Raw genomic sequence first — 123,348 nt, forward strand, 5'->3', positions numbered from 1 at the left:
GCATTGGATGTCAGTTTGTTGCCTGCTGCCATATTTGTTACTTATTAGAACCAGACTACAGTGATTTGTTAGAGAGCACTCCACTTCAGAAATGGTGGGATTATCTATTGATGTGGTTGTTGCTTGAGTCAGCAGTCAGAGGATCTGCTCCTTGAAGCACTTCTCAGCTGGCTTCACTATTAAGCCTTGTGTTCGATTGGTGTGAATACAATTCTACTTCACTTGTTTATCATTTATTAGACAATGAAAAACACATGCATCCATGAGGCAGGCTGAAAAAGTGAACACAAATGTGTGTGAATGCCCATGGTGGAGGACTGACTGTCTGCCAGGTGTGTGTGTGTGTATGTGTGTGTCGGTCATGGTATGGTATGTGGGGTTTTTGTAGGGAGGCCCCTCGTCGTCTTTCTCCTCGTCTTTATCTGCCTCCATGAAATCTCACCGCTTAGAGGAGAGCATGAGAGAGTCAAATACAGCGCAAACAGTAAAACAGCTAACATGTACATCTGGAGCCCAGGAATGCACTCAGTACCCCCCCCCCCCCCCCCCCCCCCTCACCTATTCTCTAATGCATGGACAGAGCAACACCTAACTTGGAAAGGAATAGCCCATATGGGCCGTAATGTGGTTTCTCTTTGATCAGCCAATGATTCATAACTACACAATACAAACACATGCGGCATTGACACAGTTTTCATGGGGCGAAGAAGACTGGAGCAGTGGAACTAATATTAAAAACGCAAAAGTGAGTTTAAAATAAAAATCAAATATAAGTGCTTGAAAAAACATAATTCTTGATAATTAAAAAAAAGAATACACAAGATAGATTCATGCCTATCATGCAATATCCAACCACACCTATTCAGCCCAACATATACGATAGACCTCACATACCTGTACCACTGTACCTTTCTATTTCCACCTTGCAAAGTCAGATATGCAGAAAGGCTGTGAGAGGGAGAGGAAAGAGTAATGGGAAAATGCATCGTCATTCATCATTTTTAGTTCAGGCTGCAGACTTTAGGTTTTGCATGTTGTAGCAGCATGGAGGTGGTACAGGGCCAGGGGAGGTGCCAGCAAATGGAGTGTGTACTTTTAAGACAAACTGCTCTGATGAAAGAGAAGCCCTTGGCCTTGCATTTGCCTCCCTATCATCCATCTGGTGATGTCACCTGTGTGTGTGTGTGTGTGTGTGAATCCAGTCTACTAACTGACCCTGCAGTTAGGCCTTCAGGAAGTAGGGAGGGGGAGTATGGTTGTCAGGTGGAAGAATGATGCTGTGTAAAAGTGAAAGAATTAGTAGAAAGCACTTACCAAAAAGAGACCCCACCCAAGTGGACAGAGAACCTGAGACCTCTCAGAACATTTCAGGAGTAAAGGGGAGGAAAAGAAGAAAAATAGTCAAAGAGATATTTAGGGGCCCAAAGTGCCAGAGGTATCATTACCTTTCCATTTCACTTGATGAAGCCCATTTGGCCGGATTAGTTTCACACTCTCGGTGGGACCCTGAGGTAAAGGGAGGGTCCGATCAGGATTAGTGGGCTGCAGACAGCCAGGTGATGAAGAGGAAAAAGAACCTCTGTGTCCTGACTCCGCCCCCTTCTACAACATGCTGCTTGTTGCTGTGCACACTAATGGAGGTGTGGCTTTATGCTTGACAGGCATCAGGCGTGTGTGTGTGTGTGTCTGCAGTGAGAGCCAGCCAAGTTGCCAGCCTGAATAAGAATGAAGGACAATGATTGGACTTGTCAAATTGAAGGGGATATTAAATCTAGGAAGCAAAACCACTTGATAATGAGTTTTTGTAGCAGAGTGTGTGAGTGCACGGATGAGTGAGTGTATGTGTGCGTTGTTTGTGTTTGTGTTCACACCTGTGGGCTCTCTCATCTTTGCTCCTAATTATCTGCAGCATAAATCAACAGTGGGTGCGTTGCCATGGCAGCCAGTTGTAGGCCCGGGCGGTGGTGATGGTGGTGGGAGAGCGCCAGAGCTTTCATTAACCTTTAAAGGACTTGGTATTTATTTTAGTAGCAGCACTATGAATATAAATTTGTCATTTTGAAAAGGGAAATGACCAGGTAATAAAAAGTCTCAGGACCTTGCTCAGGACCCTCTCCATCTCCCTCTCTCTCTCTATTAGCCACATTGCACTGGTCCAGATGGAGCTGTTAGACTGTTCGGCACTGGTCCCTGAAGATTAATCTTCTTGACTTTGGTTAATTTTTCATAAGAAAAGGATAGACTTTACCTATGGGGACCATTTTATACAGCACACTTTTCCAAGTACATTTATACCCCCCATCTGGATGGATTGTACTGACAAATCCATCATCAGCTCAAATTGTAAAAGCATGTCAGAATGTTAACATGAGCATTTAGATGAAATCATTGCTGTGCCTCAGCTAGCATGGCAGTACATTAGGATGGACACTTGCTGACATTTGTTGAGTTACAAATCTCAGTGTCGTAGCCTTTGTCGCAATCTCAGCACAGCCCAACTCAACTATCCGATGGAAAATGAGCTGAGCCAGCAGCCACCTGTCAGTTTGTTTGGCCACACTGTCAAATATAAACCTTAATATAATTTAAATGAATGACTATATTTACATGAAGGTTATTTACAGAAACCAAACCCATTTTATACAGCAGAGGCTATTAATGTTTAACATTTACCATAAGGGTCAAGTGGAGCTCCCATCAGGTCACCACTTAAACATCTGTAGTTGTGGTTGGAACCCACTCAATGACCTCTACACCCTGTTCTATTAAGCAGGAGAAGAAAAGTAAGAGAAAGCAGGGGGGGAGAGAGCCTTATATAAAAAACACTTGAGAATCATAACAGAACGTCTTCAGGAATGGACAAAAAGACAGCATTTGCAGATTAGCCTTGGAGGCGACGAGGGCACTGGAGAAGGGTCTCTTTGTGTGCTGGGATCACGGATGTTTGGGCTGCAATTGGCTGGTTAAAAAGAGCATTCTCCAGATGCTTCAGCAGTAAGTGCAGCCTCTGTAACCACTGGTAATTCAATTGTGCCACATGATTTCTTGGTGAGTAATCTCCAAATGGGCACTCAGTGAAAACAGCTTGGCATCCAGGCCTAATGAACCAGAGGTGGTGGGTTGGGGAGAGGAGGGGAGGGAGAGAGCAGGAAGTGAATGAGGGGGTGTGAGAGAGAGTAAAGCTGATGCAGAACAAACTGAAATCGGAGAGAAGGAGAGCAAAAAGATGTAAAAACCAGATGAGCCACATCACTGTGGAGCTGTGGAGCAAACCACATCATGGTCATCAAATTAAAAAAAAAAAAAAAGCCTGATAAACTATTCTTTTTGTGGGTGTGATGCAATACATTGGCATTGAAAGTCTGAGCAGATGAAACACACATACACACACACTGCTGCAACCGCAGCCATGTGTAGAGCTCTGACTGTGAGGGTTATGATTGTGTGGATCTGGATTGTTTCAGGCTAAGTGAAGAAAGCTTTTTCTGAGACAGCCAAGAGATGACACCCACCTCCTCCTCCTCCTCCTCCCATCATCTGCAGGCACATTCAGAGCCTTATGAGGACTTTCATTCATACAACAAGCAGCAGAAACACAAAACTGAGTTGTGGAATCTTTGTGATGACGATGGCTCTTGAGCCACAATTTGTGCTACAGTAATGATTCATAAACAGGGTTTCATCACAAAAGCAACTGAGCTGTGTGAAGTCTTGACAGTGATAGCACTTATATAATAACTTTGAAACAAGGATTGCAGAACACAGGGGGGTGGGGGGTGCTAATTTGTTTCCACTGTTATACTAAAACGTGCGACTCCAAACGATGGACCAGAGGAAAAGGAAAGAAGGCCACAGTTTCTATAGTAACGGTTTTCGGTGTTTGTCTTTGCAGTTGTCTGGTGACTTGCCCTATTTTTCTCCATTTCTCTCGCAGCTTTAATTTTTGGTAAATCAGCTGGCAACAAGTTGAGTAAATAAACAGCACAAAGGTGGTATTACACTTTGAAAAAAAAGGGAGACGAGAGAAGGATTTGGTAAAGGATACACTGACACACACAGTCATAGTGACACAAAATATTGAATGAGTCAGAAAAACAAAATGACAAATCCAAAAATCCAGTCACACCTGGAAGAAAAAAAATCTTTTCACAGACATGGTGGGGCAACATGGCACAAGTAAATCTAGACATGCAGCAGCACAACTATTCCTGCCCTATATTTCATATTTAATCTGCTGTGCTGGAGGATTTCTTGGCCCAGTGCACTGTGTAATCTTGTCGAGGGGCAGATGGCACTCTCACAGTGTCAATCGGATCCCCTGGATTGGGACAGTGGAGGAGGAGAGTTCTCTCCAGGGGCCGCCAGCCACAGCGCCAGGATCAGCAGGTTTGGCGGGCCAGAGGCAGCATCAGCAGTATGGAAGCAGACAGTCTCTTCACCTTTTTTTTTTTCAAAGTTAAGCCCAGACCTAGAAATGACTTTCAGTGCTGAGGTCAATATTGGACACAACAGCATGGCGAGGATTAGGATTAGTTGAGGATGCTGTGTAACAGACTTGTCTTGTTTCTTCTCTTTCACTTCTGCATGTTGAGAGGCTTCTGTGTAGCCTCTCAACATGCAGCCTTCTTACTGTGCTCTAAGAAAAGTGTTCAGGTAGAGATGTTTACATATAGCAAATGTATATTCTGAAGCAGAGAAACTCATTTCTGTGCCAGAGGCAGATTTGTGTAACAGGGTAGCTTGTGTCGGCTTTTATTCATAGAATAATGGAGAATACGTTGAAATTCTGACAGTCTAATTTGCATGGATGCAGACAGTCAAACACGTCTTGGCCTCGACTCTCCTCCACCAAAATAATTGCACTTTCAATTACCAGACATCAGATGAGATGAGGGAATGTGTGGCCCTCTGATTAGACCAGGGAGGGAGGGAGGGAGAGAAAGAGACAGAAAGAGAAAGATGAATGGGTCCATTGGTGTCCCGGAGCAGTACAGAAGAGACTGGGAATAAATGAATGAATGAATGGGACAGTAATGAAAAGAGGGGGGGGTGTAGGGGAGAAGGGACGGGAAGGAACAGGACATTCAGAGTGGTTGGTGTAGCTGTTGAAAGAATTGGAGAAGTGAATAAAATGAAGGGTTTAGTCGAGGGCTGAAGCTTGTTAGGACCCGAGCACTGAATGATGCCATGGCGCTAAAGTTAAAGTGAACGCGACTTGCTTGAAACATTTGTGCATGGGTTTGACAAATTAATGATGTCACTTCTACGATTTGGTTACATATCAAGACCTACAAAGATGTACCTACAGTGAAGCAACAGCAGTGGTGAGCTGGCCGAGTGATGCAGACAGCACCCACTCACTGCAAAAAAAATAAAAACTATAAAAAATTTTAGTGTGCAGGAATGTTGTATACAAACCAAAAGTGTTTTTAGCAGACAGTAAACATGTTTGTACCTGCTGTAAAGTGGGTGTTTGTGAGGATTGGCTCACTTTTTGTTCTGCCCTCAACTAGTCAATGAAGATGCTGCAATCATTTTCTAAAACACCTTTACTTCTGTGAGAGATTTCAACTTCTTTTCTAATGTTGCTACCTTTGTACAGCCCAGGCTCACCTGACTCCTGTCTTCACGCTATGTTAACCAAACTGGCTTCTGGCTGTAGCTTCATATTTAGCATAGTGTCCATAGGTAGCCTTCACACAGACCATCAGTGCAGAAAAGCTGAAGAGATTGTTTCTCTAAACAACAAACTATTAATGGAAGTGTAAAAAAAATAATTTTAAAGATTTAAAACTCAAACTGCTGGCAGCTGCATACCATTACAGAGAGCAGAAAAGAAGCTTTACAGGAAAAAAAACGCTGCTAACTTTTCCATATAACGGCAGAGTGAGAGAGATACAGAAGAGAAAGACAGAGAAGGATGTAAAGAATAGCCAGGGGTTTGTTCGACTAAACATTTGCTTTGGCAGGCCCGGAGTAGAGGGGCGGGCGATCTACTAGTCCCTTGACATGAATCCAGAGGAGCCCCTCTGTCTTCACCATAAATCTGAATGGAGTGGGAGTTATCATACTTCTTCCCATCCCCCTGCCGTCTCCTCCCGGACTAAACCCTGCATTCCTCCCAGACACCGCTTCGTACAAACAAAGTGGCCAGTTCCCACCGCTCAACATTGGGAAAGGCGATGGTTTGTCATGGAAAAATCCAGAGGCATCTCAAGAGTCCTTTAGAGGTCCCCCCCCCCCCCCACAAAGCTGAGCATTGCATCAACACTTTGACTAGTGGCTGCATTTCCTCTCTTTGTGGCAGGATGAAACTGTATTGGACATGTAGTTCACACAGAGATGTCAGTTCCTATTAAATACAGAGAGTAACTCACAGAATAAGTCACACTTGTATACAAAATATGCAAACCCTGCATAAAAGTGCAAAGATGCAGAGATGCACACACACTTGCACACAAAGCAACCCAATGCATTTGGAGGCCAGTCATTATAGAAAACCCTGGTAACACATTCCATAGCTGCCTCCTCCCTCAAAGGGAGTCTTTTGTGCCCACTGAAAGGCAGAGGGGTTACAGGGTTTCTCCCTTTAGGGTGTCGAGAATAATACTCGCTCTCAAGACAATGACCTCATCCTGACTCTTTCAGTGCATTGGTGTGTGTGTGTGTGCTTGAGAGAGAGAGGTGTCTCTGAGACTTGGTTTGCAATTATGACAGTATGTGTTGGAGAGTGAGTGAGAAAGGCAGAAAGGCAGAAAGGGAAGCAGGAAGACTTTGGTCAAGGATGGGTGAGGAGGGGAAGCGGGGGGCGCAGCAGCAGTCCTCTGGAGGGAAGTATTTCTCTCACCAGTCTGATTGGCATACACTCCCCTACATTGTCTGTCTGAGCTGAAATGATCTGTGCATGACATTGGTGCGAGTCGGTGGTAATGTAAAGCACACACTCACATGCGGCCAGGCACAGGGAGCGGTGGGCTTCAACAGGAAATTCCTTTACAACCTTTCTGCTGACTAAGGCCTCCGAGTGGGAACAGAGTAAGAAAGAATGTAATGTATATGGTGTCTGTGTTTTTTGGGGTCCAGTTAGGGCAGCGTATGCACAAGCCATTACCGCTCGGTGTGTGAGTCAGAATAAAATACCTGTGTAAGAAATGAACAAATATACAGGTGAACATTGTCTTTGTGATGATTTACCAGATCAGCCATTAAAGAGAAATTTACATGATGCTGCATCAGTGTTGACATTGGTACAAAAGACTGATGGTCATGCATCCCTTTCCTTGATTCATCATCAGCAGACCCCCACCCCCACCAACCACGCCCACCACACACACACTCATTATTCTGTCAATGGGGGAAAAAATCCAGACAGACGCATGCAGACAGTAGCCATCTTTACAGGCAGCCTCCATGTTGCAGAGGCGGCACGCTGTACAGGTGTCCCTCCGTTGTGACCTACATTAGCCCTGCTGATGCCACCACATAACCTCCCTTTAACATTTCAATGCTTTTTCCCCCATGGGCCATCCAGTAAGGGCAAATGAAGTGACTGGAAACCAGAAGGAAATCACAAAAATGGAAATAGGATAGCAACAGATGATGAACACTAGTGTGTGTGTGTGGAGAAACGTGTGGCTAATCCTTGTCTGTGAGATCGATGCTGCAGCTGAAAGAAAAGGAGTGGCAGGTTGTGACTGGGGGCTGTCACAATGGATCGACAGTGCCCTCTGGTGGAAGAGCAACTCATTACATTAAACATTCCAAGAGGATTTTTTTAGACGTGTTTTTTCTTGTTTACAATGGAATGTAAGACACAATGCCCACTAGCCATGAATCCTTTAATGACAGTGATCATTTGAAAAATATAGTGAAATACTTGACTTACAAAAAGAACGACAGCTCTGAATACAGATATGTGTAGAACAGCTTTGATTAGTCCAACGTGTGAATCTGAAGGGAATACACAGCTGAGAATCATAGACATGCAACACATCGTCAGAACACAAAAACAATAACATTCTGCACAATGTTCGGCATAATGTTATTGCACAGACATGCAATTCAAAGCACATAATACAATAATTAAGCATTTCTTTTAGTATAAATAGTACACTTCTAGGCTTTTTTCTCAGTTAACATTACAGATGATGGAAAAGGAAATCAGAAAAGCATGGAACATGCTCACATTGCTCCTCGGTCAACTTGGCACACTGCCTACTGAGCTTTTTTTGTTCCAAACATGGGCAGACAGAGAAACTTAAATCACAGATTTTCTCCGATACAAGTAAACAATAAAAATGCTACCCTCAAATTCAAGATATCCTGACACCGAAACTCTCTTTATTGAGTCAAAGGTGACTTTTCTCTTAATAAGCAAATTCCCTCGACCTGAATAAGACATAACTCAAAGATGTGACACATTTAAAAGTGACAGACAACAAACTGGTATATTCAAATGAATCCCATGATGCGACTAAGACAGGGGAAAAACTAATAACATCCGCTGGTTGTGTTGATGCAACAAAGATTTGGATAGCATTATCACACTACTGTGTGTTTTACAAGGCCATTTATCTTGGGTTGGGAGTGAATCCAAAATGAAAAGTGCTCTGTGAAAGAAGGCCAAAGTATTCTTTTCATTTTGAAGATTCTCTTGCATAATAAAGAAAGGAAAAAAAAGGAAACAGGTCAAATCAGTCATTTAACAATCACTTCATCTAAGAACGGCGACAAGAAGGATTTACAGTTTATGGCTATTTTGCAGCCCACATTTGTCATCAGCCTGAAATACAATTGCAACAAACATGACATATTTAATGGCATAAAGAAGAAAAAAAAAGAACAGTTGCTGCTGTTGCAAAACCTTTAACATTCTGACTTGTCGCTTCGTGTCCTTATGCTTTAGGGTCAGAATGATTACAACCTGTCCTATACTAGTGTCACAAGTTCTTTAAGTGAGAAGATGCTCCAAGAAATAGCCAAGACCTGAGACGTTAGTCTCGCTAATGGCCTCTCTGCACTAAGCTGACGGAGCAGTCTAATTGTTATTGCCCTGGTCTTCCTGTTGCTCTTTTCAACAGGTTTACCAACATGGTCCCAACCCACTGGAGAAACCCTACTGACAATCATGACATGGTGACAGTGTGGACAAAGAGTTAAAACACGATAAGCATGGTTCATCTGTCGAGAACAGAGTTCGTGTTACAGTAGCTCTCAGTCCCAGTTCTCCCAGTCTTCATCCAGCTGCTGAGAAACAAGAAAAAAAAAGTGTGAAGTGTTGCCAACATCACAAATAAACATGTATTCATATAATACACACCTCTCCAGAAGCTTCTATTTTAGAAAGAGCCAATTGCACCTCCTCCTCAGTCATGTCCAGATCGAAGTCCTTCTCCCAGTCCTCGCTCACATCAGTGCTGGACCCTGGAAGGAGGACAACACATGATGATTTATAACTTTCTCCCACCCTCATTCTGCTGCTTCTTCTAAGCCTATTAAGTAAAAACCTCATGACCATATTACTACACATTAAATAAACAGTAACTGCCACCTTAATAGGTTCTTCTCACTGTACCTTTCTTGCCATTGTTAGAGGGCGTCGACTTCCCACTGTCTGAGTTGAGCTCAAACACTCTCAGATCCTGTGGCCCCTCTTCCTTAGCGCTCTCTGGTTTAGAGGCTGGGGCTCGCACTGACTCTACATCAACAGGGACCTCTGGCTGGGTGACAGCTTCTGTTTGAGCTTCAGGAGACAAGTCACTCTTTCCAAGCCTTTGCCCATCTTGTGCCTTGTCTACAATATCCTCCAAGCTAGCTTCTGTCAGTTTCTTGGCCAGCTCTGCGGCAACAGGCTCTGGCCGCACTTCTACCTGCGTTGGCAGGCTGATGCTGTCGCTGCTAACTGAAAGAGTACCATCGCGTTCTTCGCTTGGAGACAGGATGGGGCTAAGCAGAGATGCTTCTGTGGGACCTGTTGAAGAGCTGGGCAGTGTTGAGCTGCTGTCCAGTGGTGGTGTGAAGTTAAGTTGAGATGATGTGGCACCGAGGAAGTCATCTGACAGTAACAGCACAGAGACAGTATGTGAGAGGTGTCAAAGAAAAAGGCATAAAAAGGCAGGCAGATTTTTGCATTGCATACCCTCCTCCTCTTCCTCCCAGCCCAGGCTTTCTGTGTGAGTACTCTGCTCAGCCCTCTGCTTCAGCGCCACTCTCCTTGCCTCCTCCTACATGCCACAGTTAAAGAGAGGGTCTTGTTATGGTACATTAGTTTACTAAGCCTTGTTAACCACAAAATCTAAGGTAAGTCTAAAACTGGCCAGCAGGTGGAACCAGAGATAATATCTTGAACAAATATAATTGGCTGAGAAGATCCAACACTTAAGAATTAATCATATAAACTCCATACATACCTGATCCAGCTGGAAGACTTTGTAGAAATACCTCTGCCAGAATTCCGAATGAGCTACAGCTGCTGGAACCTGTGCAAAAAATAAATTGTTCTTATCTGGTTCATTATTTTAAAGCAAAACAAGAATCTGAGTTCACAACTATTAAGTTCTGACAACAGCAACAGCTCGTACCATTTTAGTGTAAAGAGCTCGTATTGAGGGACTGTTGACCAAAAGCTCTGAGATTTCTCCTTTCTTATCTTCCAGACTGAAAACGGACAACCAGCTGTCAAACTGCTCTGGGGGACCTAGAGAAAAATAAAAACAAATTCTTACAAAGCACAATTAAACCTCCTGATTTCAACGTGCATCTGCTTGCACACATAAAGGATGTTCCAAAAATACAACAAATAAAAAAATGTGTTAAAGACACAAAAGAGAATAGAAAACCAGACAAACCTATTAACTACAACAGTTTATCTGTAAGAACATAAAGCCACCTATGTCTTCATAAAATGTAATGCAGCAATTAATAATCCAATGTTCTGTGCCACTGTCTTTTATTTTAATGGAACTCACAGTGGGACTAAACATAAATGATCATCTGATATTATAATGTCCCGAGAGCCAACTGGCTCACTGCATTCTGTCTTACCGTCAGGTTCATTGCAGTATGTAGCAGGATCAGCCTGTAAACTGTAGAGACGTGCCTGCAGGAGAAACACATGCTTAGCTCTGCTTTGTTTCAATCCACATGTGTATCATGTGCAGAGGCATGCACTCATAAAAAGCAAATCTGGACTAAAATGTGCCCTTAAACACATAGTTGTTTTTAAAGCACAGCATCTACTCTTTTGAAAATGTTGTGGTTTGGTTGACATGTGAAATAATACCCACCTTAGAACTATCATAAACCTCTGTGGTTCCTGCCGGGGTTGCCACCAGTGTGATTACGTCACAGTCGATGGTTTTATCAGGGGGTGGAGCAAGCGTATCTGTTATCACTCCTAAGAAACTAGACAGACTCTTCTTCACCTTTTCTGTGGTCTCTGAGGAACCTTCCACCTGGAACAAAGTACAAAAATGCATTGAGGATACATTGAGTCTGCTTTTGATGAAATAGCAATAAAAGCAATAAAATGGCCGCAACTTACTGCAAGTTTGTTTTTGACAGCATTGGCTGTGGCCACAATTGAGCAGGCCGTGTCATGCTGCACCACAGTGGAGAACTCAGTCAGGTCTCGCTTTATGAATTCTAAGGCCTCTGTTGACTGTAAGAATGAGAGTCAATCAACAGGCATCAAATTACAATCTTTTGTAGGAAAAAGTAAGCAACGTGGTATAACTGGTTGTACTGGCAAAATTGAGGGTTACTAATCAATGCTGCCTCGAAACAAACTGAAAGAACTATACCACTTAAAAAGCTGTAAATAAATAAAGCCGTAAATGTTTTCTGTCAGCTGAATTTGCTCTACCTCTATATAAAATCAGCAAAAACAACACTGTAATCCTGAGCTAGGAGCTATTTCTTAAAAAGTGGGTGCCATTTGGTGAGAGATTTACCTTTTCTTTGACGGCCTGTATGCTCTGCTGAAACCAGCCTCCCCACCAGCCTTCTCTGTAACCACAGACATTAAAAATAAATTGAACTAAAATCAGAAAAACACAACACCACAGAAAATAACAACACTAACGCAACACCATGACTGTGCATTAAACAATTTCTCGAAAGGACGTGTCAGCTTAGCGAGATTTGCTGACTGTCAGCTGTTGACATTCTCAAGGTTTCTAGCTAACACATACAGCTAAGCTAGCTGACGAGTTAGCTAACGTAGGCTAACAGAGAAAGATCATTCGTTAATGTAATCCTGGAGTGAGATGTGTATTCGCTGAACACACATGCTATGTGTAAACGTGTTAAAAGCCTGCCGGTTGTCGCTGTTTAACTTCAACAGCTCTCCACTGTAGCTAATCATGCTAGGCTAACGCTAGCCAGGCTGTGTTTTGGTAAACAAACGCACTTCCTGAACTGATTCCGAAGGCTGTACAGCGCAGCGTCTTAAAATACGACCTACGCTACACCTCATTAGAAACACAACACAATTACGAACACAATGTGAACACGATGTCAACGCTCTATATAACGTGAAATGATAAAACTAAAACTAATTTGCGACTTCACTCTCACCCTTCAGCCATCTTCAGACGATGACATCATCAGTATTACTGAACTCTAACCCCGGACTCCGTGGCTTTGAGAAAAAAAACACGTCATGTAATTTGACTTCCTTTTTCAGTTTTAATGCAAATACTAACAAAGATACTAAAGTCTTCGGAATTGCTTTCTTTGTTTAATAAAATAATTTACTTATTTCTAAGCCATCTACGGCGCCTGCAGAGGACCAAACAGGCTGGCAACGCGAAAAACTACCAAGACTGGCACAGGAAATGTAGTAGGAAGTAGGTTGCAGGAACCTGGCGGCGTGTTTCCAGTGATTCATCGCAGGTGCTGTCAGCGTGTCTGCTTTCAGAAGGTAAAATAACACAGCTGGAGCTCAGCACCACATGTTCACACATGCACAAAGTGGAAATAAATACATAATAAAACAGAACTTACTGTAACACATATTTAAGTGGTCTGTTTACTTGGTATTTAAGCCCTAAACACGTGAGTGTCACCTGAGCGTGTGGTTTGTATTTTCCAGCAGTTGTCCCACATTTCTGTGTGACTTTATGAAGGCTAAAGTGTAATGGATAGTGTTGTTTTGTTTGTATAAGTAGATGTATTCTGTTTTAAAACTCAATTGCCCTCTTGAAATGTGCATCAAAGAAAGAGGGGTAAACAACTAACTTAAGTGATAAAAAGCATATGCAAATTGTTTTTATTTTAATTAAAAGTAATTTAACCATTATGAAACCACACAAATGTATTCTGGCTGCTTTCCTTCCTGCACCATTATGTTGACTAATCAGCATTTAGCAATTTCCGCCTGAGTTTCTTCATCAATCTCCTCTTCTCTGTACATCTGTGGACGTGAGTCTGTGTCTGCGCACCATATTGCATATGCACGTTGACCCCCAGCAGCTGTGCTTTCCCCTCATCAGTATTCTGGGTGGAAAGAGAGATGGGGGGGAGCTGTAGGCTTTACTGAGTACAAAATGAAAAAGAACACAGCAACAAGCCTTTGGAAGTGTGTTCTCTCCTAATTGAAGTTCCTCTCTATCCAGACGCTGCACAATGAGTGCGTATGTCCTCTAATATGTCTCCCACATTCAGCCCCTCTGTCCATTTAATTGGGCCTTTCAGTCCCCTAATTAACTCTTGTCAATGCAGGTTGGCCTGAGCCAAGTTGGGATAAGCAGTCCTCTATTGATCAGTATCTGAAGCAGTTAACTAGTCCATCTGTCAACATGGGCACGGACATTTGATGCATAAAAGGAGAATGTCATCACCACCTCTTTTGTGTTGTTAGAGTTCAGGCTTTGACTTTTTGTAATTCCTACATGTCATTTCTGCTGATGCATTTAGTTTGTAATTTGGATGAAAGTCTGTGGTGTAGTGTTTGAACTGTAGTTCAATTAAGGCCACCTATATAACTAAAGAACTATATGTTTTTTTCCATCTAATTATGGCAAGTACTTAGGGTTACTTAATTATGCACACTATATGCTGCTTTAATGTTCTACCTCACAGCATTTATCTGTTAATTTTCTTTATTATTTTGCAAATATTTCCTGGCTCAACTGAAAGTAATGTCTTTGGATTTTAGAAGAAGAACGCATTTCATTTGCTTTGAGTGATGACTTTAACTTGTAATAGTTTGTTTTAAAGTGTCTTGCTCTGGTTAAAAGGTAGCGTTGTTTAATTGTGCACAACATTATGACTAAAACCAGGGCTGCCACTGCTGGTTAGTTTATGCTAAAGAGCACTGTGATGACAGCAGCGGCTGACCATAATGGTACACAGAGGACATGCCCATATTGTATGATTTAAGAAGCATATCCATTACACACCGCAGTCATCACACCCACACTCACAGACTGCTGATGCCACACTGTGGGCTAACACCATCTGGCGCCGATCAGAAAACACCAGCTTTGCACAAGTCAGTGTCTCTAATTATCTACCTAGAGCAAAGGGAGGCCGATCCCCACTAATCTCCACAATGTGTTCTGCTTCCCATTCCCACCTGTGCCCCAATAAAAGGGGGGCCTTGTGGGAGGACCGGGATCTCTGTGTCAAGGGACCAGGGACCAGGTGACGCTGCAGCCCCGGCCCCCACGACAGAAGCTCCATCGCTTGGTTTGGCTGGCAGCTGCCTCCCCCCACTGAGACATCCCACAGCTGACAATCCCCTAGTACTGACAGGGGCTCTTTACAGTGTCAATAGCCTCATATATTAGAGCTAACAGCCTTTGTGGTGAGCGAGGGTGTCAGGCCTTTTGGCCCGGCAGCGCTTGTTACCATGATGAAATGTAGATTGAATGGAGGGGGTCTGTGTCCCAGGCACGAGAGCTTGGACTCCTCCGGCCCTTGTGTCCCACGCATGGCTATTGTTCCAACCTATTCAGTGGTCTCAAGAGGAGGAGGGAGGGTAAGAGGGAGGTGGGTGAGAATGAGTTACATCTCTTCATTTCTCCCCTCAACGCCAACTCATCTGTCAGCCGTGGGAGGATAAGCATGTATTTTACACGCTTGATTTGTTGCTAAGTGAAGGCCAGCCATTGTGGAGTTGTTTGACTAAATCATGTTCATGGTAATCAATGTGTGTATAGTGTACATAGTACATAGTTTGTTTTGAGTAGTAATTTTTATGACATTTAATGTTATTGCAAATAGGATTTGTAAATGTGTGATGAGCAAAAATAAGATCATATTATTTTTTTAGATTTTTTTTTTTATTTGACTTGACAGGCAGCATTATGTCCTTTGCTTTAAATTTGCCCTTTGTCTGCCAGTATCCATGTTCTTATGAGACAGTGACAAATGACTGGCCTAGAGCTGAGGACATGGCTATGTCCCTCGCCTGCGTCAGACAAAAGTGACGCGCCTTCCTGGCGCCTGTGTCGTCCTTTCATCTCCTACACCCTGTTGAGGTGAAGATGGATGGTCCCCTGGCTCAAGAACACCACATTCAGCTTCTGTGCTGCTGTATTGTCTCGCCCTTCTGTCCCTCTTTAGCTTTTTGGAGGTTAGGCTGTCCAAAACTGGTTAGCAGCGAAGGACACCCTCTTCTAAATCTTTGCACTGCTCCCTTAGCCTGTGAAACTGCCTCTGTTTACTTTTTGAAGACCTTGCTGTGCTGCACTGATATTGTGTCTGGTATTGTGTGACTAAAAGAACTATGACCTGACGGACATTGATATGTTGTGCAAAAATTTACTATAGTCAAGAAATTAATACAATGAAAATATAAAGGAAGAAGGAAAACAGAAGTTATTATTAAATCAGAATTTTAATTTAGGAAAATAGAAGTCCTGCACATGTGAACACATCAGTTCCATTTCTGTTTCATCACCACAGGTATCATAAATTACAGACTTTGCCACTCTGATAAAATTCCCAGAGCATTAAGAATATATCTGTATAAACAAAGATAAGAAGAAACTGTTAATAAAAAATAGCAGCAGTTTATATCCCACAAAATATTTACAGTATTGTACAAGGTTTTGACACCATCAGAGCCATCAGTTCTTGTTTCTTTGAGCTGTTTGGTTCACTGTACTGATCCAAACAGTGTTCAGTTTGAATACCGCTCACTTGTTCATAGAGAGGCTGTGTAATGTGGAGGTAGTGGTGGGCAGAGGCTGGCAGAGGGAGCAAGGGCAGGGCATGCCAGGGAAGTGCCTGTAGGAGCTGGTCAGGTGTAGGGGGTCCTTCAGGAGGCCTTGAACTGGAGCGTGAAAACCCAGGAAGCTGGCTGATGGAGGGGAGTGTGGAGCTGGGGCTGAAGAAGGTGAAGATGAGTGATGCTGCAGAGTTGAAGGTGTGCTGCCCACCAGAGAGTGCAGGGACTGGGCCAGAGGATGCAGGGAGAGGTGAGCAGCCGTGGCTGCAGGGGTAATTGTAGGGTGGGGAGCGGTGCGGCTCTGGATGGCTGCGCTACCTCCATAAACATCCCCAACCAGCTTCTTCATCTCCTCCAAAGAGTTGGACAGCATGAGGATGTAGTTTCGAGCCAACAGCAAGGTGGAGATTTTCGACAGCTTGCGGACTGATGGTCCATGAGCATAAGGCATGACCTCTCTCAGGCCGTCCATCGCCTGGTTCAGGTCGTGCATCCTTTTCCTCTCCCGGCTGTTGACTTTAAGCCTCATGTCTTGCACTTCTTCTCTGCTGAGCTCAGATCTGGTTTTGGTCTTACCCCCGGCTGTGCAGCGTTCCATCCTGCTCTGGCCGACCTCACTCTCTCTGTCTCTGTTCTCCTGGCAGTATTTCTGGAACATCTTGTTGGAGAAGAAGCTTCCAGCAGTGTCATCCACCACCAGGTCTGGGGATGAGGAGCGGCTGCAGGTGGAGCCAGCGTCGGAATCCATTTCAGTTGAAGCCTGAAGAACTGAAAAATGATCCAAAGATAAAGCACTGAGAGGTGAGAGTTTCTTGTCCAGTTTCCTGTATCGCCACAGTCTCACTTTTCTCAGAGTGTGTGCTGTTGAGTCTGATGAGCAGTCGTGTCCACAGGAGCGAGTGTGTCTAAACTGTCACCCTGTGGGCCCACTGGGGTGTATATATACCGCTGACACAACAAAGGAACAATAAGCTGCATAATGAGACACTTAGGGCCACAACCAATTGCAGAAGGGACACACTTTCACCCCCCTCTCACACCTCCTTCCTGCAGCCCCCACTTCACCTTCCCACACCCACATTTAACTCCTCCAGTGGCACTGATGAACCCCCTACACATTAACCAAAACAGGGTTTTGCTGTTTACACGTGTTAAGCTTTACACCTCAGAGTTAACCAGGACTATATTAGCACTGTAATTATTAAAGATTGTGATAATTAATGGATCAAAAAAGTTTTTATTTACTTTTTCCTTGTCAAAAGAAAGTGAGAGTGTGAATCCCTAAAAAAGTTCAACAAGCCACTGTTTTTATTACCCTCTTCCAGCACAGCAGATAGATGATGCCTTCAAGGCCTTATTTACATACGGTATCCATGAGACACTTTGGAGAGAGGTATGAGGCACCATATAAGGGTGCTTATCATGTAAAGGGCAGCATTAATGGCAGACTAGGTACAATTCAGCTAGGAGTTCAAGACAAAAGGGGTCAGATAAATTTGACTGGCTCCCTAAACAGTCTGTGAAATCAGATCACTATCACTGGAAGGGGGTCCGTCAGCAGGGGAGGAGGTAGTTAAAAAGATACTAAACGAGTTGGCAAGGCATTGTCTCCCATCTATTTTAACCATAAAGCTGCTGGCACTTTCTCATTTTTAAATACTTTTCATTATTTACCAGCTACCAGGAACACAAGGAATACTTCAGAGAACTTTGCATGCAGCTCCTTCTTTGATTCAGAGAGGTCCTTTGATATTTAATGTCCAACATGTATTTGTCGATCTAATCTTGTGCTGCATAGATCAGGCTGACTTCTCCTTGGTGTTCAGAGGCTGGATTTCACCACTCAGTTCAGGAATTTCCTGCCTTTTTTTCTGTCAAGCAAAGCCGTTAGTGAGACGGTGCTGGAGGGCCAGCAGATTGAGAAGATAACAGCACTGTTCTCATGGGTAACACCCTCCAGAGCAACAAGAGAGATTTGCAAAAACACAGCTTTTTGTGGACCTTGGATTGAGGCATAGCGTTTATTCTTATCTGGAGCATACTGTCTTGCAAAATGTTTTATTCAGTTCAAATAGAAGAGACAGTTTTACAGACGTCATGTGTTGTGTTCCTCTAAGCCCATATGAGAAACTGTGTTCTTTTCTCTGTGTGGTGTGCACAGTAGGAATCCTGTTTTATATTACCAGGCGTTACCAGTGCCAGTACCATCATTGGCCGTAGGTGTCTTTGTGCAGCTCTGTGATTGTTCTAGAAACTGGGTATCTTTATTAATTTTTTACCTATCAAAGGGTAGGAAGGTTGACTCTTTTTCATAACAGAACAAATTCTCTTCTTTTTTAATGAGTTTTTTCAAAAACAGTCCCTTACATCATTAAACATTCACGAATACATCAAAATAGGTTCATCCTGCATTTGTTTTTTAAATACCTACATATGTACTAAAAGTTTAGAAAAATCCAGTTTCTCTTTCTTAAGATGCATTTCTGTTAATTGTGCCCTTTTTGACAAAGTCCACATAAGGCAAATAATAATTAGCATCAACTCCCTTTTTTCCACCTTATTTAAATTTGCACTCTAATACTCTTTGTTTGAATCAAATATTTTTTTCCCAAACAGACATGTAAAGGAAATACTGACACTTCATGATGCATGAAATCACTCCTCACATTTCAAAGTGTAGAAATACAAACATTCTTGTGTTGTGGCTGATTTGCATGTTGCTGTGTGTGTATATGTGCGTGTGATCTCTAAGTAAGAACTTCTCCTCAGTCTGAAACATGTATGGATCGAAAGTTAGGGGTGGGAATCAAGAGGTTCCCCCAGGACCCCCCACTGCAGCCCCACAGGGTGCTTTGGCTCAGCCAATATTCACTGATATTATAATTGGGGGAACTTTGAGAGCCAACATGGGCCATTTATTTGGAGCATATGGATTTCCTCATCGTTAGGCTCACAGCCAATATGGCTGCTGGACACTCCACTGCTAATTGGGTCAGGTCCTAATTAACAGTGTTGGACACAATGGTACGGATTTCATTCTTTTCCCGTCTTTCAGACCTTTTAACAGCTGGTTGTGTGCCACATTGAGTTCTACACACTCCAAAGAGTAGGGGACAATCCATTATGTGTTGTTAGTAGTTTAAATAAATTGTCTATAAATTAAGGAAAATGTGCCAAGCTAGTTATGAGCTGTAGTTAGATTAGCAAGACTGTAACTTCAGATCAAATAAGTGTGGATATCACATCACGGGAGCAGTAGCTGTGTATTAGTTCAATCGCTAAGGCCAGGATCAATGTGTAGTACTCTAGCTGAATGATGGAGTGTAATCAGTCCCTCTCTCACTCCATTATTATATGCATGAGCCGGCTAGATCCCATTCTCTCCCTCATTCTTATTCTTATTCATGTGTTTACAGAGGCAACGGGCCACACAGAGAGACACAAGGATCTCAGAGCTTTGAATTTTACAAATGAAAGCGTAGCCACCCTCCATGTTTCCACATAATCCTTCAATTTTTAACCCTGTATTAGAGTGTTTGACTTTCTTCTCTGGTTGCTACCTTCAGGGCCCTTCATCCAATTCTGAACTCAGTGACAGAGCTTGTTTTAGTATTTAGAGACCCCCTTTCTGCTGCCTCACAGGGTGCACTCCAATGAAAGTGCTCAGGTGACCAGAAAATTAGGGCATTATCACAGGCATATGCTTGTAGTGACAGAGGATCAGGCGAGATTAGAGCCTATCATGGCTCAATAAAGTGCTAAGCTGGAAAGCAAACCTGTGCTGTGTACCGTAAGGCTAGCTTTACTCTCTACTGGTCATTGTTTAACAGGATTAGTGGCAAGATCTTCTGTATACACACACACTGGGCTTTAATCTGGGCTTGAGAGCCAACCCTGTGGAGGACACACAGTTACCTACATTTGCTCTGTGTTGCCTGCATATCAAAGCTCTGAGATCATCGCAGGACAAGTGTTCAGCAGGAGCTGATATGCGGAATTGGTCTGCTTTATCTATCGATCTAAATATTTCCCTCTGTGTTCCCAGTGTCTTTGGAGAGAGATATAAAAGTGTTTTGCAAACTGCCTGAACAGGACGACAAGTGTTTCTGAGAACAGGGAGTGCTGCCCTTTGTTATCTCTCACCACTGGGACAAACTGCTCAGTGATTTATTCATTTACACTGCCTGAAACAATTGCATTATCTCGATCACGACAAAAAGACACAAAGCCACTATGAAAATCCCCTAGGATGTTTATGAGTCACTAAAGAGTCCAATAACTTTCCCCTTCATCTTTAAGCGGCCATGGAGGATTGCATGCTGTGGATGGCTGCAGGGCGAGGAGAGTCAGGAGGGGGATTCAGGCCCAGGGAGAGATGCTGATTATGGGTAGGATAAAAGGAGTCCAGGCCCTGTCCTCTGTAGTTGAATGGAGCTTGGTCAGCAGGCTGTCCCATACACTGGCTTGCTCCATGCTGATACAACTTCATAAATTACCCCACAATTACCCCGGGGGGACACCGAGGGTGGACAGACAGGCGAAGGGGGGAGAGAGTGAAAGCAGAACCGATTGCTAAGCAGACCTTCATCAGGAGGTGCGGGGACCAGGTCCAGATGTTGGCCTTCAGGTTGCTAGGACCCAAATGATGGTGGCCTCCCGAGACCTGTCACCATCAAATGAAGAAGATTCACTTCTTAATGTGAAATGATGTAACAAACTTTTAAAGCCTACACTAGCAAAGTTCAGTAGCCTTTTTTTTCTTTCTGTATCTGTAGACATTCTCACTGCAGCTCCAAATTATTAATAAGACAAGCTGTACATGTAAACGTCTGAGTCAGTGGGGCTGACACTAAATGTACTTTATCCTGACAGCTGCCCAGTACAAAAAAATCCATATGCTATAAAACTGATGAGTGTTTGCTATTATGGATAGTGTGAGAACTGCTTATGATACAAATGGTGTGGGTGTTTCTTTCTCCCCATTCAGCATCAAAGAGTGTGCTGTGTTAAAAGGCCCCAACTATATACTGATAAAATAAACTTTACCTGCTTTGAAAGCAAATGGAGAATTTAATTTGTCCTGCTAATGGATCTAAAAATAACATCTGGACGAGCAACAGTAACTGTGAAGAAAATCGTCTCTCTTAACCAAATCACATGCTCCTAACAGTAATCTCTAATAATATTTACAATGGAAACTGAGATTTCTGAATAATAACCTCAGCAATTTTAAACCTAAACCTGTGCAGCCATAACAAAATTATTCTGCCCTGATAGATGGATAGAACACTTTTTTTCTCTCTAATGTGAGGAAAAGTTGATGTAGTGACAAAAACATTGTAGTTTTATTTAAGGATGAATGAGGATAAGTTGTAGATTGGGTCATTTCAATCAATCTAAAGATCACACATGCCGACAGGTCTATACAGATGCACACACTTGCACACAAAGTGTATCTGTTTGGCATTGTGTTGGTCACACTTTTGAACAGTTGGCTGCTCACTGGTGCATAGTGGTGCTTTGTGTTGGCGATCTGCAGACTTCTGCCACTGTGTCCCCTCCCCATCTCCTCCATCCCCCCTCGTCTCTGCGTCATCTAGTCTGATAAAACAGGGGACCTGCTCACCCAATAATCTTCCTCCCAAAAGCCCAGGCACGACTCTTGCCTTTCATCAGCACCATTGTTTCAGTCTGTTACCTCCGCTTGTGCTCCCTCACCACGGCAACACACACACACTCAACCCCCCTTCGTCCCCGTCCCATCTGTGGATAGGCCTGCCATGTGTCTATTCATAAGGATGCCGGCGGCAACGCCACTGTATGTGAAGAGTACATGATGCTGTCCTTTTGTGTGGGCTTCAGTCCTCAGCTACTTACCGCTGACCCCAGGGTCACCGTACACAATAACCTGAGTGTTGGTGGCCACTGGCTATCCTCATTGGCCAGTGATTGACGAGCTGATCAATGGTGTGTGTGAGTGTGTGTGCGCCCACGTGTGTTTGGTTTCTATACAGCCTCCGTAGACCCGATGAATCAAGCATGTCTGCTGTTTAAGTATTGCCCTTTTGAAGGCATCAGACTAGTTAGTAACACACAATTGACTTCTTTGGTTTTTAGTTTGATGTAGTCAAATGAATAACTGCAATTTAGGTCAATGGGCACACGCCTTGTCTGGACATTAGGCTCTAGATACTTGTGCACAACTTTAAATCCTGCCTGTCATTTTGATCACATCATCATTCCTGTTTCTCTCACTTGCTCTCTTTACCCCATGCTTATTCCATCTTTTCTTGGCCATGCACACACACACACACACACACTCCCTTTATGAGCCACCCCAGGGGCTCAGGTGGGCGATTACAGGCGCACATTAAACCTTAATTCACATATGGCTGGATCTGAATACTGATGAGGAGATCTGCTCCTGTGTCCAACATGGTTAAAACATGGACACTTTCTCTTGCAGGGCCTGATGTGTGAAAAAAACATACACACAGTGACACACAACATGAAGCACAAACACAGCGTAGCCGCGTTGTTCTTCTCTTCTTTGCTGGCAAACACCAGGCCATGACCCTGCGCTTTATAAATCTCCTGTTGTTTAAGAGGGGTGAAGGGGGACCACAGAGTGGTGTCATGCTGCTGTCACTCTGTGAAGATCTTTCACACTCTGATCAGCATCTTAACATTTCTGTACATCTGTTCAAGGCAAAGTTTTACTTATCAAGGATTGAACACAATAAAACTGTAAACCTTGACTGCATAGAAGGAGCTATATCAGTTATAAAGCGTCCTATACACGCCTGGATTTCGTAAACATTAATCCAAAAATGGTTTTGCTTTATGGCTGTAAATGTAAAGTGGGATAATGCAGTTTAAATATTTACTAAAAATAATCTGCAGGAACTCATGAGACAGATGAATGTTCTTATAACATTATGTTTAATACATTAGAACACTTTTGCTAGATGTATAGTGTTTTAGGTCATACATACAAGAAGAATTACTGTATCTGTCTGTATTAAAGCAGTAAATGGTTGATTGCCCTTTTACAGTAGTACGCCCCCACTGTAGCTGAAAAATGACAAGCAATACATCCTGCATGATGATATAAGACTAACTGTTGAATAATTCGCTGTGGCTTTGTCCACCTTTACTCATAAACTGTATAACTAAAGGGGATCTCTTCACACCCAGTATGAACCAAAGTAATTTTGAGTTTAAAACTTTTTTAGAGATTTTGTTGCTGTATGTTTAGAACTTTTTAAATTTAAACTTGTAATTGTGTTGTTGTTTGGTAGTTGTTTTTTCTGTTATTAAAAGCCCTTTGTAGCGCAAAGCACTTACACAGGCACACAGTTTTGCAATATAATTACCATAATTATCCTTAATTTCCTTTTTTAAGTGTTGGACTGTGGTTTGGTGATTTTACAGCTTTATAGTAATGTGAAATGTTGTGAATTTATTATTGGTTTTACACCCGTGCAGGACCTAGTTAATTTACCAAAGTGCTTCTCATGAAGGGAAATAGTGTTAGGAAAACATGAAAACTCAGCAGCAGCAGGCTCGGTGACCTTCTCGTAACATATTATATATGTAAATATATTACAGTTTTTCCTTGCAGCTTTATGACTCCATATGTTTTTAGTGAAGGTGAAGGTGCACCCTGAGATTTCTCTTCTCACACCTAACAACAACAAGTCCTCACCAGGTCACTGTCATATGGCTGCATTGCCTCTCAGCGGCATGAGGGCTGAGTGTAGGTTTATAGCACCTTTGTTATTATTATCACTCTTTGTCTCACTTTTCCTGTCTCAGAGAGGCACAGGCCTCTAAGTTTGGCCCAAAAGACCTTGCCCTGCTGAGCGCAGCATTAAATATCAATACATGTTTACGAGGGCCCGTAAATACTCGATACAGAGAAGGAGCAATTAAAGAGAGAGAAGCAACTGCTGCATTTCTCCCATGTGCATGAAGATGGAAACTTGGGAGGAAGAGGAGGAGGGAAGAAAAAGGAATGGAAAGACACATAAATATAAAGGAAAATGAAAAGAGCACTGCAGGCTATCCCATAACTGCCCACCTGTTACAGCCGTAGTTGGTTTTGAATCTGCCGTTTTCAGACAACAAACTAGGCTATGCTAAGTTTCATAATCTGTTACACAGTACATCTTTAATCAGCAGCAATTAATTAATGATTTTATTTATGTTTACTGAACAGAAGCACTGAATAATACAAAGTATCCTCTTAAGTTTTCTCTCTTCTTAATTTTCCAACGTAATCTATTATTCATGATGTGTTAATTCCTAAAAAGATTTAAGGATCAGAGATTATTGATGCTCTGTGAACTCAAAAGTACGCAGCACTTAAACAAAAGGTCCCATAAAAGTACAGCTCTAGTGACTGTGTGGCAGTATATTTGGGGGACAGTGGGCAGGAGGGGGTGCGCCCCAGCTCCGGCCTTTAAAAGATTAACCCTGAGCCCACAAAGGCACAGGGGGCTATGGGGCCAGGCAGGGGCGTGAGTGGGCTGCTTGCTGGTTAAATATTGGCCGTCTTGGATCTCCTGTCATTGTCTAGTTAGGAGCTCTACCCAGGCCCCCGTTAGCAGCGCAGACACATATCTTGGCAGCCGGAGAGAGCAGATACAAAAGCCGTCGATGCCCGAAAGGCAGAGATGGAGATGTATGGGACCAGGGTGGGGTACACGCCACGTGGGGCCGTGGTCGTAAAGCCCAAAGCAGGACAGATTGGACAGCAGAGCCCCCCTCAGTCCTCCTCTTTCTGTGTGTTTCTGTGATGTGACAGTGATAAACGGGACACACTGCCCTGCAGAACAACAAACAGACACTGCCTCATTTCCCCAATGTGGGCGAGGGCAGGCATAAAGGAGGTGCCATCCCATTAGAGACTGGCCTCAATGCTGCTGAGGCAGAGAGGGAGGGGAGGGGGGGGGCAGTTTACTGGTCCAGAGGGCCACTCAACTACAGGGGCCCCCTGACTAGGCAGGGACAGCTCTGCTGTTTTGTTTTCTCAAAAAAGTGTCATAAAAAACTCTCCTTAATTGGTGCTCCATAAAATTAGCATCTCCAAGCTGATTAGATTTCCTCTCTCCTCGGTTACTATTGTGGCTCTCAGTGACCCCATCCCTGCTATTCACTTTTAGCCCTTTCACAATTTTATTGGGCATCAGAGAAAGAGGAAACTCTTGTAAGTTTGTGCCCTTTGCCCTCCACTTCTCCTCCTTCTATTCAAGTTAACCAAGTCTTTTTTGAAACAACTGCCTTCTGCTCAACCACTGAAAAGTAAACTCATGATAATTCTATGTTAAACTGAAGGAATGCCTGATTTTTCAGTGCAAGCTACATACATACCTTTTAGTTTCCAATTAAACACAGGGAGCCAGCAAGTCAAACACCTATAAATATATTAACAACACATCTTGAATGCAGTGTCATTGCAGAAAAGTTTTCCCTTCAGCAAAATCCTGTTTATAGACATGTCAGAGCAGTGCAGACTGAAATATAATCCCATTAACTTTGAATGGCAAGTCTATTACTGCGTTGCATAATGTGTCTCGCTTGGCATGGATAATCACCATCTCAGTGGAAATGACTGTGCGATAAAGGGATTTGGGATGAATTGATGTCTTTATGGATGGTGTAATGTAGTTGGTGGGACCGTCAGCGCAACCCAGACAAAGTTTGGGCCATCTACTTCCACCAATCTGAAATGTCATGGAGTGTGAGGAATGCTTGACAAAATAACTTTACTGTGGGCAATAATCTCTTTCACTCTTTTAATTTGTTGATTTGCTTTGTTTGATGTGGACACAAATCTTAAAAATGAAAATGTCAAATCAATGATCAGAAAACACTGAAGGATAAAGACAACATATTTAGTTTTTAGAGTAATAAAAGACAACTACAGGAAGATTAATATGGATTATTTAATCGCAGTAAAGTGATTTAGTTCCTGCAGTGACTGTTGTCCACATTAAGTGTCTCAGCATTTTCTTTTTATCAAGGTCAGATTCTTAAGTTAAGACAGATTTAGTGTGATCTGTGTGTGAGGCAGTTGAAGGAGGGACACATGAGGTTGTTAAGAGGAGGGGGGGGGGTTGTATCATTGATATACGCATATCACGGGGAAAGTGAGGGCTAAAGAGTGGGAACGTATCCAGACATTGTGATGCAAAGGGCACGGGAGGGTTAAACCAGGTTCTACTCGGCCCCCTGACCCAGGATCTCTTTGATGCTGCAGCCTTCAGGACGTGCTCCCCCGACGGGGGGCTCAGTGTGGCGCGGCCCGGGGACCGGACCACTGCCACAGTGTCAGCGGGATTCTGGGACATGTTTTGTCCCCAAAGAAAATGTACGTGGCTTTGGGTGGGGCCGAGGGAAAGGTCACATACAGGGAGCATGGGGAGAAAGAGATGAGATCAAAACAAACAGACTGAGGGAAACACTTCAGGTCACTTTCTCAGCCTGAAGTTAGGTGATGCATTAACTTAGGAGTTTACTATCTTACTTGACTGTCTGTGTGAGACTGCAGTGTTTCGAAAAGTCCTGTATTTTTATCTACAAGACTTTATGTCATACAATAGAAATGGCAGAGTTGAAGCTCCTGGTTCATGGAATAAATAACTTATTACATGTTAGAAGCCAGAGCCTGAACCCTTCCACAAGACTGAGTAATATTCAAGTGGCATTGTCAGGGCACACTTGTTAAAAATCACTCACTGAAGACTGAGTGAGAATGGATCAGAATCTCCCCAATCAATATCAGAAGCTATGTGGACATCAGTGCTCTGTTCCACAGGTTGAGGCTATAGGACAATACCAAACTCTATGTGTGTGTCCCTACAGTTTACAGAGGAAAGAGAATGCACACTTGCACCTAACCTTACCCAGAATTCTCCAGTATATCATATCAATATATTGATGTTCCTGACCCTGGTGGTTCAGGCAGGCACAGAAGTCATTTTAAAATCACATACTGTATCTCATACATGAATCTCCAAAGTAAAGAAATAATCTATATTTTGTTGTATGATTTTCAGATGCACCACAGTCTGTGTGACTTCAGGCTCTGAGGCCAGTCTATCTCAGGGCTAAATATGTTTTCTAAAAAAATAAAAATCATTTTATATCTGTTTTATTCCATCAGCATATGATAATGAAAGAACAAAAATATACCATCTATTACAATTTGAGGACAAAATGTTTATCCCAAAATTTAAAATGGACTTTTGCACTGTAAGAGGTTGCAATTGCAGGTTTTAATGAATTAATACGCCCCCTAGTGGCTGCACATAAAATCATATGCAGGAAGCAGCAGTCAACATCACTGTATTGTGTTACAAGAGAGAAGGTGAAAACAAATTCTTTTTTTCATTTAATATGTTAAATCTTAATGAAATTATTCTGTTTGTGCAGATGTTATTTTGTAACAGTAACAGTATAACATTTATAATATTTATGACTGCTTTTCTCTATTAGCTGTGGTAAATTGTACTTTTTGGTTTGGCCACACGCACACACATAGTCAGACACAGCAAAGACCTCTCCGTGCTCCGCCAAAGGCTAAGACATTCATTCAAGATAGATGGAGTATGTGCGAGTCACTCATTTCCACTCTCACCATGAATAATGCAGTGAAGACAGCTGATGAGGCACATTTGGTTGTCAAGTTGAGAGGCAGGCACACAGTTACATAAGAGCACTGTGGATGAGGATGTCTGACAGGCCTGCCTTTGAAGAAAGTACCCACCCACCCCCTTGTCCTCCCACAGGGATTATCAGGCATCCTTGGTAGGCCTTGAACTCAGCACCTTAGCTGGGCCTATCCAAGCAGAAGGTGTGCAGGTATGATGAAAGACAGTTTAAATAATATCCTGAGGCTAAATTTTTCCAGTAGGTGTTATGTTATTAGGGAGACTGAAGCAGGGGTACTTACACTTAATCCTGGCAGGTTTTGTAATTGTTTTAAAACAAAACACTAATGCAAACTGTGTGCATTTAGCGTTCTTGTTGTTGAATTCAATTGAAGAATCACATGGTTATTTATAGGAGAAGATGCTGAGATACAGTGGATTCTTCCTCATTTCTGTTTGTACACGTTTTGCATGTTACCCTCTTCTTCTCATATTCATACAGCTTATATGTGCCTTTTTTATATTTTATAGCACCAGTGTGTTTGGAGAAGTAGCCCTGACACGTGCCTTCTCAATCATTCATGAGAGTTAATGCAGACAGCGAGGGCAAGCAGCAAAAAAACTGCTCCTTAGGGAGACCTGCGGGCACAAGGAAATCAGCAGCACTATGAACCGCGCTGCCAGCAGGGAAGAGCTGTGGACGCTCAGCCTGCCTGGCTGCCTCCTTTATGCATATGTTAGAGAAATGCTGATAAACCCTGAAAGACTGAACCTTCTGTTTGTGCACTCACAGGCACCCAGCAGGCTTTTCAGGTGCTAATCACTTGCATTTCTGATTAAAGAACACCAGTTAGAAAGTTCTGCGTAAACAACCTAACTTCCTCGGGGCTGTTTGTCCCGCCTCACAGTGCGAGTGTTACACAGTTTCAGTCAAACTTTCAGTCACTTTTATTTATGTAAGACACACTGGGAACACATGAGGTTTCACAAAGTCCTTCAGAAAGGACGTCAAGATCTTCAACTATTTCAACAAGTTTAATTTTCCTTCCACTCAAATATCAAAATACAATCTCCCAGTCTTAATGTGACCATTACAGACAGCACATCTCTGACAAACTGTCCCATTCCTCCTGGATAGAGCAGAAGCGGATTATGGAATCATATTTGGCAGGTAAATTGTCATATTACCGCCTCCCATTTCTCTCTAAATCTACCTCTCTAAAGCTTCTCAACTTTGGGGAAAGGAGACAGCAGCGATATCCTGGGGCACAGGAAGCCTTGTTCTCTTCTTCCCCACCCCGCCTCCTCCTCTTCTTCCTCCCCTCAGTCTCTGAAAAGTAATTTAATTCTGCTGCCAGTTTATCCTATGAATTAAAGAGATGAAGAGGAGGAGGAGGAGAGGAAGAGCTTGAGGGGGCTTATGGTTGTGTTAACATTGTCCTTCCCCTTTTTTAACCACCTTTCATGCTAAATTACAAAAGCCTGCAGCTAACAAGGATGTCATGATCACTGCTGTGTGAGATGTGAAACAACAAATGCTGCGTTCCACTTGACCTTCGACGTCCAACTCAAACTAACCTCGTGCCCAAGCCCTTTAAAGGTTTCTTAAAAATATACTACACTAGTCTAGTATCAGTCATCACACCCTGACCTTAGCCTGCGTCTGTCTGGGGCGACCTAACCACTGCCTGACAGAAAAGGTAAGTTCCTGATTAATGATATTTCTCAGCCGCAGTGGAATATTCATCTGTGTACAATCTCGTGCTCCATCAGCACTCTCGCCCTGGCTCAGCAATGTCCCTGTGACTTTGCAGAACCTTTCCCCACTTCAGAACCATCTATTTTACGGCGCGATTATGGGCGAACGAACATTACACGCCATTTTAGTGACCTCGGAGGATGCGGAGAGGGCAGGAGAGGGGGACCAAAGATACACAGTGAGGTGTGGTGCTTCACAAGAGCAATTGCAGCTCTGTGTGTTGCGTGTGCAAGTCCAGTTAACATGCAGACTTGTTCAAGGCTTTTTGCAGTACAATAAAACACACTCTGCTGCTTTGAAATATATATCTTGCATTGTCCCCAGATACTGACAGGGGGAGCTGTGGATCTCCCTTCTAGTGTAAGCAGCAGTTACACTGTGAGCACACCTGGTATGTTCACAATCAGCAACTACCATGTTGCACACTGTGTGACATCCTCTGCTGTGTTCTGGTTCAGACAACAATCAAAGACTTGATTGCAGCACGTTGATTCTCATTGTGTTAATTGGTAGTGAGACAGGAACAGACATAGAGTGAAAGAGAGGAAGAGGCAGCTAGCGTGTCAATATCTAGTATCTCTCTGTGGGCGTTTTTAAATCTCCTGAAACACCTGGCAGTGCAGGAAAGCCACAGGGTGTCCCTGGAGAATGTTTTACCTGCAGTGTATGTGAAGTGGCAGGAAGAGGTGAGAGATGGAGCTGTCAGCAGACCCATTAAAACCAAAGACATGCCACAGTATGTATGTGGGGAAATAACAGGAAAAAGTCCTGAAATCCAAGATTGATGAGATGTCAGATTAGCACAAAGCCAGAATATCTGACCAAATAACTTTTTTATTTCATGTCCAAGCAGAAGTGTACCACTGTGTGGCAGTTTATTCATATAGCAAGCACTTGTGTATGTTAAACTTAAAAGCGTTTAAGAGGAAATCAGCCATAATTGACATAACTGTGACTGCACAATATCAGTGTCAGTGATAAGAATACAATACATGTTGACAAGCAAGTCGTATCCTGTCCTTGGCAGGTGATTGGATGAATCATGTACCACCATCTATCACAGGCCACCACCAAACAATTAGATCAATGAGCCATATAATGTGGTGGGAGAACACCGAAGGGGAAACACCACATGCCACAGTCTGAGTCGGGCCATGATGATGTATTTATTGCTTGTCCCCACAGACAACACCCACACCTAACACGCAGCTGCAGCTCGCAATGATTTCTCACAGGACCCTGATTAGTCAAAACTATCAGCCATGATATAAAGTCCAGCAAATAGATAGATTGTCATGTGATCCCACAAATGTCACAAGAATCCAGCTGTGGGTGTGTTCCTGTTTTTATAGTCAAGTTGCAGGTTGAAGGTTAATTTCTTCCAAAAGAAAGTGGCAGTATGTTTCCCAGTGTATTGAATTACTGTAATTTTCTGTGTCTTAAAAATGTTGAGGCTTGTGTAGTGCTTCTAGTTGAGGCAGATTTGAAGTTTATTGGAGTTCCTATGGCCTTGAAGTCCAAACGTCTTTAAGGATGAAAAAAGGATTCTTCCCTCCTGGTGCGCGCTGCTCTTAATGCCTGCAGTGGCTCTTTCCCAGCTTTACACCAGGCCACACATCTTTCATAAAATCCCCCCCTCATGCTCTCTTCACCATAACGAGCCCAATACACTGTGTAGCTTCTATTTTTACGAGCCTGTTAAGCAGAGCGCTTTTACTCCTTCAGTGCACCAGCCCAATACAGTCACCGAAGACAACACGGAGCACGTTTTGGAGCGAATCTGAATCACAATTTTACAGTAGAATTGATCGTTTCAGGGTGAAAGCAGCAGGGAAGGAGCTGAGGACATTCTTTGTAGATTCACTAGCAGACAGAGGGGAGCAGCCTTAATGTTGAGTGTCAGCTTGAGTTAGGGTAGCCATGTGTAGCTTCCGTGGCCTTGTGCCAGCCAGGCAGAAAAAAAAAACACTCGGCTCTGCTTTCCTCTTCGGTTGTTTTGATCCGGTTATTCTGTGTTAAGCTCCATATGTGACTGTGGCGGCCTTAAATTGTATCATGCCACATATTATGGCATCTCATTAAAATATTTTTCTGGCTCACTGTCTACATCACACAGACGTGATCAGATACCAGTGAACAGGCTGCAGGATTTGAATACAATGCAGCTGCTTTTACTCATATGGAAGCTTCAGTGGGCCCCTGGGCTGACTGCAATGTATGATCTAAACATGTCACTGTCAGATAGCTGAGGGCTACGCTGATATCAGAGGGCATGTAAAACACACTTGCTGAGATGGGGACAATCAAACAAACAGACACATATGGATTCCTCCAGAGAGCAGAGGCTCAGTGGGGAGAATCAGAGTTCACTGTATGCACAGCAGCAGTCTTTGTTTCTGTAGAGACATCAAAAACCTCCCTGTGTTTTTTTTTATCTCTGTTACATAGTATTTGAAGGGCAATTTGATGGTTTGGAAAATAAAATAATCCTTTTTACTGTAATAGGATAAGAGAAAGACATTTTATACACAAATTACTTGTTTTGTTTTTTTTTCATAGAATGAAGAAGCACCATAAGAATAAACAAGCAGGGATCAGTCATAATATACCCCACTGTGTAGCACAGGAATTAATGGGGGGCAAAGTCAAACTGTATATATATATATATATATATATATATATATATATATATATATATATATATATATATATATATATATATATATATATATATAGTTTGACAGTTATATGAAATTAAATTATTGTAATATTACATTAGAGATAATATACATAATAACAGCCTGAGGAGTTTAGAAAACCCATTTAAACACCTGAATGTAAGTGCTTTTACAGCAGGAATAGAAGATATGAGCCTGTGACAGGCACTTAACCCAACCCAGTGTTTTTATGCCCAAACCAAAATCCAACACAGTGAAAACCTAAAGCAGGGAGACAAAGCAAAAGCAAACAGAGAGTTACAAACACTCTCTTGTTTGAATGTAGCAAGTCCACATTATTTACAGCAGAAATACTTCAAGGTTTTTGACTTTATGTGTAATCTGAAAGAGGTGAAGTGCATGTGTAATCAGAGCCTATTCACAAACATTTGTAACAATAGTGATCTTTTTATCTGTAGAGTACTTTTTGATTAATCTATAATTGATTGTAACATTTTTAAATGAACCCTTAGTCCAAATATATTCAACCTTTTTCTTGTCCTTGTGTAATTTGCATTTCAGCTTTTAAAATCTTCTTCACTTGGCAAAAGATTAATCAATTAATGAAGGTCATGCTAAAGGCTCACTAAACTTAATTATGCCCAGGTAAAGGCAGACCTGTCATATGAAGGTCTCTACCCTAGAAGGACCACTGTAAAGCAGCAGTTGTCAGGAGAAGAGCTCTCAAGCTTTTACAGGTAATGTGTCCCAGGAGGAGCTATAGCTTGAATCTGTTATGCCAGGATGTGCAGTGTGTGTTAGATATCTGGAGGCTGAAATAGACTGTGTCTGAAGATTACTGAGGATTACTAAGGAATACTAGGATTTATAGTGCAGCACTGACCTTGTGTGTTGCTGCAGGGACTCGTTGGTATTTTGTAGGATGTTCTCCTTTCATGGTCCTGGTGGAGCGCTGAATATTCATCTGTGAAAGGCTGCGAGCAAGCACGGAAACACACGTCTCATATATTACATACATTTCTGTGCAATAGGAAGGCCTCAGTTGGCACACTTACGAGGTTATAGGCAGAGGAACAAAGGAGTGGGAGGAGGAAAGAAACAACATAATATCACAAGAGATTGGATTAATTGAATTAATCGTTTGCAGGCAGCACTAAATACTAGGATAAAGAAAGAAACCTTTAAATAGAATAAAGATGAAGAAAAAAGTTTTATTGAGGCCAAGGAGTCAGCAAATCCCAGCTGAGTCTCGGAGAAAATCTCTCAACACATAGAAAGGGGAAATATTCCCTTTGATTTTCTGTTAAAAAACAAAACAGTTTGGTTGTTGCTTTTAAGCTGAATAGGTGATCAAACAACGAGTCTCAAAGGTTATATATAGTAAAGGGCATGCTAATTAGAACACTGCAAATTAATTGATCTTGAGTGATACAGGCCTCTAAGAGGTTTTTCCACATTAAGTGTATCTTGAGTGAAAACACTCAACTCAGGAGTCATTTGATTATTTTGTCAGTGCAGGAACTCATGAGGCATTTAAAGGACTACTAACAACTAAATGACTCGATTAGGGCAGGTGATACAGCATATTATTGGTGGATTCTTTCACTGGGCCGATGCCTGCTGGGAGCTTGCTGGGTGTCTCCACGGTGATGAGAGGGAGGGTTGAGGTATCCATGGGAGACGGTGGGCGCAGTGGGATCCCCAGAGAGTGTGGAGGAGGAGGTGAAGGAGAGCTTAACATCTCTACTGCCATAGAAAGAGAGATTCAAAAAAACACCCAGAGGAGGAAAATAAACGAGGAAATGCACAACAAGATACACTTCTGTTTTCTCAACATTTTAATGACATAAATCTTAAACGTCATAAAAACCTTTAGAATTCCTGGCAGGGCAAAAATACCTAAAAATCACAGTAACAGCATGAGACTCTCTAAAGGTTATGAAAGTGGCCAAGTTGAGACATTTGTTGCTGCTGTAAAGGTATACATACATTAATAGGACATTCGATATTCACCTACTCCACAAAATATATATATATATATATCTTTTTGTTTGTTGTGTTTGAAGTCCTTTGCTATTTAACTAACTAAAAGATACAGGACTTTGAGTCTTTGCCTCAGTCTGTCTTCCTTATTTAATGTCTTGTCTTTAGTACTGTGCTGTGCAGGCACTGCTGGAAATAGCTGTATAAACCATCGCTTAACAAGAGCAAAGAAACAAAAGTTCCTGACTTGTAAACCAAAACCATTGACTTGATAGAGTCTGTAACATGCCATCAAGCTGAGGGGAAGTGCAGAGATACAGCATTAACGTCCCCTTAAATTTAAACATCTACCATTCATAACAATGCCATCCCTCCCCACAGCCCTCATACTCGTCAGTGGCTGTCGCACTCTCTCCTGTAATCTTGTGTGTCTCGGTTCGGGGTTGGGTATTATTGGCTGCAGTGTGTGTGTGGCTGCTAACACTCTCCAGAGCTCAGAGGGGTCAGTAAAGTCAGGGTTCATTAGTGAAGCAGTGGAGCCGCCGCCATATGTATTCCCCCAAGCATGTGTAGGTTCCTCTTCTATCTACTGTAAACAGAGCTGTGTCTGTGTCCAAATGTCAAAATGTCACTCATGTAAGCATCAGTGATACACAAATATTATGTGATGGAGGCAGTGGTATGTTTTCACCATTTTCCCACCTCGTTAAAAGCCACATCTGATCTAACATAATATCTTCTTCCCAAGTCAGGGTCACCATAGTTTTTTGTTTTGTTTTTTTCTGGCTACTAAAAGCAGTAAATGATGCCTTTTTGATAGAGCCCAGCTATGCCCTGTTATTAGTTTTCTCATTTTCAGAGATGGGGATGAGATGGAGGGAGTCCCAGAGGCTCCACACTCATGCCTCTGCCTCTCTCTCTGATGGGCCTCTGGTGATGGATGAGGTGAGCCCAATCCAAAAGCACTGAAAATGAAGCTTTCATTAGACAGCATAACCAAGCAGTCATGAGCTATCTCCTCCCAGCACTCAGACACATTACCTGCACCCAAACAACAGTGCCTTTCAGATGAAATCAATGTGTTGTTCTCTTGCAGCCTCCACCTCTGCACTTTCACACACTGAACCTGCAGTCAATTTCCAGGACTGTCTGCGAGAGTGTTTAAGCTTCAGTGGCTGCTCACTGGTTCCTACTGTGGCTGAGCAGAGATTTAATGTCCTCCCACTGCCTTTTATAGTCACCTTTAATGTACAAGGGATGTAGAGGAGAGAGTCCATGGGGACGAGAAACCTAATATGGCCAATGATTATTGATGAACATGTTGTACCTTGGGAATACGATCAATCAGAGAGGAGGGGCTTTGTTTACACACGCAGCATACTTACCCTGCCTGTAAACCTGAGGTGAATAAAGGGTTTTCCTTGATTTGAATACTGTTCTCTGCAGAGCTTTGCATGCAGCAATGATGTAACCTGGTTAGAGGCATTCACACGGAAGCATTCTGGCAAATTTCACCCACTGTTTGGTGACACCTCCGTCCCCAGGGCTGTTTCCGTTGCTCGGTTTTAGCCACGCATGGTTCCCCCCTATTCTTCCGTGTTTTTGCAGCGGCCTCGTATTGCATGAATGAAAATTTAATTTTCTCCTGACAGCCTTGTGGAATAGTTCCTTGAGCTGAGTCCCTATTCCCCACACAGCCCACTATCTGTAAGTGCACCACAAGTTCAAGGTGAAATGGTAGCAGTTTTTAGGAAGTGGGAGGACAGACGAGCCGCTAAATATCCAGCATGGCTCTTTGATGTTCCTCTAAGAGTAGAGAAGAGAAGAGAAGAGGAAAGGAGAGGATGAGAGAAAAGAAGAAGAGAAGGGAAGAGAGAAGAAGAGAAGGGGACCCTGTATTTGATGGAATGGAAATTATAGCTGTTTAATTGCTCAAGCTGATATGAAATATTCAGTATGTTATAAAATGGTTGAAACCACATTTAGAGAATCTCTTTGCTATTCTGTCTCACTCCGTCTTCACTCTATCTCCCCTCTGCCAGACAGCCAATAAGACACGCTTTAATATTGATGGAAATTTTCTGTGATTTTCCAACTTTATAAACACCTTTGATCTCCGTTCATTTGCCCTCTTAGTTTTCCGCTGGAGTCTGGCATTTCCACCAGAAACTCATGACGAAACATTTTAGATCCGACATCTGTAGGTCATGTTGACATTTTGCTCTTCAACTTTGTGTATGTGGGTTTATGTCTTAGATTACGATGGTTGTTACAGAAGCGATGAGGCAGAGTGAACCCACAGGCACTTTATGGGTCAAGCCCATTTAAATCAAAGCCATTTAATCAGCTCACAAGCAAGGACTTTGTCTGTCTGTCAACCCCCAGCTATCACAGACATGACACCTCACAACACAAATACTTCACACAGTCACTACACACACATCAATAACTCACATTAACATGTAACATGCAGTCTGCACCCCACAGCCGTAAACTATGTCTAATAAACTTCAGCAGCACACACACTGTGATGATGAAGGTGTCGTAAACACAGCTGTTCTAGTCATGATGGAACAATGCATTGCTGCTGGTTGATGCTATGTGGCTCACTGCATTTAGCAATAATGAAATAAATCTTTGTAGCATATAAACAGCTATATGGGCAGTACACCATGTTTCTGCAATAAAGGGTGTTTTATGTAATATAGGTGACCCTGCATCCATTTTAGTAATTGGTTGGGGAAAATAGATAAAAAGGAAGACATAACACTGTAAATTATATATATAAAAAAGTGTAGTAAATTAATAAATATACCTCTTTGTCCTCATCCTCTAAACTGAGCTGCAATGTATTTGAAAGAAACAGAATAAGCAGACCTTAATGCAGCATAATGTGAAATAGTTAATAGAAACCGACAAACCGACACTGGGTTGGATTTGCTTTTAACTCTTTGACAAGGCATGACTGAAATGGCACGCTAAAACCACAAAATACCACAAAATGATGCGCAGCATGCCTTTATGTGACTCTCACATGCTGCTGTGAGAAGCCTGTTTTAAATCTTCCTTTCATGAAAGGTGAACATGTGCAGCGTTTGTGCAGCTAAGGAGAATTATCGGCCTAATCTGCAGCTTCGCAGTCAGATCCCTATTTCACTGTCTGACCCGATGTATCACTGTCAGAGGCTGAAGCAGCCACTTAACGACAGATGGGCACAGTAAGCAACAGGCTGGTAGTGTAGCATTTAGCAGCTTAAACACAGGATATATTACAAAGATAGACACCAGTAAGTGGGTTTAGTAGATTAGTTTGTATCCAGAGATTTATTTTTTCAGGATGATGGGGTGTTTTGGTTTAATAAGCACTTACTTGGTTAAGTAGAATTTTTTTATTTCTTCTTACCATCTAGCTGTGTTGTGTGAACCACTTTATTTAAATTTAGCTAACTTGTGTGGATAAGTGTTTCAGATTCTCTGTTTGGGTGCCATTTGAAAGAAAGAGATGATACTGTATGAACTATTTATTTACAGTTTTCACCATGCAATATGTTGCATGGCTCTCTCTTTCTGTCTGGTGTGTGAACTTTTGTGGCTGTTAGATGTGAGCAGCTGGTAGAGTGTTAGACTGATGAAAGAGGGATGACAGCGGGACAGAGGGATGGGAGGTAGAGGCGAAGTCGAGAGTGGCGGGGGGTGGGGGGTTGTATCAAACACTAGTCTAATGAGCCATCTGTAGTGGCAGCCCTGTGGAGGCCACTCTGACCTGCTAACTTCAAAAATTGTTAAGAAGACACACACACACACACACAAGGATTCAGATCCTAGGTAAGGTACAGTACACATCACTGTATCAATACATGTTTACCTTCAGTAACAGTTGGTTTTAAAATTAATTTAACATAAAGTTAATGGGTGTGTAAACATCTATTCCCAGGACATTAACATACAGAAATCTGTTCATATTTAATGTCGAAATTTTACTTTAACGACTGCAGCAAATAGAAAGTGTGTTTCTGTAAATTGAGTGGCATGTCCAGAAATTAGTTGTCTTGATTTTATTGGCTTATTTCAACGTATAAAGCATGTCAGGAACTTCAAAGGAGCTGCAGAAAGTAAGCTGACAGAGTAGCATCACTGTTACCTGGAACCTCATCACATATGAAGTTTGAAAGGCCTCATATGTCTGGAGACATCCTTCAAAATCCCACACCCAATATTGGCCACATTCAGCCTGAACTAAGGAACATAGTATAAAATACATAAAGACTTCTTAAACTGTGAACCATGCAAAGTATATTTGCAGAGCTGAAAATGAGAATAACATCTGATAATGTGGCCATAGAGAGAGTGTGTGTATGTTTTGAGGCCTATATGTCACTTGGGGTCCATAACTATTTAACAGCTGAAGACAGCTATTTTTTACGTTTTTTGGCAGCATATTTGAGTTTATACTGTTAGATTTTTAATTTATGTAATTTTGGTTAGTTACGCGGGTTGCTGCATAATAACATCTTAAATGACAGTGATGGCCGAAAACATTTTCTCACCTGTAAATGAAATGACTTCTTGTCACTGTGAGCGAGCCTCCTCTGTCATCATTAGCCAACATAATTGCGATAATGCGACTTTTTGTCAGCACGGTGGAGGCTCCCCTTTTCTGCCTCTCATAAAAACAAACTGATGTTACAAGCTCTGGATGACTGACTGCCTTTTTGCTGTAAACCTGCCATTTTTCTAAATTTATCCATTTACTATCTCTTCTCCCTCAAATAGGTTCAGTATATCCATCAGCTTAAGTGAAGCGGGGTTACATCTCAAAGCCATGGAATCATTCGCCTATTAAGATCTTTATAATCACACTCTGGAGCATTAAGCTGACAGAACATGATATAGACAGAAAGACAATTGGTTCTTAGTACACCTAAGGGGCTCTGAGAGGCTTCTGGTCAGGCACAGCAGAGTGAGCATGGACCTTCGCAGGCTGATGTCCATGTAGGTCACTGTGTGAGTGAGGGCAGTGGGTAAAGTCTGTTATTTTAGCCCTGATATTATTTCAGCACTTTTCTATTGAAGCTACAAAGACTGAGCATCTGTGCATCTGCATAAATATCAACCCCCCCCCTCACATGGAAACATGGTTATCAGCCCTCCCTGCTGTGCATGTGTACAGAGGCAGAAATAAGCATCTTCTCACAGCGAGGCGCAATGAATAGAAGCAAACCAATGCTGAGGAAGCAAATGTGTGCCTCTTTGCTGATGCGAAGCTGAACACTTAATGGAATTATTGTGCTCAACACCCTCCAAGAGCAGCCAACGGCCACATTATCAATGCTTAGGTTGAACAATCCGGCGCTATTTTCCATCCAAAGGCAGAATACCCCAAAGCTATGGAAGCAGGGATACGGATTTCACACAATGTGGTACAAAGGGAGACAGAGTCTTTTCTGCTTTCATCTCAGGCCAGTAACAGAGGGAGAGGGAGGAACGGGTGAGCGGGAGGCTAAGGAGTCGATTTGTCAATTGGAGCACTGAATGGACACCTCATCGATTGAAGAATTGTAATGATTACAGGGTTCGCTGCTGTGCGGTAATGCAATAGGCAAAACCGTCACAGCCTGTACTATTATCAGGCCACATGATTTAGACACTGAGTCGTTAATGACGGCCATCCTTTCTGTTCAAATAGCCTGGAATTTATGACTCTGTGTCATGTGAATAAACAGGAAAACACACACATATATCCTTAGGGGAAAGGATGACCGGGGAGTGCTGACATTGCATCTTGCACCCACGTCCAAAAAGTTTATCACTGCAGCTTTACATATTAATAGGCAATGAGGGCAAGCTGAGGCATGTGTGTGTGTGTGTTTTTAACCAAGCCATGTCTGACCATTCGCCCAGGAGCCATCCTGCCTCTGACAACAGGGTCAGAGATGAACAAACCACTCACACTTTAACACAAGCTCCATGATTAAACACACATCCATTTTTTTTAACAGCCGCTCTACAAATGAATTATGCCGACAGTGAAGCACTGTAAGTGCTCCCGGAAGAAAGATGGAGCAGGGAGCGGGGAGGAAAAATGACATATTTGCCGCATTGCTATTCATGGTTTTTACCTCTCGTCCATTAATTATGCTCCAGAGCGGTTCTGAAGAAACGCGCCTGTGTGAAGAGCTTCTTCATGTTCTACAAAAGAAAAAAAAGAGTCCTTCTCAGGATAAAAGCATTGACTCAACACGGTCCACAAAGTAATTAAGGCTCAGACATTAATAACTCTGGTAAGAGGAAGAAATTAAATGAAACACAGAGAGGATTTATTTTTGCATTCTAACTTCTAGACTGAATCTTAGTTAAACTCCTTCACGGTCTATTTTTAAAAACTCTCTCACTTCCTCTTTCACTCTGTAGTGCCTTTAAGCAAAAGCCCTAAACACTGCAGATCAATAATGTCCCAGTGGAAAAAATAATTTATTCTTTCTTTTTCTGTCTTTTCACCTGTACTTGTACTTTTCTCAGATCGATGGTTTTCAATTCCAGCACCAAGGCATCTTTGTCTGGACCAGCACCACAAGAATGCAATGATATTCAGCTGGATGAAGGGCCAGAGCTCTATATATACTGTGGTATGAAAGGAAAATAAAACAGCGGCTGATGGTTTTGGCCTGAGGGTTAATGACTAGAACTCTCCATCAACACAAATGCCCCCTTCTCACTCATATTCCTGCACCATTATTACTGCTGGAGTGCTGCGCTGTTGCTCCCAGAGAGCGTGGGATTCAGTTATTATTTTCAGGAGCAGTCAGCTTGGAGTCCTCCCATCACAGGATAGCATTAGCATTCCTGTGCTGATGTTGGCAGCGATTAGAGGTGAGGCGAGAGGGTGCATGGGGAAAATGGTGGGGTGGCTCAGAGAGGTAATGGGTGCTGACTTACAGCCAATGATGAAGGAACGACAACATTAGCTGACAGAAGGTCTGGGACAGAGGCCAGTTTCGTCAAATCAGGGACACACATCAGACTTTTCCAGCAGCGCGTGCTGCTGCAGGTGCATCTGGGGAACAATGAAACCATTTAGAAATAGCTCTGTTGTTTATATCGCTGTCGAACTAATAAACTCCTGTGACTTCCTCAGTCAGGGTTAATGTTATCGTGATCCCCATTTGTTTTTAATGGCTAACGCTGAACCTTGTCCAAATTAACTATCAAAATGATTGATAACAGCAGAAACTATAGCATGCTATAATTGTTAATTTTTTGCCATTTTATGACATCCAATGTGTTCGATCGGCTTTAGTGGAGGTATTTTGCTGACTAGTGCATCAACATACTGAATAGTGCTACAATACTGCAGCTGTAATAATCAATGGTTTTAATTGGCCATTTGATTGTACATGTGTGAAAGAGGTCACAAGTAATGAGACACAGACAGAGAATTATGACCCACAGGCCTTTAGTGCATTGTGTTGGTTTTACAGACTCATCAGTATTGTCAGAAGACAGGTTGTCTCAGCTGAGTTCTCATCACTAAACGGCAAAGCTACCAACTCATTGGCATAGAGTCAGATAGTTCAATCAGGAGTTGGAGATGCCACAAATGCTACACTTGTTCCATGTCTGTTGTGTTAACAATCTGCAAACACTTCCCAGCTCATATTGTTACTTTTCTGTAAAACAGTGTGTTTTCCACACACAGACTTCAGAATCCATCTACGCATTAATTAATACATTTTATGCCCATCTGCACCTCAGAATTGGATTTCGCTGTGTTTCCTATTTTTAGAAGGTTCATCCCGACGTTCACTCGGAGCATAAATCTGAGTGGGATAATACGCTCAGGCTAATAATCCCCCAAATCACCCCCAGAAAATCATGTTGTGTGGATAAAGAGCCATTCAGCTAAAAACGATGTTACAAGTCACCTTCTTCTGTGGAGTCGTCATTCAGCTCTAATATTCCTTCACAATTTCTATATATACGTGTCAACATTTCTTTGTCTCAGCCCTATTAACCCCTGAATGATTTCAATCGTCCTGCAGTGTGTGTTTTATAGTGTGAATTCTCTGTGTAATAACTTTTAAGTCTATGTCTGCTGTCACCTGCTATTTCCACAGTGTTCTCACTTATACCTCTGTGTACATCAAATGGAAGTTCATACATTTTTAAGTATATCAATCAGATACAGAGATAAAATCACTAACTCACTGTGACATGATTTATTGGAGCTCCACACCCGGGGTGGTAACTCCAAGAATACACACACACATGCACATTTTTACCAACAGATATGGTTCATTTCATCCAATTTGTTCTCGGCTTCATTGGTGCATTAAATTACATCAATGATCACAGATACTGCTGATTAAATCATGTTTAAAATCCCACAAGGTGTGGAGAATACAGAACAGAGACAGTGCAGAAACTGCAGGACACATCACTCACCCATGACAGCATTATTCCCCTATACCCTAAAATGCTCTGTGAGCTAAAACTACAATACTTTTATTTGATCTCAAAATGACTAACCACCGCAACTGCACAGACACAAGAGATCAATTTATCTCATACTGGAGGAAAGAGACTACTATAAAATGAGTTTATTACAGCTCCATCTTTCAGTTAAAAAAGACAATTTTCAGAAGCAGAGAAGCAAGGACTGAGATTTTAGAGTCACTGCTTTCAAATAATTCAAGAGATATTTGATGTGCTATCATCACAGGCCTTTATTTAAAAACAATCCAATTTATAAAAGTGCCAGCACATCTGTTTAATCATTGATCCTTACTGTGAACAAATGCAATTGAATTTCCTGTGGATCTTTTTGGCACGGTCCTGTATGACTTCCATCAGCAGCAGCATTTTTTCCTTTAGGCAGTGGCCTATTGGCATTGTGTCACCGTCCTCTGGACTGCAATTAAATAAAGTTGGGCAGAGCTGCGGGCCTGATGAAATCATTAAACCTGCTCTTCTTTAATTGCTAATATGTCATTAGGCTGTGCCAGCTAAACACTGCGGGCAGTACAGCTGAGGGAGGAAAGCCTGTAAGGGGAAGTTCTCCTTTTAGCATCCTTCATTCATAGCAGCAGCTATTTATTCAAATAATGTACATAATAGCCGTGTGTGCCATTTGATTTGTAGGCAGACCTAATCCAAACTCACAGGTGAAGGCATTTTTCCTCACCATCGATCCATTTCCCTGATGTGTGGAACCCATCAATAAGGAACCACCCATCAGGTCTCCATCTGGCTCTGTGGCCTTTTGACATGATGAGGAGGAACCTCGTCCATCAGTGACAAATGTCTCGCTGTCATCTGCCATTCTACAGCAGAGGAAGCAGGAGGATGCTGAGGTGATGTTTCCATAACAGAGCACTGACAGAAATTCAGATTTAAAGCATGGTTTAGCTTTAATTCAGTCATGTGTTCGTGGTACTGCCTGGGGGACCTTGGGTTGGCTCCTTTGCTTTGTCCTAAGAATGTCCCACATGCTGAACTCCCGACAGAGGACAGTGACCAGGAACAAGTGAGAAATAATGCCCCTTATGCACTTATTCTCTTTATAAGTTTAAATATTTCAGAAAGCAGACAACTCTTCAGGATGCAATTACAGCTGAACTGCACACATTCATCTGTACCGTATTATATGCAGTACTGTACTCAAGCCAACCTCATTTCCAACTTCCTTCTCACTCCCAGGACATTCTCTCACATGCCTTCTCCTTTGACTCTCTTGCTATATTCCAGCCTTTTCAGCTCCATAAATCATTTTAAATGTGTGAGAAAGTCTCATCAGCACTGCAGACTGATATAGTCTGTGCCACCCCCTCCATGTAATCCCTCTGGGGAATGGAAAAGCGCTAATCCTACTATTGTGCCACATGAATTGCACTGGGGAATCGTCCACACCATCACATGTTCGGCCCTGAAAAGCATGTGTTTGCTGTAAACACTTTAGAATAGCTTTAGGGCAACTGAGCTGATAAAAGTTCTTCATTGATCTTTATCAGACACTGTGGACTATTACATGACTTTAAGTGAAAGTTTAAAAACCTGACTCCTCCTGGAAATACTGCTTGTAATATACAGTACAATTACACTGCTGGAGGGCACTGATAACGACAAAAATACAAGATATATTGACATCACTTTTTTAGACTTTGACACAAAACATACTTGGTCAGGTTTTGGGGAACCATCTTGGGGTATGATCACTCTCTATGGTAACAGTAAGTTATACTACCTACAGTATAACTCACTGTTTAAAAAGAAAATCGTATGCCTTTTATTCTTAAGACTTCAGGGTTTAATTAGTCTCTTAGACTACCCTGCATGTTGAAAACTGACAGGAAAGAAGTACCTTTAGCGACCCCAACCAACCATCAGTGTGTGAGGAGGGACTTGTCACCAGCAGCAGAGCTAGATGGTTTGATCTTTCCTACATTTAATGGCAGAAATATCCTATCCTTTATGCATGATCATAACGACAGTTACTAAATAATTAGTTTGAAGAATGGCTAATTTGTCGTCTTCAAGTGGAAAACAGTGAAAGCAGTGCTTGTTCTGACAAGAGCTCACTGTCTGCAGTGCATCATAAATCCCATGCTCCAAATACCTCATTTCACAAGTGAAAAACACTTTAGGAAGCAGATTTTTGTCATTAAATCTGCAGAGGTTAGTCGCTCACTTTTCAGAATCAGAATCAGAAATTTACTTTATTTATCCCCGAGGGGAAATTCTTGAACTGGGAGCAATCATGCTCAATCTGCATGCTAAGGCGTGTGTTTATGCCGCACTGTAAGCCATATAACCACAATAAAACAACAAAAAAAACAGCCGCTCACAAGAAAGAATAGCATCCACAGAAAACAGAAGCTGCTCACTCAGCGTTTGCACTGATGTTTTGACAAAGAAGATGTCCAAAGCTGTTTCTGAGCAAAGTGCAGCATGAAAAAAATAAGACTGTGGTTGTTATTCGTTTACAGGGGTTGCCGTCTTCCTGCCAAGTGGGACTCTCAGGCAGATTTAATGTTTTCTGACAGTCACCCCCGGCTCACACAAAGCTGCTTTTGTTGTGCTGACACATCATTTCCCAATTTATATATTTCACATACCTGGTCCTACTTTTTCAAAATACTTAAAAGAGGAGCTGAGTTTTTATTTAGTGCCAAATATAGAATGATCCCAGAACTGCAAAACTTTGTGCACTGTGTGCAAACTTAAAATGGAAGCGTCTTGAAGTGTGTGCACCAAAACTATGTGGTTTAAAATTCCCACAAAAACTGGACTAAAATATTAAGTAGGCTGTTGTTGTTGTACCTGTTGTTTTATGGTGCTTTTGTGCTTGCTCTGACAATCTCTTTAAGAGTCCTATAGCATCTGCTGCTTGTGGATTTTATTTGCGTGCACACAGAGCTGTACGTGTGTCAGAGGCCGTGTGAGCTGCATGTATGTCTAACTGGTTAGTAAAGCGTTACATGCTCTCCATTAGCTTGCTTGCACTGTGTGCATGTTGAGCTCCACTGTGGTGGCATTTAGTATGAGCTCTGTGTTGTTCTGAGTGCGGTACAGTGTGTGCTGCTCGGGGCTACCAGATGGATAAAGTCCTGTACCAGTCTGCCTGCTAATGAGTGCAGAATAGCCAGAAGACACTGGCAGATGCTACATTGTGGTGCCACTTCCAAAAAAACAAAAAAAACTGTTTTGAGCATACACTTAATTTTAACCTTTTTGCATGACCAGGGAACACACTAACAAGGGGTATCACACTAACATTAATTGTGACTTAACCCTTTTTATCCTGAGACATTTTAAGATTCAGGTTAAGATTCAGATCTGTGATGCATCACACTGTCATGTTAAAAGTGTGTTAAAATTCAGCACACACCACCTGTATCTCTTTATACTGTTCTCATCTCCTTGCACTATCTGCAGGTTGCCAACCTGGCCTCTTACCTCCTTCAGAATGGAATCACCCGGTGCGGGATTAGATTTAGCCTGGCATGTCGTTCCCACTCATAAATCATTTGCTTTATCATTTCTCCAGCCTCAATAAAACTCCTCTAAATGGAAATGCGCCACCATCTTCGCTGGGGCTTACTTTACGAGAATAACCATATAAATCAAATTTGTTTAAAAATGGAGCATCATAACCTGGCATGAAGTTCTGTGGCCTACAGATAATCAGAAACACACACACACACACAGAGAAGAAGACAGGTAGTTTTCCTTGTCTAACCTGAGTGGCTTCCCCCAGACAAAACTGAATTATCTACTGAGAGCTCAATCAGAAACAACATGTGGCTACAGAGGAAGTCTTACAAGTCTGCAACGTTACTTTCTATATGTATGTGTGTGTGTGTGTGTGTGTGTGTGTGAGAGAGAGAGAGAGAGAGAGAGAGAGAGAAAGAAAGAACAGGAGGAACTATATTTAGTCCCACAATCTGGCATGAGGTGGGCTTGGGTGTGTGGTGGATGGGGGTTATATAAATGATTAATATGGTCAATTATAACACTGAAGCTGTGCTGTAAGTAATATTCTTCAAGGCCACTTCTCTGTGATTTTTCACTCATTTAAATGGAGAATTTAAATGATGACAGCTGAAAATATTCATTCTATAAATCTATATGGACCTAAAAATCATGAACTATAATGCACATACATAGCTCTTATGATTAGTCACTCCCTTTATATTAAATGAATGTGACTTTCACCAGTTGGTGTGGAGCTGCCTCTGCAAGAGAAGGTACATTTTGCATATAAGGAAAGAGAGACTCACACACAAAAGAACCAATCAGTTACAATGAGAGCTTAATACACAGCTGGCATATCAGAAGAAAGACCTCCCAAAAGGAAGAAATAATTCACTACTTGACCATTCATCACTGAGCTGAATGTTAAAGTGGTCAGGCCGCCTCGACCGCAAAGTCCCGTCCTCTGAGTGTGCCCAATATGGAACAAAAGAGCCACTTTCATTAGGGAAAGAGTTTCTTTATTAGTACAAAGGGCCTACGATTATAGTTTCCCTTTATTTCTCCCCTTCCTCTCCCCTCTCTGCCCTCCATCCTCTAGTTCATTAGTCGGTGGGTGTTGATGAAATGACCGATCTGAGCGGAGTCGTGGCCTAGCCTGAATAGGATGCCGCCAGAGGGGCCAAAGCTTTCGAAGGCTGATTAAGCCAGTGTGGAGGTGGCGTCTCCCAGGACCTCAGAGAAGGACGTGCTTCATTAGGGCGATTGAAACAGATGGCGGCAAGGCCATGGGCAAGCAGGTCGGTGGCTTTGAGATGACCAATCAAACCCAAAGCTTCACTTTGTTAGGGAGGGGGTTCTTGTTTGTCAAAAATCAAGAGCAACGGTTTGTTTCCTGGAGATGCAAGCTTACAGCTCTACGTTTGATTTTGTTGGAAGTAAAGCGAAGGATGGATTTAAAACAAAGATGAATCACTTCAGATCAAATAAGACAAGGAAGCCTCAACTTACCACAACCTAATACAGCTTTGATACAGCTGTCACCAGACAGGAACACCAGACATCAAAAGAAAAGTCCTTTGTTTTGACAGACACCCTCATTAAACCCAGTGAGTCACTCAGCCACACGACACCGTCTTCCTGTTGAAGTTTGGCTTTCTGGTGTTATAAAGAAAGACACCCACTGCACCTAAACTGGAGGGGCAGCGCTCCCGATGTCACACAGGGGATTATTCCTTGTTTACGGTCAGCAGTCTTCAAGGACTCTTCTCAGCCGAGGCCTCGTTTGGTTCAATTACCATAGTGGTCCTCTCAGGGGCCAGTAGAGCTCTCCTTTAGCTGGAGAGCCAGCAACAGGAGGTCACACAGGGCTAAGCTCGTTTGGCTGCCAAATCCCACTTTGCAATTGTGTTCCTCATCATTCACACAGCAGTCAGAGTGCTCCACTGTATATTTTACTCGTGACGCTGACAGTTCGACAGCCCGGCACACTATTTCAGCAGCGTTCCTCTTAGTCCTCCTCAGTGGGTTGGAATGAGTGAAAGAATGATTGGCTGTCTGACGGACGTCATATTCCAGCCGCACTTTGTTTATGACTCATAATAGACGGAGATGTACTTCTGCTGGTTAAGAACAGCCTTTGTTATCCATCATGTGCTAATCAGTACTTTATTAAGCTTGGACACATTAAATAAGACATGTTTCATCTGTCCTCTGATCAATCTAATCTAATGCTCTACTCTTATTTATCTGCATATTTGTAAAGGCCATTACTTGGAGTGTATGTGTCTGGCACATACAGAGTTTAAGTATATTGCAGCTGTATTTAGATTAAAGGCCCACTGCCAAAGAGAGAGTCCAAACAGCAAAATACGGTAAAAAGTTAAAATGTGTGCAGATATGGATCTGTTCTTTGTCTCTCTCCTCTCAGGAGGTTGGACTCCATGTGTCGCCTCTCTGTGTGAAGCGTTCGGGTACACAACAGCTGCTGCTGGACCCAAATATCACAGCCTGCGTCACACTGCTCGGCCTGTGAATAATCGTGTGTGTTGCAGGTTGGAGGTGGTGCTAAAGCTGGCTTCTCACAGGCTTCCTGCACCAATTTTGTCTCCATAATCTGATTTATGTTTTTACAAGTGCTTACAGGGCGTCAAAGAATCATGTTTGGATAATATCCAAAGATGTAAATGTGCTATGCTTGCATCTACCCATGTAGTGTACATGCTTAAATATTTATCCTTGTATCACACAGGGAGTCTAGACATAAATTCACAGTAAAATACAGCCTGCCATACATATTTTATATAGTTAGTGAGGAAGACTTTTTCTCCATTTAAATGTTACAGGTTTACACAGTATATGAAGGATTCCAGCTTGCAGTTATTACCATAAAGTAGCTTCTATTCTAGTCCAAATATCTCAACACGATCTACAGATCTACATCACTCCCTCACAAACTTGAGTTCTGCACTTGTTATAGACTTAGGGACATTAAACAGACTATGTAGTGTTTTTCACATGATGTATGATTTACACCAGACATGTTACAGAAGCGCATTTTTATCGTGTCTCCAAACATCAATCCCCACCAGACTCGTTTGTGAAGCATAGTGTATCCATGTGTATGTTACAAGCTCCCACGAGATTCACAAGCTGGCGTAGTAATCCTGATGGTTTACCTGATGGTTAATGTTCTCTCTACATGTATCAGGCTGGGTTACTGAGAACTGTTTACTCCATCAACACACGTACATACAGGGCAGCCTCTCACCTTCCACTCTGAAAACAGTTGCTGCTTCTCTCCCTGCCATTTCCTTTCTGATGTCTGAATACAAAGCATGTTATATCATATAAAATGCTGTTTCTCTACCTGTAAACTGAATCTCTCCTCATGCTTGGCTGTGTTTCTCTGCCGGTTGCGATGTTAAGTCAGCCAGAGTTCAGTCTCACAGCATTTTATTTTTAAAATCTACCGGAAACTCTCTAGTGTTCTGGTGCCTGACTTCCTGTCTGCTCGATGAGGTTGGTGTAAATTGATGCATGTTGGGCATGACACAACACCAAAACAACTGGAGTGTGTCACGGGCAACACTTCTGGGACACTCTAGTGTAAATACTCTGACTAAATAGAAGGGTTTCACAGCGGCTGTCGCAGTGTTACACTTCTGGTGTAAATCTGACTTTTCATCTTAATTGCACATTAAATTGGTTTCCACTAAACATCACCCAGTGTCAGTATGCTAATTATTGTAACAGGCCAACACAAACAGTGAAACAGAGTCCCCCAGCTTCTTACCAAACATGAATAATTCAAGCTGACTGAAAAATGAAACACACAGCTCCTTTTTGTTTTCCACTGCACAACATGCATGTATCAGTCCTTCCAGCAGTCCTGTAGTAACAAGTGTTTATATATGTCACTTTAGGCTCAGCTGCACTGTGTGAACCCCACTTCTACTGAACACAGGTTCATTGGACACACCCCTCTCTCTCTCTCTCCTTTTTTTGTACATTCCTCGCTCCTCTGCTGTCATCATCAGTATGTGTCACCTCAAGAACAATCGCCATCCTCTCATTTTTCACTGTCGCCCACCGTCTGTGTGCATCCATCACTGTCTGCAGCCCTCCGTCTGTCTCAGAAAGCACTGCTGTCCTCCTGTTGGTGAATCAAAATCTGTGTGTTTGCACCATTGTCAGCTGAAACGCTTTCACTCCTTTGTTCCCTGGCCAAGCAAAGAAAATGATTTAGTTGTTAATGCTTCTATCTGTTTGCCTCTCTCGGCTCCTACACACACACACACTAGCACACGTTATACTGTTCTACATTTAAAGAGAATTTATTGTGTGTGTGTGTGCGCATGGCGTAAGATCAGAGAAGAGAGGTTGGAGCTGTGCTCTGTGGCTGTATCAGCACACAGCAGGCAGGTTTCTGTTTGCCACACACTGAATAATGTCTAATAGGACCAACCTGAGGGACACAAAGACAATGAGGGCGACAGGAAGGAAGAGATGGACCGAGGGGAGTGTTTATACAGTATAGTTAACCTCACAGTGAACCAGTACAATCTTCACTTGACTTAGATTTTAACATAAAGAACAATATAAATCTTTGAATCTAAACCGAGTCTGTAAAGACAGAGTGGAATGACTAATGACTAATTATTCTATGATCACATGAGTGATTGGCCCTGAAGTGTTTCCTGTTAATTAACATTGAAGTAGGACTTCTACTGATTCATGACATCAGTCATTATGATGAATGGCATTCAGAGGAATCTGCAACAGAATGTTATGGTCAGATATTTTTCTGACTGATCAACATCAGAAACCCAGCTGCAGATTTGCTGGTTCCTGCTAATTGGCTGGAACACAGAGATCATCTGAAAGTTTTATTTTTACATTTACTAAAGACTCATTTAGACTTTTTGTCGACAAATGTTAAAGAGGCAAAAAGATGTAATTGTCTCTTTTCACTGCGTCCTCACTGATTCTCCATTTATTTAAGCAGAGGATTTTATGAAGACATAAATCTGTAAAAGTAGGTCAGTATGTGGAAACAGCTGGGCAGTGTTGTGTGAATTTATGGCTGCAAGGGGGACATTTGTCGGATTTTTTAGAACATAAACCACAATAGTCTTGTTCATTGTAATTAAAGGAACATGTTACCCAGTGAAAAAATGTGGCTGGCTCACATGTTTCAGATGGGGGCTCTGTGCTGCTGATGCTGAGTCAGTCTAAACTAAATCAGGCTGCAGATATCTGTCACTTCATCAGTTCATCGTTGGCTTTGGTCCTTTCTGGGGATTTATTGACTATAAAATGTTTTACATCTGTATGTGTATCGCAACATTGCTTCTGTCACAGCTGTATTTGGCCTACACATCCACTACTATAGCTTTACAACCGCAGCAGTTTGTCATTTTAAAAGTTAAAATATTTTCAGGAACTATTTCTTAAATATTCACCCTTGTATGAGACTCTGCAAACTATTTCCATAGAAATAGCTCATACTACTAGTAGTACTACAGTTGTGACCACCTCAAGTTCAATGAAGGATGAACAACATGGTGTTAAAGAGTGTAGGTGTGTGAAAGTGACCTGTTACATCAGAGGATGGACTGAGGGGGTGTTTGGAGGTAGAGAGCCTTTCGATCAGAGGCCAGTGTTGGAGTCACAGGAGGAGTATGAAGAGAGCATTGGTGCTTTTCCTGCTGCAGCTCCCCGGTGGGCTGGCTTCCTTGAATACCTCTCTCAGCTTTACACATGCACCTGCAATAAGAAAAGAGAGGGAGGGAGGGAGGGAATGAAGGATGAAAGGCGGAGGCACTACTATCATCAGGCAAATTGTGTTCTGTCACGGCGAGGAAGCTATCCAGGACATGTAACCAGACATGAGTTTCATTTCACATTCACACTGTGTGCCTCAGCTCGGCTGTTTGGATGATTTCACACTGGCTCAAAGTCCTGATGGCACAAATCTCAATTCTTCCTCCTGTTTAGCCTACATGAGGTTTTTCCACTGTTAGACAGCCATGAAAAGATCAGTGTCACTAAAGCTCGTAAGCCAGGTTTGCTTTTCATGTTGTGGCAGCTGCAAAGAAACACAAAACCATACAATCCAGCCAGACGAACACTAACATACATGTGTCTTCAATGTGGGGGTTTTCAAAGTCTAGACGCCTAGAAAGGAAATCATGTATACCAATGCTTAGTGATCCATTCAATTGAGAGAGGCACTGAGTGGCAGGCTGCTGCCAGGGTGAGGTGTGATGTGTGGGAATCCTGCACTGCGTAGATGCACTTAATTTACCGACCTGCCACAGCTGTAACACAGAGAAAAATGGTAAAGGGACTGTGAGAGGCTGCCTCTCTCTCAGCTTCTTCTGTGTGTGGAGTGAATTTTTATTTGCACCAAGCAAGTGTGTTAATGTGTCAAGCACAAGATGTTGCACCATCTTCAGTGTATTAATGTGAAATTCCCCTGAAAGGAAAGCAAAGCCATCAAAGCAACATGGAAGTTGTTTCAGGAAGATGGGCAACATCTTTGTAGGACATTTTTGTATACTGTTTGTGGAGGCTAAATGATGCTACCATTAACAACATGAAACTACTACAACAAGTTGAGATAAAGTGAAAAAGGGCCGACAAAGTGAATGCAGCTGCAGCAACATCCTCGCAGTGGCGTGGAAAGCAAAGAAGACACACAAACAGTGGTGTTTTGCATTTTTCGAGAAGTGCATCAGCTTAGCAGGAAGACAAAGCATGATTTGGAGAGATTTGCTACACAATACAACAGCCTATGTGCCCATGTGCTGTTGCAGGAGGCAAATGAGGGCTGTAGTGTGTCAGTAATTGTGTTCCTCAAGGCACTGAGTCCACCCCCACAGCCTTAGTTTGACTGCTTACAGTGCAGCATGGTGAGCGCCTTTCTATTCTCCTGTTGCTATAATTTGTTTATTCCTCCTGTGTGCGGCTCCCGGCCTTCTCTGCTAATTCTCATCCTCTTGTGTGCACATGCTATGCATGCATGCATGTGCACATAGGCATTTTTAAAGAAGCTTTAAAGGAAACTAAATCTGTATCACAGCTTGGGTCTTCATTGTTACATACACTGTAAACTTAAAGTTGCCAAAAAGGGGGATTAAGTAAAAAAAAAAAACCTCTGCTACATCTGTTTCACTGTCTTTGGTTGTTTTTTGTTTTTGTATTATATGTTTTCGTCCAGTGTAAACGTATGAAACGTCATCTCTATGTGCCTGGCTGCTGCAAACAGCAACTCCACCAGCTGTCCCTCCCTCTGCACCGCTCTCCTGGCTGGCTGGCAGAGCATAACTCTTGGCTGTGGTATAGCGCCAGATTACATGCTTCGTGGCACACATTGTTGATTTACATAATCTGCCAACACTCTGAAAAAATATGATTCAAAATATGACTACTCAGGTGGAACTGAATGCAGGAATAAACAGGAAAGCAATGAAGAACAACATACGAACTACCTGATCTTGGAAAGAAACAAGAGACAACCACAGCCAGCAAAATAGATCCGACATCATTGTTTTGTTGAAGTCATACTTTGTGTGTGTGTCTGTATGTGTGTGTGTGTAGGGTGGTCAGTGATGTCAGTATATATGACAGCCTTGATCAGTGACATTTCTCTCATCACCAACTACTAACACACTTGTGAAATGTGCACTTTAAATATGTCACACACAAACATGCATCTCTCCATAAAAGACCTTTCATTCACCCAACATGTTTGCATCAGCTGCCACCTTTATCAGCTTTAGCTGCTTTATGAATATTCATCAAACAGTAGAAGATGATGTCAGCTTTCCCCCCCCCTTCTTCCAGCCGCAGTCGTTTTCCTGAGTGCTTTCTTGGAGGGCTGGAACTTCAATGACATTGCACATCAAGAGTCAGAGTGGCAGAAACCAGATGCAGAAGCAGCTTAGGGGGTTTCTCAATCAATCACTGCAGTTTCATCTCAGATGATCTGTGCACACTCAGAGCTTTTAGAAGTGGTGGATTTCGACGCAGCTTTGATGAGGACTTGGGGGAGAATTTGCAAATGCCAATTTCTGTTAGGATGGTAGATCATCAGGAGCGCTGGGCGTAAGCAGAACATCGTTTGGCCAACTGAGTTGCCCAAAAAAAGTGAGAGGTTTTACTTATTGGGCTATGAATCAGAGAGTTTAGCACTCCCACAGAGAATTATCTAAGCTGCTCTAGTTTTTGATCATTTCAGGGAACATCTATCTCTGTAATTTGAGTGTGCTGCAAAGTTCTGCTCCAAATAGTTGTAAAAAATGATTTAAAAATCAAAAGTGTGTAAAACCATCTGACTGTGTTAAGAAGGTGCTGTCGCTCATTTGGACTTATGGGAGCACCACAAACAACACACATAAAGAGGAATGGTTACTACTTTTTCTTCCTAATGCACAACAGACAGGTCATTTCCTTGACTTCACAAAGTAAACATTAACTTTTACTCATTAAAGTAAAGATTACAGTGGTGATAAATCGCTGCTGCGGCTGAGTTAGAAAGCTTTATTCCAATGAGGCCTGTAACAACCGCTCATAAAGAAACAGCTATGCACTTGTGCTCCGTGATGCAAAACAAGGCCAATTAAATTGACTTCTCCACCAAGGAAAGAAATGCTCCCTCTCCACTGTAACTGTTCCACCAAATCAAATCACTCAGCTCTGCCTAATCTGAGAGCAGGCGCCTGTGACTCTCATTTCAACACAAACGGCCTTCACTACAGCTTTAACGTCTGCCTGTAGGGTTAGTTAAAGGCAGAAGTGCTGACCGTGGCACTGATTCCAGCAGCTGTCTCGTTCATGGGTTGATTCATGGTGGTCATTATTTGGGTGGACAGCGTGCAGCCATGACCTGCAGACCTGCTCTAAATCCCACCATCATACACATGCAAACACTTAAAGCCTGTGAGATGCTACCACAGAAGGTTTTAAGAAAGAAAACAAACCAAACAAAAGAAGAGACTGCTGAACTGAATGCCAGAAAAAAAACAATAGAGATAAGATGCTCTTGTGTTCGAAGGACTGAATGTCTTTAATGAGCCAGTAATTCCTCAGACTCAGTCAAACATGGAGGTAGAGACAGAAGCAGGAGACAGAGGGAGGAACAGAGGCAGCAGCTGACTGTAATTGCATCCCTGACCTGACTTCTTTTTATCTGTCTCAGAGAGAGAGATGGATATGGGCTCCTTGCTTAACAGAGGAGTCAAGTGAGCCTCGTGCCTTCAGTGATTTACACTCTGGCCTTCACCCATGTGCAGCCACACAGTCATGTGCACATGATATAAACACAGTGTATGCCCACCTTCAGAGTGCACAGTGTGCTCACAGCTCTATTCTTTGTCAACATGCAGCATGTTTCCAACTCTGAATCACTTTTAATGACATCCTCAATCTTCTGTTTCTATTTCACTATGGAAACTGACATCTTAGTTGATTTGCTCTCTGTCCAGGTTTTTATTTTTCCTGTGACACAGCCTGACAAAGTCAAAAATAAGAAAAAAACAATGTCAACCTGACGCTGCCAGCCTCAGCTTGTGTATTATACAACAGGCGCAAGCTTCCTCACGTCTCAACAAAGCATGTTGACGGATAAATTGCCCTTCCTCAAATAGTCAGACTAAACCAATAAACAATCGAGTGTTTTTCCCCGTCAGATGCGGCTGCACTCCCTGCCTCATTTACTGTAATTTTTGGTCAGTTTAAAAGCTTCATCTCCCGCGTTCTGCCATAAGAAGCTTTGAGACAGTGAGCTGCTGGCAGTTCAGATTTACCCCATTTTCAGTCGAGAGCATGTTTTCCCACAAAGCTGCAAATGAACTCTGAATCTGGAGCGCTGTAATGGGATTATGAGCAGGAACTCAATCATCTGCAGCTACAGTTGCTCCACGTGTCAGCAGAACGGATGCATTCGCTCCTGCTAACATGTCAACAGTGAGTGCCAATCAAAATGTTCAAACTAAAACTAAAAATGAAGCAGAGAAAAGTTTTTTGAACTTACTTCCATATGTGAATTATAATTCCCAGGTTTAATCACACCTTCCCGTGCAGTCAGTATTACCTCTCCCTGGGCCGGAGTCCCAATCCTATCAAGCTGAAACAGGAACAAAGGCTGCTTGCCCCTCGCTTTCTCACTCCCTCCATCCTTGCTTCCAACTATCTCTTAAAAAAAAAATCCTCCTGGTCTTGGTCCTCACCTCCGAGCGACCTGCCAGAGCTTCTAATCCAAAATCATTTTGAAAGGCAGAAAAGTCTTGGTAAGCTCCAGTGTCACGTCAGGAAATATCAGTGCGTGTAAAATATTCATTGCAGGTTGTCCTAGTTGCTGTTGTATTCTGTGTTTAAGAAAAGAAATGCTAAATCAGGTTGTGGATTTTAACAACTGTTTAGGGGTCCTCGGCCCGTTTTTTAATAATCCTCGGTGGTCATAATGCTTGGTCAGATGGAGTTCTTACTTTGTGACTAAAAGTGATTATGGCTGAGCTTCATGCCTCAGCAACTTCAAATTAAATGCATGACAAAATGTATGAATTGTCTCAAACAACCATGGACTAATGCCCCCGGTCTGCATAGGATTATATATATATCAACTAATAAAATGAATATATGGACAATAATAATAGAGGTTCAGGATTAAGATTACTTGCTGACTGGACTAAGCACAAAAAGATGCTTTATTTTCTAGCCCTGTCCTGTGGGCAGTCCTGATGGCTGGATGGGAGCACTTCTTCTGTAGTTTCAAGTCATCAAGTTTTCTCTCAATTTCTTATCTCACAGGGTGTCTTTCAGCTTAGGCCATTGTAAACCATGTGCAGTTCTATCTTTGGTTTTATACTAAACATTGCTGTGCTGAAGACGGGGCTCCTACCACTGAGGTTTGTCTGCTTTATTTTGTCTGGGACTTTGGGGCATTTAGTAGCAAGATTTAAAAGTTATCTATATCTATGTCTGCAGTATTTTATAGGCTGCGATTCCACCTCATTTCCACACACTTACACACATTACTGTCTACCTGTTGTAAGCAAAATGAAAAATCTTTCTTGCCTCACTGTGTGCAATTATAAACATCTGATCAACCCAAACATGACACCAAATCACTCCCCCAATCTCATGACTATCAGCATGGTGTCACTGTGGCCTTTCTTACATTTTGTACAGTAAGCAGGCAGACCGCAGTCAGAGCATCCTATAATCAGTGTTAGCAGATGGGACGCTTCAAAACACTGGATAAGCTGAGTGTAGCCTCTGTAACTTCAGACCAATGTTCCACTTCATGGTCCCCTGCTCCCCCTTTTTGAAAAAATGGATTACAGAGACCATAGAAATCCTTTTCCCTTGACCAAACACAAACACCACACACACACACTGAGATAAACAAACTGGGTTGAAGCTCACAGGAACACATGAGCATCCACAAAGACATCAGATTTATTGCTGATTTTCTGCTTGATCTGCGTTTAATGTTGAAGACTGTAAGGTATCAGTGAGGCCAATTTCCAGAAACAAATTACTCGCTTGGGCTGAGTCCTTTATGTGTTTGCTGAGTGCTGGATTTAAAGGCCATTAGCATTCTGTTGGCCTAGGACTTTGAAAGATCTCTGGGAGTTCCCACCAGTGTTGAAAATGTGGACAGTTCAGTGGGCTTAAAGTAAAAGTTAATTTGCCCTCGCTGCGTGCAGCTCCTCCATCCTGTAGCTCCTTGTCCATGATTATCAGTCTGGCAGACATATTGGTACTTTATTTTTGACATACAGATATCATACATTAAAACTTCTCTCAGCCTCAGTGAGTTACTGAAGAGAAGATGAAATACCTCAGAAAATCTATACTTGTTTGCCATTTAACATCCCAATAAGCAAAACGGGAACTTTTACCCCCAGTTTTTAATGTTTGCCAATTAAACATCCTCATTTGCATTTACATGTCATGTCATTCATAGCAATGGCTTACTTCTCCTTCAGTGAAAGTGTGTTCTCAGATGGCTCTGAAGAATGTGTGCTCTGTGTACATTATAAAATAAGGTAGTTTCGTACAAGCTTCAGTGAAAATTCTAAAAAATGTAAAAATAAAAGGGGTCATCATGATTGTACAGTTTTTCAGTGCTCCAAAAAACTGCAGCTGGTACCATAAAAAATGTTCCAATGCTTTATCTTCCAGTTGTGTCTGGAAGTCTTGGAGTTTTGCCAAGACTCTATTTTGAGGGTCATTTGCTACTGTACAGAGGGAAAAGTTTGGAAGAACCGATAAGCTAATTTGCTCTTAGTTTAGCTCAAGATGTAATCAGAACAGGGACAAAGAGAAAAAAAGAGAGCAAACCAAGGATAAAGCTGCAGTTGAATGTTCATGTGATTTAATTTAGTTTCTTTTCAACTGTGAAGCATAGAGCTTCTTTAACTCATGCATTCAGAAAATGAGTGTTTTCTACATCCTAACATCCGATTCTGTGTCCTTCTCTCTCTCACACACAGGGATGGAGCAGCAGCCTACAGAAGAGTGAAGCATGCAAAAAAACAAAACAGCACAATAACCCCTCCACCACCAACAACAGTGTTCTTCGGAAGCACGTCAGAGGCAGCAGGCTATGAATCGAGGTGCACAGCGGGGTGCACAAAACACTTCTTTGGGACACAGCTAGGGGACAGTACTGGTCTCCTGCCTCGGGACAGACAGCCTCACATACAAACACAACCAAACTAACATCCTGGAGAGCTTCAACACCACCGCGCGCCTGAGGGAGCACCGTCAGGTAGGTTTTTTGTTTTTGCAGACTTTATCCACTTTATCCACGTTGTACTCGCCTTCCCGCGCGCTCTGAAACACTGTGGAGGGGGATGTCAACGCTGTGGTAAAGTCAAGAGGCACGTGTTTGTTTTTGAAGTGGAAAAACAGTTCAAAGTGGCTCCACAGAGACGTTATCTTTGCACAGGCGACTGTTTGCGTGGGCTAGTGTATGCATATTTAATCGATGAGTGGGCAGCAATAATTCAGAGTACAGTGGCTCACCAAGTGGGCAAGTACAGCAGGAGGATGAGAGGGAAAGGAGAGGGCTTCTGGTGACAAGTTTGCTTTTGATCAGTGATCGCTTTATGTTGTTTGGCTTCTAGAGGCCTGGGAGAAACGTAAAGAAAAGGCAGGTTCTGTGATTTAAAAGTGGGTTAAAACAACTGGACATTATGTGGAAAATCCTCAAAGTTAACCTAATGGTTGTTTGCCCGCCTCTCTCTCTGTGAAGCCTTCAGCAGTGTGGCAGGCAGGAACAGTCTCATATACAAAGCCAGCACGTTTCACTCTGTCTGCAGCAGCCGAGTGGTGCTGAGCACCACCTCCAGCATCACCAGCAGCAGCAGCAGCAGCAGATCGGGGAGGGTTTTGGAGCACAGTTGGAGGACCGACGTCGTAAGGCTAGAGACCAGGGAATGATGAAGATGATGATGATGCCGACGGGTTGGCTGCTGGTCGCGGGTTGCCGGATGAGGCTGTTGAATGAGCAGAGGTGTTGCTGAAGCGCTGTCCGAGGTGCTGAAAAACCGCCGCTGTCTCATTTCCAGTCGAGACGATACGCATGAACAGACGTGAATGCCGAGCAGCACCACACGGCACAGCAGGTTCGGCGGTTAACGCAGCACCCCCGGCCAGAGTAAATGGGACCGCACGTCGTCCTAGCGTTAGAAACATGGAGAGAATTTTCCTGCTCGTCCTCAGCTGTCTCGGCGTCTCTCGAGTCACAGCCGGTAAGTTTATGTTTATGTGCAATTAGAGGGATGTCTCCGTGAATTTCAGAGCTGCACACCTCTGGCTTCCCATCCTTAACTGAGTGATGTATTATTGCCAAATTAAAGGAACAATGGGGAGGGATTGCATCGGCATGTGGGTGAAAATGCTGCTGTTGTGTGCTATGGGCTGTAGATTTTAACAGGTATTGTTGTGAGACGTTGTGTAGTCTGTTGTGTGTGCAAGATGCATTTCCGTATGGTCATTTAATGATAAGGGGGATCTACAGAGAACCACAGACAGACATGTGGACCGATTCAGAATAGTGAGGCTGAACTGACCTGTGTACAAACTATGTTACTCTGTGTGTGTGTGTGTGTGTGTGTTTGGTGTAAGCCAGACTGCTTTGAATCACATTTCATGCTGGTACTGTAAACTGCTGCACACACACACACACATACACACACAGGCACCAGCATGGTGTGACATTTCAAAGCTCATTGCTGAACATTATCTCAGTCTGTCTGTAGGAAGATTAGAATATCAGACGAACATTTGTTGACTGAGTATAATGAACTGCTACTGGCCAAACACATGATTAGACTGCTGCGGAGTGACAGTAGCTCCGTCTCTCAAAGATCCATGGAAACGCCACTGATGCATGCTGTGCCTGTGTGAGGATCTAACATATACTGTGTGTCTATAAAACATGCCTTTTAGAGGCCATACTGCACACACTTGACCGCTCTCTGCGATGGAGTGCCACTCTTTACTCCTGCCATCAAAATGCACCTCTGGTTCTCTCAGCTTCCTCCCTCTATTCAACCTTTCCACTGACGATGGATGACCGGACTGCTCCTCTCTCTTGCAAACACAACACAAATTCAATGGCTCCCTCTGTCTTGTATGTTTTTATCTCTTTTCTATAAGAATTCTATGGTACAATGTCATGAATATATTGAGCACTGGTACTGATGTGGCTGCATTTCATTTTCTTAGTATGAGCTAAGAATAAACTGGAAAGAATTGGACAAAGTCTCCCGGATTCTTGCTTTTCAGAAGCATCAGATGTAGGCTAGACCCCCAAAGTAAGCCAAGATCATGTAGCTCATCCAGCTGATCATCACACAGGTGTTTTGTACTATGCGCCACTATTCTTATATGCAAGTCTTGGTAAATCTGCAGTGTTCAGAAAGAGCACCCTCATGGGCTTTCATGGGTTGAGACTTACTCTTACGCAGATCAACAACCCTTATTTTCTGACTAGGTCCAATAAGGTACACTAAAAACTGACACACCTCTTTAGCTCATGTAAAATGATGTGATCAGCTGTTTTCAAGAACAAGAATTTATTCTATAACATTCATTCTCTTGTATTTACATTTTAATTTCATTCAAGTTTTCATCTCTCACTGTATTTTAAAGACAAATCGATGTGGAGGCACAGAGGTGGACTGAAAATGAACGTGTGGGTGCGCACCACCGCACCATAAAATTTACACTGTGCAACGTATTTACTTTGTCTGCGTTTATAGTGACTCATAAACAGTCAGGCAAAAGTAATGTTTCCATTTAAAATGTAAATCGAATCTCTAACACATTCATCTAAATGAGGCCATAAATCCTCTCAGGCAATTTCCTCCACTCCTTAACAGTTCTGAGTTTGGAGAGCAGAAAAAAAGAAAAATCAATGAATCAATCAAGAAATTGAACACTGATGGAAGGGATGGAGAGACTCCAGGCTGTTCTCTGTGTTTGAGAGATGTTTATTATAATGAGTGAAGAAAGCCGAATCTTTCAGATGATCAGGGGTTATTTTATTTTATTTTTTTTATTTTTGTGCTGCAAAAAAGAAAAAAAATCTCAAAAAAGTTTGGCAGTCACCTGCAATGTGATACATTCTCAGTGAGTACAGTATATTATGTGTCAAGTGCTAAGCCATTTAGCATCCACAGTGAGGAGTTATAGGCCGCAGCTCCAAGAGCCAACGTTTATAAAAGTAGCTCCTCCTCCCCTCTCACACCAAACGATCATCAGACTTTCACTGTGCACATTTATGAGCCAACTTCTACTAACTCAAAGCAATCCAAACAGATGTGATTCTGTGAGATTCTCTGTGCCGTTCATCACACAAGGTAGTGTCTCAACACAAATTACAAATACTTGTTTATGCTGTAAGCTTTGTTTGGCAGACGCATCACACTGCATTATTCATTTAAGGAAAACAGCCTGCAGGGCTCTGATCTTATTGTTTTCAGGTGGCAATTTTGTCACACGCATGAAATCAGATGAGTGATAGTTGCTGACATAAAAAACCATCGGTAGATCAGTAACAGAGAACATGCAGAACTGAGTATCATATTATAGTTTGTAATTAAGGCTGACTTCATTGAAATCTGTGTCTTTTAGACCTGCTGGGTAATCAGGGCAGCCTCCTGATGGATGACTGATTCATCACAGTTCAATCTGAAAAGGTTCTTTAACAGATCACAGAAAAGTGTGTGTATGTGTCAGGGCAAAATGTGGTGTGAGGTGCGATAATCTGTTCATTTGGTTTCCCTGTAGTCACTTATGTGAGCACAATTAGCTGTAATTATTAGGATTAATTTTTTTAATTTGTAATTCATTTTCAAGGAGTCTGCTGCACTTCTGAGTTTATTACAGTACACCACATCATCTTATTACAAATAAGTTGCATCAGTTTTAGGGTGTTTGGCAGGAACATACCTTATTATGCTGCAATTATATGAAAGAATGTTAGAGCCTAATGCTGCTGTGCTATTTATATGAATAAATCAATACACATGCTGCAGCTTCAGTGTACTTAGAGACCGAGTCTCATAAACGTACAGATCAATATCAGTATTTTGCCGTAAATAAAATATCATATAGGCTAAGTACTAAGACAAAGACAACTCAATGCACTGCAACAAAAAGAAAAATAACCAATAGATCATTAGTTTGACAATAACTGGTGCTGTCCAGTAAGGTGTGTATTTACCTACTGTTCATCAATGATCATCATGATGTTATAATAATTTTCAGATGCTTTGTCCTTTTAAAACTTTTTTGGTGTGTAAGTGTATGTCTTTGTGTAAATAATGAGTTTTAGAAAGTGCAGATGAAGCTAGCTAAACCCATCTGTAAGGCTGGTTTGACAGATGTGGTGCATTCCTAGAACACAGAATTCGGCCTGGGAGTTAATCCTCCCACGCATTTTTGCATTTAGTTATTGTCAGATAATTTGTCTTTTCCTCCCACCCTGTCAACGTTTTAATTGTCACCTGACAAGCTGAATTGATTACAGTTGGTACAGAGTCTTTTCAAAGTGGTAGCACGGATGAGCGTTTGCATCAGTGTACTGCTGCTCCTGCCTTTCCTCTGGCTTCCTCTGGCTTTACCTGACCCTCTTTGCTTCGGAAAGCCTCTTGAGTTAGTCTTTAAAGAGTTTCAGTGGCTTAGGAGCAGATGAATAGAGCAATGGCTTTGTGGTTGCAGCGAAGGCTTACATGTCTTTCAGATCTGGATACAACTTTTGGATTAAAACCAAACAGAAAAGATTTAGAAATTGTTTTAAATGGGATTTTGTCTGGAATGCTGTCAGATTTGCATTTGTTCAGATTTTTAGAACAAAACAGGCATTAGGGGACAGATTGTCACACTCATGTGGACACTTGGCCTGTGGGAGAGGGAGGCGGTGATGCCAAAAGACTGACGTGGCAGCGACAGCTCTCTGACGCAGTCTGTCATCTGTCCACTGTCACTTCTTAATATGCGTAGGTAGAGGAGGAGGGTCTGAGCTGCCATTTGGAGGGAATTAAGGGCCTGAATGTAAAGGTGTGTACTTACCTGTGTCCATCGTCCTTTGACAACAGTTTTTTTTTCCGAATAAAAGTGGAACTGCATATTCACTTAATGATACATGGTAGACCAGAGAGATTTTTCAGACTGTGTGAATATGTGCACAGCTTCTCGTACACAATTTGATGAATTGGACTCAACGGCTATAAATAATCCAAAACAGTGCGTAGGCCTCTACTTACTTCCTCCTCCAGCTCAGTACAGCATAAAAATACCATTTTTATTTGGGCAGTCAGATCTTGTGTGCAGATTGTGGTGGCCCAGATGGTGTGTTTTACATTTGCACAGGTGGGCCCCTTAGGAGGTCACCTGCACTACCTTTGTAGACGCACTTCAGGCTCATTTGTCTCCTCTTGCAAAGTTTTGTCTCCTGTTTCAGAAGTGGTGTCTGACACAGAAAAGTCAAGAATCTTTTTTTATTCATGTTCTGTAAATGCAAATGTGGCTACAGATGCCTGCATAGGTTAAACTGTTAATGTCTGTGTGTGAGAGCATGTATGTCAGTTTCCCGTGATCAACCACTGTGTCTGCAGCTCCGTGTCTGGTTTAGGTGGGGGGTCTGTATCCTCAGTCAGTCACACAGCATGTGTCAAGCATGGGAATACTTGTTAGAAAGATGGACAGAAACACAGAGAAACCCAGAGAAGGAAAGAAGAGAGTGTAACATGGATGAATCCGAGTATTATTCATGTTCCCCCTCCACCACCACCACCCGCTCATGACTCCAATCCTCCCAGGCGGACACTGTAGGCGTTACATTCCCAGCTGTGCTTCAGTCATCGGCAAGACCAGCGGAAATCCACAGAGAGGCTACAGTGTGAAGTGAAAGACAGTGTATTAGGAAGCACTAATATCATATTCATAACCTTATATCAAGCTGTGAGCTCCTTCACCGTTATCAGCCCCATCCCATAATACTGCTGTTCGCCTGCCTGAGGGGGCGGCTGCTCCTGATTGGAGAGTAGATTTCATTAGCAGTGGGCTTGTCAAATAATCAGCCTCACGGCACTCCTTTGCCTTTTTGAATTAGCTGGCTTGCATTCACTCTGTATACAATGCTGCATTGATTTTCATACACTGCCTTTTGACATTTAATTAGAGAAAAGTGTGTGTGTGTGTGTGTCTCCATCTGATATATAAAGTAATAAATAAAGAAATAAAAAGAGGAAGAAGCTGTTTTGAAACTGCACCCTCCCCACCTCGGTGTTCTCATGGCCAGTGGGGTTGGAAAATTCATTTCCTAAGAGTAAATAACTCATTTTTCTACAAAAGGGATGAGAAGACCCTTAGGTGTGATTGTTTGACAGCACTCGGCTGAGCTGCTGTGCACAGAGGAGCAGTGGACTGAAGAGAACCTCAAGCTCACATGCCATGCAGAGCACAGTACAGTAAATTCAAATATATTACAAAAAAAACATCTTCCTTGATGAGCAGCTCATCTGCCTGCACTGTAAACAAGCTGATCAGCAGCCACTGTTTGAGTAGCATGAAGCTAATCAATGACTGAATAGCACATGAGTGAGTCACAGCCAGGCTACCGTCTCCCCTTTTCACCCACCATCTCTTCTCCGCACCCAGATTCCCATTGAAGTGTCAGTTACAGACAGAGAGCTTTACACACCAGGAGCTGCCAACAAACCCTAGTACAGTAGCTGCACAGAGCACAGCGAGGAGCGTTGGAGAGACAGACGTAGATGAAAAGAATAAGAAGGGGGGGAGGATAATGTCCATTACAGTCAGAATATAGGCGTTGAAAGCAAAAGTGAATAGAGCAGGAAATATGTGAGGTGGATTTCCTCCGACAGCAAGGTAGTGGAAGCTGATCCAAAAGCACTAGCAGCTGTATGAAATAAGTGACGGGACAAAGACGAAGAAAAACCACAGAGGGGCTCCCTTTTGTGCTTTACGTAATATTATAAGCAGTCATATAGAAAAGAGAGGAGCGGCGGTTAGACCGTAGGCAGCCTAATGAAAAAGGCATTACAGGCAATCAATTATAAAACATGACACAGCGCTAAAATATGACACGCGTTAGATTGCAGCTCTTAATTATTCACCAGATGCGTTAGTTTTCAAACGCCTCATGTTCACTGGCTCTGCACAGTGTCACGCTTCTCATAACTTTTTTTAATGTGAGTGTGTTTATGTGCATCCAGAAGGACCATATGGCAAGAGCTCCTCTGACACATACAAGGGCAAACTCCAGATCAGCACAAACTCCTGATGGCTCTATCATGGCACATTAACTTTGAACAAGGAGGGGGGGTTGTCCCTGCCAGCTGCATGTATGCTAGCCCTCAAGTGCACAGCAGTTTGCACAGACCTGAGATTTAATAACATGTTAGCAGGAGGAACGAGCTGCAAGCAAACTGCAGTTCCCCCAATTCTGCTGTTAGCCGTAAGACATCAGCACATGCTCCTTTATGGCTTCAGCCTTACATGGCACAAACCATGTATTTCTCTGTTATCACAGAGCTTTGATATTCTCTCTCACCTGCTGCTTTTCACACTGTTTACTTACTATTAGCCATAAAATGAATTGAAGTTGCTAAACAGGAATTAGCTGCAGCACAGCGATGCACAAAGAGTTCAGGAAGTAAACACCTGGGGCCTGTGCTTGCCTCTGAAGTGCCAGATAACAGTAAAATATGATGTAGCTAACAGGCAATATTCATGTTCATTCACACAAAGTCTACAGACTAAGTCATTAGCATCCCAGGGAGCAGAACTAGCCTTGAGGCCTCACTCCGAGAAAGGCGTTTTTTTTAAGGATTGCAGAGCTGTAATAAGGTACAAATCAGTAATATCTCCCTACATGCGCAGATGAAAGCTGGAACACCATCCAGCTTGCTTTCATGAGCTTTGACTGGGAACCCCTGCAGTCTGCCAGGTCATATGGAATTAGGCTGTTTAAGATGACTGGGGTCCCACTTAACATCAGATTCAAAACATGGACAGTGCTTGGGCCAGTAGTTAGGGGGGGGGGGTGAATCAATACAGGCCTTGTTTACAGTAGGTGAAAGTAATTCTGACTAAATCTATGTGTGAAAAAACATGGCAGGTAAACCAGAGAAGGAGGAGAGGAGGAGGGCAACAGGCCAGGAAGAGAGATGAGGAGCACATGTGTTACTAAACAACAGGTTTTCAAACAAACTCTTTCTCTCCTTGACTGCACACACTCTCACGCACACAGACACACGCAGTTCCAGTGAGATCTCTAATGAAGGCAGGCATTAAGGAGCTGTCACCATTCACACCGCTCAGCGTGGAATAGACAACGAGCTGTCACTCCGATCATCACAGGGCTAACAAAGATGCACACACGCACACACTCCAGGGACATCCGTCATGGCTCAAAGTCACCCCGTCTCTCAGGGTGAGGCAGACTGTGAGCCACAGAGAGTTTATGAAGACATCTGTCTGGTGTTTCATTAGAAGTGACTCTCATGTCATGTGGATATTTAAGGCCCAGTGTCCCCTTACTTTGTCCCTCAGTGTAACACAGTTTTAGGAAAGAGGAGACGGACAAAGACAGACGAAAAAGTGACCAGGAGCTGTGGGACGTGAGGACACTCAAACAGACGGTTTAACTTTGTTTTGCAGAAACCAAAGGGAAATAACAAGGACATGTATTTTTACAACCCCACCTACTTTATTTTTTTCATATTAGCAGTGTCCTAGAGATCAAGGTCTGTTTTCTACAAGAAGCTTAAAACACAATAATTCATTTATGCAATGCAGGCAGTCAGCAGCAGTATATACGATGAAAGAGGAAGGAGGAAATACACACTGCAAGTAAGACATCAGTGGAAATGTGAGACATCATTATTTAAGCTTATTCAGTAGTTTCTGATTTCAAAGGGCTTTGAAAGTCATTCCAACAAGATCAGAAATTTAGACGTTTTATTAAAAGCTAACGAGCTCTGTGCACAATTATAGGATTGAAGAGACGTGAGGTACAGAGCTTCACAAACAGAGCTTTATAGATCAGACTGTAAGTGATTACTGAAAAGAAGACGGATGCTGTCATCGTGCTCTAAGATGCCTTTTCTTTTTCCCTTTTCATTTAATGAACTGTCTTCTTCCTTGTCAAGTCCAGGATTTACCCAGGTTATATATCTCTGTGGAATTAAATGTATCTGCCGACTAAACTGATCTGTACATGCAGATACGTACAATTCTTTTGGTTTCCATGGTAACATGTAGGCACACCTCAATCTAAAACACATGTTAAGAGCATGTGTGTATGTTGTTTGAATTGTGCTGAAGATATTTGAAAAAAAAAAAACATTAAAGTAAAAGTAAACAAAGCAATGATCTGTGTCAGTCAGAGAAACGAATATGCTCCCTGAGGGGCCTTTGCAGCTAAACGTTAGTGCCAGAGGAAGAGAGTGAGTGAGCGCTAACTGAGAGATAATGAGTTAGATTTGTGACTTCTTCAGCTCCATCAGCCCCCCTCAGCCTAACATGCCTGTCCCTTCAGCTCATCAGGAAACAGCAAGCAAACAGCAGAGTAAACAAAAGCAAATCCACTTCAAACATCAGCCCCCCCCCCCCCACACACACACCATCACCACCACCACCATCACCACCACCCATCCCTCCGCCTGATGAAGAGATGCAGCAAGTCCCCATCATGCCATCTACTGTTAGTCAGGCCATTCATCAAAACGTCAGCAGCAGGCTGAGTGGAAGCACGTAACACAGAGGCCTCCTTTGGATTAGGTTCACTGTTTCTGAATGTACAACATGTCAATGTGTGCTACAGCAGCTGTAATCACCAGCCATGAGCTTTGTACCCACCCAAGGACAAATGAGCATTCACCTATCCAGTAACTCGCCAGCTGCATTGATCGGCCCCTTTGGATTTACATTCTATCAAAGACATGTTATTTTGTGAGAACTGAGGCCTGCACACCAGAAGATAAATACAATTGTCATTTCTTTGTGCAAAATATGACAAAAATATCAGCTAAATGCTGAATTGTCATATGTCTTCTGTTCCAAAGTGGCTTTTTATTCTGCTAAGAAGAGGAGATTTTTTTCCAGAATCCTTGTTAACAGTTTGTTTCTGTCCAAGTTCGTTCCTGCTCAGGTAACCCAGGTAATTTTATGGGGTTTTGTATTTTAATCACCTGTTTTTACAGTTTGAACTATTGTGAGATTTTAATGGCCGCGCCCTGCTCAGAGCAGTTAATTGTGTTTGAGTCGGTTCGACTGGAGCTGCTACAGTTAGCTTTTAATCAATCCCTATAAATGTATTATGTGTCTTTTACTGTTGTAATTGACGAGTTTACTCCTCAACCGTCACATCATATTGGTTACACTAAGGTAATCTAAGCTAAGCTACGCTGCTACTCACAACTTCATACTAATACACAAAGTGATGGTGGTGACCATGTGAAAAGAAAAATCTATTTCACACTAATTTGCAGTAAACCGGTGTTTTCTTCTTTTGCTGTGGGCACTTTGATCATCTAATCTGCACAAATGCACATATAAGACTGGAACCATGAGACTGGAGCCGTGTGTGTGTGTGTGTGTGTGTGTGTGTGTGTTATACAGACTGGAGCAACACATACAGTAATTATATATTATTCGCCAGCAGCTTAGGATACCAAAGTACATGAACACACACACTTACACTTAATTATATAATGGGACCAAATTATTATTCTCAAATCATGTAGCCTGACACTAATTAAACTGCAGAGGTGTTTAGAACATGAAGCATGACACCAAAACACACACACACACACACACACACACACTAGTATCATTGTGTGTCTTTTTATTGTAGCTTTTGGAAAATGTCCATCCTCTATCCGTCTTTCAGTGAACTCAGAAAGAAGAAGAAGAATTGTTAAATCTCTACATACCTGAGACATGGGTGGCAATGCTAAAACAAAGATTGTACATATCACAAAAAAACAATGTCTATTTTGTTCACCCTCTGGGCATAGCTGTACCAAATTACATACCATTGCATTCAATAACTAATGATGCATTCCGGTCTGAACCAAAAAGCTTTACAAATTTCTAATTCTATGACTGCTGAGGCTGTTTTCACCCCCTACACTGCACTGACTCTTCCCCTTCATACATGGCGTTTTGTCTGATGAGCCCCTGAGGAACAGTTTTTCTGTTTCCAAACTCCATCATGAATTTCGCCTCACATAATGGATTTCACCAGGCCATTTATTCACACCACTACATTTGGCTTCCTGCCATGCTGGTGGCCTCTCCTTTTCCTCATTCCACAGAAAGGTAAAATGGACTTCTGTGTCTGTGTTTGCAGATAGCTTGTCGCCTCCCGTCAATGTGACCATCAAAGAGGTGAAAGCAAATTCTGCTGTGGTGTCATGGGACATCCCCGAGGGAGACCCCGTCATTGGCTTTGCCATCACACAGCAGGTAAGGAAAACAGACATGACACTCACTAGATATATTGTATGTGTTGATGTTCTTGTGATGTAGGTACTCTTTCATCCAAAACACACACACACACACACTAATTGAGCTAAGTTGTGGTTTGTTACAGTTGGTTTGCTGCCATGTTTGCTTCTCTTTGTGTTGTCGTTCCTTTAGTCAGTCATTATGTATTATGGGAATCACAACGCTCTCAGACAGCTATGTGACAGCAGAAAATTGAACACACAAAAACACATTGTGTGCATTAATCACATCACTTAATGTTGTACGAGCTGCCACATACACCCACTCATTCACAAGAGCTGGATGACATGATGGAAAAGGACAGCTACAGGGTCACTGTGGGCCACCTGGTAACAGCGGTGGCTAAAGACAGTTTGAGTTTATCAAAGAACTGTGGACACACATGAAAATATTTCTTTCTATATAATAGAATCTATAATATTTCTTATTACTTTTACAGGGGAAAATATAATTACCCTCACTAATTTCCCAGTTAAAGTTTAAGGTTTGTTATCTTTTTCCTGTTCTAACAGAAGAAAGACGTGCGCATGCTGCGATTCATCCAGGAAGTCAACACCACCACACGCTCCTGTGCATTATGGGACTTGGAGGAAGAGACAGACTACATTGTGCATGTGCAGTCCATCAGCATGTCTGGGACAAGCCCACAGAGCGAACCACTGCGATTCCGAACGGCAAAGGAGGCAGAGACTCAGGCCTCTAAGAGTAAAGGTGACACACATACACATATAATACCTTCTCTCCAAAAGTACAGATCTGTCTACATCCTTCTCCAAGACATGAGTGCAGAGGGAATGTGGCCTTTTGATAATACCTTAACTAATTTTGTCTAAAGACCAATAAAAATCAATAAACATGCAAAGCGTGAAATGAAATTTCACAATAGAGTGCTCTTGAAGCTCACTGCCACTGACCACAACTGGAGAATAAAGCAGCCAGGGGAAGATGCATACTTCATTGTGTATTGATGTGCCCCTGCGGGCCTCACCCTGTATGCACCCTGCACAACTGCACGGTAAACCAAAATGAGGAAAGGCATTCATCAGACTCAGAGAGGAGGTAGTCAGAGCTGTGAGGGGTGGCAAATCGATGCGCTTTTGGCTGGAGCACTGATCCATCTATTCTTCCTCTCATTTACACCCATCTCTCATGTGAGATAGTACTTGGGTGGAACCAGAAAGATTCTGTTATGTACAAGTGAGCTGACAGAGGCATGTAGAATACAAAAAACCATCATATCTGAGCAGTGAAGAGATGTTCTCGCCACCACAGAGCCCTGATTAGCACCGGATGTGCTGTCTGTGTGTTGTTTTTGCAATAGGGAAGAATTTATAGAAATCAATACACACACACAGGATACAGATAAACAAGTAGGTTTGTATTTGTTTCTGCAGGTTTCTCCCTTCTGCATACATGCACACGCTCATTTCTTTGAAGTTTGAGGTAGGATTTTCTCTCCTGCTGTTTTAAAGAGCCATGAAGCCGGAACAATGGCTCCAACTCATGCACAGAAATAAACAGCAGTGACTTATAGCCACAAACACACACACACATACTCAGCTTTATTGAAAGTGGCAATTAAATCTTTATGAGGGCGGGTGACAAGAGGGAAATCATACACTTCCGCAGATCTACCAGCCAATTTTATACTCAATCATTTCTCATGTAAATATCAGAGAACCACTGTAATGGTCAGAAATAGGTATGTTTTGTATGGCACAGCAGGAACTGAGCAAAACTGTGCTAATAAGCATTCTAATTTTAGTCTATGCTAAGGCAGGTTTAATGACATTTTAAATATCTCTAGGTCAGAACTGTTGCCAGTCAGATATGTTGTCATGGTAGCCAAACAAAATGGCAGAGGGAGCTTGTTGCAGATGGGAGAAGTTTGTTTGTTTTGACCCAAACAAACTTAAACAAGTGGTTTGAGTGCATTGTCACATATGGAATCTACCCGTTTTGTCATTTCTGCGTGGCATGTTTTTGTCTTTTGTAAATAAGGTGGTCGGGTTGAGTGCAGGTGAAACTTCCATGAATGTTTGTTTGCTTGTTTCATGTGGAAGGCTATTAGAGGAAGCAAGGTTCAACACACATCACTCACCCATACCCCAAAATGTAAGAAATCTTAACATTATAGGAAGACACGCACGCACACACACATACATACACACGCCCTGAGGAAAAGTCCCTATTTGATGCAAAACGATTTCTCTGCTCCTCCACACGTTTTCCACAATCACAAAGAAAACATCCACAGAGAGAAGTTCTGTGATTCATCATCATCCTTCACTCGTACTCTACAACAACTTCACGCTTTAGCACAACAGCAGACATCCTTCTCTGTCTCATTTGCACTGCTCACTCAAGAATGTCTGTTTAATTAGCTTAGCTGTGTTGAAACAATAAAACCTTCTGATGGCAGATGAGCAGGTGTTCTTCAAGTCAACGTTTTGCAAATCAGTGAAAAATTGGTGAAGATAGAATGTGGGATTCAGAAATGTTCTTTTTCTAAATGAGGGAGGCAGTGATGTGATTTAAATCCACTTGGATTATGGTGGATTATTGTATGAATGTTTTTTTTCTATAAATATTCTGTGATGACTAATAATCACTCTAAATCTACAGAAACAACATAAAGCCGAGCTGTATTAGGATAAAATGTGTCTAAAAGAGAAAGGTTTTCAGATAATTGCACAGGGTACAGAGTGTGGAGAGAGCACAGCTGTTAGTCCTTTGTCTCGATGTGTCAGGCGAGTGTCCCGAGAAGAAAAGGAAGGTTTTTACCGTCCTCACTCAAGCGCTCAACCCTTCTGTTTTGCCATATCACACAGATCTCTGTGGAAAGAGCAAAGGATTAGCCTGGAATGCTGGATTATTCTGCGTTTCTTCTCATTTCCTCTTTCACAATGGCTTTAAGCTTCAGCAGATCAAAGGAAGCTGCAGTCATCAGGGAGGGAAAAAAACAACACAACCTGGATAAAACTGAAGAAGAGACATTGAATGAGAGAAAAAAGGGGGGAACAGGCAGTGACTGACAGTGAGGGGGAGAAAGGTTGAAGTCACGCAGGGTGCAGCGATACAGGAGAATATGAAATCCTGACAATTAAATTCTGCTGTCAAAAACACACACAGCCGTGTGTTTCAGCTCAGACCCCTTTTCATCAAATTACTTCACCAGACACAAAAACACAGAAAACAACAGCAGACAAACCTTATTAGTCTCCTCAGACCTAAAAAAGTTAAAAAAAGACTGACAATAACACACTGTTCTGAACCAGACATCTAATCTCAGCTACAGCTAATACAGAGCTCCTCCTGAATTTTCTTAATTAAATCTCATGCATGCCAAAGGAAGATCCTACACAGGTACTGAAAAGGTAACATTTAGCATTTTGATATATAATCTATGGCTTTCCAATGATGTGGTGAGTTAATATTAACCTCATGTCATATGTTAAGTAAAGAGCAGAGATCAGAAACTGACCTGAAGTACAGGATGTATGTTTCATATTAGTATTTAAAATCTAAGGTTTTTATACTTATACTTACACAAAACTCTAAAATAATTTTCTGTTAAATATTCTTTCATTCAGTCTTTCTGTTTGTTGGCCAATTAATACAATATTGCACATCTCTCATACAGTCTACAAAAGCACCTACATTTACATGTAGGCAAAGCTACAGATACATGTGTTTAACAGATCACTTCTGTTAAAAGTCCTTTTTTGCATGCTACCCTCTTTGGAGTGAACACCCAGTGCTGTGAGATTAAAAATAGTTCCTACATGAACATGTCTGGGGATCTGGGTTACAATTTCTGGAAAGAGACAGTGTTATTGAGTTTTCCAATATCTTTTTTTTTTTTTTTGCTTTGAGCACCATATGCTGTGTTTCATTATATTGGAGAGAAGGCAGAAATTCTCAAAATTCTGCAACTGACAGCAAAACAATCTAGAAAGATACATAGTGCTGCAAGCCATAAGAAAAATATGAAAAATATGCATTTTTGATTTTAGGGTGAAATGCCCTTTAAATTATTGAACACATATTTGTGTTACAGTGAAGGAACTGAGCCTTCAGCCAAGGCAGAAAAATAGAACATGTCTATGTAGCTTAATATGATTCAAAATGACTTTTTAGTTTTATGACTTTATGATGAATTATTCTTAGTTATGCTGCCACATCACCTCCTTTTGTTGCAGGCACATCTGTCGGTCCGCTTTATGTTTTCACATTAAATATGAAACTGATATTTCAGATACTAGCAGCAAATTTAACTAAAATATTCCAGAGCTCAAGTGTCATTTTGAGGTAGGTTATTCACAAAACTACAACATTGTGTAGTGTTAGGTGAGTGAGCATCAGAGGTGTTACCAGTTAGCCCCAGCGAGGCGGGCCAGCAACAGTGTCAGGCACTCTGGGATGTGGTGCTTTGATTATTTAATACAAAGCAACAGAGGCCAATCGATCTGCAGAATTGCTTGTTGCTGAAAGTTAGTGGAGCGTGGGGTTCCTGCCACACTGGGCCCTCCAAATGTCACCCGCTGCATCTAATAAAAGGATAGGAGCGCTCTCCACGCTACAGTGAACTTTAGATCAAGCCTGCGACTTCCCCAACTCTCAGCAGTGTGAGGAAAAGTTGCTACATGATGTCGCTTTGTTCGATAGAGGTCTGCCGGCAGCCACGGGCAAACTGCTGTACACACTCCTCTTTTCCTCTGTAGGGTCATAAGACTTCAAAGATGATGATGGAGTTTTATTGAAGCTGGTGTGAATTGATGCTGACGGCTGTGATTAACTTTTCTCGTTGCTTCATCTCCCCAGTGGTGCACATGAGGCCTTAATATTCTCTTTATGTTCTCTGCAAGCAGAAGCTGGCCTATTAGTGATGAGTCAAAAAAAGGTCTCATTGGCTGCCTGTGTGTGTCTGTGTGTGTGTGTGTGGTGTCTGCACCTGTGCAACAAGTTCTCAGCCATTAAAACGCTGCTGCTGCTGTGATTTAGAAACATAACGATAAAAAGAGAAGACAATGAGTCAAGACACTCCATTAACTGAACATCCAGGAAATGTGACAGCTGTGTTAGTAACACAAACACTCAAGAGCTAAAAACGAGACAAGAGAGAGATTGTAAAAAAAGAAAAGTTCAAGTTCTCACCTTAAACAGCAGCTGTCTGAAATGAAAGTCTGTCTGTGAAACTCTGCATGGGTAAAATAACTGAGCAGCACGGTTCAATCAGGTTTGAAGAAGAACCTTACAGAGAACCAAATAGAGGGGGTAAAATCGGAGCTGTTTATGTGTAGATGGAGCGCTCAGTAGTGCGGTATTACTAGAGCAGAAGGAAAACGGGCTTTGAAAATGCTTTGAAGGATTCCTCAGATAGAAACAATGAGGAAGAAGAAAGCTGCTGGAAGTAACAAACACAGATTCAAGGTAAAAGGAGCTGCAGAGATGTGAGCCAAGACCTAAGAGGTCATAGAGAATTTGAATGAGTGCAGAGACAAAGGTTCCAATTAATGGAAAATAAATATATATAACGAAAGAACACCTGATACCATGCAGAGCTCTGTATTTTGGGTGAGAAAATGTTAAAATAATAAAATAATCCCAAATAATCCCATCAGCCTCTTTTGTCAGCTTCTCTGTAAAAACACACAGATTTGGCTCCAAGCTTTGTGTTTTAAGTGTCAGTCATTAGCTTCAGTAAAAAAAATCTTTACAGCAAAATATTCTTCCTGTATGTTGTATGTAGTCTATTTTCTGTCTTCTTCAGCCTAAATACAAGCAACAGCGATGTAGGTCACTGAGTGTAAATGGGAATTCATCCAAACCTCAGGTTAAATGAGACCATGAGAGATAATAGGGCAGAGAACAACACTGTCATGCTCGCACCATCAAGAGAGTCATTAATAGGTTCAGCTCAGCTGAAGACCATCAGCAAACTGACCTTAGTACAGACAGTGTATGCAGTGTGACAGGACCCTTTAAAGGATTAAGTTTGGTTAATCCTAATCCATTTTCTGTGAGTGACTGTTGCTTTTTTATTCCCTCAGACGAAGTCACAATGGAGGAAGTGGGCCAGACCACACAGCTAAGGGCAGGGGAGCTCATCATCATTGTGGTGGTACTTATTATGTGGGCAGGTAAGGAAAAGCCGGCCAGTGAGCCAGGCATCATGTGCATAATCTCACCTAAAACAACAGAAAACAGGCAGCTCATGGATACATTCTGTGCCTCTTCCCAGGTGTGATCGCTCTCTTCTGTCGCCAGTACGACATAATCAAAGACAACGAGCCCAACAACAACAAGGACAAAGCCAAAAACTCCTCAGAGTGCAGCACTCCTGAGCACCCAACAGGGGGGCTGTTGCGCAGTAAGGTATAACCCACCCCCCCTCCTCCTCCACCTCTCCTCTCCTGGGTGCCTCCCCCCAGCGTCAGGTGAATGATTCTGGCCACTTCTAGAGCTTTCCACTGACACTTTCACTCATAGTGCCATCTGAGCTTCAGCTTCAGTCTCAACACTGCTCTGACATGGCACCATTATGTGCATGACAATGCCGCATTCAGCAATCTAATGCACTTGAGTCATGGCTTCTATTATGTTTTGATCAGAGCCGCATACCATAATCACATCGTATGTGCAGAAAGCAAAAGCCTGAACAGACGCTACAAACATCCCAGTGCAGAGGCATCCTCATGCTCATTAAAGACGTTTATTGTATAATTCCTGTGAGTCCCTTCAGCCCTCTCATACCTGTCATCATCTTCTTTCCTCCCACAGTTTCCCAAGAACAACAACAACAATAGGATGCCATCTGTCAACATCATTGAGGTGTGACTGCCAGGACATCTTCTCTTTATCCAAAAGACTTTGTGTTGTCACAAATACGCGAGCCCCTTTTAAGCCCATCTGTTTGTCAGGATGAGGCTGGGACTCTGGGCCCCTCGGTGGTGCCTACTCTCCTTTGGCACAGGGCCTGGCACTGAAGCGAGGCCGCAGGACTGCAGGGGTCAGGCTTGGCCTGGACAGTGCAGAGTCGGCAGTGGAGAGACTGCAGGGAGAGTTCAGTGGCTGCTCTGTGCTCGATGACTATTGTACCATGGGGCAGCAGAGATTAGGGCCAAACGGCTCAGGCGGCGGAGAGACTGCAGATAAACCAACCCCAGGGACCAAAGCTGATAAACAGAGCCAGAGACCTTTTATTTCTCACCCTCTCTCCTTCTGTCACCTCTTTCTTCTTACCATCTTTCACTGCACTATCAGTGTCCACAAACCTGGACGATCTTTTTCTGGGTGGCACTGAGATGTTGAAATTGTCATCATCAACACCTTATTTTGATCATAACATCCTCTGTTCTGTTTTCTGGATTGGTAGGGTGTAGGCTTTTTTTATATATTTATATATATATATATATATATATATATGTATAACAAGGTGCCACCAGTTTCTTCTCCCTCGGGCAGAAATGCTTTGCTGTCCTGTGGGAAGTTGTTCACCCTCGTGTGCTTGTTTCCCCCCCTCAGGGAATCCAGACTCCACCTGGCTAATTTAGGAGCCATTTCTGAGATGTGCTGCGATATGTCAGCTTTAGAGGGATCACTTAGCTCACCATCAAAGCCAAATCACCCCAACTTGTAAGTAAAGATTCATTAAGTCGCACTGAAACACATCCCTGATATATAGGGTTGGAACCATTTTTTCCTTCTTTCATGCTTTTACTATAGATTTCTGCTACATTCCATGTACAGAATGAGCCCTTTAGTATTTCCTTGTGTCTTTCTCTTTGAGCATTCTGGGGAGGAGCAGAACTGCCATAATAGAGGGCATTCGTCTAATTAATGGATTTAAAAAAAAGAGAGGCTAGGCTCTATAGAAGTGTATGGAGGAGTGGATTTGCCTCTGCGGAGACACTGAAGAGATCCCTTATATATCAGCAATAACAGCCCTCAGTGGAAGCACGGAAGCAAGGACTCCATCTCTGTAGCCTCTTTGAACAAAACCCGACCTCTCAGCATGTAACGTTCAGGCACATGAACAAACTGCACACCCAAATGAGCATCATCTCCAAAAGTCTGTAAGCGCTGTTGTAAAAACATTGGTTTCTGATGGCTAGCATGGAAAAAAATATGTTTTTTATGGGCCCATCTTGCAACCCTGAGACTTCTTTATGACATCCTGAACAGATGTCACAAGGCAGAAGGGCTTCTATTGAGACTTTTTCACAAATCAAAATCAACATTTGTGTTGAAATTCCTCACTGAGTAGGCTAAATAGAGGGTCGCATCGGGAAACAAAGGATGTATTCGAGGGCTTGTTTAAACTCAGTAGTACTGCCTTAAAAATAATGATACCTTATGATTTATCTATTAGGATGGAAGGCCCTGTATCTCACACTTGTGTCATATTTATTTACCTTTCATCCAGTATTTGAATGTGTGTGCAAAGTAAAAGGGAAACATTACGGACCGGTGATGTAGAGAAGAAGAAGTGGCAGGCATTCAGTGTGTAAATACATTTTATATTTCAGTCTGTCAAGAGAAGACAAGACTAATGTGGAATATGTACAGTGTCCTAATGTAAGAGGGTCCAGGTGAAAATATTTTTGTTGTTCATACATTGTTGTTGAAGTCCTGATACTGAAGAGCTTTTTCATAGCACTCCTCTACTGTTATGTATTTCTATTATATTATGTCATTGTGCTGTTTATGTGCAACAAGAAAAGACTCTTTTGATGAAAAAACTGAACAAACCCTGGATGTTTTCAGTAATCACCCAAAAATAATGGTGGAGGGCCATTCAGCCACTGGAAAGCTGTATTGACGAGGACGATTAATACACACTTTCACAAGTCATTTATTGCAAACTCTGACAAATACACGTATGTGCACAACCGGTCCCAGCTCCTTTGTAGACTTGAGTGTGGTGGAAGAGGGAGGAGGTAAAGGACGGTCAGCACAGAATAATGAAGGTTATGGTTGAATAAAATGAATAGAATGATGACTAATGCAATGACAGGCTTTTATCACTCCCTACCCTCTCTCTCTCTCTCTCTCTATTTTCTATTGCTTATTGAAGGGACTCAGGATTGTTCTTCCCCAATAAGCACTGATTTATGTCAGAGGCTTGAGTGGGTTTAAAGTAAGTCACAGAGTTGGGAAGAGACTCGCTGACTGATTTACACAGGAGTCTAGCGGTTGCCAGGACAAACATGGTGAAATGTTGAAATGTTGTTCTGCTGCACAGTCATCAACACTGCACAGAAAACTTCTGCGGCTGAAGGTTAAATCTATTTTTCCCCTGGAATGCTGCCCCACTAGCAGGCTCTCCGATCGATAGCCATCCATCCACAAAGTAACGGGTAATGATGATTGTCTGCCCAAATTTTACCAGCAATATTTTTTTCAGCAACATTCACTTTATCTGTTTTTTTTCTGGGAGCTGCATATAGTAAGAGGGACCTGAAATGTGTCATCACCCCCTGATGATGCCCTTTGTGTTGCCACTGTAAATATTGTACTCCTAATTACTGATTTAAATGTAGGGCTATTGTGAGTGTTCACTTTTGTGGCAGGCTTTGTCCAACTTCACTGTTAAATGAAGAGTTTGACATTGTGGGATTTTCTCTTGGCTGTTAGATGATAAGATCAACATTTCTCTCATATGTGTACATTAAAAGTGACACTACAACAGCAGCTTGTTAGCTTATGTTAGCATGACAGAAACAGGTTTGTTGGTCCCCTGGCTGGGTTTCCCATTAATACACTCGCACTGTGGACACTGCATTGTTATATGACACTGGCCTATTTGGACCTATCTGGCAGACAGGCCTTGTCACAGTGTTGTGACACAATCTGATCAAACATGACTTGTTACTGTGCCATCTGTGGAATCTACCTTGCTAATGCTTGTGGCTGCATTTTGTAATACCAAATCATCTACTCAGTCTACTAGCTGTGCAACCACCACTGACTCTTGTTTTTATACTAAACCATGCTAAGCAGCTGCTGGCTTAGACTACATGAACATACATGAGAGCGGAGTCTTCTCATCTAACTAATGGCCACACTTTACCCTGTCTGTTGAGCTATTCCTTCTCAGAGCAACGTGTTTGAGTGAGCTCTCCCACTCAGACATTAGAATCCTGCAGTCTCTGATGGTAACATGCTGTGACATCATTTGGGTTTACATATAAGTGGTTTGACCATGTTTAATATCCACACAGCGGCCCTGTACGTCAGGTGAATCAGTGGAAGGCATCTTGGAGGGGTATGTAGTGCAGTAGTAGTAGTAGTTTGCTTAGTCAGCCATTCATGGACTGTCCCTACTGCCACAAAAAACTGTTGATCTTTCAGATGCAAGTTGTTTGTAAGGACATCCAGTCTCTGCTGCTTGTGGATTCTGGTTAGAGTGTACACCTGTCAAATGCAGATGAAAAATATTTTTTCCTTAATCGCACTCGACAAACGGTGATGACTGTAAGAACTCAACATTCCACTTGAGCCCTGTGGTGGCAAACCACACTGAACAAATCACTGAGGACTTTCTTTCAGTGTGACAGGCCCAAGACATTTCCTCATGCTACTTTGTGGATGGCAAACCTGAAAAAGAAATGTGCTTGGTTGCAGTAATTTTGCGATGAGGTCAGAAAAGACACTTGTGGATTTTTCACAACAATCTAGACCACGTGTATTTTGTATTAGTCTAGAAATATGCCTGGAACCTGAAATATTGTGATAATACTGAGCAGTTTGATTTCTTCATTATGGGGCTCTTGACATATAGGAATGAGATTCACAAAGAAGCATGGTTTAGAAAAATGAACTGCTTTATTAGTGCTATCATGTTTATACTCATCGTATGAAGTGTACAGCAGTCATTGCTTAATGAGGGCTAGCATGGTTTAACTATTATGCACAAGGTTACACAACTTCTATCATGAAGAGTATGGTGTATGCTTACTTGTGTATGCTTAAATAAAATATATAACATTTTCAAAAAAGGGTTTCTCTTCTCAACTGAAAACAGGAGGGGAAAATTGGTTGTCATGGCAACACATTTACACAATTGGATGATTCATTGTGTCAGTGGTGTTTCAGTAAATGATGCACAATCATCAAAATACTTTAGTGTAGCCTGACTCATTATTTTCATAGGTAATGCTTCAGTCAGGTGGAATAACAACATACATTAGGCTGCTTTTTCTCCTCTTATATAAACACATAGCATTTTTGTGATCTATTTTGTAGCCTACTGCAAATTACCTTGTTTACTTCCTGCTACTACACCACAGACACACCGCTATCCAGCTAGAACTGAACACACCAGATTAGTGAGCAGCAACTGATCTTGGATCTTAACAAGGTAATGTGATTACATTCAAAACAACAGATTTCCAGACTAAAAATGTCAGGCTGATTTTTTTTTTAAGAAAACAGTTTTACAACATCCATGAGACAGACTTTTTCTTTGGTAAATAATATATGTGAGGCTCAAACTTCACCAGGCTTCAACTGTCAGACCTTTTCTCCATCAAAAACAAAAACCCCACGATTCACTGTCGTGCTGTTACTGGAGAGGAATCAGAGTCCTCCTAAAAAAAAATCCACATAGCAACATGGCATCAGGTAAATGCATTCAATGCTGAGTCAGCAAATTTATAATGATGTAGAAGTCAATGAGACTTAAGTAGCAAACAAATCACCTCAAGTCCCATATTAGACTAGTTTTCATCAATACAAAAGCATTTGCTGATTTGACTGTTGGACAGAGTGGGAAAAATGAACCTATAGCCAACATGCCTGGATTCTATCACTGAGTTATTTGTTTGTTGTAATGCTGTCCGTTTTGACAATAGCTAACACAGCTATAGAGACAACTGTGAGACATGACAGATACGCACTCACAGCTTTTTCACTGCAGAGACCCTGCCTATGACCCCGGAGAGGAATAACACTGTTGGAAGGTATATGAAGGTGCTATGTCTGCACACGTGGCCTGCAGCCTGAACAGCGCACCTCACAAGGCTTTGCTAACATCCACACACACACACCTCAGCCTCAGCCAGGTTGCCCTACTATCCTTACAGACAAGATTATTTTAACGGCTTGCATTATTCAACAGCAGAGAAACATGCTGAGAAGTTCTATGTATTTGAGTTCCCCGAGGTCCCATCTGTCAACCTATATCTGCACCTAGGAAACTGAGAATAAAGCTGACAAACTGTTGTGTAAGTTCAAAGGGCAAACTACATGAAATGGCCCTACAGTTTTATGAACTCAAGCAGCTGAGAGTAGTCATAATCACTGAAAAGCATGACAGTGCCATCAAGAGGGGGTGTGAGGGATTCACTATGGGAGGCCACAAGTAAAAGACTTCAGCTCCTTAATGACCAGGCTGGAGACATCAAGTAAAACCTGCATGCTATTTGTCAGAGGGCGGCAAAACCTGGCCTGGAGAAGCATTTCAGACAGAGGGTCCAGAGGTGCCTTCCCATGCAGTCCTCCTACCAGTTAAAGTCTGTATTACTGACAGAGCAGATGTAGCAGAGTCTGGTGAAGTCAAATACTGTGAACGCTTCAAAGATTCGTGCCCATGTGGCCAAGTGTGTATGCTTGTTAGTTACTAATGAGCCACCCATTATGCTATAACTAATTTAAGAGTTCAGGAATATTCCATATGATCACAAAGCATGAGAGAATGATCAGGAGCAGAGTGATCCAACAACTATTTCCAGATTTTCCAATTTCCAGAAAGTCATTAAGTCCAGTAGAGCTTGACGGTTATCTTCTAGTGCTACAGACAGCAGGGAGCTGCTATATGACTATCAGTCTTCACTTGCCTGGATTTTACTTAAATGTTTATTAATGTTTAGAATTTATTAGGTTTAATTTTTATTTTATGCTTACTACTTTACCTTATTTTATATTTCGAACCTGTTTTTTTTAGTATACATGGAGCACCTGGAATGAAAGCAATTTCCCCCTGGGATCAATAAAGTATTTCTGATTCTGATTCTACAGACAGCAGGGAGCTGCTTCACTCTTCACCAGCTATTAACAAGTTCTACCTCAAGCTGAACAGAGGTCTGTCTGCCACTGGTGCATGTGTATGGTTGTTTAGCTATGCTGTATACACCCAAACAGAAACAGACTGTTAACTTAGAAAATCAGCTCCCACTCAAACTGAACAGAAGTTTGATGTGTGGACCTCTAATCCTTTCACACGGTATCAATATTTGAGAAATGTACTTTTATGGATGTTAGTGTTCTTCTGCCTGCTAGCTAATACTGTGTTCAACCAAAACAGAAAATAAGTTAATCTCTTGTTTGGTAATAACCAGCATCAGCAGTTTGATATTGAGCAGTACTTCTCAACTTTTATTACAAAATTTGACAATGCAGGTTTAATTCTTTGGAAAAGGTGCATGCATGCTGAATGAAAACAACACAGCAACATTCAAATGACAAAAAACACACTACAAAAAGTATGAAGTAAAAAGTATCGTTTATAAGAGATGGTATATCAACTTTTTTTTCCTATATACATAAGTGCTGCTTAGTCCATCCACATCATGGTCTATAGGAACTCCTTTCAAAGATTTTTGGTACCCGGGCAAACCGCCTATATGTTATTTCGTTCTTTGCCTGCCAGTCATGGAGGGTCATCATTGGAGTAGTCGAACCAGATCTGACATGGTAATTTCTGAAAGTGAGCAAAAAATGCAAAGTTAAGCATTTGTAAATAATCCTAAACAGTCATTCTAAAATTTGACAAATGACATACTTGCGTGTGAAATCAGCAGGGTGCTGCCACTGTTCCCCACTGGAGGTTGGAATCTTTTCACCCATATGAGTTATAAGGTTGTGCAGCTCAGCCATCACACCTTGAAAAAACACAATGTGACAGACAAACAAACAGAGAGGTACGTGGTGAAAAACAGGTGTGAGTAGAGTCATGCATAGAGTCACCTGAACCAAACCAAACCAAACGGAACCCATCTCAGCAGTCAGGGTGCTCTCTGTGCCTCCTACCTTGAATTGCTCCTGGCCTCTCGTTCATGTGGTCAGTGACTGACTGAACATACAGTCTTTTTTTCCTCTCCAAGTGTAGCTCGTTAAAGGCAACAGGTCTGAAAAAGACAATACCACTATATTAATGCATAATATAAAGGTAAATCAGACTTTATAGCAAAATCAACAACCGACTAATATAGACCCTGATGATGCAGAAGGCAGATGAGTAGAAATAGACACTTAAAACCACTAAAGAATGGACAGAATTTCCAGTTCTGAAATGGGTACACTGCTCCCCCTAGAGGGTAACAGCAGACATTACACTACCTCTGAATCCTGCCACGTGCAGTCTGTCTGTCATTGTTTGGATTTGAACCATCAGCAGGCTTATATAGAAGTGAGCTGCTATTTGGACTTGTGCAGCTTTCTACACTGTCTGCAGCAGTGTATTGGACTGAAGCTAAAGATGTTATCAACATCATTGTGAAAGGGAGGTGCAAAATGTAAGGGCCCCTCACACTTCAAGCAGCATGCTACCGTCTCCTCTTCATTCAGTGAATCTGTTGGTGACCCAAATTTCACATGCTCAAATTGTAGCCAGGAGCGCATTGTATTTTTTTCTTTTATATCATGACTAATACTTAATGACTTGAGCTAGAGGTGGAGAAAGGAGACTGTATCCTACCTTGCAGGTGGGCTGGGGTAGTCCATTACGCACCCCAGATCTGGAGACACAGCCGCTGGATAAGAGGGCTGTTTTGATGGGGTCTCGTACCCATCATTTCGCCTGTAGTCATTCAAATACCTTTTGTTTTGACAAGTGTCCACCTTAATTTTAAAATTGATATATGGATGAGAACGCCTGATCTGTTGGTCACAAGTGACCATCCTTGAGCTGATGTGCGTCCTCATATCTGCGTCTGTTAAGAAAAGAATACACCACATGATCTGTTAATTACCAGATGAAGACATGCAGCAGAACATTTTTTACATGTCTGGTTCCAAATATTTATGCACTATCCACACTTTTAAATAAAAAACCAACAAAAAAAACACATGGCTGGCATTGAAAACAAAATTGAAACTGAAGATAATTAAAACGTATTGATATAGGAGGTAAATGACCTAGGACTTTAGCTAAGCAATTCATTTTAAACTATCCGTTTTCAGATCAAGATTGCACTGAATAAAAATGCACAGAAATACAAACAATGTGGATGGCAATGCCAAATTTTAACAAGGCTTGAGAGAACTTTGTAAGGCCAAAGTTGTGAGGCTGTATTGCCATTACATTTGGCCTAAGGTTGGCTAAAACACTGCCATAGAGGTAAGGGGGCGTTTGTAGCTAAGGTTAGCTAAAGCGCTAATATTCAAACTTGAGTTGCATTTAGGTTAGTAAATGACACAGGTTAATAATGTGAATGTATGTTTAAGTAGCTACCACCCCCATACCTTTGTTCCCTAATGACAAGTCCACCAGCAGAAATCCTAAACGGAAGCCAGTTCAGTTTTTAGCTAGTAGCATCGCCCTCTTCACACATAGCTTCCTGTATTTGCCAATGACATGGACACTTTACAGCTTTGCGAGCTTTGTGAGCTGGAAGATCGGTTCATTTGTTCATACAACAAGCATAGCGGAACTACTGTCATTACGAACTTACCTGTGAAAAATGCCACACTTGAAGTCTTTACCTGCCGCAGCTCCCTGAAAATCGTACTTCCCTTGGTGGCGCGCTTAAGCGTTTGGAAACGAGAACGAGCACGCAGAGGTAACGGGTGCGTCCCCAAGTTCAAATTTCCAGCTGCACTGTCTAGCTTTGGATGAACCATTGTTGTGACGTTGTTACCAGTGTAGTTTAATTGAGAAAGCCTGATCTGAACACCTTAGTCCTTGGTTGTGCACTATTTGTTAAATTACAATACTGTTTCCAATATGATAACAACCGATTAGTTAGACAGCTTTGCATAAAAAAATAATATTAATCATCTGTGGAAGCGATAAAACGCTAAACAAAAATATCATCCAATCATAAAAGTGGACCGTGAACGCACCAGGGGAGTACTTGCACTCAATGCGGGTAAACGCTGAGTTCATAGTGACGTTGACGTTAAACCCTGGATCGGCACAAGATGGCAGACCAAAAAACAGAGTCAGAAAAGAAAAACTATTTCTGAAAAAGCAACAACCAGAAAAAGGCTTGATACAGAAAATGGAAGACAAGAGTGGTTATCTCAGTACGACTTTTCAGCGCTGGCGACGACTGAGGGAGCAGAAGGAGCTGAGGCGGTGGTGGCCACATTTCTTCCGGACAGGTAGGCTGATCATGTGTGAGTTTTTGTTTTTATTTTATTATTTTCCACCACTGCGTAGATAGTTTAACCAGCATTCAGTTACTTGTTGAGCTGAAGTTTCTGAGACGAGCGGAGATGTTAGTGACGCTGTCAGGCTAAGTTTGCTAACATGATGCTAACAGGCCCTGGTCGGCAACTTTCTACATTTTGAAGCAGTTTTTATTCCATTTACCAGTTTTTCTGAGTTCCTCTCTGATCAGCAATCAGACAAACTTGATGTGGATACAGAGACTTTGTTCTTTTCGATGGTCATTATCATGGTCACATCAGTCATCACATCTATGTTCAACATGCTACATTTTCTCTGTGCTGCGGCCTCAGCTCTGCTGAGGGAGAGCAGAGCAGCGTCTTCTGTCATATGAGCTGCTGCTGTTACCATTGTTCAGTTTTACTAGTGCACCCTCTCTGTCTTGCTGTAATTACTGTACATTGTGTAATTGTGATATTCCTTCCACCGCCCTGTGATTTTATGACCAGACGCTGCACCCACACCTGACCTGTTGACCAGTCTTCACCTGCCAGAGGAGTGATGGCGAGATCCCAAAGTGGCATTTAGCATGCCTCCCTTGCTGAAGTGGTATGTGCCCATCTCAAAGTGCCATGTCTGGCTGTTTTGGTGGCATGTGGCGATCTGTGGCTCACATACCTCTGTTTTTATGCAACATGCCATTCTGTTGGGGTTTTTGGTGGCATTTAGTGCCCGTTTTGGACTTTATCGCTTAGACAGTCTGTTCAAGCACTATATGTACCACTCATATGGCGTTTGTACCAATGTGTCAGAGCTGGGTGTTTTAGTGGTATGTGCTGCTTCGTTGCACCATGCCACGGTTTAGGGGATGTTTTGGTGCCATTTAATGCCCGGTTTTGGACTTCATCAGTTTGACAGTCTGCTCTAGCGTGTACATAACAATCACATATACTGTTGCTGTTTTAGTTTGTGCAGCTCCTTGTCTTCATGCCGCATACAGACACAGACCACCCAGCTTCCTTGTCTCCTCCTAACACTCGTGCCTGTTTTATAGATTCCAGTTGTCACCACCTACACCCACGTGACGCAAATATTCCCTATCACCATGACAACCAGACTACCAAAACGACAAACTACTCAATACTACTGTGCCGTCCTCGGCATATGTCTGCTATACTTTCACAGGCCAGTTAAACTCTTCCCTCCTTCCAAGACTCTGAAGACGACAGTCCGCTTGTCTGGTGTACTAAATAAGGGACCGTGGTTGCTGGAAGGATGGCTTTATTTTTGCCAGTGCTGCACATAAAACAAAGCCAGCTAACTTTAATAGGCGCTGCCCTGTCTCACCCTCAACACACTTGTCTCGCTCCTGCGGGCTCGCTCAATACACACGCGCGGCGCACCTCCGGGCGCGCACACGCACTCACACACATTCACCCTGAGCTGCCTGGCTTACAGATACACTAGACAATTCTCACAACACTACGTACACTGAGTGATACAACGCGCTAGAGCAGACTGTCAAACTGATGAAGTCCAAAACGGGCATTAAATGGCACCAATACATCCCCAAAACTGTGGCATGGGGCAAGGAAGCAGCACATACCACTAAAACACCCAGCACTGACACATCGGTACAAACGCCATATGAGTGGTACATATAGTCCAAAACGGGCACTAAATTGCCACCAAAACATCCCCCAACAAAATGGCATGTGGCATAAAAACAGAGGCATGTGAGCCACAGATCACCACATACCATTAAAACAGTCAGACATGGCACTGGCATGGCACTTTGAGATCGGCACATGGCACTTTGAGATCAGCACATACCACTTCAGCAAGCAAGGCATGCTAAATGCCGCTTTGGGATCTCGCCCCTACTGTGCCAGAGAACAGCATGTGATCATAATGGCAGGGATTCAAACGAGGCACAGTCTACCAAGTAAACCCTTTATTTATTCCAAATGTATGACTCTAGCTAAGTAAATTGATTTAAGTTGAACCTATTTATTTTTATTTTAACTTGGATCTAAGGTTTCTTGTTTCCTGCCTGCATTTTCTCAGGGTAAGACCATTCCATAATATTGGCTGTGAGGGCTAAAGTTCTGAAATTTAAAAGACAAAAACAGTTTGAAGCTAAGGACTCATGTAAACAATTACTCAATGTTAACGGACATGTGAATGCAGTGGACTCTTTTGTTAAATCCAAGTGTCCTTGTTTTCTCCTCTCTCAAGGAATCCAAATGCACTAGAAAGGCTTGATTCGTCCGAGCCTCACTTTTGGAAGCAACAGTCACAACAGAGGACAAGGACTCAATAAGATTTATATTGTTCTTAAAGTTCATAAAGGTTTTTGGGATGTATACAGTTTTAAAGGCAGCACAACGTAGAGAGAAACAGGGTATAAGCATCATTAAAAAGTTATGATAGGAAACCAAAACATTAAGATTTCACACAATATAAATGGGATCCTCAACCCAAAGTAATTAGTAATTTCAAGAAACACACTTAAATGCAACATGAAAAATTGGCACGATTGGGTTTCTCAAAAGTATTCTACTCATCATATAAACCTGGCCATAGACGAGGAGTGGCTACTTTAATATACCAAAGACTCCCTTTTGAGAAGACCTTAGAGATTAGAGATAAAGAGGGAAGGTACTTGCTTACTTTAATAGAGGGTATTGAAGTAACAATATTAAATGTTTATATTCCACCAATCAAATCTGTTCAAACTGGGTCTCTTTTATGGAAAAGAAACAGGCAGATTTCAGACCTGCAATGATGATTGGAAAAATCTGAAAGATATCTTTCCCGTAAACCCTTTTATTTATTTCATTTTATTCTATTTTTTTCATTTATATATATGTATACTTAGGCATCCCTGTTAGGTCGTTTCTTATCTTTTATATTTATATATATATAAAAAAGATAAGTATTAATGTTATGTACGTTTACATTTATTATTTATTGATTGCTTGGATTAATTGTAAACATTCAATGTCATGGTTTTGTGTTATACTCTGAATACACCACAAGGCACAGTAAGGTAATAATGTTTCATGTTTCAGCAGTGTGAGCTGAGATTCTGCTCTGTCCAACGTGAAACACGCAGGTAAAAATGATTCTTCTCCCTAAACATTTATTTGTTTTGAATCTTCTTGCTATGTTACAGGTGCGATGCTGCCATCTGTGGGCTATTCGAAACTCCAACCCTTTAAGGAAATAATGGCCTCTGGTTGCTAGGATGATTTTCCAGAAGGCTGCAAGCATCACTCATCACTCTGAAATGTGACCTGCACTCAACAGCAACCCAAAATACAAAGAAAAGATGAGGAAAAATGGTATATATGCTATTTTTCATCAAAATAATCACAAGAACCCAGACCCTCTGGTCTGGGTTCTTGGCTTTTAATGGTCCCTCCCCAGCATCTTCACGTTCTCTTTTCACTGCTCTGTTCTTGTTATCTTCTGAACTGATTCCGATGTTAGCAGCCATCCCAACAGCTCCAGTCCTTCTTCTCTGGACTGGTTTCTCAGGACCAGCCTTTCTTTTGGTGTTCTTCCTCTCGTTGTTGCTGGAAGATGTTGTTACCTCCTCTTGTGAACTGTGACCTCAAATACTTGATATTAAATTAAGACTGTGAATTATAAATGATCATCCTCCAACTTCATTTTATTTAGAATTATTAAGTTTGAGGATATTTTCCATGGATTTTTTTGTACTTACCTCTAATTCTCCTCATGCATGAGGCTGAAAAGTGGGTTTGTTGTTTTGGGCCATGTCGAAGTTTGAGTTGTTTTAAACAAGAGAAGGTCGAAGCAGCGAGCAAATGTAGATTTAACATTTGCATTGAGTTGTGGTATCATATACATTTTTAATTAAATTATTTTAATATGATAAATTAATTGAATATATGTCTGACAGCTGAATAATTAAATTTGATTGTTTATTTTAAAATAATTTGTACTTAATATGCATTCATGACTACCGTACTCATTTTGAGCAATAGCCACGTGAACAGTAAAAGTATAAAAAAATTTTAATAATGTATTTATCATATATATATATGCAAATGATAAATGACTCATGGAATGACTGGAGGAAATGGTAAAACAATTCAGTTGCGTATAAATACAAAGAATTATATAAATATAACATTACACTTTTTTCAAGAAGGGTTTGGGGGAAGATGGCCACAAACACAGCATTAGATAACGTATAAAAGAAAAATACAATAACAGTTTTTTCTGATTTACACAAAGATTAATGCAGAGGATCAAGTGTGCCCTGACCGAAAGACTGCAGGGAAACGCAGTGAAAACATTTTCAGCAACAGCATAACAAAAAACATATAAGGTTAAAGAAAGAACGCTTAAATAGATTGCACAGGCTCAGGAGATAAAGATCTATACATTTTAGCATCATTTGTCCCAAATTCCCTGAGGGACCTTCCCAAAGGGATTAATAAAGTATATTCTATTCTATTCTATCATTTGACCAGTGACAGAAAAATGTCTTCCTCCAGCACCTAGTGTAGGCACCACTGCATTTTCACCTCAGTCCTAAAGTATCTGAACATAAGCACACTAAAAACAACTCATTTGGAACTCTGGTTAAAATAAATGATCTCTATCTTTAAAAATTACTACCGGAAGGTTTCTGGAGTGTGGTCATAGTAGTCCTAAAGGCAGTGAGTGCCATCTTTGTGATTCTGTTACAGCCAGGAATTACTATGGTCACATTAACAATATAATTAACAGGCAGCTCTATCAGGTCAGGTTCCTCACGACTTTAACAGTCATGCTGTTTTGTTGCCATAAGAACAGAGTCCAGTGCATCTGCCTCAAACACTCTTAGTGAAGGAGGCTTTTCACATGAGGTGAAGCGGTCATCAGGGCAGTGAGAGAGGAAGAGGAGGAGAGAAAGTCCAATGAAGGACCTCGAAAGGAGGTGTTCTCCAGATGTTACTTGATTCCAGGTGCAGGAAGTGATTGGTGGAGAAGAGGTAAGACGGTTTACACAATGACGACTGCTGGTGGTTCAACCTGCATCTTCACAAAAGTGTAAAAGCCTCCGGTCTGCATGCAGCTGCACGTCCTGCCACTGTGTAACACAGTGTTAGTTAAAACATGCAGGCAGTTTTATTTGATATGCTGCTGTGATGAGAGTTACCTTTTATTTTTGTGTCTGTAGCAGAGGAAAATGGCCCCAGCCAGCAGCAGAAACACAGCTATGCCAGTGCAAGAGAGAAAAATCTCTGAAAAGAGATTTTTACAGTTAAGCTTTAGTCATTAGAGTGGACTACTGGTCTTCCCTGTGCCTTTGTTTTTACACACAAAGGTTATCTGTAACACAAATCCTAACTTTTGGTTCATCCCTACCTATTCCTGGGAAGACATCATCATTCCCACTGCAGGTGGCTGTAATAAGAAAACATTCTTACATCAGATCATCAGACAGATGGAACATTTACTACAAGAACTAAAGCAAAGAATGGATACGACAAAAAAATTGGTTAACTTCAATGACAAAACAGACAGACAGGAAGTGATACTCACTGTTGCAAGTGATTAAGAAATCTCTGCCCTGTGGAAAACGAGGGGACCACACAGAGTGTTACTGTCTGTGATTGTTTACACAGCTCATAAAAAGAGTTATTTCACACATCAGTAGAGTAATACCTCTGAGATGCATCTTCGTGCTAGTGTCATGTTGCCAATGCACTCGGAAGCGACTAGAGTGGTGATGTTTTCAAGTGTCACCGGGGGGATTTTATCCATGTGGTTTGCAAACACATATTTCTAAAAAATAAACAGAAACAATCACTCACAGCACATAACTCCAGCGTGGAGGCATTTTGTTATGTTTTAACTTACACTTGCATTAGTCCACGAATATTCACACCCTGTCGCATTCTTATCAAAGACCTGTGACGGGTCTGAGATGCTGTATGTTGTCTGGTGGGCATCCGGGGTGACAGTGCAGGTGGGGGGCAGTGCCATGCAGAGCTGTAGAAAGCCACCTGGGAAAACATGTGAAAGATGATGAAAAAGCAGAAAGATGCCTGTCAACACTGTACGTAGGTGAATCACACTAAAGCAGCCACAAATCGATTCTCTAACTTTCATTTAATTTAAGTAATTCATGAAACATTAGTTTTAAAAGACAAGTCGTCCTCTAATATAAGGTCCAGGTATTTGTATGAGCAACTAATTCTACTAATGTACAAAGTTGAGGTGGGGGAAGGTCCAGGCAGGGGTTCTAGTAAACATGTATTTTGTCTTATCAGTCAGAACTAACTTAGAGAATTAAGATTGAACTGACTCAAGTCAACATGCTTCTTGTGGCTGTAAGATGGTCATCAGATGAGCATACAGGTGAATATTTAACCTATAGCAGCTTCAGAAAGTGTGTCTGAATCACACTTCCTGCACTTAAATAAAGTTTATGTTGTACTATCAGACATATTTTAATGTTTGCTCAAGAATCCTCAATCTGAATTACCCGTATAAAGAAAGCAGGTCTGTATTTACAGGCTGACGTCTAGAAGTCCCGAAAGCCTAGACCCCGCCCCCCTCTAGAAGTTCCCGGAACATACATAAACCTCCCGGCCGGCAAAACCACGCCAAACCTGTCCCCACGAATAAAGCAGTACTCATACATATGTGTTGTTGAACACGTATCAAACAACACAGACCCACAGTGAAAATGTAAATAAGAACAGAGTATGTAACAGAGAGGACCCACTATACACGTGGGTCTGTCACACGCTCATACACACGAAATGACTTGAAAAGTTCCTTCGTGATTCTGTGTGGTGGGCTGCCACAGCCACTGCCCACTCAGAGTGAGAGTGAGAGTGAGAGCAGCGTGGATCATAGTTCGAGTAAAGCGGTGAAGCTGAATCATACCGAGTAATGAGCGTGAGTCACAGCCTCAGTCAGCGGACACGTTTTTTTTAAAAAAGTTCACTGTGCGCGCTGCGGGCTACAGACCACAACAGAACGAACTACTGACAACTTTAGATGTGTTACTCACACAGAGACGCGGCCACTCCGACCATCTTCTTATCGACCATCTTCTTATCGACCATTCTCCTCTTCTGATGCAACACACGCTAAAAAAACACACACACTTTAGCTGTCTAGCACACACACACACACACACACACACACACACACACACACACTCACTTCCGTTTCGTCACTTCAAGAATAAAACCACTCATCAAAAGAATTGTGGCGTAACTAACTGCCCACTAACTGACAGCACACCGCAGCCGACTATGTTACATTTACTTACATAGTTGTACTTTTATTATCCTTCTTTATCCTGCCTGTTGTTAATATGACGCTACGTCATTTTAGTCGTGCTTTTATTTTGAAAATGTAGTTACAGTGTGTGTGATGCAAGGTGTCCGCATGCTGCAATGTTGTGATGACGAAAAGTCACGAGATATCACAGTATCGACGCACTATTGTTTGATGATGCAACCTGTGTGTTGAATTTAATCAGTTCAACTGTTATTTTCACACATCTACATCTGTGAAAGCGTGAAGTATAAACAAATAGAAACTAGACTAAACATCACATTAACACCCCTAAAGTTTAAGTTTATTTTGCCATGTTGGTGGATTCATGTTTATGGGTAATAATCAAAGACATGTGATAATTAGAAACAACTCAAACCAGTCCATGTATTAAAGTATGTATGTATTTTTATAAAAACAATAACAAAAAACAGTGATACAATTTCAGGATGGGCAGATTATGTAAAAAAAAAAATTAAATAGTGGATAGAAATTCCATTACGGTAATGTTCTTAAGCACAAAGGGAGACATTTGTGTCGTCTCACACACATAATGTGAAATCATATGCATCTTGCAAATCCTCACATTGGAGAGGCAAACGGATAATCTTCCACATTTTGCATGAAAATAAAACATCATTTTAATTATACAATAACCATGACACACAAACATATTGTAACTTTTATTGAAATTTATGTAAGTTAATGAATTAAATTAAATTCAAACACAAACAGATGTTAAAAAATAACACTGGGAACCAAGTCTAGGAAGAGGACAGTAAACTAGCCATGTCAATGTAACATAATTTAACATAATGTGGAAGAGATGTTTTGTTTTACATCTGTGAATTAATGAGCTAATTGATGAGGCTTGGTGACATTTTTAAAGAAAAGACCGCCATGTTGTTGACCTCCCTTCACTTTCCCATCCATTTCTGGATCCAAAGTTGTAAAAGAGTGCTTAGAGTTGAAGGGGGGGAGAGTGAATAGAGGCACTGTGTTCAGTAGAAGCCAAAATAATACATTCCCTTACATGAAATGTGTGCTTTCACATATGGATGAACGCTGAGTGCAAAAATAGATTTTGCAATAGAAAAAAAATAAGATTGTCTTTTTGTTCTCATCCATTACTTTTACACAAACACTCTTTGACCACACATACAAAACGTTTTAAAGCTTTTGTTGCCCAACAAAAGGCTGAAGTCTTGAAGCACATAGGTAGTAACGTTTTATCCTACTGGTGCACAGAGCTCTTCACCAGTGAGTTTCCCTCTAATCCAGTTTCTTATTCCTAACTAAATGACATAATTAACAGCACCCTTGTTGACCTTTACCTCACTATGAAGCGTTCCAAGCTCACCCCACATCATAGCTCACATATCTCACTTTGTACATTAACCTACTGTACATCCAGACGCACATTCTTTAACGCAATGTACACAAACACATACCACAAACACATTACCACAAGTGAATGGGTAAACAGACACAAAAAGAAAGAATACACTGACTGTAACAAACATTAAGCGACTGCATGTTTTTTTTAATATATATATATATAAAAATTAGATAAACTTGTTTGTATTGCTTTGGCCTGTTCTGTAAGAAGCCTGCTCATATTGTCCTCCTCCACTTGTGAGGATGCTGAAGTATCAGAGGACCATCTGACTGCAGCAGGGACAGACGGTGGGGAACCTTAGCGATATCACCTATGTCTTTTCTGGTCAGGTTCTGACCACATTTTGCCACGGCTTCTCGTCGCCTTTCCCTGGTTTTCCCTTCTTGAGAGAGGCTTCACTTTAAAACCCAAAAGTGTCTTTTTGTGCAGCAAAGTCTGTCTCCTCTTGGTCCCATTTGCCTGGGGACAGGCACTCGTCAGTGTTGAAGTCCTGAGGATTTACCCCAATGTCCAGGACCTGGGGGTTAGTGCGAGACTGAGCGAGTCTGCAGAAACAGAAAAACAGACATTTATCAGTAACCGCAGTGAAAATGACCATTATAAGAGAAATCTTATGAACAATGGCATGTTCAAGCTATAACAATATGGGCATCCTATTTGTAATGGCAAGTTTATATGGGCAGATGTGGAAATGAAATGACTCTCTGGGTGACACTCAAATTTGAGATGCTCTATAAAACATACAAAATGCTGATCTAATACTGCAGACAAGTTAGAACTACATGTGAAAATACACCACATTGTTTCACTGTGACAAACCTCACAGTTTTAACAAAGTGCAGAGCTGATGGATGTGAGACAAGAGAAACATCTGTGATGAGGGTGTGGACACAGTGGAAGAAACATCAGGTTCTGTAGCCAGAACATGAAATAAAAACGTCTTTCTCTGGCTGAACACTGATAATATTGACACAAATGAGCAGGTCTGGATGATGGGTTGAAGTTACAAAATCCAGAGAAGGACATTGTTACCTGAGTAGGATTCAAAGCTATCCAGACTGCGGCTGGGGGTGCAAAGGAAACATCAGAAATCAGGAAACAAAACTTGTGACCTGTCTTGCTATAAACGTGGCTGACATCAGTTGTCATTGAAAAAACAGACCTGCATGTCCTGTTCTTTTTTAAAGACAAACACAGCCAGCAGGTGGCAGTGCAGACTTTCTAATAACTACAAGAATGATTCCGGACAACACATGCAGATCAATTTTCAACAAAGTGAGGAATTAGAATGACATAATCCATCTGTCAATAGGTAAAGAATAAAAAAAAACACTGTATGATGTATGTTGGTTTCATTCATGGACTAATCAACCAGCACAAGCAGCCTCTCTTAATGGCCAAAGATGTCCACAGAGGACGCTGAATTTCTTTTAGAGATCTTAAGCAGACAGGTCTTTGCTGATGTTGGGAGCATCCTCATTTATCTCGGAGCAACAGACTAATGATGTTAGGCCATAATTACAGTGTGTGCCAATAAATAATCATCTGATAACAGGGCTAAAATGGCCTCTTCGTGCTTTGATTACAGAGCCTGTTGCCTGTGCCTTTCTCACTCCGCTAAATGAAAGAGAGCGAGTGAATGCGAAGGGAATGAAAGGCAGAGCCATAGTTAAATAAACACACTAATAAAAAGGTTGAATGAGTCTTTGGTAGCCCACAACAAATAAACATTTACACTCTGCAAACCTGACAGCAGACCACCACAGTTTCAGAGTTCCTGATACAGACTAAATGGAAACATTAATCACAGTGGACCACAGCTCCATCCTGATGAGCTTGTTGACCGCACAGGTGGAGTTTAGGGATTTCCAATCAGCACAGACAGTGCACTTTCCTGTCAACCTTGACCCTGCACAAGCTCTGCTATATGTCCCTCAGGAACAACAGTGTGTAATCACAGGCTCCCTCATTCTCATATGAAGTCAGTGTGTGGGCCTGACATGACGGTAAACTGAGCCTGCAGAAACAGTATGACTCAGGGCGGGTGTTGGCCATGCCAGGGCCTGTAAACTGAGCCTGTCTCCAGGTTGAGAACAGGCAACATTAGAAAGCTCAGACCGTGGGCTGCTATTTCCAGAACAGAGTGATTTTTAGCCATGTTCAGGATTTAGGGAAAATGAACACCTTTGCTTACCTTGAAAAAGCCTCATCCAGACCATCCTCCAACTCCTGCCAGACAGAACAGACACTCAAGTTAACCATAAAGTATATTAATGAGACATGAATACATCCACCAAACAGTCACCTCTTTTTGTCTCTACTCTGGTTTTGGGAGGATAAGCTAAGCTGTGTGCAGCCCCACACCCTCTGTAACAATGTGACCATTTGATAAGGCCAGTTCTGTTCAATAGACTATTGTCTACTCCAACATGGCTGCAGTACAGCTGTAGAACCTACCCCTTTGAATACAACAGGTACAGTACATCGCAGAAGAAGTTAATCAGTATTTCCTGCACAATTTTCTTATCTAGCCTAAACAGCTGAAACTTACTGAGCAGCCCGACTCTTGTCTTACCCATACAGTATTGTTGTTCTCTGTTGTGTGACTATGCACCGTAAAGGGATCCGATTCGGTCTGCTTTGTTCCTGAGTGGACCAGCGCCATGTTGGCTCCCTCTGCCAAATCCAGAAGTTTCCCGGTGGCTACCTCTAACCCTCAAAACACAAAAACAAGCACAAGTTTAGACTATTAGTATAACATTGCACAGGCACACATCAGTGCTTGTAACAGACATACAGTGCCTGTTACACAAAGACAAACACATGTTTACAGTATGGCACTCTCATGGAACAGTAAACAGAAGCATGTACAAAGTCCAAGAAGCCACAGTATTCATTAATGCCCACTGATCACTGCAAAGACTCGATTCAGCCATCTGTGAATTGTCACTGTGATAAGTGAGCATGGAGTAACCCCCTGACTTGCACGCCTAACTACAGTGACACCGCTGCTCTGTAATGGGATTGGCTTGTAATGGCTTTGCCTGGTGATTAATGTGGGCCAATAATGTGTGTCAACACTCATTTCTGTGGTCCTTAGGCTAGTGTTGTCCACACTGAGAAGACTATAAACCCTCCACGATGACTCCAAGACTCCCATTTCAAAACAAAGCTCACCTAAACTGACATTTTTGTTAGTTTATAATGCTCCTTCAGAGATTGGCTTCTTTAGAACACAGTCAGCATGCAATAACATTTTCATTCATCCTGTCCTGTCAACACTGGGTTTAGACTGCTCTGCTGTTATGAAGGAGGGAATACTGAGGGATTGTCATTCACAATGAGAGACAGGAGGTTTAAAAACATAATTTTAGGGAAAAGCAAACTAACAGTTTTGGTATTTGTTAAATTGGTGGTGAGGTATTACAGGAAAATACTGGCATGTTTGACACCACCTGAAACCAACAGCCGATAGCTAAAATACTAAATAGTTTTTTTGGGACAGTTGGACACAAAATTGCAAATTTAAAAGAAGTGTTAGCTGAGCAAGTATAATCCCCAACAATCGTGTGGCGTTTGTAGTTTATAGACTCTGTAGAGGCCTGGCACTGTGAGAGAGTTGAAGGTATCATGTCTCATGAATAAAGCTGACTCACCTCAACAACATCCTGGATCTCTCTGACTCAGTGACAAGCTATTTGATCAGCCCAAAGTCAAGGGTACGTAAATGCAACCTTCTAACAGCTCTAAAGCTCTTCTGCCCCCAATCACTGCTTCAGAGCTAGCAGTGAAAACCTCTGGCAGGAGGCACACTCAGCTCATTTCAATCACCACTCTGAAGCTTCTACAGCACTGTGCATTACTCTGCCGTGCAATTACGCCAATTTGCCTTACAGAAATCCACTCCACTGGCAGCTACATGACCTACCAACTGGTCAGCGGGATAATGTTAGTACAAAAATGCACACCGAGCCTCAGTGTTAGCAAAATCTGTGTCCAAGTCCTGCTTTGTTCAGTCTTCTCACAGGGGATCATCCTTAAAACCCATGTCAGCCATGAAAAGCTACACAGTGAGGGGCTCAGGCCCGAATAAAAAAAGTCAGGACAGATTTAGAGAGAGATCCTTCTCTGGCCTGAGGCCACCTGGCGGAGCAGAGGGGGAAGCTCAGTGCAAAGCAGATGTTTATAGTTCTGCCTATAACCATCCATCACACAACGAATCAGGGAAAACACAACAACAAAAAGGTCACAGTGCCACTGATGTTTAATATCTGTTTTCTTAATAAGCTGCCTTATATCTGGTTCAGTGGATGTCAGTGACACATTTCAAAGGAATGATGAAAGTTTGATTGAAGAATGAGGTCACAGAAAATGCATGTTTTTTTTTTACACACTGGGCTATAAACACACCTGACAGTTCTGTTATCATAAAATGTCACAGCAATTTGAAAACCAAAATTAGACTTAATGGATACACAACACAACAACAGGGCTTCAATGTTTACAAATTAAAAAGACCATCATCATTACCATTACCATCATACTGTACATAATCACCCAAAAATGTCACTTGCTGTTTGTTGTGTTGATGTTAGCGAGACTAATAACCAAGACGATGCAGACTGCTGTCAGATGACCTGCAGCTTCAATTTAGGCCAACCTTTGACCAGTGGCTGAACACTTTTCCTGCCCCTGAGGGTATGACAGCTGTGACAGAGAGAGAAAAAGAGAGAGACGGAGAGAGAGAAAGAGGGTGGGAGAGATTTGATAATGGGTGACATGACTCACCTCCTCCCTTCAGGCTGCCCAGGCTGGCCGAGCTATCCGACTGGGAATTACTGGCTCCTTCTCCATCTGAACCTGACTTTACTCGCTTCTCTTTCTCTGTGTGTGATGAAGAAGGAGACAAAAAAAGAGCAGTGAGTGAAGACAAGCAGTCTGTGATTCAGGATATTGTAACCACAGAGTGGCCTTGCATTGTACTGCTAAAGAAACTGGTCTTTAAATAGCAGTTGAAAATGAGGGTATTTAATGTTTCACCAACCAAGCACATAATATGAGTAAACACACACACAGCAGTCATTTAGCAGATAAGGTGAAGGCCATTACCTAAGCAGTCCATCAGGTGGAAACTGCAGATTGTAACACACTTCATACAGCAGCAGTAACTGAAGCATTTAAATAGTAAGTATAGCAACAAACACTAAGGTGGTTTAGCACACAGAGCAGGTAAACAATTGCAGCTGACAACAGCTTTCATTAGATTTCATGCACAATGTCAACTGTGCAATACTGGACAGAGAGCAACTTGTACAACTGTCACAAATGTAGGATTTATGACTGTGTTATTGGACAGCAGTAGTTCATAAACTAACATATAGCTATAACTTATATCTATAATGGTTTTATATGCAAATATATCACAAGAAAAGTTATACGATAACTGGGTAACAGTGTTAAGGAAAGTAACACATTCAAATTAAAAACTGTTCATTGGTCAGCTGCAGCTCATCTAACCACAAGTCTTATATAATTGCTGTTGCATCTTGCACAAGCATGTCTTGCAAAGCCTGTCCTATGACACATCACTGCACTCACATGGAGTAACAATCTTTGTTGCTCCCATGAGTATCGTGCAGTTTTTGAAACAGATTCACAATACAGCTACAATCAATCAGTGCAATAACTTCCAAAACTGTTGGCTCAGATATTACCATTGTCCCACAGCTGCATTTTTGTAACAATCATTACATCAAAAAATGTAAAGACATCAGTTTCTGCAGGGATAGCCTGCACTTTAATTTGAATCAAAACACTTTTTCACTGAGCTTGTCATTGTGCGTTCCTCTAACATTTCACCTCTCAATATTTCTTTTTATTTTGGCCATTATAGAAATTGAAAAACTTGAGAAACTATTCTTAATCCAGGAGCAGGACTGTGGCAGGAGATAGAATGTCCATTTCAGTCTATCCTAAAGAGACCTGCTTACAGAGACAAGACAAACTTCCCCATGAGTTCAGGTAGCTTAGAGACGATGTTGCGGCATAGGTTTCCCCAGGCACCGTTTTTTTTTACCCATGGCCTCTCCAGTGTGTAGTATTAAGACTAAGTAGATGCCAGTTGATGGTATGTTTACAGAGCATAATATATGAATGCAGATTTATGAACAGAGATGTGAGCTTCAATATTCAGAGGAATGTGGGTCAGGAATGTGTGGTGCAGCATTAAGAACCAGTGTGGGTGGTGAAGAAGAGTTTGTAAGGAACAAGCAACGACAGACAGACACACGGCAGATAACCCCTACCCACCACCCCCACCCCCTTCCTGCCCTGATCCTCCAGGGTCTTGTAACTTTAATAAAACACTCGACTCGAAAGAATTTTTTTTTCATCTTCCCATCTCTCTTCCTTCTTCAGCATCACAAGAGATTAGAAGAACACCACTGCTTTTTTTTGAAAATATTCTCCTCCTTAACCCCACTAAGAGAACTTGGAAAAAAAACTTAAACAAAATTAAACAGATTTCTACATCCCAACTCAGGAAATCTGAGGACAAGGAAAGGTCGAAAGTGGTGAAAAGAAGAACAAAGGAATGTGGTGTGTGTGTGTTGAGAGAAAGAGCTAGGTTAAGAAGAGAGAAGGCTGTCGGCACTAAATTGCAGTAATTAATATTCAACTCAGAAACAGATTTAAGAACAAACGAAGAGGCGTGAGGCAAGGAGTCCATGGCCTTGATCTGAGGAAAAACAATCCCTCACCAAATGGAAATGTGCCCACATTAAACATTTGAAAACAACACAACAGAAGAGGAGGAAGGGATATAAATGTGGCAAAAAAAAGAAGGTGTCTGGAATTTTCATATATTGCTAGCATGTGTCTCTAAAGGCCTGAATAAATGAACACGCCTTCATGTGAGATTGGATCAATGGCACTGACACTGACTGAATCTTTCAGGGAGCTGAGCTCTCTCTGACACACGCACACAATCATTTTCCTTTTTCTTACAACTCACCATGCCAACACCCTTTCCTGCCCCGCCTTTCATGCTTTCTTGCCCTCTCTTCTTCCCATCCCCATCCCCCCTCCATCCATTCCTTACAATAAACAGAAGCGAGCTCTGGGATAAGGATGAAGAAGGGGGAAAAAACAACTTAACGATGTGCATGGTGAGACTGGGGGATCACGGTGTCAGGTGCAAAACAAAGCTGGCAGCAACAATGGATAATCACAAAATTCAAAGATCCACAACAGGCAAGCAGATATGTAAAAATGAGAAAGACGGTTGGGGGTTGGTGTGCTGACGCAGAACCTAATATTATGTAGGAAGAACAGCTCATTTCCAATGAAAGCATACATGCAGTAAATTACATGCATGTTCTGCTGAGCTATACAGAAGAATGAGCAGCTTGTGTGACACCATCCTTACACAGCACTTTGACTGCCTGCTGCATTGTGCCTCAACATGCACACAGTTGCTTTTTTTTCTTGTGTACAGAAATTCAAAATATGGTATGAAACATAACTATAAAGGAATGCTTTAGATGAGTAGAAAAAAATCCTCATGGGAAAATCTCATGTTTTCACACATCTGAGTCCTCAGATCTCTTTAAAGGAGAGATTTACTCCAGTCAGCCCACCTCTGCTTCAGGCTAACATTAATCCCTCCCCACCCCTCCCTATGTCAATACCTAGATGTGTCCTTAACGATGACTGAGTTGGCAGTAACTAAACTTAAACAAGTCTCTCTGCTCTCTGAGTAACGGGTTAGCCACTGTGGTCGAATCAATGGGGATATTCCTCTGTATGTGTTTATGGGAGCCTGGCAAGAGTAGCCACACTGTTCTCTCAGTTCCCTGACCTCTCTGGAGGGTGTCAAGACATCTCGGATTCATTGTAAGAAGGATGCATACAGTAAAAAAAACAATATCAGTAGGAGGAGGAGCAAGATAGGAGAAAAAGAGAAAGAATTTTCACTCATCCGTCACACTTTGGTCATCGGGGGCAACCATGCGTACCTTCCTTGGCAGCCTGCCAGAATTCGAATGCCACTCTGAACGCCTGAGCCACAGTTAAGGTTACAGCCTGGGCCTGGAGGGAGAGAGACCCGAGGAGAGAGACAGGAGTAAGAGATGAATAATACACAATATGCATCTCATCCACAGGAAGGAAACACCAGGATGGCGAGAATCCGTGGCAGTGATACAAACAGGAAGTGAACACAACAAGAGTTTCGTCACAAATACATGAAGTGAAGGAAGAGCAACCCGTCGACTCCATGACAAATTGTTTATGCAACTGGGAGGATACGTGGCCTTTCGGCCACAACTAAATTAGTGAGGGGAAGGAAGAGGAGGGAGTGGCTCGGTTGTTCAGCAAACCTCCAGGGATGGTGAGAACGCCAGGAGAGGGATGACAGTCTCCACACCCTTTGTGCTCCCACTCCCTTCATTTCTCCTCACTTCATATTTAGACAGTTGCATAAATGCAAGTAAAGTGTGACTTTATTTTATAGATGTGCAGTTCCTTTCAGGTGCACAACACAATGCCAGGAGTACAAACTAAACCTCTGCATAAAAGACCGGCTGTAGCTTGTTATCTATATTTATATACTGTACTAGCAATGGTATTAAAGGTGTAGTTCAAAATTTGGGTGATTCTAATCACCTTTGCTTGAAGTTTGCATACAACCCCATCCATGCTACTCCCTTTTCCCCTTTTCATTTGACCTTGACACACAAGTAAATCTTTGCTGGGGAGTATGCTCATAGAAGTGCTAGTAAGCACATTCACTTCTTAATTTCATGTCAGCCAAAGTGTTTTTAGTCTTAGCAGTAGGAAACATCCCAAATCACTCTTAGCAAAAGGACAGATTTCCCAAAGTGCTAAAACTACTGATCCAATTGTTTTTAAACCTTGTGCCTACTTGCAAGTGGTAAGTATATTTAGTTCACATATAAATAGTTTATTAGACTACTTTGTGTAAACAGCCCATTTGTGCACACAGTGGGTGTCTTGGAGACATGTAATTACACAAACTCATTTACTCACCATTTTTCTTTTGGAGCAGAGGAAAGCATGACACTCGAGAGTCTCATTACGTTGGCTTTGCACAATGTAGGCAAACACTTTGTCATGCATCTTGTCTGCAGTGCAATATGATATTCTGAAACAAACACACAGATGCACAGACTTTAATAAAAACTCTAATACTTTACAGGCGCATCACAGATCAAGGGGGACCACTGTGAAACTTCATCTGCACTAAGCCTTTAAGCTTGTCCAGCAATCTGATTTAAACTGCTCAATCTAGCATTTCTCTAAAAACTATTATAGAAAAAAAGCCTGACATTGTTAGAGCCAGCTGCACTCACAGTCTCAGCATCAAATACACATCCCAGCTGTGTGCAGGTACAGAGCTGAACAATGTCATTCATTGGAACAGTGGACATCTGTGCTATTTCATCACAGACATGCCATTCTTCTCTGTTACTACATCACACACCCACTGTGTACACACCCGTGACACACAGTGTTTAAAATTATAGTCTTTTGATTGGGCCTGGCTTCTGTAAACTATAAGAAAAGACTCAGTCGCTCTCTCACAAACACACACAATCACACTCGAGTCGCACAGTAACACAGGAGTGATTGTTTCTGTTTTTGTTGTACAGAAGGTCATCCTGATGTAAGACACTTGGTGCTGTCTGTGTGAGGTATCAGTCTTACTTGTCAGTCTCAGGTGCAGCAAACACTTTTGAATTAAGCCATAATGCTCTGCAAATAGCTTTTCCACCATTTGGACATGATGTCATTACTCTAATACCAAAGAGACAAGCACATTGTCCAGTTGGGGAGGGATACCCAAAACGATGGAGGAAGGCTGTAATGAGTGTCTGCCATCTGTCCTTCCTTTCTCCTTGGCAGATCAACACTAAGCTCCAACTTCACTGTGGGGCCGTTACACATTACGTTAACTAATGACTAAGCAATATAAGGTGTGGAATAAATAAATATAAGCCAGAGAGTAAAACTTTTGAGAGGAGAATCACAGCTGTAGTCTGCACAACACAACCAAGATTTACAGGCAAATGTTTTGGCAGCAGGGCGATGGGGAAATTGGGTGTCTAGGCAAATCTATTTTTTTTATTGGCTGTTCATCTTCTTAGTAGATGTCTGGGGAGCAGAGCTCCAGCGGGGTGTGAGACACAACAAGCTGCTTTATGTCTCCACACCATTCTGAGGTCACAGCTGGACTCACCACAGGCAGCCAGCTTTTTAATTTCTGTTGCTATAAACTTCATATCCTTCAAACGACAGAATTTATAGTTAGTGCAGCATTTTACTGAGATGGACTGCAAAAAAAAGGGTTTGGATAAATAAGGCATTTTTTGTACACATAAGACTAGGTGCCGAAACTTTACAACAGATTAGACATACAGCCCATATATCTAAGGAAGTCAAGGGAGCTCTGAGAAAAAGATAAGCCCGAGCTACTGTCCTTTTTAATTGTAAGAATTTTTAAATGCAAATGAAATTAAATAATTCGGCTTAGTCGTGTTGTGAAACGAAGGCAACGTGTCATGTTCATCACTTCTGTACATGCCACAATGCATATAAACCACATATCATATTAAATCACATGTAATAAGAGACCTGTAATCCTTAATTATAACGGCATGCATGTAACAATTTAGTAAAAAAACACTTTAGGGATACAGAGACTGGATATTTATATTTTTATATGGATAAACGGGTTAAGCCTGAAAAGTTAACTTTATCTTCCACAGATAGGAAACGGTGCAAAACTTTCTTAGAAATAGCTGAGTAACACAAGGTGACACACAAAATGTGAAATATGAAAGAGTTCAAAGATACCTGCCAACATAGAAACTGTAGCATCAGTCTGCCAGCTTTTTGAAGGAATTATGCAACATAAGCCCATTCATACTTGGAAAAATGACAGAAAGTTTCATCTCTCCTTGATATGTGAACTCATAAAAAAGTGATTCAGGCAAAGCTCATAATCTTGAGGCCAATGGAGGTAAGACAGCTTTCAGATGGCAGGCTGTGACAGGTAAGTGAGACCTGCAGATGTGTGTGTCAGTCTGTGACACCTGACGTAAAAGCTCAGACATACAGCTGTTGTAGTGTTCCCAAGAGCTGAGATTGATGAGACACACTGCTGATGGACTTACTACTCTATCCATCTCTTAAACCAACACACAACTGGCTTGGACTACCAACCACACCATCAAACATTCACTTCTATCCAGCAATGAATTATTTGTGGGTGGACTCATACCTGACTCATACCTGACAGGGCCTGGCTGAATCAGTGACACAGAATGGGTGAAAAATGTTAAGCCTGAGAAGTTGACAGAGGAAGACCAACCTGTAAATGGATATATTTTCTATCAGCTGGTTTGAGGCACTGTCATGAAGGATGATTCCACGAGGAGAGACTGATAATGTGACTTTCTGGAGTTTTTTCCCACTGGCTTTGGCCTGGAAAGAAAAGAGACACAAGAGTGTGGAGGTCACAAAGAGAAATCAGGGGGTGTGAGCAAGATAACAAAATTAAAAGCAGTCAACCTTGTACTTATGTAAATTACAATTTCAGACAAGCAAAATCCATTATGCCAGTCATGGTAGAAAAAACAGTCTGATAAAAAAGACTTCAGAAATTTTCTGACCACAATCTGCAGAGCATGCTGACTTAATTATTAGCAGTAAATTTGTCACTGCTCTTTTAATATATTGTCCAAACCTACTTTTAACACACAATAACAAGTTCCAGTAACATACCCCATTGAGCAGTCTAACATCCCTTTCAGAGAGGGACACCAAGGGCAGCCAACAGATTAGGCCAAATCAGAATCTTACTCTCCATACATCAGCGTGTCCCTAGTCCCACCATTCAGCCGCCACTAACTTCATTATCCACTGAGCTGCCAGATCCAATAACATTAAGCCTTTTCTGCCATGATAAAGCTGGCTGAGCCATACACTGAGCAACAGTGTCCCCACTAATTGCATCCTCCCGTAAATGTCAACCTGAGCCTTAGGGGTGGTATAGAGCAGGTAGGCAGCAAACCAGTCAGCCTTCACCAAGGTGTCAGTCACATCATAAAAAAACTAAAGGTTGACTGTGATTTTCAAGTGGCAGAGGTGATGATGTGTAGAAAACATTATATATGCTTGAGAGACACTCATTTTCAGGGAATAGTGTTTTGAATAGAGGTGCATTAAAAAGAGATTTTAGGTACGCTGTGTTTACGCTATTCTGATATCTGCGTGTGTGTGTTTGTTTGCGTGTGTGTGTGTGCTCTCTCCCTCACCGTAGCCACTATCCTCTTGACAGCTGCTGCAGACAGCTCCTCTCCTTTGGGCTGCTCAACCATTGTGACTCCAAGGTACTTAAGCTGGAACGTCATGCCCTCCAGTAGGGTCTCCCTCGTGTCCGTCCAGTTCTCTGGAAGCTCTGCAGGATGAAACACAGAGATATATGCACACCAGTGAAACTCCTGTTTGACAACAACACACTGTTTGTACTGTTAGGCAGACCGAAAATCCTCTGTCAGACATGTCAGGACAGCACAGTATTCCTCCAGTCCACTTGGACGATGTCTGAGAGACAATGGCAGCCAAACCCTGTCCTCATTAAAGGTGTGTATAACAAGAACATATTATTTCACTCAGGCAGGACCTGAATTTTCTTCATTTGTGTAACACATATAAGATTCCGATTTTTGGCATTCAGATCGATTAATTTTATTAAGATTGCTTCATCAAGCTTCATCATTAAAAGCAAAGCGAACATTAAGCTAACCAAGCCCAAATTACAGAAAGAAGTGTGACACGGTGTAAAAAATAGACTGTGACCATAAAGCTAAAGTGATGAGGACATAATGCTGAGTAGCAGACTGCAACTGTAGCACAGTTCATGTTTGGTGCGCATAAATCAAACATTATCATAACAGTTACAACACTTTTCATCTAAGCATCAATTACAAGATCAAGAGAACAAACTAAAGCCACTGAGACCCGTGTTTGCAATTTAAATTGTGAAAATTCAGCAGCTTTTACAAGGAATATCATTGAGTACATTATCCACCAGGTGCATAAATAGTGGGAACAAAATTCAACAACACAAGTTCACACAAGCAGATATTTGCTTTGTCGGTATTCAGCCATTTCTTCCAACAATAAACATGCTGGGTTCTCCTTAAAGCTCATAAAAGGTTCATGGAGTGGCCATTATGTGGCGCAATGGAGTGAGGGGCAGGGGGAATTCTATTTGTCTTCTCCAAAGACCAATTAGAAAACATTACCATCAACACCACCACCCGGCTAGCCTCATGTGGTCTTTTTTAGCTCTATCTCAAAGGTGATGTGCATCATAACTGGTTCATGCTTTCTATTAAGTAAAGGCAGTAAATGTTTTCTAGAGGAAAACAAGGGTTTCCTGAGTTATTCGGGATACTGGTGCAGATTTACAGTAGACTAAACCTGAAATTACAAGTTAATAATTGTAATTCTGAAATATGAAACTCAACTGCAGCCTTTTTCTGCAAACTTTGCTTTCCAGGTCATAGTTGGAGAGTTCTTTTTGGCAGCACATTGTTATGTAATTCTGGATTAGCTCAGTATTAACCTAATAAAAGCTTTGTTGGATACCTCATATCAAGTTTGCATTAAGTAAATTTATTTCTCATTTAATGAGCTTCAATATTAATCAATCCCTTACTTGTGGTGAAATAATAAAACAGACTACATAAATCATCATTTTGTTAAACCATTTAAATATACTAAGGTCATATTCTCTCTCTAGGTTGAATGCTTTCTGGATACATTTACTGTAAGCACTATCACTGGGCTTCAGATGACGTGTCATTTAGGGAACATAAATCTGCTGGAAACGGCAGCAGAGGCTAACCTATAATATTCATTTCTTCTTGCACCTAACCAAGCCAGCTGTGTGTGGTTATGCAGAATGGTTTTTAATGGTCTAAATGCAGCTCTAACCAAACCCATTTTTAAGTAATGGGTGAGTCTGACAGTGAACACCCGCTCTAAGTTCAAGGTCTTTGAGCTCCACAGTAACATTGGAGCCTGAATAAGGAACGTACTGTAATAGAATCTGTGACGAAGAATCACTAGCTGCTAAATCAAGTTAGCAAGTGGTTTAAGTGAACAATAGAAGTCTATAATGAGGTGTAGGCTGATAAGACATTTAGAGATAGTTACGCAAATACGATGGAGAATAATGCAGGCTTAGCCAAAGCTAGAGTGACATCTCTAACTGTTAGTGCTTCCTTTGACGTAGCAAAAGCAAGAGTGCATTTTCAGTCTAGATATTTTCAGTGTTTACAAAATACAATGCTGCTGAAGGGTCTGCTCTACTGAATTTCAACCAACTGTCAGATGTGCTTTGAAAATGTTCAATGAATCAAAGCTCAGGAGAAATGTCTATCACATAATACACAAAAGCGAGGCAGCAGGCTTGTATTGGTCCAGTGAAGATTTCAAAAGCCTCTCCACATCAAGTGTCAAGTGCCCATACTAATGCTTACAGGAGGCAAGTCTCTGGGGATGACCAGGAGTTCACCCTGAGTGCACAGACCTCCCCCATCCCAAGAAATTCTGAGAGGGCAGCTGGGGAGATTTTAAGCTGCTGAAATAGAGGAGTAGATGATTTGAGTGTATAAAACAACAGCTTTCTTCAAAAACGGACATAATAGCAGTTCAAATGAGCAACTCATGAACAAGAGCTATTTTTAGACTGGCGCATATACCCAGAGTGCTGCTTTGTAGTGAGCAGTAATAATCCATTTTCATATTGGTCACATTTGCATTCACATAACCAACAACCCCCACCCACCACAACCAAAAGCAGCCCCTCTACAGCAGAACCTCTGCAGCTGCAGTACTGATTATAGCGAACTTCAAAGGCTTCTTGAAAAGGCTGGTGCTCTGGCTGGTCAGTGAGCTGCTCGCCTGGGTGACACTGCCGGTAAATACGACCACTGATGTTTGCCGAGTGGAAGGGGATAGGAATGGAGTAGCAGGTAGTGGGCCACAGCTGACAACATTGGTGAGAATAAGAAGCATGAAGATTTGATAAGCTACTTTTAGATCTTATTCTGGCTCTTACTATACATCTCCTAACAAGCCCAGGTATATGATGCACGCTTATCCTATGGAACTCTTAGTAGAATGTCCACAAGACACAGACACATGCTATTTTTTAAGTGGCTCTTTGACCACCATTTATATTCACTGTCTCTCTAGATAGGCATCAAGGACACTGTACTTGGCTGCTGTAGATTGTCTTGTTTAAACTGTCCACAATTACCAGTACTTTTTGATTTGATAACAGTTAACGATATAACATAAATAAACACTGACAAAAGAGTTTTTGGCAGTCACTCGTTGAACCACAATCAGCCTGTAATCACCCAACCAACAGTGAAGTCCATTCTGCCAATCAAAACCTGCTCCAATCCCCTCTGTCTCAACTTACTTCACCAGCAACACAAATAGGATCGAGGATCAAACACAGACAGCATGCAGCTGATTCCTTGTCCTGCCTCTGACCTCATCTCAACTGCAGTCCAGGTCCGCAAACCTTTAAATGATAAATGTCCATCTTACTATGCAGAAGACTTCAGTATTAAATGTGTGGGAAGAAGACATTAAGGCAGTATGATTTCTTCACAATGTGTAAGAATGTCAGAACAAATTAAAGACAAATTTCAAGGTCCTAGATCTGTGGAATTTCATAGTATTTCAGTTTTATTTTGATTGCACATAAAAAAACCTACATTAAAACACTAAAAGAATTATTCAAGACTATGCATATGCAAATCATGCACATCATAACACATTTGCCATCATTTATATTTTTTCCGACTTTCCTGAAATTTGGAGTTATGCCATTTATAGCAGACTGCAATTGCAATAGCGACTCCTCCATTGGAAAGGAAAGCATACTGGAGAGGTCTTTTCCTTCCCTTTAAGACATGATCAATTGAGTCTATGCAGAAGCCAGGTCTTTTCATGAAGCTTTAATGAAGGTAAAACTACAGAAGGGCTCAGATCATTTTGATGTAACAAGAGATTTGCAGAGACAGCACAGAGGTCTGGGGAAACATAATCAAAAGGGATCTGAGTGCTGTGCCTGTACAGAAGTAGGGAAAGAGGGAAGATGGTGACGAGTGGCAATGGTAGGGATCTGGTCAAAGCGTGCACAGAGCAAATTAGGCGGGATGGACAAAGAAAGGCCGGAGTGGATCACTATTGCTCTCGTTGTCGACAATCATTGGCAGTGATAGCAGTAAGAGGAGAACATCTGCTCTTTTAGCCTTGCTTGGAAGGGAGAAAGGTAAAAGATAGAAAGAGACTTGGAGACAGCAGATGTAATAATTGATAAATATTAGCACTATGTGCATGCATTTCAAATGCAGATTAACCCCACTAAAAAGAAAGAAAGGGGTTAAATAGAATCAAGTTCCAGGTAAAATAATCAAGTGAAGTACAAGAACACACATGACAGATAAAAAAAATAGATGCAGCAGTTTAATCACTGTGGAAACAGCAGGACCATTCTGATATGCTGTGAGTACAAGTTAAATATTGTAGTTAATACTCTAGGGCTCGGGAAAGAGGGAGATGAGCATGCACTGATACAGGTGCAAAAACAATCACAATCAATCCTGGCACTCAATGTGTTTTATCACTGTGATCTAGCTCCCTTCCAGCCAACATTAACAGTGCTGCTCTGCCTGAAAAAATGCTCCTCTAAATACAAGAAATTATTTTTCAACTTTAGTGAATAAGCTGCACACAGCAGTGTCTGCAACTCTCAGTTACAGCAGTTAGATATTCAACCACATCTGTCATGGATTACTATTTTGGGAAATAAGGACTGAGTATCAGCAATTGCACGCAGCTTGGTCTGACAAACAAACACAAAGATTTTCAGGTCAACAGTCAAAGCTTCACCACCACTCCAGCAGGCACCACGAGTTGAGCCTGCTGCATCAACAGTTTCCCCTTTGTCGAGAATTGAAAGGAGCTTTGGAGCACTGAGAACTCTCCACATGGCGTCATTTGTGAGAGCAGTGCATTCATCTGAGCCCTCTGGATCCCAAACTGTGAATGACTCATTGTTTTGGGTCTGGCTGGACACACTCCTACCCACCTGCATACCTTCTCCTGAACAAGAAGGGGAATGAATAAATCTGCCCCAGGGATTCTGTTGGTTTAACACACATTTTCAAGTTTGGTCAATAAAAGGATCTCAGGTGCGTCATCCTGGGATACTGGGACAGCTGTGCTGTCTTTCACATGTTCCTCTCAGAGGATCAGTGTTCAGTTATGGACAAAGGTATCTGCTTCTCAGCCAGGCAGGGTGTGTGTATGTGTCCATGTGCAAGCCAGCCCAAACAAATATCAACCCAAAGTCAACACATGCTGTCACACTGGGATACAAACAGCAAACCAACATCCTCTTGCTAAAGTTAGTGCTCAATAAAAAGCCCAGAGCCAATAATGTTTTGCAGTGCATGTGGACTTACACATCCTATTTGAGACACTTAGCCTTAAAAATCACAAACACGGTATCTTTAATCATTAGACTTTCTAGCAAACATGCAAAATCCTTTTGTCAGGGTCTATTTTCAGCCACGGATTTCCAGGGGCAGGACGCATCTCTCAAAATAAACTACAGTGTGTGTGCGTGCACGTGTGTGCGTGCGTGTGTGTGTGTGTGTGTGTGTATGAAACATCTCCAGCTTTGACTTCACTGATGTTATGCTTTAAGACAGACTAAATAACAGACAGAAAATAGGGAAAGTGTTTGAAAAATCAAAATTTTTCAGCTCCACAGAAACAATCGCCAAACTAACAAATGCTTGTGCATCTACAGAGGTTTAAAGTCCTCCAACATCCAATGCCTGTGTTTATATGACCCCCTCTTATCTCCCAACACCACAACGTGTACAAAAAACCTACTCCAGCATTATTAGATTCCAATCAGGACACTTTGGGCTACTTTAGAATCTGCCGACTCAGATGAGGGAAGATGCCTGAGGGGATACACGGAGACAAAGCTTTTCAAGAGAGATACAACCTCTAACTACGCTTGAAAAAAAAGTTAAGTCCAACATTTCTGTTGCAGACTGCTTTGCTTCTTGTGTAACAGGGATTATGTTACGTTCAGCCTGATGATTTCCGTGCCAGTCAGACAAAGGGAATATCATGACTGAGAAAGGGCATTGTTAAGAAGAGAAAGACTGAGTGTTATTTAAAGAGAAAGTGTGTTAGTCCACAAGGGACAGTTGTGACTGCCTGGTTCATCCAGCACTATTGTCCCCCTACACTGCCCCTCCTGTTATGGAAAATGTTTTACATAATATCAGACGGCCAGGTCAAAGTTCCTCTGTGTGACATAAAAGCATCAGATACATGCCTACATAAACTTCAGGCCAGTTCACTACAGAAGTGATCAATACAAAGTAAGTAAAATGAGCAGTGGGGGTCCTTTGTCCATCAGCCTGTGAACCCCCCCTCAGTCCTTGAGCATCAGTGTGCTTCTCTCCTTTCATCTTCTGGACCAGCAGCATTATAAAATCTAATCAATGTTGGAGCATTCCCAAAAACACAGAGGATATGTTGTATGACCATGTAGCGATCAGTTTTTAATTTGTGGACCATCCATGGGTGAAGGAAAGGATTTGTAGAAGATAAGAGTCTTATAGTTTAAATCCTAACATTGAGACACGTGTCTTTCAGTATTTGTTAAATCCACTCAAAGAAGGAAAGTGAGGAGAGAGAGAAGAGGAATGAGTGGTCATGGCGGTCAAGGATTACAGCTGAGGCCAGAATGTGCTTTCAACAAGAATCTGGGTTATGAAACCGATCCCTATAGCACAGTGTGCACAGCCAAGCACAACAGGAGGAGCAGGACAGTTTGAATGACGATTGCAATCAATTTCTATAAAGGCGGAATCTTAAAATGATATGAAGAAGGGTCCTGCTCCTTAGTACAAAATAATGTTTGGTAATGTTTGCTTGGAAAAACAATTATCAACAACCGCTGACAGTTATCTGGACTTAATTTGAAACTGACTTTTGGAAAACATATCCTGCTCTAACAGACCTTGCCAAAATCAAAATAAACATTCCAAAACAAACACCGGCAGCAAGATTTATCAATAGTTTTCAGTCAGCTGCAGCAACACAGAGAAGAGCCAAAATGAGTCAATAGAAAATAATTTGCTGGTCAACAGACAGTTGTCATTATTTTTTGGAAAAAGCTTCCGAACACTGACTTAAAGCAGGTCTGCACAGGCAACATGCCATGCATTTGACAGTTTTATGCTGGGATACTTTGTGTCCTGGCATTCATGGAAGAAGTCAATTGCCCTTTTAAGGAGGGTGACCTACATATGTGCTATTTTAGGGTGAAAACTGCCAATTCAGAACAGGTGATTTTACTGCTGCATGCAGTGTCACCTGTTAATGTGTCCTCCTCAATCTCCTCAGATCTTAAACATACAGACACATGGATGCAAGACCTTTAGGTAGGTAGAAGTTACAAGGAACAGATGAAACCCAGAAGAACCTCTGCACCAAACCAGTGCAACAAAACTTAGAAATGAACAAAATTTTTAGTTTGAGCTCTAAATCTCTTCTCCGCATATTGCCTAAAGGGTGGATGAATATTCATTTTGTTTTACCAGTCAGTATTGGGCACACAGAGCCACAGATCTGCAATGTGTCCCTGAGATATCAGAAACAGCGGCTCCAGAAATCTCCACTTTGCATCTTTACACCAATAAGTTTATGTTCTTCTTTGCAGAGAGAACTTTAACCTTGATCTAGCCAAACACTCAGAAGGCAGTCATACAAAAGAAAGAGAGGTTAAATAATATCACATAAATAAAAAATACAAGTGAATTTCTAAGAACAGTTCATAGCCTATACAAGATGAGTTTAGGGGTTAAACAGAAATGTCTGTAGTGAAGGGTAGTGTGATTTTCTCCAAGCAATGAGACAGATTTGAAACATGCATTAATATTAGAGCAGGTACCAAAGCCTAGCGTGTTCTACCTGAATCACAGGGTCAGGAGAGGATTTGCTTGACAAATTACCCACACTTCAAGTTAAAGAAACAGGCCACTGTTCACCTACAATGTGGACTTTCTATTACCAAATTGATAAAACAGATTAAGATTAAGAAAAGATTAAGAAACCTTTATTAGTCCCAGAATGGGGAAATTGCATTTTTGCAACGGCATACAGACAGCAAGGGATAAGTTAAGAAAATGATATATACAATATAAAATAGACTACCAATAAAAAGATATATACATTATAAATAATTATAAATAATTATAATTATAAATAAATATTAATTATTAGAGGATGAGATATAATTTTGTAATAATTTTATGTACCAACAAGTGATTGCAACCAGGCTGAGAACACTGTCACATTATACTAAATTAGTATGTGCCACCACTTGAGCTGTAAAAGCCTCAAGTGGTGTTTGTTTAGTCCCCAATACGTCCTGTTTACAATGAAGTCACTACCACATTGACCATATGTCTAGACATATGGCTGAAGGAGATTATTTCTCACCAGGAAGGTGGACCGGTTAGCCACTGTGCTCTCAGCCCAAACTTCCCCACTGGTTTCAAAGAATGACACCACCTTCAAAGTAAAAGTAAAAATTTGTAGCAAATAAAAGATATTCTGTTGAATAATGTGACAGTGAATAACAGCTGCAGTTTAACATATCCATCAAACTGCATTTCAACACTTAGTTTAGCTTATGCTACTGTTACAAAACTAACAATTATGAAGTTTTAAAGCACCCTGTTTCTCCAGCTGTGTGAGCTGAAACAAGAAAAGCTCAAACATCCAGTTCCCCTAAGGCTTAAATGGTCTTTCAACAGAGACAGTGACAAGGCATGATTGTGCAGCAATGTCTACACATGCTTGCATGTGACGCCACACACTGAGTCCTCACACAAGCAGCTTACAGAAGGAGAAGATCCATCAAGGTTGTAAATCAGTAAGAACTTTACAACTCCATAAAGGAATCCTGCTGGAAGCAATCTCCATTACAGCCTGGCAGGGCCCTGTGGATGACTTTGTGCAAGGGACACAGTACTGAGAGGCCAAATCAAGGCCAGGGGGGACTGGACAGTGCAGACCACATATTGTTTTATTCAACTTCTACTAATGTAGTGACACTATTTGTAAAAAAAATGTACAGAATGCAAATGAGTCACAACCACAGTCTCTAGAAGCAAAACAGAATGTAGCACAAATTGTTTAAGATCATACACGTCTGTACACTCATCTGTATGGGTTGTTTCAGTACACGCCCTTGATAAGCCCACTGTTTCAATATTGACAACCCCACAGAAGACAGTTCCTGACCAGGAAAGTGGGAGGGAATGGCCTCTTAATGCCGACCAGGGATTTTCTGCTTCCCACACTTTTCAGATTGGCAATGGGAAAACAAACTGAGCTTTCATGACCTAAAAAAATATGGCTGATGTTACATACCACTTTCACCCCATCTGAAAAAAATGGGAAGTATCTGGATGTAATGGGAGGGCAGGGCAGAGAAGCATTCTGTTGGCTCAGCAGACTGCCAAAAACACAACTGAGCTGTTTAAAGTCATGCAGGAAGTGATGCTAAATAGCCGAGCACACGGGACACAGCAGGCACTAACGTCACCTCACTATAAACGTTGACACACAGTATTCATTAAAAGAGACACAGCGGTTTTATGAAAACAATAATGGAACCTGTTACGATCCAGCGCTGACTGAGGGAGAAAAGGAATGCAGTGCTAAATAGATGCCAAAAAAAGTGAACAGACTGCTCTGACAAGGCCAAGCCCACACACAAGACACAGAGGAGCTTACAAGAAACTTTTGGCAACAGTTTCTCTGTCTAAACCTAGAAGCTTAGCCAACCCATTCATTATTAAAAGGAATAATCATAATGTGTATTTTGTAGTTTAAAGTACATTAATAACTCAAGCAAAAGAGGGCTCCATTACAAAATATGACAAGTTCCCATCGTACACAGTTAGGCCCTATAATATTAACAGCTTGCTAAAAAAGAGGAAGATGAAGAGTACAAAATAGGAACTTCCAGTGAGAAAGCGCTGTGGGTAATATTCATTAAAATGATTTGCATGTTGCACATTTGTGCTTGCATGCCACAGCAACATGAGAGGATGTTGACTGTGGAAGCAAAACTCAACACAATCAGCCTGAGCATCCAGCATCAGCTGATTGATCAGCCTCTGTGACTGCTGCCTGGTCAGATGTGGACGGTCCCTGCAGATTGTGCATCACTTCCCCCCTCTTTGGAGAGGAGTGGACCAAAACAAAGCATCGATTTCACTGTCTGGCACGTGTAGCATCGTGCTGCCAACTGCTCTATTGTCTGTGCAATAAAGAGGGAGCAAGAGGGGCATCCCCCCTTTTTGTAAGCAAACATAAAAAAGGGTCTATGGGCAGGTCAGCCTAATCTACAGCATCGTGATGATTGTTTACACAGGAGAGATGTGTGTCTAAAACGTAAACGTGGCTCTTATTTAAAAGGAGGCACGAGGCTAACCTCTATATGATGTAAAGACCGCAACCACTCCTTAAAACACCCTCTCATTTTTTTTGTTTCACATTGTGTATCGCCTAGCAACAGAGCGTTGCTAGGTTGTACAAGCTTGCCAGGAAGACGACCACTCGTGTCTCCCTGCCAGCTCGCTCCTGTGGAGTCCAGATCACAGCATTTCAGCCTCCCGCAGAGCCCCTGTTGTGCATTTCAGAACCTGTCAGCCGGCTGAGTGACGTGGCAGACAACAACAGGAGGACTCTGTGAAGTTGTGTCATGACATGTGCCCGCTTTTAAAAGAACAACTCCTCAGACTTGGTAGATTTTTTGCAGGGAACCGGTTCTGGGAGCTGAACTTGCTACTCTGTGCCTCAACAGGAGTCAGTTTACCAGCTGCTGTCAGTTTGGGTGTCAAGTTCAAAAAGCACAACAAATTATGTTACTCTGCTACTCTATTTTCTGTCTGCATCACACATGCCAAAACAACTACAGACTTAATGGAAAGTAAACACCGGCTGTAACGTTAGCTACTTATGGAAGCTAGCTTGGTTTAGCCAAGTAAGCTATGGTGTAGCCGAAATTAGCACCAGCTAATACCTTAACGGTAACGTATTGAGCGAGTGGATACTCACTTTTATGTCTGCCCGCACCCCATGACTGTTTGGCGATACTGGGGCTCCGTATAAACGCCCTCCCAGCGGATTTCAAAGCGTCCATATCGTAATCCAGAAGTGGGGCAAAGAGCCCGACGAGCGCCTTTCAGTCTGTGTCGAAACACTTGGCTCGCTTTAAAACAGCCCTCTCGCGTCCAAACTTTTTTTCGGCTGTTTTTTCCTCCCCTCTGCACGGTTCGCTTTCCGCCGACAGTAGATTATCATGTTCGTCCCCGTGGGCGGTGTTATGTATGTAAATTAACCGGATAATGTGCGTGACGCCCGTTTGTGGAGTCACGGGAGTGAGAGAGGTGGTGGTGGTGGTGGTAGTGGTGGTGTGTGCAGCAGCAGCACCAGCACCACAGGCTGCCTGCGTTCCCGAGCGGGCGGTGCTTCTGCGCTGTTGTTCCTGTTGATACACGCTTGAGCAACAATACAGTTTCACTCCCACCCACCGGCTTTTGTGGCCATTGATTTTGTAGTCACATCACGCGCTGCGTTCAGACCATGCTCATGTTTAATTCAGCCACATGGCTTCTTGTTGTCAGAGCACCGTCTATTCACTAGATTGACAGACACGTCACAACCTGATGGAGACTTGAAGGTGGAGCCACATCAATGGACTCACTTTGACAAGGGGATGTGACGAGAGACCAATAAAATTCACACTTCTGGGCTGATTTTTGTTCATACTTTGTGATAAAAACACAGTTAACTGCATTTTATAGAAGAGACAACACACACACACAACAATGAACAGATAATAAAGTATATTAAAACAGATAAGATTAAGATTTACTTTATTCATCCCCGTGGGGAAATTAAGTAGTAGCAGCATTTTAAAAAAACAATAAATACAATAAACACAAGCAGAAGCTCTTATATACACATACACACACATAGAAGCAGATCAAAGAGAAGATGTACAGATTTGTAATTTCATATTATAATAATCCTATTTTAGTGAAGTAGTGTGCAAATTTCTTTTTCTTCCCCATATTCAGTTATAAAGATCCGTAAATTTAAACTTGAGGTGTCTGCTAAATTACAATCTTTTAGGAATATATAGAAAATTCGCTTATAGACGTTGTTGTGAGGTAAATTTTACTAAAAGCAGAGAACTAAACAAATTCTAGGGATGAACTGTCCTCACATATTACCAGTGGATAACATGTTCATGACAAAAAAATACATTAAAATTTAAAAATAGCACAGTGTACACCCTGTGCTGCATGTGACCCTTGCCCTCATACTAAGGCCTAGTCTGCTCTAATGGCCAGTATCATACAGAGAACAGCTGCAGAGGAGGAAGGATGTGGGGGTTCTTTCTTTGAAAAGATGTATTGTATTGTGAGTCATTGTTCACAATCTAAAGCTCTACAGGACAAAAAGAAGTCAGAGATATCTAAAGATCTATACACTGTCATCTATAGTAGGCAAATATGGCTCATTTAGGGTTAGGGTCCCCATTTGATGTGTGCATGAATTAAATATCAAGGTAAAGCCTGCCAAACATTCTGAGATTTAAAATGCCTGTTAGCTCAGCTTAGCCCTTTGTGATATTTTCTAATGATAAAAACAATGGGTGGGTTAAATGTGGGAGGTTGTCTTCAAAGTTTTGGACTATGTTATAGATTGAAAAGAGTGCAAGATAAACATCTCTCTCTCAGTTTCACTGAGCTTACATCATCATCCTGTGATGAGTCTCTCAAGAGAATAGCTCACTAAAAATCTCGCTAAACCAGATTTCATAGGAAATGACGAGCTCAGAGATGAGAGTGCAACAGGCTAACACGTCCCCAAGGACATGCTGTGGCAACATCACCACTATCTTCAGGCAGCTAGTGTCAGACCCGGCTTTTCTCTGCCTCTGCACAAAGAAAGGCAGATGCAAGGAAGAAATTATTCCTGTAAACAGAACCATCCCTCTGTGCTCATCCAGGTGCATTCCTTTTAATCCACGCTTCACTGAGAGGTGAAACACAAAAGTGCACTCTGCTTGAGCTATTGATCCATGCAAGACATACACTTTAAAAGCACAAAAGAGGTTAGAGTGTAGGTGTGTTCAGGAAGAAATATCAATGATTATTTGGAGAGAAGAAACAGTGACGATTCTTCACTGTGAAGGCGGTTATGAAAATCAAAATATACAGGGTTTAATTACGTGTACACACATCAATCCAACAACTCATATTTAATCCATTTCAGAGGCAGCGAGAGTATAATTTTCAGCTACACCTTCCCATATCTCATTCACTGCACCTTCTTTTCAAACATCTGGATTCACTGTAGATTTGTAAGAAATAATGGCACTGTGAGTAATGCTGTGCCAAATGTCAACTGCTTGAAATTACCTATTATAATCTGCTAATTCCACACGCTTGACTCTGCCAAACAGCGTGCTGCCAAATTGGAACTGGGAGAGCAATAAAATACTGAGAATGGAGTGTAAAACAAATTTACACCTAACCTAGGCACAGATTAATGCAGAGAAAATGAGCGGGGAGCTTTACCCACATTTGTCTCGCTGCACAGGTTAATCAAGCATATTTGGGGGGTGTCTGGCATGTGACAGAATGCTGAGCAGAGGGCTTCTTTTGTGCATTGAAATTCAGTGTCCTTGGCAGAGGAATCCTTCATCTCCCTGCCCAGAGAGAATATTTAAAAACTGTACTAGAAAAGCATTTCCTGTTTGATTGTTACATCATTAAGAAGAACCTGAATTGCCATCATATGTAGGAGCAGGCATTGGTCGACCTGTAAGTATTTCGTGCTGTTTTAGGATTCTCTGGACCCTGCCTTTATAGGCTATTAGCGTTAAAGCGTCTACCCACTTCAGTCCAGGACTCATGCAGTTCTCTGCTCTCTCAGTTTGAAGATGTGAACTAACAACCACAGGAGAGAACCTTCATGTCTGCAAAGTTTAGTAGAACACATGAAGTCTAACAGACACTACATGCACAATCTGTTCATCCAGTGGCAGCAGAGTCTGTTCCATGTGGTTCTAAATCTGGCTGTGCTATTACAAAAGGTTTCCCCAAACATCACAGACCAGTATTGATCATTAACATAAAACACACATCCTTGTGTAGAGTTCAAAGGTCAATTATAAACTTCTGATCAGACTTATCTTCAACTCTTCATGTTTCAAAAACAATAAAGACTAAACAAGGAACTGAAACTGGTAACCATGAAGTTATACAATCCAAAAATATGATTGAAATAAGAGTCAGTGTGAAAGTGTAAGCATAACTAATAAATGGAATTATATGCACAGTAGGAATATATCAAATAAAGATAACGGCAGATGAATAAAAAAGATGTTATGTAAAATAGACTAAATTAATTTAATCTGTGCTGTCAGCTGTAGCAGCACAAACAAACATGCAAGTGAGGGCAAAAAACCTGATGTCAGCTTGTTCTGGGAAAGGCCCGACCTTCTGAGCAGCCATCCTGGAGGTCATCATGGACCTGAGAACAGGAAAAAAAAGATCCCAGAATAATCACATTAACAGCCACAATGACAACTCCTTTAAGGACCTGCATCAAAGAAAGTAAAAAGGTTAGAGTCAACAGCTCCCTTTACACTTTGTTAGAGTTAGTACAGGAGGTAATATCTGCTTCAGTCAACAGGTCAGGTCCCTTGAATCAGCCTAAGAACCAGCTGCAGGCAGGTCATAAGCACTTCAAGTCGTTTTAGTTTAGGATTCCCTTTTATTGTGCATTTGAATAATTTGGGCAGCAGTGGCTCAGTGGTAGAGCAGGGTTGTCGGGTTCGATCCCAGCTCCTCCCTAGTCATTGTTGTGCGTCCTTGGGCAAGACACTTGCACTTCACCTTACAACCGTTCTGCACCACGTTCACATTTTCAACAAGCACCTGTGCAGTGTTTCACCACACATTTATTCACCTGTGTCACAGGTACAACTCCTGCACCAATAACCATCCTTTTTGTCATTTTCCACCCTGATTTTTCAGACACTCTTATAACCACTTAATGGTATTTCCAGCAAACTCTTCATGATGAACCATATTTCATGATTATCTTTGGTTTCCTCTCAGAATCATACAGAAACCGTTAAACACTTCGTTGAACCTTTTACCAGCTTGCATTACACATTGTGTAAATGTTTGTTGAATTACCAGCCTTTTTAGTTTCATCTTTCAACCAGTCAAAACCTGTTCGGTTTTAACAAACCCTTGCAGAGAGTTTCATTTGTGTGTCACCTTGATGTTCCAGCATCACACTCGGACACACCTTTGATTTTTAGCAACCACTTTTAATTTCACTGTTAAACACTTTTGCTTTGAACCATGTTTCATGCTTCTCTTTGGTTCCTCTTGTGGCAACAAACCAACACAGAATCACCTGATTTCATTACACAATTCAGTGAACCGATCCACACCTGTTTGTACCTCTGACCATGTAGAGGTTTTTTTAAATTAGAGATTTACTCTTTACCCATTCTGCAACCTGTTCAAAATTTCAACAAGCAAAACAAGCAGTTCCACTCTGTTTGAGCGTTACTGTTACTCACCATCAGACATCAGCAGCCATCCCTCACACCAGTCACGGCGTCCTCGCTCGTCTCTTCCATGACAGTCTGCAATAAATTCTTTCAAACACTACATCAATCAATGGATTGTTACTGTCATGTGTGCATACAAACCTTCGATAGCCACCTGGTAGCTCTACTCCCCTCCACAGGAGC

The 123,348-nt window shown here is 41.9% G+C and overlaps 5 protein-coding genes across 10 annotated transcripts; 1 reads left to right on the plus strand and 4 right to left on the minus strand.

Annotated features, from left to right (window-relative positions):
• Positions 1-7,819: 7,819 nt before the first annotated feature.
• Positions 7,820-12,657, minus strand: bsdc1 (BSD domain containing 1). 2 transcript variants are annotated; one of them, XM_028396301.1, is made up of 11 exons: positions 12,577-12,657; positions 11,952-12,006; positions 11,543-11,659; positions 11,286-11,453; positions 11,044-11,098; positions 10,581-10,696; positions 10,410-10,478; positions 10,139-10,223; positions 9,575-10,054; positions 9,320-9,423; positions 7,820-9,243 (listed from the first exon to the last, which is right to left on the minus strand). In XM_028396301.1, the coding sequence occupies exons 1-11, from the start codon at positions 12,585-12,587 to the stop codon at positions 9,214-9,216; spliced, it is 1,290 nt and encodes a 429-aa protein (XP_028252102.1). In that variant the 5' UTR covers positions 12,588-12,657; the 3' UTR covers positions 7,820-9,213. The 2 variants fall into 2 exon arrangements, with proteins under 2 accessions (XP_028252102.1, XP_028252101.1); XM_028396300.1 differs by having other exon boundaries at positions 7,825-9,246.
• A 3,488-nt stretch (positions 12,658-16,145) lies between these two features.
• On the minus strand, positions 16,146-16,925 carry olig4 (oligodendrocyte transcription factor 4). Its single transcript, XM_028396028.1, has one exon. The coding sequence runs from the start codon at positions 16,923-16,925 to the stop codon at positions 16,146-16,148; it is 780 nt and encodes a 259-aa protein (XP_028251829.1).
• A 41,985-nt stretch (positions 16,926-58,910) lies between these two features.
• Positions 58,911-81,175, plus strand: fndc5a (fibronectin type III domain containing 5a). Of its 2 annotated transcripts, none has more exons than XM_028395396.1 (6): positions 58,911-59,005; positions 70,130-70,245; positions 70,800-70,998; positions 76,341-76,430; positions 76,532-76,727; positions 77,071-81,175. In XM_028395396.1, the coding sequence occupies exons 3-5, from the start codon at positions 70,815-70,817 to the stop codon at positions 76,669-76,671; spliced, it is 414 nt and encodes a 137-aa protein (XP_028251197.1). In that variant the 5' UTR covers positions 58,911-59,005; positions 70,130-70,245; positions 70,800-70,814; the 3' UTR covers positions 76,672-76,727; positions 77,071-81,175. The 2 variants fall into 2 exon arrangements, with proteins under 2 accessions (XP_028251197.1, XP_028251196.1); XM_028395395.1 differs by lacking the exon at positions 58,911-59,005 and adding an exon at positions 59,677-59,990.
• Positions 81,176-83,859: 2,684 nt separating this feature from the next.
• kop (askopos) lies at positions 83,860-86,133 on the minus strand. Its single transcript, XM_028395996.1, has 5 exons — positions 85,965-86,133; positions 84,989-85,223; positions 84,322-84,419; positions 84,074-84,173; positions 83,860-83,992 (listed from the first exon to the last, which is right to left on the minus strand). The coding sequence occupies exons 1-5, from the start codon at positions 86,131-86,133 to the stop codon at positions 83,860-83,862; spliced, it is 735 nt and encodes a 244-aa protein (XP_028251797.1).
• An 8,477-nt stretch (positions 86,134-94,610) lies between these two features.
• ldlrap1b (low density lipoprotein receptor adaptor protein 1b) lies at positions 94,611-119,065 on the minus strand. Of its 4 annotated transcripts, none has more exons than XM_028395174.1 (9): positions 118,617-119,065; positions 107,678-107,820; positions 106,732-106,844; positions 104,388-104,502; positions 103,355-103,427; positions 100,128-100,223; positions 97,954-98,048; positions 97,534-97,568; positions 94,611-95,884 (listed from the first exon to the last, which is right to left on the minus strand). In XM_028395174.1, the coding sequence occupies exons 1-9, from the start codon at positions 118,699-118,701 to the stop codon at positions 95,740-95,742; spliced, it is 900 nt and encodes a 299-aa protein (XP_028250975.1). In that variant the 5' UTR covers positions 118,702-119,065; the 3' UTR covers positions 94,611-95,739. The 4 variants fall into 4 exon arrangements, with proteins under 4 accessions (XP_028250975.1, XP_028250973.1, XP_028250974.1 ...); XM_028395172.1 differs by having other exon boundaries at positions 97,915-98,048; positions 118,617-119,064; XM_028395173.1 differs by having other exon boundaries at positions 97,954-98,054; positions 118,617-119,064.
• Positions 119,066-123,348: the final 4,283 nt, after the last annotated feature.

Source organism: Parambassis ranga, chromosome 22 (genome assembly GCF_900634625.1).
Source record: "Parambassis ranga chromosome 22, fParRan2.1, whole genome shotgun sequence".
NCBI lineage: Eukaryota > Metazoa > Chordata > Actinopteri > Ambassidae > Parambassis > Parambassis ranga.

What these genes read in the sequence shown, in the direction of transcription:
- bsdc1 (XM_028396300.1), bottom strand. An exon ending in TACAGGCCGTCAAAGAAAAG is followed by an intron (nt 11,660 to 11,951) that starts GTAAATCTCTCA and finishes TCATTCTTACAG; the next exon opens with TCAACAGAGGCCTTAGAATT. An exon ending in AGGTTTATGATAGTTCTAAG is followed by an intron (nt 11,099 to 11,285) that starts GTGGGTATTATT and finishes TTTCTCCTGCAG; the next exon opens with GCACGTCTCTACAGTTTACA.
- olig4 (XM_028396028.1), bottom strand. Translation starts at nt 16,925, where the DNA reads ATGGATTCCGACGCTGGCTCCACCTGCAGCCGCTCCTCATCCCCAGAC.
- fndc5a (XM_028395395.1), top strand. Translation starts at nt 59,822, where the DNA reads ATGAACAGACGTGAATGCCGAGCAGCACCACACGGCACAGCAGGTTCG. An exon ending in GCTTTGCCATCACACAGCAG is followed by an intron (nt 70,246 to 70,799) that starts GTAAGGAAAACA and finishes CTGTTCTAACAG; the next exon opens with AAGAAAGACGTGCGCATGCT. An exon ending in TCAGGCCTCTAAGAGTAAAG is followed by an intron (nt 70,999 to 76,340) that starts GTGACACACATA and finishes TTATTCCCTCAG; the next exon opens with ACGAAGTCACAATGGAGGAA.
- kop (XM_028395996.1), bottom strand. Translation starts at nt 86,133, where the DNA reads ATGGTTCATCCAAAGCTAGACAGTGCAGCTGGAAATTTGAACTTGGGG. An exon ending in TACCCCAGCCCACCTGCAAG is followed by an intron (nt 84,420 to 84,988) that starts GTAGGATACAGT and finishes TGTCTTTTTCAG; the next exon opens with ACCTGTTGCCTTTAACGAGC. An exon ending in GAGGCCAGGAGCAATTCAAG is followed by an intron (nt 84,174 to 84,321) that starts GTAGGAGGCACA and finishes TGTTTTTTCAAG; the next exon opens with GTGTGATGGCTGAGCTGCAC.
- ldlrap1b (XM_028395171.1), bottom strand. Translation starts at nt 118,701, where the DNA reads ATGGACGCTTTGAAATCCGCTGGGAGGGCGTTTATACGGAGCCCCAGT. An exon ending in GAAAATATATCCATTTACAG is followed by an intron (nt 104,503 to 106,731) that starts GTTGGTCTTCCT and finishes TGTTTGTTTCAG; the next exon opens with AATATCATATTGCACTGCAG. An exon ending in CTGGCAGGCTGCCAAGGAAG is followed by an intron (nt 100,224 to 103,354) that starts GTACGCATGGTT and finishes CATCACACACAG; the next exon opens with AGAAAGAGAAGCGAGTAAAG.